Source organism: Epargyreus clarus, unplaced genomic scaffold, assembly GCF_041222505.1.
Source record: "Epargyreus clarus isolate Ecla_fem2 unplaced genomic scaffold, WU_Ecla_fem_2.2 ptg000015l, whole genome shotgun sequence".
Taxonomy (NCBI): Eukaryota; Metazoa; Arthropoda; class Insecta; order Lepidoptera; family Hesperiidae; genus Epargyreus; species Epargyreus clarus.
Genome location: NW_027332223.1, coordinates 13,500,377 through 13,636,741, shown reverse-complemented (window position 1 = coordinate 13,636,741; position 136,365 = coordinate 13,500,377). Strand labels below are relative to the sequence as shown.

The 136,365-nt window shown below is 34.9% G+C and overlaps 4 protein-coding genes, 1 long non-coding RNA gene and 1 other non-coding gene across 6 annotated transcripts; 4 read left to right on the top strand and 2 right to left on the bottom strand.

The window, feature by feature from the left end:
• Window positions 1–14,503: 14,503 nt before the first annotated feature.
• On the bottom strand, window positions 14,504–14,575 carry TRNAG-UCC (transfer RNA glycine (anticodon UCC)). The gene has a single exon. It is a non-coding gene; the product is annotated as a tRNA-Gly (tRNA).
• Window positions 14,576–17,052: 2,477 nt separating this feature from the next.
• On the top strand, window positions 17,053–18,869 carry LOC140747884 (serine protease 52-like). The gene is made up of 3 exons (XM_073080501.1): window positions 17,053–17,476; window positions 17,926–18,068; window positions 18,706–18,869. The coding sequence occupies exons 1-3, from the start codon at window positions 17,090–17,092 to the stop codon at window positions 18,866–18,868; spliced, it is 693 nt and encodes a 230-aa protein (XP_072936602.1). The 5' UTR covers window positions 17,053–17,089; the 3' UTR covers window position 18,869.
• Window positions 18,870–21,460: 2,591 nt separating this feature from the next.
• On the top strand, window positions 21,461–26,162 carry LOC140747882 (trypsin-like). The gene is made up of 3 exons (XM_073080500.1): window positions 21,461–21,943; window positions 24,677–24,825; window positions 25,985–26,162. Exons 1-3 carry the CDS (start codon window positions 21,461–21,463, stop codon window positions 26,160–26,162), a joined length of 810 nt encoding a protein of 269 aa, XP_072936601.1.
• A 1,053-nt stretch (window positions 26,163–27,215) lies between these two features.
• Window positions 27,216–31,707, top strand: LOC140747881 (uncharacterized). The gene is made up of 4 exons (XM_073080499.1): window positions 27,216–28,854; window positions 30,058–30,252; window positions 31,243–31,369; window positions 31,641–31,707. The coding sequence occupies exons 1-4, from the start codon at window positions 27,216–27,218 to the stop codon at window positions 31,705–31,707; spliced, it is 2,028 nt and encodes a 675-aa protein (XP_072936600.1).
• A 40,633-nt stretch (window positions 31,708–72,340) lies between these two features.
• Window positions 72,341–75,633, top strand: LOC140748297 (uncharacterized). Its single transcript, XM_073081097.1, has one exon. The coding sequence runs from the start codon at window positions 72,643–72,645 to the stop codon at window positions 75,538–75,540; it is 2,898 nt and encodes a 965-aa protein (XP_072937198.1). The 5' UTR covers window positions 72,341–72,642; the 3' UTR covers window positions 75,541–75,633.
• Window positions 75,634–85,102: 9,469 nt separating this feature from the next.
• LOC140748340 (uncharacterized) lies at window positions 85,103–116,393 on the bottom strand. The gene is made up of 3 exons (XR_012102941.1): window positions 116,251–116,393; window positions 95,039–95,087; window positions 85,103–85,175 (listed from the first exon to the last, which is right to left on the bottom strand). It is a non-coding gene; the product is annotated as an uncharacterized LOC140748340 (long non-coding RNA).
• Window positions 116,394–136,365: the final 19,972 nt, after the last annotated feature.

The window sequence follows — 136,365 nt, the reverse complement described above, 5'->3', positions numbered from 1 at the left end:
AAATATTTTTACGATTTTGCACCTACGATTGCTCAACCCCAAATTTCTCTGGAACACATTAAGTGCTGTTTAATTATATAATTAAGTTGATGTTAAAGTTTAAAACCATTTATTAATTGAAAAAATATTTAAAAAGAATTTGAGCTTTAAAGCTCTCTCGCTTTAAAGCTCAAATTATGATTCTTATGTTAAAGATCCATATATATTATATATGGATCTTTAACATAAGATTCTGTAGTTGATAGTAAGACTTAAATTTAAATTCTTATTATTATCAACTATTTATGTAAAATAATATTGCCACATAATTTTCTGCAGGAACCCCGTCTTTTGTGAATTGCGGAAATAACAATCAGTATAAAACTGATTTTTATACGTAATTTTTTTCATCTTACGGCATCATAAAATGCTGATCTACCTAAGCTTTGATAATCAATAAAATTGATTTATTGTATCCCAATATTCATATTACATTATCTAATATTGATTTTATTATAAAAAACCTCAACACGTTATTAAATTACATAATTTTATTTTTGTTTTTTTTTTTTTTTATGAAACCTGTATGAAATGTTGTTAGTTAGACAGTGCAGTAGTCTAGTGCAACACTATACTATAAATTATATATCGCATATTATTCTATTTATTTGCAATATGCAATATATAGTAGTAAAAACGCTATATGTAAAAGTTATCTAAAAGCTCGCGACACATCGCGGCACCGACCGCAAACGTCACACAGAAAGAAATTGATCGCGATTTCGGCAATCGCTCTCGGTCGCCTTTAATTATGCGGGAATGTATGAAACGCTACCGAATTAATTGAATGTTTACCGTACATCGTGTAAAATAATTTATTAATTGGTCGCGGCGACAAGTCGCCAATTAGTCACACGTCGGTCACATTCTTAATGGCTCGGAGAGATAAACGTTCGGTACTTTCAAAAAGTGTGTGAGGCCCGGGGAGATTGGGAGATTGGAGTTATCTCTACCCTCAGTTGACACCATGGGAACCTGGACTTGGCTGTCGAAGTTACTGATTTGTAACTTAATTAATTAATACTCTCGTTTGTAAGATAATTTTTACTTTGCATGTTAGTGCTTGATATGATAAGGGGTAGGATTTATTTTTGACAAATTGAAGTACTAAATCAGTTGTCCTCGTGGTATGTGGTGACCCTTAATAAAATTGAAATTTTACGATCGATAACGGATGTATTGTACTTCACACCACCATGTGTACTACTTGTAGCTATAGGCCCTTTTAACCAGAGCACAGCAGCGCTTGAAGCTACTATTAGAAAACAAAAGTTGGTGTGTCCATGGTACCTCCGCAAGCTAACCATAAAAAGTTCTACCTTCTTCAATTAAATAGATACTTGATTTATATAAATATAATAATCCCTTGTCGTAGATCAGAAAAATAGATATTTGAAAGGACATAGGGTTCTACCATTATAAAATATGTAAGTTACTTTTATATCTTTCTCGCTAACGGCTACGCTTATAATATAAAAAATATATTATAATGAAATGACAAATATATACTATAGTCTGATTCATAATTAGGTGTCTAAAATGTAAACAAAGAAATGACATTGTCAAAATACGAATACAGGTATTGCAAACCCTAACAAATTAATAAGAAACGAAAACTTTCACAAACTTAACAAAAAACAAAAACTTAATAACTGCACACAATTTAAAAAAACGCGCTATGTACCCAGAAACATTCGAGTTGGACCACGATCACGAAAATGAATAATATCAACTACGAAACTTAAAAATGGCGGCACAAAAAATGTTTCGGATCCCGATTGTGTTACCATTATCACAATTTAATTTTCTACCATAAATCTTTTTATTTATTATTATTACTGTATGAAATGATATTGAGTTAATATAAATATTGGAAAATGTGAATTAATTTTAATTTATTTAGATTATTATTTTATTCTCGTTGTATTAATTAAATATTGTCAAAAATAAGAAACTACTATTTGAAACATATTTTCTTGATAGGTCAACACCTTTGTTTACATTTAGGACACCTAATTATGAATCGGACTATACAATGTTTCTATATTAATGCATGTTTTGGTTCACGCTCTTTATCTTTGCGCAATTTGTAAACCTGTTAACCTCTAGTACACACACACACATTACACACAAACACATTCACTATAATGTTGTGTAGGTGTGGGTGTTTACAACTGAGTTCATTTAAAATTGAGACATTACATTACAGACAATACATTAGTCGACGTCAGTTGGTCTTTTGCTTACGTGTTGACGGTAACTTATATGAAATGCCACAAAAGTTCCACACAAAGTCCTTTTACGTTCCTCGCATTGCTGGCTTACTTGTAATGTCTGAAGTTTACGTATGAGTAACTACATTTTTAAGGATTTAAATTTGACCAAATTCGAACGCCTGTTAAACTACAAGTCAGCAAATAAAACACTCGAAACGGTACTGCAATAAAACCAGGATTTACAAAAATATTGTTAAAAATTAATTTTAATTGGAATCTATATTATTACAGGTGACATATTTGCATACCCTTTGGGTTTGGATAGGAGAACAGAACTCATGTATTTCACATTTATTCCACCATATCCTGCAATAATTGATTTGAATTGAATTCCATGAACACCTTAACAAAATTTACAACATTACAAAAAGCTACACACTGAGAGGCGCCTTTACGTCTGGCGACGCCATGATGTTAATGTCACACGACAGGTTGATAGCGCAAGTAAAGCTCAACTTAAAAGCTAGTTAACCTTACCGACATAGCTTTATAAATCTTTTAGGGCGTATATTTAATTGATATCGACTTCCCCAATACGGTTTCGGGTATGCTCGGGTACGTTTTTATTAAATTCGGGCGTTATAGCATACTCGGGTATGCTTTAATTGTACTCGGGTATCGTCCACGAGAGCAATGAAAAACACAAGTTAAACAAAACGATAAACTATTTATTATGCAAACCTATTATAAAATAACTACACATTGAGAGGCGCCTTTATGTCTGGCGACGCCATGATGTTAATGTCACACGACAGGTTGATAGCGCAAGTAAAGCTCAGCTTGAAAGCTAGTTAACCTCTACACCGACATAGCTGTTTAAAGCTTTACAAAGTATTTAGCGCGGTTATTTTTTATTTGTACCGATTTTTCAAATATATATTTATAGGATTGTGTAGAGCATTTTGGGTATGCTCGGGTACGCTTTAATTAAACTCGGGTTGTATAATAGAGCTATGAAAAAATCTAAAAAAATAATGTATTTTAAAAAAAATGTTTAATATGATTAAATGTTTATTATTATTATTGTTGATTATTATTAATTTCCATAACTACTTAGTTTAACTTTTAAAATAATAATAGCATACAATACGTAGGTATATGATATCCGTAAAAAACAATGATAAATACTCGTAATAATATCATTGATAAATAATAATAGTCTCAGGCATAGTCATACCAATAGGTTTACACATATTAAGAGACGCCCTTCTGTCTACTAATGCCGGCTACAATGTCGATGTAAAAGTCGTATGATAGTTTGATAACGTTTGCTTACCTTAAAAGCTAGTTAACCTTTACACACGTAAACGGTACAAACTGTTGTAGACCACTAATACATGAACATAAGCTTACAAAGTCAAACTTTTATGGGTGTACTTGCCATAAATATTACTTATATTTAAGTATTTAGAACTACCTTAGTTAGTACAATTTGGATGCAATTAATGCAATACGTTGAATACACTAGGGTTATCAGACCTCTTATATAGCCCTATAGCAAACTTGAGCATTGTAACTAGCCCTAGCCGTATATGTAACATGTGAAATAATCGGACTATGAAACACACTCGGATTTGAAGCACTCGGGTGCATTTATTAAACTCGGGCATAGTTATCAAGGTAAAGTACGCGATAACTAAAAATCATACATATCATCATATCATAATTATCATCACAATATAATATCATCATATCATATAATTATTCGTTCAAGACTCACTCTCCTGTAATCCGCTTAAAATTAATATTTTAAATAGCATATCTTCGAAAAGGGGGAGTGAAAGTGGGAATTAAGAAACGGAGTTCAAGGTATCAAGCTGTGAAATTCCTGCACACACTCTCCAAAGGGCATTCTGTTACAGACGAGATGTGAGCTTCAGAATTTATCTTATCAACACTTCATCGCCTGCAAGTCTGAGCCGTCTATTCGTTTCTCCGTAAAACCCTTAACTTAGTACTCTAGGGTTCCTAGGCTTTTACTAACTTCTAAGTTAAATAGGATGCTCGTTTATTTGATGTCACTTTGCTATCAAGACTATAGAGATAGTCTATACAAATAAATAAGAAAGTGTCTGTTTGTAATGTCAAAAGTACAGTATATGAATCGTAAACCAAAAAACAAATCATTTTTGTTCTGTCTCTATGTTTGTTTCCGCTAATCTCCGGATTGGTTGGACCGATTTTGGCGGGAATTTCACTGGCAGGAAGCTGTTATTATAAGGAGCAACTCGCTACGCTACGCTACTCTTATTTAAAAAAAATAATTCGGATTTCGCAAATAAAGTAGAACCCATGAATCTCTCGCAATACTTTTACTTTACTTATCATCATCATCATCATCATCATCAACAACCCATTACTGTCCCACTGCTGGGCACGGGTCTCCTCTCATAATGAGAAGGATTAGGCCATAGTCCACCGCGCTGGCCAAGTGCGTATTGGTAGACTTCACATACCTTTGAGATTTTTTTTTATAAATCTCTCTGGTATGCAGGTTTCCTCACGATGTTTTCCTTCACCGTTTAGCAAGTGATAATTAATTTCTAATACGCACATAACTTTGAAAAATCAGAGGTGCGTGCCTGGGATTTGAACCTCGGACCCCTCGATCGAGAGGCCGAGTTTCTTAACCACTAGGCTATCACTGCTTTACTTTACTTACTTTACTCGCTTTACTTTAAACGCAGGTGAAATCGCGGGGCATAACTCGTAGTAAATAAAGATGCAAATAGGTAATAAACTAAAAGCGTCTCTTAATACCTATTAACATGTAGATAAATCCTTTATAGAGACGCCCGTACCTAGTTCAGTTGGAATTAGCTTGCCTGACGTTCCTCGATTTAGATTTTCATTCAACATGACAGCAAGTTTATTGGGACTTAATTCGACATCGTATATTTGTTTTAATGTATTGAGTGTCTGTGGCATTTCTATATAGTAAGGGTTAGGTCTCAATAGATTCAGTATTGCACGAGAAATATAGTAATCAGAATAAGTAGTTAATAAAAATGTTGGTTTATGGTTTACTTAAAATTAGAAATCTGTATCATGCAGTACTACAGACTTCTGATATTAAAATATTGTACATTAAGCGTACTTCTATTATGCTTGTGTGTAACCATAATAAAATGTAAACCTGAAAAACATATAAATTATATCATTATAATAATTTTGTGTGATTTTGCTTATTATTGTTAGGTATTATTGATTATGTAAACAAAAAATGTAATTATAGGTAAATAGTAAAAACCTGTACATGTTTTTTTTTAATATATAAGTGGCAAACAAACATGCAGTCCATGGTAGTGCGATTGTGGCCCATGAACTTCTGTCATTAACTCCAAATAAGATAAAATCCTATCTGAAGTCGGCCACAGATGCGTTCCCCTAAGTTTAAGCTCTTTACACTTGTCTTACATAAAAAAATGTGTCATTGGCATACTAATTTAATTCCCACTTAGTTAAGCCTCTCAGTTAGCACAATATTATGTCCGTCGGTAAAGCAGTTAAATCGGCATGTGTGATAAAACTCTTACTCGTGTCAACTGTACGCCGATTAGAAATAATTGCCCGTTAACACGTGTAAGCATTTGAATGTTTTGCCAATTTAAATGTCATTAATAGCACAGTAAAAACTATGTTTAAACTGACAGTACTAAAGACTAATAACTATGAAAGTAATACACCTGGATCCTTAGTATGAGTTTTTACGTTTTTACAAAAATGACTGTTTTTGTATTTGTTTACGTATTTGCCCATACATTTCCATTCGGCGCACCTAGCGGACTGTATCAGAACTGATTTTGTAAAAACGTAAAAATATAATTTGACATTTTTGTAAAAACGTACAAACCCATACTAAGAGTACAAATGTTTGTGCTAATAACACACACACAATCTAAGCATTTGTAGCATAATAAGCAAACACCAAAAAAGTAGGAAACCAATAGTCGCGTAGAATAATAATTGCTTTCCTATTTTTAAAATATATTAATAACAAATAAATACATCTATTTATTATTCATATTTATTTCTGGACAATAATTGTCCAATTTTAAACAGCTTTGTTGAAAATTGGTCAACATTGTCAAAAATCTAGTCAGAGCCACTGTCTACGGGATACAAATACAAGACACTTAATGCGATACAAAATGTTATGTACACTACATAATATACACTCAATAGACCTACCATATATTGGATAGACAGATCTTGAAGGTTGTCCCTTTGTGGTTCGACTCCGGCGGCACCACCGCCACACCTATTTCTGCCAATGAACAGTAGGGTTAAGCGCTGCTGTGTTCTGGGTACCGGCGCATTTGTGGCCGCCCTCAGGTAGGCGTATCTAATCCTGTCTGAGGTTGATTACACATGTTCATGGGCAGCACTTATCATCAGGTGGACTGCATGCGCGTCTGCTGCTCCCATATTATATAAAAAATGAGCGTTTAGGTGTATAAGATGTTTTTGGAACATTAATATGTTCATCTACTTTTGGAGCTGACTGTACAAGACACTTAATGTGCCACAAAATGTTATGTACACTAATATACGCTGACTATACTTTTAAAACAACAGTACCTACTCTGTATAGGATATATACAGATCCCGAGGAGCATCGCTGGGTGCGAGGCACAAATCATCGTGAGTACGCCTTGCGGCCGAGAACGGGTTACTGTGTAAAACTATTACTATTTATTTAGCCATTATCGTTCTATCTTATCCAGGTCTAGTTTTAGTCAAGAAAACTACAGCTCGCTTTGTTTCTCATTACTATAAATTTTAAATCCTTTATCTTAACTTGAAATATCGAAATTTGGTGCAGTAATTTCGCTTTAGAAAAAATCTTTAAATTTTTTATAACGACTTTTCATTACCTTGTCATTAATGTCACACTGTTGGACTCAGCTCTTCTCACAGAATAAGAAAACTTCAGGTCATGGTCAAACTGATAAACTTTACATTTTAAAAAGCTTTTTAGAGAACTTTCAGGCACACGTAACTTTCTGATTATCGTATGGCAATATGTAACTTCGAAAAACGTACTTGGGATGCGAACAAAAGACCCTAACGTGAAAGGGCTCATACCACTAGGCTAGGGAAGGCGATCTAACATCGATTAATCGAAGAATCGATCTTTTGGGCAACAAAAATAATTATTTTAATCGATCTTCAGTAATTAATCGATTTTAGTGATTCGATCTTCTAGGAAATCTAAAGTCGATCATTTCGAAGTTCGTTGAATGTGTAGACATTTTTGCTGACGGAAACGTATTTATCAGTGCTTGTTTGGTCCTGATGACCTTTTTTGCTTTAATCGCCCTTTTTCAGTTGAAAAGATTGATCGACTTTTGGAGAATCGATTCTTTGGGCCTCTACTTTTTGTGAATTATTACACTTCGATTCGAATTGAATCGAATCGAATCTTTTTTGGAAAGAATCGCCATCCCTACACTAGGCTATCACTTGTATAGATTATGTCTATTTGTACAGATTATGTACATTCTAGGTTCCATGTCAGACAGGCACAATATGAAAATGGTCGCCATTATCTACTGACCTCCTTCGTAAGCTACAAGTTCCAAATTATACGCTACACGCCACAATCACCATAGTTGGGGAATTGTTCTCACTGAGCTTACTTGTATTGCATTGTTCTTACTTGTAACCAGAGTTACCATTAAACAAAGGATCGGCTATAAGGCTTTATATCACAACGTACTACTTTAGAAAGGTGCCTTTCTACATCGAAGAAAGGATGTTCTTAAGTTTGTTGAAGTGTTATTGTCAAAAAATAAAAACGACTTCAGTATTACTACATAGTGAAAGAAAATAACAATGTTATGAGTTGGTTAGATACGTATGTGCTTCGGAAATCGGCGCAAACTATTAATTTCTCGACATATTGTTACACAGTACTTAGATCGCTGGATCACGACAATATCTGTGTTTATCATACGCGCAGACTTCAGAATTATTTACCTAACCAAGTTGTATTTAAGAATATTGTTGGCAACACCAACAAAAATGTAAATGTAGATGTAATGTGGCAACACTGCGCTCTCTTCCGCTCGCCACCATAACGAAGCCTGTACGTGTCCTAGTGAATAATAAAAGAATCTGCCTCCAAAATCAACAAAGCTTTTAATACAGTCCATATCAAACCCCCAACAAATATAAGCGTACTTATTTTAACGGACTTCCTAATTCACTTTGTATTGATGCTGAAATCGATTCAGTTTTAACCACATTTCATAATTACTAGTATTTATATATCTTTTTTATATTTATAATTTTAAAACTATTTCTGTTAATCTACGTGATAATTTATATTATTAGGGTTTTCTTATTTTCCTTTTTCAACATTATTCATACATTTAAGTATCATAGAACAAGACGTCGATTTCTGAACACGCACTAAAATGTACTCGTGTTAACTGAACAGACATCGTAACTCAAAGTATTACTACGCGAAGATCAATAAACTGATTGCTCTAACTGCTACGTTTCTGTATTAATAGCTTGGACTTGTCTTGCTTCGGCAGATCAAATTCAATAGTTCCGGGTTCATTTTTACGGTTATGTTTATTTTTATGATTGTAGTAGCAAAAAAGCATGGATTCCATGTAATGTTAAGTAATTGCTGTCGCCTATCTGTAGTTAACTCCATACCCTTACCATGATTTTTTACGTTTTGCCGAATATGACTGTTTTGGTATTTGTTTACGTATTTCCCCATACAATTTCCAATCAGCGCCCCTAGCGGATTGTATCTGAACTATAGTGTCAGTAACGTAACATTAAATGTCTAAATTGACAAATGGCGCTTTATGTTTTGTCTCTCTTTTTTGCGAACATGAGACAAAAACACTTGAGCACTTACTTATTGTTACGTTTACTCAGTCTACCTAAGCAAACGGAACAGAATAATGGATTGAGTAAACATAACGTAAAATTGTGGGATGTTTTGAAAACTCATGGTAAGGGTACAGAACAGGAAGTTTTACGAAGCCAGAGTTCTATGTGTAAGCCTGAAGCCGATCACAGATCAATTGCCACTCCTGATCACTAAGATGTTCGCTTCATATGTAAATCAGCCGATCATTCATAATGGTCATAATGATGATAATTGATATTGTAATAATGGCGATATTGAGTGCAAACCACGTGGCGACTCGTCGTCTGATCTACATAGTTAAGCAACATCGGGTGCCGTCGGCTTTTGGATGAATGGTGGATGAAAATTAACTATAATTTTCATCCACGATTCTTAGGACATGTTAAACCTTCGATCTCAGGTGTAACCATTTAATAGCGATCACTAAAGCTTGTTCCAAGCCATTGGCGGATTGTAGACATCTGATGTAGGGTTTTCAGTTACGCTGAATTATTTATTATTGCCCACGCCCAGCAGTGAAGAAAAAAGGGTACTAGCTAATTAAATTTTGACAATTATGCAAATTTTGAAATGGGCGGTTTTAACCACTCCATATCGATAAAAAAGTTGTTATCACAGTTAAGCGAATTCATACGAAGACACCAATTACATTACACCGATAACACTGATGTTGAAATATCACTCTCGTATACCAATGTAACTTCGGTATGTGAGATTACAGTTGTATGGAACTGATGTAATCAGAACACATTACGCAAATTAATGACGGACTAATTGCTATAGATACAATACTTGAATATACTCTGAAGGTGGTAGAACCGTTTGTGATTCGACCCGACGGCACCACCACCACGCCTATTTCTACCTTACAACAGCAGTGTTAGGCACTACTGTGTTCTGGTTTGAAGGGTGTGGTAAGGGAGACATAGTTTTCCGAGGCGTTCCAGCTTAGTCCTCAGCGGTAGCGGCGCACCCGTGGCCGACCTCAGGTAGGAATATCTAATCCTATCTGGTATTGATTACAGATGTCCGTGGGCAGCAGAAGCCACTTACCATCAGGTCGACTGTAAATACTATTCTCTAAGTACCTTATTGGGAACTTTATTCTAACATCGTGATCCAGGTATTTAATAGACTGTAAGTAAATATCTATTTACAATTATGACGTAATTTAAATTAAAAAACCTACCACTACCATTTGTTTACACTATTCGAAAGCGTGACTCACTCAGTCCTCTATAATTCGCTGTCAACCCATTCGTTCCATCCACGATTATTTCTCGATGGTTTCCGTTTCGTGATGATCACCCGACGGTTCGTGCATAAAGTGCTATGATATTGTCGACTGGCGTTTAATGTTTTAATTGTGTATGTAGATTTCTCTAGGGTACAGAGGGGTAGGGTAAGCTAGAATTAGGGTATTAAACAACACGACCATGTGGTTATTTTAAAGTCATAATCAAAATATCATTCCATTATAAAATAGACACAAAATGAAGATATTATTTTGTTACCGAGCTTACTTTGAATCAATGGAGTATTTTTTGGTATATTCCGAGTAAGATTTTCAAAGTTCATACGTGGTGAAAGTAAAGTGTATCAAAGGCAGAGTCTAAATGTAATAAGTAAATGTAACAATGTATTAAGCGAATTCAGATTTACAGAATAATGAACAACCTTTAACAAGTTTTACCTACCACCTAGAGCCTCTAGCATTCACTCCTCCCTATTTCAATATAACATAATCTAATACAATCAGTCAGTATTACCTTCACAATCGAATCCTGCATAAGAGATCCAACCACCCCTGTGAAATAAGTGTCTAGTGCCAAAATCCCATATAACTCTTCTAGCCCCTACAGTGCAATTTACAGACCTAGACATAAGTATGTATTATTTATATAAGGTATATATATAAAATTGTCGAATCTTTGTTCGCCCACCGTACACGAGTGCCGGAACCGGAACGCAACAGTTATTCCGCTCTTCTATATAACGGTTCAGTTTGCAGTACTTTTTCTTCGTGCTCGGCTAACATCGCTGGAAACACTACCATTTGCTCGAAACTTTATTGAACTCGAAAAAAACTCACGAACAAATTTATAAAGTTTAATTTGGGTTGCAAATTACCAGTATTGTTTCAAAACTCGATTGCAAAGATGATAATTAAGAAATAAAATTGTTTTTTTTTTCACAGAGAATATGGATTATATTGTTTTAGATTATTTAGATGCTTCAATAAAAAGAAGTTTTTAAGCTTTATAAGAAGTTATAAAACTATTTCTTAAAAAATACGAGAAATATATTGTGATATTACACCATGTACTTTGAATAAATAATAATTACACAACATCCAGTTTTCGCATAGATATAATGATATAATACTTTCAGTACAGCCCATAACCAGATCCTCACTATATTGATGTGGGTTAACCACTTTACGAAATTTGTAACAGGAGTACCTACCTTTAATCCAGATCAAGGTCTTAAGAATAATGATTTGTTTATGAAAACACTTCTCTAATGTTTTGGATAAATAGCTATTGATTATGAAAACACAGCTCATAAATATCGCAATTAAATTGCAATCGACTTTGTGTACAATAGTAGTGGACTTGTGCATTCACTATATCTAGTTGTCGGTAGCGAGAGAATAGACTTTATTTTAGGTACGTAGATACAAACAAAATCTGGGATTTTATATATTGCTCGTCATAGCCTGGTGGTTAGATGATAGTCTAGTTAGAGGTTCGAGTCCCTGGCATTCAATCACCTACCTAATTAATCAGATAAATAAAGAAAGAATGACAGTTATACGCGTATTTAAAAATTATTGTACCTATAAAAGAAAACATCGTGAGAAAACATACATGTTCGTTTTTTTTAAAGCTCTCGGGGGATGGTGAAGTCTAATGTTACGTTACTGACACTATAGTTCTGATACAATCCGCTAGGGGCGCTGATTGGAAATGGTATGCGTAAACAAATACCAAAAGAGTCATATTTGTCAAAACGTAAAAACTTATGGTAAGGGTAGGTACTGTATAGAATCCGTACGAGTATAGTATGTAATCACCTCATTTTCTTATGTTGATAGACTCTCTATCGTATTATTAAGCAAAAATGGTTAGGTATAATGGTCATTATGGTCATATTGTTTTGTTTACCTCGAAAACAACAGCGCTTAACATTGCTGTTTTAAAGCAGGAATTTGTGTGGCAATGCGGCTGGATTCGTACCACGGTGGTACCACCTTTAAATCTACATAAATAAATCATATTCATTTTAACAAGTAGACATTGAAATTTTAAACAGACATCTTTATAGCAAAATAAAATATAATATATTTAATCCGATTAGAAATTAATTTAGTCAGTGTACAAAAAATTACTAACAACGTAATGGAAGATAATAAATCAGTGTTACGGAACATTTGCATAAAATTTTAACATCTTTATGTCATACAGATAATATTAGCTTCAATGGCTTGCTAATTTAAACGTTACACTGTCGTGTTTATGACAGTTACTTAAGCCTATGTTCGTATGGAATATGTACTTAGTACTTAAACCTGCCATGTACTTTTCCGTAGTCTCTACTCTCTACAATTTTATATAAATATAAGTATATTGATAACAGCTTTCCTAATTATACAAAAAAGCTTGTAAAAAATTATAATTATGTTGAAAATTTCAAAATGGAAACTATATAAAATAGTGTTATGTTATTAATGCTCTTTTTTCAATTTTTCGGCTTTTAATCTCTGAACAAATGTGTTATATTACTTCTAGCTCGGGAGAGTATCTTATATATGAAATTCTTGTGTCACAATGTTAGTTACCGTACTCCTCCGAAACGGCTTTACCGATTTTCACCAAATTTTCTATTCATATTCAGTAGGTCTGAGAATCGGCTACTATCTATTTTTCATACCCCTAAGTGATAAGGGTTGTTCACCCTTAACATTTTTTTATTTATATGGTAACACAACGTTTGCCGGGTCAGCTAGTTTACTATATATTTCCTAATATCAATAATTAGTATTAGACTGAATCGTATCTAAACATATTTTAGCAACATATAGAGGCAAATAATTACCCAATTATATATATTTTTATTGTGTGAATCGAAATATACTTTCGAATGAGGCGACTATCTTATAACTCAGGAGTATCAACTGTGATTGGCTTCAGGTTGATTTCCAATTTGATTTAGTAGGAGTTAGTTTTTTTTTTTTAATATAAGAGTAGCAGACGAGCATGCAGTCCACCTGATGGTAAGTGGCTACTGCCGCCCATGGACATCTGTAATAAACCCCAGATAGGATTAGATATTCCTACCTGAGGTCGGCCACAGATGCGCCGCTACCCCTGAGGACTAAGCTGGAATGCCTCGGAAAAGTCTTTCTCCCTTACCACACCCTTCAAACCGGAACACAGCAGCACCTAACACTGCAGTTATTAGGTAGAAATAGGTGTGGCGGTGGTGCCGCCGAAGTCGAACCACAAAGGGTTCTACCACCTTCGCCACCACGTTCTAGTTACTGATGTCCATGGGCGGCAGTAACCACTTACCATACTTACCATTGCTTATTTTCTACATCAACCTTTAAAAAATAAAAACGAGAGGTCGCTTAAAAAACCTACATAAAATCGTTTGCACTTTGTAATATGCATTTAAAGTAAAATGAAGATATTACAGTAATGTTGACTAAGGCAACGTAAATTATTGGCTCGGGGTGATTCGCGCGAGCAGTAAATCGTTGCTATCATTAAATTTAGATGCTCCTAGCCTAGACCGTTAGATCATAATCGGTAGATCATTTTCAGTGTAGCGAATTTTATACAAAGAAGTCTATAGGAGTTTTTATTCCAGTTTCATATAACGAAACAACTATTGATTGTACTAAACATTCAATACTTGTTTTTATTTGCATTTTACTTAAGTTTTAATGAAAACATGTATTTATAAAAAAACTAGCTGACCCGGCAAACGTTGTGTTGCCATATAAATAAAAAAATGTTAAGAGTGAACAACCCTTATCACTTAGGGGTATAAAAAATAGTAGAAGTAGTAGATAATAGCCGATTCTCAGGCCTACTGAATATGCATATAAATTTTGGTGAAAACCAGTAAAGCCGTTTCAGAGGAGTACGGTAACTAACATTGTGACACGAGAATAAATACAGGATTGTAATAAAAAATATTTTGTTTAATCCTAAGTATCAACTGATAGAAATGTACTTATAGATAATGTATTTTTAAGTAAAATAAAAAAAATAAAAAAGAGTGCGTTGGCCGGGAATCGAACCCGGATCAACTGCTTGGAAGGCAACTATGCTGACCATTACACCACCAACGCTTCGATGATTTCTTTGAAATTATGACTTAAAACTAAATGTTTGAGAAAGAAATATCACAAAATGTTTATTTAGCTGTTTTCATGCCCTAACAGAATTATAATATCTCATTACGTGTGTAAAATAAAAATAATCAATTCGTTCTACTTATTTCTGTAATTATTTTTCTTTCAATGTCTAAAAATGCCTTATAAGCAATGTGATAATTTATATTGATATAAAAAATTGTTTTGAATAAATTCCTTTGTTTTAAATATTTACAAAAATTGACTGAAACCTATTTAGGCATAAAAATAAAGGTATATTTTATATTATAAAGTATAAGTTATTTAAAGAAATGACTAAATATCGAAATTATTGAAGAGAGAATTGTAAAAATATGATGGGAAACCCCTGCCCACACAAAACCGGTATATTAAAATTAAGACCATTTTGGGTGTAAATACCGATGGATTCTCTAAAAATAAACCTACATTGATATCGGTATTATTTTAGTCAGTCTTTAGATTAACGATGATTTTGGATTATTCTGATTTGAGCCTTCTTTATTTAAGCCATAAAGATGTAACTTTTTATTTAGAAGACTTTAATACTACTATAAGAATAAGTCAGAATGTGGTAGAACCCTTTGTGTTCGACTCCGGCGGCACCACCGCCACACCTATTTCTGTCTCATAACAGCAGTGTTAAGCGCTGTTGTGTTCTGGTTTGAAGGGTGTGGTAAGGGAGACATACTTTCCTAGCTAGTTCTAGTTTCCTGCCATTCCTTCAAGACACAATATAAACGGGAATTATCATCAGATGGGCTATATGCACGGTTTCTTCTTGAATTCTTCTGTTCAATTTTCAAACCCTTATACTCTTTAAAAATGATTTTGAATAACATTTTATATATTCTTAAAGGGAAATTGAAGAGTGAGTTGATAATTTTGTTTTACTTGTTACATGTTTTTTTTTTATTTTCAACATCAGTAAATTCATCTATCTATGGAAACCATCATTAATTGAATTAGAGAAGTAAAGAGAAAATCCTACACGTTTTATAAGGCTCATAAATATTTATTTACTCATTGGTTATAGCTAAGTCATGACTTTGTCTTAGTAAGACGCCTCATAGAATCAGTATTGATGAGAACTCGATAGCGCTAATAGGCAAGACTTTAATATACGTTCATTCAGCGTTATCCATTCTATTCGTTCATTCACCAAGAACGATTCCGGCAGGGAACGATAATTAACGACTATATTCACTGAACTCAGTTTGTAGTGACGCTCAAAGCTTGAATGATGCATGCTTGTATACTTGTATGCTTGTATACTTCTACGGCTAAATCAAATTAAAAATCAATAAAAAGTATGCCATATATTTGCGTGATTATTTTTTATGATAAGAATAAAATAAAGTATCCTATCTTAAAAGCTTAACACATAGATTAGTAAAGATTACTCACTCCTAACAAGAAAATGTACCCAGTTTTGAGAATTGAAATAGTTGCGTAAAAAAGTTTTGCCACGTCTCCGTGCTAAAATGTCCCTATAATATTTGAAATAATTATTTATTTATTACGTAAATTACGCAGTATTAGTTATTTATTCGTAACTGTTCTCTAAAATGTTTTTATTTGTCAAGAATTCAAAAAAGAACATACTAAAATAAGCCGTTTGTGGCTTCATTCAATTTCAAGGCGGCGATGTATCTTTACTAATGATGGCTTAGCATGAAAATCTTAAGAAACAAGCGAATACAATAAGCAAAAAAATTAGATCATAAAATAAACAGATAATCATTAATAAATTATTTTTTCATGTATTAAACATGCAGGTCACAATAGCATAATTCAGACTTACCATTTCTCCAAATTACTGACAAAACTGAAATCCTATTTTTTTGTACATATTTTATTTAGTTGTAATGTATTATTATTGCAGCATGGTATTTAGTGTCTATTATTTCTATTTTTCCTATTTTTTCTAAATATTTTTTATTTTTTATTATTATCTATGTTTTTTTTTTATTTGCAACGATTTTACATAGAAATGTATTGAAATTTGAAATATCTGTTTAATCTGTAAAAAATAGATGTTTTTTATGGATATCTTAATTTTATTTATCTTATAAAAATCTAAATGGGTATACCATTTTGTTATATTAAATTATTGTTAACAATTTAAAATTATTACTATTAATTATTTTTGCTGTTTTATAGATTCTTGATCTATCTGTAGTAAACAAGAACTACTACCACAGGATCACGTCCAAGTAACGTAGACGCCATATTTTGGAATAATGAAATTCAAACTGAACCAGTTTCCACTGTTTCATGTTCCGAGAAAATACGAGCGTAAATTAATAGGACCATTAAATTTCAACGAACCGTGATCATGGTTGCGGATAAGAAATATTTCTCTTACCGACGATTTTATTAAGCTAGCCACAACGGACCACTGTTCATAAGATGTTTAGAAAGGCTATATTTATTATAAGTGTTGCTTCTAACTTAGCTAGTACTAAATGTATGGAATCCTTCGTAGTCGGAGGTGCGCCGGCTAAAATACAATATTTTGGACATTCTGCTTTTTTGTCCGTTGGTAATTTTGTATGTGGCTCGTCGCTTCTAAACCAAAACGTTTTACTCTCTGCTGCCCATTGCTTTGAAGAGATAGATGGCCGCACTCAAATCTGGGTGACAGCTGGGAATTCTAACAAATACAGAGGAGCGGTGAGGTATGGGACCAAAGTAGCTCTCCATGGGAGTTACGATGAAGATACCGTATCGAATGACATCGCTTTGTTGTACGTGAAGAAGCCATTTGTGATGGGTCAGTATATTAAGAGGGTTATCCTGATGAAGTCTCCTCCAAAATCAAGAGTGGCTAATGTCGCTGGATGGGGGTTGACTGATGTAAGTTGTACTTAAACTAGTTTTGTAAAATGAAGTTGGACTTTCAATATTTACTTGGATAGTATCCCAAAGTTATTGGTAACTTATATTGGTAACCTATATTGTTATAGGCCAATGTTTACTTTTTATAATATAGCAGTTGCAAACGAGCATGCAGTCTACTTGATAGTAAGTAAGCATTGCCTAATGGACATCTGACAGTAATCAAGCCCAATGAGATTAAAAAGTATTAAATTGGTAAATACGTCTATAACTGTAGCAGTAGTGCCTCCTAAAATACATTATTTTTTATGTTTTTTTTTTTACATTTCTATATTATAACATACACCAGTAAAAATTGCAATTGTGTGAATGTTAACAAAATATTATTGACGTTTCTCATATCTGCAAACAGCTCAATAAGAATTTACATGATCGATTTTATTTACAAGAACGATTCTGGATTTTAGGAGAGGAAGCAACTTAATACAGATTGGTTGCAATACACTGAACAGAAGTTGTGGTCACGGAATGAATGCGTAAGAGTGCTGCACACGATACCCCTTGGTAGCATATGCGGGGGAGCCAAATTCGGTAACAGCTATGCATCAGCGTAAGTAAAACGTCGAACAGGTCATACAGATACCATAAGATATGAATTTTTGCCGCCTCTGGCATAATTTTCATTTTAGTCTGGCAAGATTTGAATCATTTTGAAGTTGGTAGAACTCTCTATAGTTCGACTCCGGCGACACAAAGCCACACCTATTTCTGCTTAATAACAACAGTGTAAAACGCTACTTTGTTTTGTTGTGGTAAGGGAGACATACTTTTCCGAGGCGTTCCAGCTTAGTCCTCAGGGGTAGCCACGCATTTGAAGATTTAAATTTAGCAGAAAGAAAATTTAAAGATTGGTTGTAATATTAGACCACCAAGATATTTCTTTGTGTAAGTCGGCAATGGTGCAAATTTGATACTTACCTTTGAAGGTTTGAAGTAATTCCACTATTTGACTTAAAAGCTTTAATTATTATATAATCGTGAATCATTCATGAAGCAATAATGCGAGAAACATTTTTTATCATAAAAAAGACTATTTTTATATATTCGTAGTAGAAAAAATGTTGATATTATTCAACATTTTTTTTTTACATGCATACAAAATGATAACTCGGAAAAAATGTTAGAAACATATTAGACATAGACAAAGATAGGAGACATTCTTCAAAATTATTTTTCATTTGTTTCAGAGGTGATTCGGGTAGTGCGTTGATCACCGATGGCTATGTTCAAATCGGGATAGTCTCCTTCAAGAAGCCCGAAATCAGCCGAGGTCTTGTCGTCTACACTGACGTTCCGTTTTACTATGACTGGATCAAAAAGACTTCCCAAAAGCTCGTCTGCTCTTATTAAGACTTTGAGTGCAATCATGAGTACGTCAACCACACCACACGACGACACCTCCATGGGTCAATGCTTTGTATAAAAATGCGTACTTTTTATCGCACAGTTGTAAAAAATTATTTATTTATTTATTTATTTATTCACAACTTACATCTAACATTACAGGAAAAAAATCCTAATGCGTTAGTGTAGCTTAAAAATAACAATAATTGACGTCCAAATTACATAAAATATACAATATACATAATATATACAAGTAAACTAATTAATAATTTTCAACTACATGGAAGGCTACCCTCGTGAACTCTCCAAGTGTGCAACAGAACAAGTCGATATGGTCTGCTATAGTGTTAAGTGTGCGCAATGCTCGTGTTAAGGGTGCGTCGCGCATCAGGTTGGTGCGTGCGTGTGGCAACGCCAGAAGACGCGGACGTCGCCGGCGCTCCACACTTCTATCCGGCACACACAACTTCAGTTCTTTCAATATAACTGGGTTGTCAAGTTCACCCCGCAGTACTTGGAATATGTACTTTGTGAGCGAGATTTCTCTCCTCACTTCCAGTTTATTGAATCCTACCATGCCGAGAACGAACAACGTAGGATACAATAAAGGATAGCCGGGATAAACACCGTGTAACTTTAAGAAGAGAAACCGGGCAAATTTATTTTGGATACGTTCCAACATTGTTTTGTACTTAGCCTCACTCGGAGACCATATAACCGAGTTACACTCCAAATGACTCTTCACCAGAGCTTCATATAAGACACGCAAGGCACTAATATTCGTAAAACTATTTGCCTGCCTTAATATGAAGCCCAGATTTCGGTATGATTTTTTGCATACTTCGGCTATATGATCTCGAAAGTTAAGGTCTGCCGTAAAATGTACACCAAGATCTTTGATCTTCTTTACGCGCTGGAGCTGCTCGCCGCCCATGTGGTATGAATATTGGAGTGGGGTACGAGCTCGGCTGAACGATAGCACGAAACATTTGTCTACATTAAAATACAACTTGTTTACGTGGCTCCACTCAACTACTCGATTAATGTCGCGCTGTAGCCCAGCTTGGTCCGTCAGGTTATTCACTTCACGAACCAGTTTCAAGTCGTCAGCAAATAGAAGACATGTAGACTCATGGACCACCTCCGGCAGGTCGTTTATCATTATGATAAACTGGAGGGGCCCTAAGTTACTGCCCTGGCTGACGCCTGATCTCGTCGGATACTGATTCGACCGGCATCCTCCACAGTCGACGTATTGACGTCTGTCTCGTAGGTAGCTGGCGAAGAAATTTAGCGTTTGCTGAGTACAGCCCACGCCAGCCAGTTTTGCAAGCAAGACGTCATTGTCTACCGTGTCGAACGCCTTTCTGAAGTCGAAGTAAGCGACATCTACTTGTTTTCCGACATCCACCGCTGGCACCACTCGCGACATTAAATTGAGTAGGTTTCCCGTTGTTCCGCGTCCCGGGCGGAAGCCATGTTGCGCGTCAGACAATTGTGCCTTCATCTGAGCATATAATGCGTGATGGATAGCAGACTCAAATATCTTGGCTGGTGTACATAAAAGGGCCACGGGCCTATAATCACTAGGCTTCGGACCTCCTGAACCCTTCGGCACCGGTACCACTCGGGTAAGTTTCCACCGGTCAGGATAAGTGGCCGTCGCCAAGCATACGTTGAAAACATGCGTTAAAGGCTCCTGAAGTACGAAACGACAGTCTTTAAATGTGTAGCTACTTTTATTCACATAAATTACATTTTCAAATGAACAGTGTAGAAGATAGTGACTTGCGGACATTTTGACGCTGTGTCACTTCTTTTTCACACAAACTATTTATTAGATGATTTCGACTATGAAAAACAACTTGATGGAATATTAAATCAAAATAAAAATCAAAGACATTCAAATATGAAGTGGAATATTTAGTATTTTTATATTAAGTAAATACAATTTTCTTAAAGTTGGCGGGTTCATTAACAATTATATATTTTGTTATCACAAGGAATTTTATTTTCAAATAGCTGCCCTATGCAAATATAAAGATATACTATAGTAAATACTACAGAAGAATAGTAAGTAGAACTAAGAATGGATGACAAAAATGATCCAATTCAGGACCGGATTTAGGTGAGGGCAAGACCGTAGTCCCGGGGTTTCCAAGAGTAATCAGCAGTTGCAACACACAAGATGTTATGTGTGTTGCAACTGTTGATTTCGATACAAAAGGTAGTTGTACCATTCATTTTGTACCACCAAAATGTTAAACATGCCCCATGTAAGCCCAGCTTAACAGACAGTACCCGGTAACGATAATTGTTTTTTTTTAAGTTTGTATTAAAACAGGCCCATAAAATGCTTGTTAGAAATATTTAAAGCCACTTAATTTTATCACTCGCTTTACAAGAGTGTGTGGCTTAATTTCATGCTTTTAATTTACGGACATTTAAAATTAATTTGCGATATCTCAAACTTCTCATTATATTCACCAGATTTATTTGTGAAATTTACGCAAAACGGGCATAAAAAGGTCATAAAATGGCGATTTTATGGTTCTAATCCAATAATAATTAAACCACACATTTGCTCGTAAGCAAAATATGGTGGCGGGATCCATAATTTTCTTGGCATATTTAATTAGTTCAGCTGTAAAGGGAGATAACTCACTGCACGGCAATATATCTAGACGGATTGTTAGGGGTTTTCACGTGAATATAAACTCATTTCCACATGCTGTCTTCTTATATTTTAGTTCAGTGAAACCCTCGACATGTGGTTCGTCGCTAATAACCACCAAAGCTGTAGTAACCTCGGCACATTGTATGAGAGAGATGAAACTTAACCAAGGTGGAATCTATGCGTATTTGGGGTCCTCTGTGCCGATTTACGCGAAAGTTGTTCGTAATATAACGTGTTTTAAAATACATCCGAACTACAATCCAGCAAAGGGCAAGTATGACTTGGCGGTGGCGAAGTTTAACCGGGAAGTGCCTATAGGCAAAGGCATACACAAGATACCGATATCATTGAACAGCCTGGTAGACAACGATGCTCTGTTCTCAGCGGGGTGGGGGAAACAATGGGTGAGTTTTATTTATTAAATGAAGTAGCAACCGTTTTTCATTCGCTGAAGGATGAGGTTCCATCAACATCAGCTTGACCCGTGGCGATCCTCCATGGTTCGGTTTGCACGGTCATTTTTACCGCGTACGTGCAAAATGTGGAATGAACTTCCTCCTGAGGTATTCCCTTAGGACTATGACATGGGGCTCTTCAAGAGGTGTGTAAAAAGAACTCTACTACAAAGCCGGCGATGCATTGGCGACGCCTCTGGTGTTGCAAATGTCCATAGGCGACGGTGACTGCTTTCCATCAGGTAGCCTGTTTGCCTTATCGTTAGGTTAAATATATAAAAAAAGCAAAGGATCTTAAGACCACCTGGTAATTGGTCCATCCCATCCATTAATATATGTATCCAACGCCATACGAAACAGAGGTTCTACCTGAAGCCGATTACAAATGCGTTATTACTTGTAGCTTCTATATATTTCAACCAAATGAAGGAGAATATAGTGATTATAGTAGTCACAGTATAGAGCAGACAGGGCTATATATTAAATTTGTGACCACAAAAGAAGTGTCAACAGAGATACAACGCAACATTAACCCTAAAAAAGCTCCTGGATTTGACTTAATTACAGGCGAGGTTATGAAGAACCTTCCTAGAAAAGCTGTAGTCAAGTTAACTTCCCTAATAAATGCTTCATTCAGAATTCAATATGTTCCAGACTTATGGAAGGTAGCTGAAGTAATAATGATACCAAAACCGGGTAAACCGCCACATGAAGCTGCATCATACAGGCCTATCTCCCTATTACCTATAATGTCTAAGGTCTTTGAGAAGCTCTTGTTAAAGCGACTCAAACCCATATTAGAACATAAAAACTTAATACCAGATCACCAGTTTGGTTTCAGAGAAAAACACTCCACGATAGATCAAATTCATAGGATTTCTAATACAATAGAAAAATCACTAGAAGAGAAGAAAGTCTGCTCTGCAGTATTCTTAGATGTAGCGCAAGCCTTCGATAAAGTTTGGCATGAAGGCTTGATATTGAAGCTAAGAGCAATGCTACCAAAGCAATTCTCAGAAATATTAGTATCTTATATTTCAAACAGAGCTTTCCGAGTGAGACAAGGAGAAGCATACTCAGATCTCAAGAAAATAAATGCTGGCGTACCACAAGGCAGTGTATTGGGGCCGGTCCTGTACCTCTTATACACCTGTGACATTCCAGAAACAGAAAATAACATCTTCGCAACTTTTGCTGATGATACGGCAATCATAGCTGTAGGGAATGATCACGCTGAAGCAGCGGAGAAATGCCAAGCAGCTATCAACAAAGTAATCAATTGGACGAAGAAGTGGCGAATGAAACTCAATGAAAGCAAATCAGTGCACATTGATTTTACAAATAGGCACCCTAATTATCAACCTATATATATTAACAATACACCCATACCATACGCAAACACAGCCAAATATCTTGGCATGACCCTTGATGCGAAGCTGCGCTGGAGAGCTCACGTCAAGAAAAAACGTGACGAGTTGGAGCTCAAATACAGAGCTATGCATTGGCTGCTTGGGAAACATTCCTCGCTGTCTATATACAATAAAATATTGTTATATAAACAAGTCCTAATGCCTGTATGGACATATGGTATTCAACTCTGGGGTTGTACCAAAAAGAGAAATTTAGATATCATACAAACGTTCCAAAATAAAGTACTTAGGGGTATTGCAAATGCACCTTGGTATGTAAGAAACGAAGATCTACATCGGGACCTTCAAGTAGACCTTGTTAAAAAAGTGATTAGCACTTATGCTGAAGGCCATCAAAAAAGACTTCACCATCACGTCAATATCGAGGCGATCCAGCTCCTCGATACGACGGACCTAGTGAGAAGACTCAAAAGGATTAAACCATTTGAGTTAGTGACATGACACAGTGTAGTGTTAGTGAAATAGTGATAAGTGAACATTATAGAACACAAGAACAATGTGTCTACTCCTTTATGTGATAAGACAAAGAAGTGCAGTGTCAGAGGACGCCGCCTTCATTATATGATTATTTAGCAGTTTAAGTTAGCGTAAAATTACTCATTAGTCTTATAGTAGGCTAGATTGTAATTAATATAAAGTACCCTATTACTCATACGGTACTTTATACATGCAAAAAAAAAAAAAAAAAAAAACTTGTAGCTTCTGAGCTTTAAGATGGTCGCATCGTTTACAAGTCAGCCAGCAACCACACCTTTTCACAGAAACACATGCTTCACTCAAGAAATGGGTGTGGCGGTGATACTCATCTGCTCAGTCGAATCACACAGGTTCAACCAACTTTTAGAATTTATAAAGTTGTTACTAAACATCAACTTCTTTACGCGTATTTTTCTACTAAGGATTGCTCCTCTTCAACATCAAATGCTTCACCGTGAAGTAATACTGCTACTTAACTTAAAGTTCAGAGATTATTTAAGGAGTTGCTAATACCTCATTTATGTCTAAGTTAGTAAACCTCTTGAAAATATCTCTATAAGGTTTGTTTAATAGTTTGGCAAAGGGAGATCTCCCGCCGGGCTAGGTGATCATTCCCGAGCAGCGGCCGTGCTCTGACAGTCTCAGTTCAGAGCTTGTATATATGCAAGATGTTTAGAAAACTTCGATAGCGTGATTCAGCAGCGCCATCTCTTGACGAGTAGTGGAAAGTCGCCACAATAGTTTAAACATACATCTAGAATATGTTTTGTTTCAGCCGCTTGTCCTTCCAGACTACAGTGATATGCGACATTTGGAAGTTACGAAACAACGAGTACTTTCAATGAACGAATGCCTAGAATATACGGGTATCAGGATCTCCCCAGCTTATATCTGCACCTTACCTCTCACTGGATACCATTATCAGTACGTTTTGCTATATCCTACACATTATTATACTACACTAGCTGACCCGGCAAACGTTATGTTGCCATATAAATAAAAAAATGTTAAGGTGAACAACCCTTATCACTTAGGGATATGAAAAATAGATAGTAGCCGAATCAGACCTACTGAATATGCATATAAAATTATGTGAAAATCGGTAAAGCTGTTTCGGAGGAGTACTGTAACTGACGTGACACGAGAATTTTATACATAAGATTATATGTATGTCAGCAAAGACAATGATAGTAGTTGAAAGTTCGGAATCTCAATCTGGAAGACTGAGGTTCAAATCCCAGGCTAATCCGTTCTTTTTTCAAAGATTTATGGATTATGCTTCTTACAAATGATCACTAGCTTGAACGGTAAATGAAAACATCCTGAGGGAATCTATTTATTTACCTACCGAAAGTTTTAAGGCGCGCGAAATCTACAATTCCACGCTTGTTTCACTACTGAATTGAAATTAAAAAAATGTTAAGTGTGAACAACCCTTATCACTTAGGGATATGAAACATATATAGTAGCCGATTCAGACCTACTGAATATGCAATGCATATAAAATTATGTGAAAATCGGTAAGGCCGTTTCGGAGTACGGTAACTGACATTGTGACACGAGAATTTTATACATAAGATTATATATATGTATGTCAGCAAAGACAATGATAGTAGTTGAAAGTTCGGAATCTCAATCTGGAAGACTGAGGTTCAAATCCCAGGCTAATCCGTTCTTTTTTTATTTATGGATTATGCTTCTTACAAATTCTCACTAGCTTGAACGGTAAATGAAAACATCCTGAGGGAACCTATTTATTTACCTACCGAAAGTTTTAAGGCGCGCGAAATCAACAATTCCACGCTTGTTTCACTACTGAATTGAAATTACACCCCATCAAACAAGCTACTACATATCCTCTGTATTATGACATTGAATTTGACATAACTAAATATTGACAATAAATAAATAAACAACCACATCCAATAACTAAACTGCTGTTTTAAGGCAGACACTACTTATTTCGTAAACAATTAAGTAGTTCATTAAGTATCCAGATTGGCTCCAATTTATGTTTTAACTATAAATATATACAAACAGGTGTTAACAAAGAAAAATATGTGTATATTTCCATCGATTCCAGAGGTGATATGGGCAACGGCCTAGTGACCACCAAGCCGTCGCGGGCGCTGGTGGGCGTGGTGTCGTTCATGGTGCGCGGCGCCACGCTGTACGCCAGCTTGCTCAACGAGAGACCCTGGCTGCGGGAGACGGTCAAGGTGCTGTATAAGAAGGAACCGGTTGATAAGGACTGCTGTTGACAACATTTGATGATGCTGATGATGATGGTGATGCTGATGGCGATGATGATGATGACTTTGTTGGTTTTTTAATTTCATTTATAGAGACCTAGTCAACGTGTAAAAATCTTTATGAATAAACTTATCTTTTTCGCAGAGTTTGTGTCTAGATTATGAATGAAAGTATATGTTATTCTTTGTGTTATTAATCCGTAACTTATTAAAAGTTTCTTAAAACACGTCTACTTATAATACGCGTTCGTTACTTCCTTTTCGCCTCCCTTTTGTGAATAAATTGCCTAAAAGAGATAACATGATGATATTTGTATTTTATGTATTTGTAAGAGTTAGTGATTATGTTATTAAATATTTATTAAAATATTGTAAAGAATATTACCGATATTATGAATTTAATCAGTGTTAAAATGAAAATTAAATACAAGAAAACGATATTGACAAGAATGTAAGAAAATGATAAAATTATTATTTGTAGGGTATTTCGAGTTCAGTTGGTTGGGAGCCGCATTTTTGTGAGCATTCGATTGTCAGTTGTAATAGTGTTCAGATTGGAAATATACCGTACCAAATTACTGTGAGTTTAATTATAAAGTGTTGGAATAGTTTAAGTGTTCAGTGTTGGTGTATCTATGGAAATAAACTATATGTGAACCTAGAACTGGGAGTTTTCTTACACTTCAGAAGTGGTAAGTACCTTGCCTTTTAATATGTGTATTCAAGAACGAAAATAAATATATGATTAAGTGTACGCAGTAATATTTACTTTAAGCTTTAACATCAAAATTGTTTCCACGAAGTATGTCATAGTGAACTTAGACTTATTTTTAGTTATTATTTACTTTCTTACGAACTTTAGACGATTTATTTTTCTTAAGTAACGACACAGTTTTTTTATATAAAATAATTAATATACAGTATTTTTATTACCCTATTATAAAAAAAAAAAAAGAAATACTCGGGTTTCTGTTAATATTATAAGTACCTTAGCCTAGGATTATTAAAATTTTATTTCGATAGTGGATACATAGTTGGACCTGCTTTTGAGTTCCAGATAAAATGCCAAATGAAAGAGAGACGCAACCACATCGGTTGGAGACACCGGATGGCAGCCGTCGCAGCCGCAGCCGGAGTCGCCGCGACAGCGTACCCGGGCAGCGCAGGAGCCGCGTAGCCGAATACAGCGTCCCGCGCGAGTCCGAGAGGCTACGCGACTTGGAGCGACAAGTACATCAAGAACGCGGGCGACTACGTGACCTGCAACATGACTTGGAGAGGGAACGCGATCGGATGCGACGAACCGTGAGTAACCAGCGAGAACGTATACATCAAAGCAGCCGTCATTCTACACGCGATACAGCAACCGGACGTGAGAGACTCTCTCGGAGACGAGAGCGTAGCCCACATGAACGTGCTGGTCGTGCGAGAAGTAGGAGTATTATTGACGAACCTGAAAATCCATCAAAGAAACCCAAGAGTCCGACGTTTACTTCCAATGATGTAATCAACCTTTTGAATTCATTTAAAAATGTGCCATTACAACCGTCCACGCTATACGCTCAATCTTCGAGTAACCACAAAAACATTCTATCTGATTTTGACCCATCATCCAAAACCCAACGCATGGATATATGGTTAAAAAAGGTTAATGAGTGTGCTGCCGTGTACGGTTGGGATGACAAGACTACTATCCACTTTGCATTACAAAAGCTTCAGGGTTTGGCCAAAGTCTGGTATGAAAGTTTACCCTCAATTCTTTTTAATTGGAACGAATGGCAAGAAAAGTTGATAAGTGCATTCCCATGTGAAATTAACTATGGCCAAGCCCTGGAAGACATGTTGAAAAGGAAAAGCCGATTTAATGAACCTATTGAAGTTTATTATTATGACAAGCTGGCTTTGTTAAACCAATGTAATATAGAAGGAAAGCGTGCTGTTGATTGTATTATCCACGGTCTAACAGATAAAACCATAAAGTCTAGTGCGGTCTCGCTTCGTTGTTCTGAACCAGAACAATTATTACAGTTTTTAATGAGCAATAAAGAAACATTTCAAGTTATGGATCGGACAAATTATAAAACAAGATTAGGGATCGATACAAATACCTTCGGTAATAATAAAATGGGTAACAAAGTTAGTACGGCTCAAAATAATTCTTTATTTTGTTTTAACTGTAAAGAAAAGGGGCATCCTTTTTTGAAATGTCCCAAACCTATCGTTAGATGTAACAAATGCAATAGGGTAGGGCACAAAACTGATGATTGCTTTAGTGTCAATAGAGACGGTATAAATGACACTATTCAAAAAACAATGCTTATATCCAACTTGAACCCGAGTTCTAAGTTTTACAAAGACATTTACGTAAATAACGTTGCATCAAAAGGATTTGTGGATTTCGGCAGCGATGTATCATTAATAGGGCAATCATTTGCAGCTTGTTTAGGGTTATCACTTAGTGATAAATCCAGTATTCTAAAAGGATTCGGTAATCAAGTGGTACAGACTCTTGGTACAGTTCAAGTGATTTTAATTATTGATGGTGTACGAGCTGACGTAGAGTGTCAAGTTGTTGATGATAAATATTTGGAAGTTCCAATATTGATAGGCCAGACGTTTACTGAGCAACAGCATGTTACCGTTTGCAAGACTTCAAGTAAACTCAGTTTCTTTGATATAAATAATGAGGTGCCCTTTTCAAGTACCGATATACATAATGACATATCAATTAAGATTATAGCTATTTCCGATGTTAGGTATTATGGGCCGGCGACCATAAGAGCTATTGTAGAACCGCAAATTAACAGTGAAATTTTGATAGATAGCAAAATTATTGGCAAACCGTCGCAACAGATTATGGTATTGGGGGGCATATACCCCGTTAAAAATTCATTTGTTAATATTCTTATTTCTCCAGTTACAACATATTGTGACATAAAGGCAGGAATGGTAGTCAGTCGCGGGTCGGAAATTAATATCGTAAATCACATCACAACATCCCCGAAAGAAGCTTTAGTGTCATGTAGTATAGATAGCGATAAAGTTCATATAGGCCGTACAATTGACGAGTGTAACCGCCAGAAACTCTTAACATTGCTAAATAAATACCAACATTGTTTTGCGTCGTCGTTGAAGGAATTAGGGTGTGCTAATACTACTGAAATGACTATTGAGGTAAATAGTAATAAGCCCATTGTTTATCGGCCTTACAGATTGTCATATAAAGAACGGGAACATGTACGGGATTTAGTTACTGAAATGTTGGATGCGGGAATAGTGAGAGAGTCCGTTTCCGAATATGCAAGTCCAATTATTTTAGTACGTAAAAAAGACGGTAAATTGAGAATGTGTGTGGATTATCGAATGCTAAATTCAGTGACAGTTAAAGAACGCTACCCTATGCCGAATATCGACGATGAAATAGCACGTTTGTCGGGTCAGGCTTATTTTGTCACCCTTGATTTAACATCGGGTTACTACCAAGTTCCTATTTCTGAGCGATCTCGACCCTTAACATCTTTTGTCACACCGGACGGCCAATACGAATTTAACCGTATGCCCTTCGGACTGGCAAATGCGCCAGCGGTATTCCAAAGAATGATGCATAGGGTTTTGGGTCCAGCGAGGTATGACGGAGCTACGTCATATATAGATGACATTTTAATATATGGTAAAAATATTGATGAATGTCTGGACAGGTTAGAAAAAGTTTTAAAATTAATAGAAGACGCCAATCTTACCCTTAATCTTACTAAATGCGAATTTCTCAAAGATAAGATTAGCTATTTAGGTTATGAAATAAGTTTAGATGGAATTCGCCCGGGCGATAAGAAAATTCAGTGTGTAGTAGACTTCCCTTGTCCGACTGATCAGCATACAGTACGACAATTTCTCGGGCTTGTAGGATATTTCCGCAAGTTCATTAAAAATTTTGCATCGCTAGCACATCCTCTAACAAAATTGCTAACTAAAGATGCTCCCTGGACTTGGACGTATGAACAGGAAGAGGCATTTAAGACTCTTAAAGATAAATTAATAAATAGACCTATTCTTGCTATTTTCGATCCAACGGCTGAAACTGAACTCCATACGGATGCCAGTAAGCTGGGAATTGGAGGTGTATTATTACAAAAGTCTGGAAACAGTGATTCATTTAGGCCAATTGCTTTTTATAGTCGAAAAACTTCCCCTGAAGAGAAAAACTTTCACGCGTTTGAACTTGAAACACTTGCGGTAATATGTTCATTAAAGAAATTTAGGGTGTATTTATTAGGACAAAAATTTAAAGTAGTCACTGATTGTAGTGCATTGCGTGCTACTTTTTCAAAACGCGATATTCTTCCCCGAGTTGCCCGATGGTGGCTTTTGATGCAAGAGTTTAATTGTATAGTCGAGTATCGCCCTGGGGTTAAAATGACACATGTTGACGCTCTTTCTCGCAATCCTGTGATAGATGACGAAACTACAAAGGTTCTGGACCTGTATCCGTCAGTTATGAGTATTAATAACGAAGATTGGCTACATACCTTGCAGATAGGTGATTCAGAATTGTGTAGGATTAAAGATGTTCTTACTTCCAAAATTGATGTAGAAGGGCTAAAATATATTAAAGACAATTTTCTGTTAAAAGATAACAAACTATACCGATACTTAAATGGGGATACAAACAATATTCGGTGGGTCGTGCCGAAGGGTGCAAGGTGGCAGATTTGTCGTCTAAATCATGACGACATGGGACATTTTGGAGTAGAAAAAACATTAAATCGTATTAAACAATCTTACTGGTTTTCAAAAATGTCTAAATTTGTAAAAAAGTACGTTAATGCGTGCATAGAATGTGCTTACGTGAAGAAAAATAGTTCTTGTAAAGAGGGATATTTACATCCGATTGAAAAGGTAGAAGTCCCGTTCCACACGCTACATATCGACCACCTTGGACCGTTCGTCAAATCTAAGTGGGGCAATACTCATCTCTTAGTTATTGTCGATGGGTTTACCAAATTTGTATTTGTTAGGCCCGTTCGTAATACAAAGTCCCAGAGTGCTATAAGAGTTTTGGAAGATATTTTTTATACCTTTCGCATTCCAGACCGCATGATCAGCGATAGAGGAACATGTTTCACGTCACATGCTTTCAGAAAGTTTTGCCTTGATAAAGGCGTGAAGCATGTTCTGAACGCGGTAGCAAGTCCCCGGTCAAACGGGCAGGTTGAAAGGTACAACCGTACTATTCTTAATTCACTAACAGCCCAAAATTTAAATAACGACGACAAGGCTTGGGATCATGCGGTTGGGAAAGTACAGTGGGGATTGAACAATACCTGTCAAAAGTCTATAGGTGGGAAGACACCCGCCGAAGTCATGTTTGGCACACGTATAAATTCGGAAGCAAATCCTAAGCTTAATGAAATTCGTCAGGAAACTCGCGACACCACTGACTTGACACGTATCAGACAACAGGCTAAAGATGCAATTGACGTTCATCAGGCAAAACAAAAGCAAAGTTATGATAAGGGCAAACGCCGCGCTCGTGTCTATACTGAAGGCCAGTTAGTGAAAATAACAAAAGTAGCTTTTGCTAATGAGGGAAAAAGTAAGAAACTTCTTCCGGCATATATAGGCCCATATCGTGTAGTCTCAGTATTAGGGAATGATAGATATCGAGTAGCAGCTATACCCGGTCTAACGGCAACAAAGAACAAACGGAAAACTACTGTAGCTGCGGATCGAATGTTACCGTGGGTCAATATCGCTTCTTTAGAAATCCATGAGTCCGATACCACCGATAATGACGAATGTGATATTGAAAATATAAGTGACGATAATGATGTAATAAGTATTTAATAATTTTCAACATACATTAAATGCCATAATTTTTAGATGTTAAATATTATATCCATGTTATTTACAATTATAATTACTAAATATATTAAATTTTAAGTAATAAAATAAACAATAAACTATAAACTAAAAAAAAAAGGAAATAAATAACTATAATGATTAACATGATTTATATAATTTTATTGTTATAGCTTTATTTTTTATATTGTTAAATCTAAAATATATACTAATAAAAGATAACGTATATTTTATATTAAAATTACAACTTAGTTAATGATTGTATTACATGAAGTTATAATAAGATAATGAAATTGAAATAAAAGGGAAGATATGGAAAAAGTAAAAATAAAGAAAAGAGTATAAGTTTATTATATTGAAAAGTTTGGAAAGGGGAATAGTTTCACTTTTTATTTGCATTGTATGGAGCATAGACTTACTGTAAGAATGGATGGGTTTACAGTATGTCGTATCGTTGTCTTCGTCATGAGAATGGATGGGTTCATGACGCAGCCACCGAGATGTTCCATGCTACTGATATATTATAGGGATGCTTACTATCTGCAAGAATGGATGGGTTTGCAGATGTAACTCCCTTGGAAAGAGTGATATTGTAAGAATGGATGGGTTTACAATATCATAATAAATTCATGATATGACGTTTATTAGTTCTGCGAGAATTGATGGGTTCGCAGAGTGATTTAAATTTAATTGCTAAAAGATACTTTTTTTTCCCTGGTGTGCATGAGGACATGCACATTGTCAGGATGGGCGAATGTAAGAGTTAGTGATTATGTTATTAAATATTTATTAAAATATTGTAAAGAATATTACCGATATTATGAATTTAATCAGTGTTAAAATGAAAATTAAATACAAGAAAACGATATTGACAAGAATGTAAGAAAATGATAAAATTATTATTTGTAGGGTATTTCGAGTTCAGTTGGTTGGGAGCCGCATTTTTGTGAGCATTCGATTGTCAGTTGTAATAGTGTTCAGATTGGAAATATACCGTACCAAATTACTGTGAGTTTAATTATAAAGTGTTGGAATAGTTTAAGTGTTCAGTGTTGGTGTATCTATGGAAATAAACTATATGTGAACCTAGAACTGGGAGTTTTCTTACATATTGTACAATAAATAGCTAACATTTTTTATTTAAGTAAATATGCTAACCATCACTGTTCGTTTGATATCGACTTAAATTCGCAAAATCCCGAATGGTATATAAGGTAAAAGACTAAGGTAGGTAAGGTAAGGTTTAAGCTTACACTCAGAATAAATGTACTCCAACGTCAAAATCAGTCTACCTTGATTCCGAATGGCTGCCACAGTGAGTACTTAATTGGAAACCGACGTGACATTGCTCATTCATTGTTCGCCCGATCGGCAGTCTCTCGAGGGAGCTGGCCGGCCTGGGGACCAACAGATTTGGGGTAGAAAGGAAGTAGGACTCGGTCGTATTTGGAGATGGCGTCTGACGCGCTCAAACGCCCGCTGACTTTCAATTCGATGGAATGGTGGATGGTCTGGTGGAATGCTGTTATGTATCGCCTTCCGTTCAGTATTGATTTTATTCGCATCCGTCAGTGCCTGAATGCAGTGAATTTTTAGTATTTATAGAGGTGTTATTTTCGAATTTTTATTGGTTGAAGTGTTGTCTTAATAAGCGAGTGATTAGCCTATGTCTAGATTTTTTTATTGACTAGTGCATCCGTACATTTTTAATTTGACTAAGGTTTTATCAAAATTAATAAACATTTCTTAATTATATAACTGTAACACTGCTATATTCCGTTTTTTAATAATTATTTCCTTACATATCATACTTTTAAAGTATTATTAAAATATCGGAATCTTACGTATTGCAAATAAACATCTGTAGAATTACTTGTTGTGGTATTTACCCAATACGCATTACGAAAATGTACTCGTATATCTTATTGATTTATTTTCAAGCAACTTTTGTCTTGACACCAAGTACATTCAACAAATCAACATATACAACTAAACTATCCGTGTTATATTTCTTACTCCCTTAGATAATTAGTAAGTAATCTTCTAAAACAAATTAAACCGCAAGCTATTTACTTGAAACTGTACTACAGAATTAAGTTATCTACTTCAAAACACAGCCAATAGAAAATGACTTTCTTCGTATCAGAAAATAGAAACAGTTAAGATAGATGTAATTGTGGTATCACTCATAAATAATGATAGACACCTGGCCATACCAGTTAGATAGTCCATTTATATAATAACAAAGATTACGTAGAAATCAGAATCGGCTTGCGTTATCTTTCGCTTACTTATTAACCTGCAATCTAGGGATGGCGATCTGAAATCGATTAATCGAAGAATCGATTGTTTGGACCTAAAAATCGATTATTTTAATCGATTTCCGATTTTAAGTAATAAATTGATTCCGATTGAACCGATTCTAGAAAATCTAAATCCGATTGTATTAGAAATGTGATACATATTTTGCTGGCGAATACGTATTTCAGTGATTGTTTGGTCCACCTATTGTTATTCGCTAGCTTCGCCCCTGAGTGGATCGAAAATCAATTTTTGGAGAATCGATTCTTCGGTTTAAAGAATCTTTATTGTCTTAAGAAATTATTAGATTCTTTAGACCTCAATTAGTGAATCTATTCACACTTCGATTCACATCGATTGAAGAATCGATATTTTTCGGAAAGATTCGCCATCCCTACAGCAATCTGTATCGGAAACCGGCATTAGTACGAGAAAACAACGATCGGTCTTTGACATTAGCTGACGGTACAGGTAGCGTGGTAGACAAACTGCTTTATAGACTGTATACGTAGTTTGGTTGGTTATTTGTTGAATTGGCAGACATGTTAGTTAGTGACGGAACAAAGCCATAGCCAGACAAAGTATTAAACGACTGTTATAAATTAATTATATTTCTATAGGGTCTTCCAACAGGGTCTTCCGAACTTTGAAAGTTGATAACGGCCATCTTGTTGAAGCTATATGTGTCTAATTAATTTTAATTTATTCAGTTTGTTTTGCCAAATTACCATGGACGAATATATCAATCTGAATCATATACTGGACGAGTATATATAACACGTGGATATAATATTTTTTTTTATCAAAAAGGGTGTTCTGTTCGGGCAACATACCGCGTGCTACTCGCATACGATCGCTGTAGTCGTCCTACCGAGAGGATTATTCGCAATCTGGTGGATAAATTAGAGTCCACTGGTTCAGTAAACGATCGACTAACAAGCATACGTCGACGAAACGGAAGATCTGCTGAAAACATCGCCGCTGTCCATGAGAGCAGCATGAGTGCAGCGAAATCTGAGGCAGTCGATTTCCCGTCGCCCTCAAGAACTCGTTCTTTCGCAGACCATAGAAGCCGTGGCGAACATTTGAACTATGATATATTCCATATCTAATGGCATCAATAGGAAACGAATAAAAAAATTACATGATATATCAACACAATTTGTTTCAACACAATTTAATTTTAAATATAGAATACGCTTTATGAAAGACACTATAGTACCTTCATTGTAAGTGTTTATCCCGAAGTACACATTGACGTTAGATAGTTTCATACATACCTATTCAAAAATATAATCAACCTAATATAGTCCTCATAAAGGGGAATAAGAGCAACAGAGGGCCAATACACGAGCGACAGTTTATGTCGACGACCGAAAATCGCTGGCTATCACTGATATAGCTAATATGCTATTAATTTCTTAACAACCTTTGAGAACGAACGTTATAAACTATATGTAAAACTCTCAAATATAAGCGTTTTGTCAAACCTTTTCTCTTTAGAAATGAAAACTCATGAAGGAGTTTTCAAACGCTTTCGCGCACGAATGTAAAATAGCTGTTTAATTTCAAAACTCACGAGACCGCAGCGTTTTGCGATTACGTAGCTGCGAGCGGAGGTTCTAGTAAACGAGGGTAAGGGATATAAGCCCGCTGCTGCGGCGAAAACCGCAGACAACCGCACGCCGTAACGACATATTTTTTTATATGTTGTAACTTGTATAGCATGTGAAATAAATGGTTTCTTTCTTTCTTTTATATAAACTATGAAAACGGCACCTATCTTTTCCTCTCATTTTGATATCCTACGCGTGTTGCGTTTCCGCGTCCGCACGCGTTGCTACCTAAAAACTTTAGTCAGAACGTATGTTAAAAACAAGAACCTTACGGCAGCAAATACAGTCGATCGATAACCAAGCAAGTTATCAAGTTGAACCTTGTTAACACGTGTCGCCCGCATCGATAACGCTCGCCGATCGATCCAAGCGACATGTGAAGTCAACTCGGGTGACAAATTTGTGTAGTATGGTTTTTGTTACCGACATTACACTGGAAGATTTTAATGAATTCATTCAAAGCAATATTTTTGAGCCACTAATCGGATCTATATGTCTACGCACCTAACATTACGGCTCTACATTTCGAAGTGGAATTTTTATTTCTTTAAGTCATTGTTATTTTATTAATCCTCATTAAAAACAATGCCTCTTTTAAGAAATGTACATACGAAATTCGTAACCTTTCTTTGTTTCCCGGTTACTTTAAAAAGTTTGCAAAGGACGATTTTCACAAAAACCAACGATATTTTATCACTGTATTACTGTATCTATAAAATGATCTGATTTTAAGCCTATAAAATAAAATATTAACTAACTACTGTACTTATGTCGTATTTCTATAGCTGGTTTGTAAACCACGTTTAATTAGAAATAGGTGTGGCAATAGTGGTGGAATCACAGAAAATTCTACACATACTTTTATAATTTCACTCTAACATATCTATATCAACAGTAGAACTACAAGATATCTGTCCTATCCAGTATTTTTTATCTCATACCATAATATTAACAAGTTTGAAATAAATAAAAAATAAAAAGTAAAGTCAAAAAAACATTTCGATATGGTTGTCGACCATGATGGCCATTCCATGTCTTGTTAGTAGCCTTATTGGTAGCCGTGATAATAAGCTCCTTACGGCCTACCTGACGTAAATCTACTTGTCACCAGGTGTCACAGATCTTGGTGATTCGGTCCGATCATGACCCTATACAATAAATATAATTGAAGAGCTTGTCTGGGTTCTAAATTATTGCTTTAATCTGTAACGCTTGTAACAGACTTTTCTTGTTTCTGTGGAAGATTGTAACTAACAACCAGAAGAAGTTATTGGCTATTGCTTACCGTACAGATATGGCCAGATACAAATTATTTTTGCGATAATTTTCCTTTCATTTATTAGAGCATAAAATTCCTTAGTAGAGGAAAATAAGATAAGGAAATTGAAGTGGGTGAGGATTCCATAATTTTCCAAAGTCTTCCTATTCACCTTGACCAGAATGATGAAAATTTTTACATATGGGAAAACGAATTTGACTCGACCGGGGAAGTACATCGCACAAATATTTCTAGCGCGAGGAACTTCTTACGTATCGGTGGAAGGGTGTGTGCCGACTTACTGTACCCCTACCATGAGTTTTTACGTTTTGACAAATATGACTGTTTTGGTATTTGTTTACGTATTTGTCCATGTAAATTCCAATCAGCGCCTCTAGAGGATTGTATCAGAACTATAGTGTCAGTAAAGTAACATTAAATGTCTAAATTGACAAAATGGCGCATTATGTTTTGTATCTCTTTTTTGCGAACATGTGAGGCAGACAGAAAGATATGAGCACTTCTTATTGTTACGTTTACTCAAGTCTACTGAAGCAATCGGACCAGAATATTGGATTGAGTAATCGTCACGTAAAATTGTGAGATGTTTTGAAAACTCATGGTAAGAGTACTGGTGTATAAGGCAACCATGTTAATCCTCAACAGTGGAAACGCACCTGTGATTGATTTCAAGTGGAATCTCTGTTCTATATAAAGTTGCAGACTACCAACAAAGGTAGTTAATACAAAGCTGGCTACAGATGTCTACAGGTGACAATGACCACTAACCATCAAGAAAAACAAGCGTTTACTTAAAAACTTATAAATAAATCTAATAGGTCCATTCGTAACAAAGGAACAGTTAGTTCCTGGCATGCTAAAGTTCCCCAAAGTGAGAGGTAAATCTCCTCTAAACTTGCAATAATACGCTGTAACCACACAGTTTGTTCACAGGGCAACATAGATACGTCCTAAGATTGTCTCGTCTCGGTGTCACCGATAATGCACTTAATAAGGGTTTAACAAATAGCTTTTACGTCGCCCGTCCTTATCAGTTTTCTCCCATATCGAATAAGGCCGAGGTTAATTGAATGTTTTGTGCGGAGGAAAAAGCGGGGCTTGCGTCGACTCTCTAAGTTCTTCATTATCGCTTGTTTATATAATTTAATTCAAATAAAGATATACGTATAGATAAATTTTTGTCTAATAACAGTGTTAAGCAGTGCTGAGTTCTGGTTTGAAGGGTAAGGTAAGGTGTGGTAAGACATACTTTTCGGAGGCATTCCAGCTTAGTCCTCAGGAGTAGTGGCGCATCTGTGGCCGACTCCAGGTAAGAAACTAAACTTATCTGGGGTTGATTACGGATGTCAATGGGCGGCAAACACCACTCACAATCAGATGGACTGAATGCTCGTCTGCTACTTCTATATTATAAAAACAATATGGCTTACAACATATTATCCATTACAGTATTACAATCGTGATTGGTAACGACCGAAATTAAGAAAAGTGTTTTTGTGTCTCCAGAAAAAAACGGAGCGTCTTTGGGGATTGCCGATAGAAGTGAAAACTAAGAAATTTGTGACTCTGTATCATCGAGATTATTATTTTCATACCAAGAATAATTTTAATCCTTCTTTTATATGGTGAAGGATTAAAATAACTTTAATCCTTCACCATATAAAAGTCATTAAAATGAATTAATATACTCCTAATATGTGATTTTTGTTTACCCAAAAAGTGCTGAACATGTCTAAAAAAGTTGTCACTTCAATATTGGATAGATTTATTATTAATAATTATTTGATTACTAATAACGGTGTTAAAAATTCTATATCGCAATTTAAACTCCACTCCGCAGTCAATCGCGGTATAACAGGGTAGTCCCATTAAAAAATGCGAATTGGTATTTTGAACTGAATTTTTATTTATATAATTTGGTCCCCACCGCACATGGACATTCTATAATAATCAACACGAAATACTCGTACAACATTTGTACCTAAGCAGTGCTGGGGACAAAATTAGGAAATCTTCCATTTTAAGATGATTATTTCACACGACTGTCCTGTATACTAAAAGGACGGATTCCTAAAATATGCGGACTGTAATTTTAAATCTAATAAAAGACATTTTAGCTAGGTACACTAGACCTGAAGCTGTATGCTAAAAATATGGAGACAAACATTGTTCATATAGAACTGAAATATATATAACGCCAAAATAATAGATATCGATTTATTCTTACTACTCGATTGAATATACTTTGATTATTTATAAATTTATTCTATTGAAAAGCTTAGACTTTTTGTTGCACTAAAATCTGAAAGACAAATCGGTGTTCATATTGGCTGAGTACAAAAAGTAGCTAGAGTACCTACAAAAAGGTGGATAGTAGCGAGGAGCTACTTTACAAGTCATTATAGCGTTTTGCATCGATTTCTCCGCCACAAAAACTAATCGATGTTAAAATGAATGGCCGAAAACAAGAGGTTTTTCGTGATGCACGGTAAAAAGTACCAATTGAATACTTTTTGTGTCTATTCCTTTATCTGTTAAATAACGAGCATTCTAGTGATTCATCATAACTGTAACTTCTAACAATGCTGTCGTGTATTCTTTATAATCGTGTCTATAGAAAATTATTTGAACCAGACTGCCATATTCACCTGGATTGGATTCTCAGCACAATAATAATGAAAAGGTGGTTGAAGATGGGATGGAGAATTAAAGGTGGTAGATCCCTTTGTGGTTCGAGTACGCAGTCCACCTGGTAAATAGCTGTTGCCGTCTACAGACATCAGTAATCAATCCATGATAAGATTAGAGTCCTGTAATGTTTAAACTATTCAGTTAAATTTGTAATCGTAAGAAAGCTAGTATTTTTTCATATTTACGCATGTAATGAAATTGTTAAAAAAATACGGATCTATAAACATTAAGGAATATTTTAATTATTCGTTTTCAGTCATATAATATTTATTCTATTATTTATTTTATAGCTTCATTACAAAAATAATTTACTTATTCCACTTCCCTAACTTATATTACAAGTATTTTTCTTAGTGTAACGTATAGATTTCTTTGTGAAATGGTATACTTATAAGACATGCAAATTGAAAGAAATTATCTTATCGCATTGAGTGTACCAATTAGGTACAAAATATTTATAGCTTAGCTTTATAGATAATTTGCTTTTAATATTTTTTATTTATTAATTTCTCTTTTAGTGGAAGAAAACGCAATGGGAACATTAATTTCACCGTTTTTACTCAACTTCGCGACAAAAAAGCATAAAGCATTTTAAGATCCCGAACTTTCTTTTAACAAAAACGGTACGAATTCCTTAGAGTATTCAGACACGATTTTCTACGCTACTATGATTAATTTTATATCGAGCTCGCTTATAAATACAAAAATAGGTCCCGCTTTTTCTATATCCAGCAAAAACTTAGAAATAACTTGTCGATGTGGTGTAAAAAACGGCACGCTTCGTATAACCGGCTTTCTACTAATGGTGGTGGTGAGCGGTGCAAGTGGGTTACCTACGGCATGTAATTGAGGAGATCTCTAACCGCAGATTGCTCGGGGTAATAAAGATGGCGGCTCACAAATACTTTTAGGTAGATTTCTTGAGTATTTATTCGACGATGTCTAGGTTTTAGATGTACGATTTGACATGAAAATCTATTGTTAAGCGTTAGTAAAAATATATTCGTCTAAATATGCAGTGCTAAGTATTACTGTGTTCTGTATCCTTAGTAAGAGTTTTTACGTTTTGACGAAAATGACTGTTTTTGTTTACGTATTTCCCGTATATTTCCAATCAGTTCCGATACAGTCCGCTAGGGGCACTGATTGGAAATGTAAGAGCATATATGTAAACAAGTACGAAAGCAGTCAAGTTGATCGACTTAGGAATGTCTGAATTTTGCTCTTATTCTTAAATATCGTGATATGCAACACCACAAGCATAGATTACTAAAGATACTTCGCCGCCTTGAAATTGAATGAAGCCACAAACGGCTTATTATAGTAAGTTCTTTTTTTTAATTCTTGACAAATAAAAACATTTTTAGAGAAAATTTACGAATAAATAACTAATACTGCGTTATTTATATAATACATAAATAATTATGTATTTCAAATATTTTAGGGACATTTTAGCACGGAGACGTGGCAAAACTTTTTTACGCAACTATTTCAATTCTCAAAACTGGGTACATTTTCTTGTTAGGAGTGAGTAATCTTTACTAATCTATGACCACAAGTGAAAATACATAGACTTGCCGGGTATAATTACCATTTCAATTCGCGGTACTAAGATGCACTAATCAACATGCACGATATTAAACTTATGGGAAGTCTCTATGTCTACTCGTTTAGTACAACCACAGATGTCCATAAATTTTAATGAACACTTACCATCATAAAACGTACCTATGCTTGTTTGCTATGTAATTAAATTTAAAAAAAGTTTTTTTAGAAGACCTACTAGCGTCTTCTAGCCTAGTCAGTAAAAGAAATTTCTAATCGTACATACGAGTCAACATACATACTAAGAGTATATCTTAGTACATACTAAGAGTCTTAAACATGTACTTTAGTTTCTCGAGGATGCCTTTATTCTATTTAATTCTCCTTTATCAATCCCTTTCACTTCTTTCTTCTTTTAATAGAGACCAGCATTATATTTAATCCTTGTTTGTCAAAACTATTCTTTCTTCATTCTTCTTTAACTTTAAAAAGATATCGTCGAATCGCCCAACACCAGTGATGCCACTAAGAGACCACGGGTATGTTATAAAAAACCCGTGAATTCTTCCAGTGCCATTGCCTGTGCATGGTGCGACTTCTTCTTTCTTCTTTATGATTCTTCTCTCTTCGTTTTCCTTCTGTTTCAATTATGAGCTTGCTGACTATGTCTTGCTAAGTTTCGAAGAGTTGTAACATCATGTAGAGCAGCGAAGTATTCTCCATGGGGAATCCATGATTTAAGAACACAGTTCTACAGTAGAAAATAAATAATAGTTTAAAAAAACTAAAAAAATACACTTTTTATAGAAAATCCAACTAAAAAATAGAAAATATTTTTTTTAAATTTGAATTAAGAATAGTGTAAATAAGATAAAAATATTTTTTATTGTAAAAAAAAGCGTGGGGTGCATGGTGTCAATAGTTATAAATATTTTATTGATAGATATTGAGTAGAAGGATTATCATTTTGATAATATCTTAAAAAACTGCTTTACATCTAGCCATTTCAAAAGGACGTCGTCCAATCATCGATTTAATATTACAGCATGATGATGTTAATATCAAAAATAATTCTAGAATTTCTTCTCTTTGTGTTGCTGCTGCCTGCAGAGATTTTAAAACTGTTAGTAGTTTAATTAATTTTACAGCTCGAGTTAATAATATAAGTTGTGACTATGACGATGAGCTGAAATCATATATGCCTTTACATTTGGCAGTAAGAAATGGGAACAATGAAATAGTGGAAATCTTGTTAAAGGAAGGTGCAGATGTTGAAGTGCTGAATGAATAAGGATGATGAGACACCGCTTCATGATGCTATTAACAACGGACACGTCGAAGTTGAGGTCAGGTCAGGTCAGGTCAGGTCGGGTCAGGTCAGGTCAGGTCAAGTCACGTCAGGTCAGGTCAGGTCAGGTCAGGTCAGGTCACGTCACGTCACGTCACGTCAGGTCAGGTCAGGTCAGGTCAGGTCAGGTCAGGTCAGGTCAGGTCAGGTCAGGTTAGGTTAGGTTAGGTGATCGGCGCGCCTGGTAGATTTCTTTATTGGTCTTAACGCAGACCTTCCGGGTCTCAGGAAAACAAAAATCGCTGATCCTGATTATCCTAGTAAGGATAACGGGTCAGAATGTTTAAAATATTGAATTGTCATCGGTCCTTAATAAGTATGCCAAATTTCAAGTTAATCCGACGTTTTGAAGGGGGTTAAAATCATGTTCAAAGATTCCGTTACATACTAACATACTAACATACCAACATACCAACATACATACGTCTGAAGCTAATAAATAAAAAGCGTATTAATAAAAAGTGTGTGTCATGTGTTGATAGATTATTCACCAATACTGTTTATTAATGTATAGGTATTTATGATGTTTTAGTTGCTTAAAATAGAAATCTTCAGTGAAATTTAAACTTAAATTATATTTTTACAGAACCCTTGCTTCGGAAAATATTAGTGTGAGAAAAAGCCTTACAAAAACCTCTATAGGGGCTCGAAATGCATTTTCATTTAGCTAACAAAATGTAGAAGATTCCAAAATTGATTTAGTCCTACCAAAATCAAAAGGTTATTCACCCCAAGCAATTGAAGATACATTTTATCAATTCGTTACCGTAAAAAATACAAATTCAAAGCGAATTTGCCTTTAATCTTAAAATACTAAAATACTTAATCTTATCCAAAATGCTTCTCAAAGATAACGACTTGTATCCGGGAAGGATTTCGAAATCCATCAACGTCACTCCAATTTATAAAGCAATTTGGATGATACGATCTTCATTAATTAGTACTCCCCGATTTCAGTTGAAGCCGACTGCGTAATTATATTTATTTTGGCATCCTTACGCGAATATTTAATGTAACTGAAGTTAACTTTGTAATTTATAGTAGTTTTCCAGCTACATAACAAATCAAGGCATGTGAATAGATATTTTACGTATTTAAAGTTCTAGAAAATTAAATTTTTCACTTTAGATATAAATATAGTTAAAACTCTTTCAGACAACACATTTTTATCATCATGTAATTACTAATTGTAACTTTTTCATACAGTGTTAAGCACCTGCTTAATATTTCCTTTAACTACTCATAATTCAATTTATTATAATTCCCACAAATATGTATCTAATAATACCGCTAACTTACTCATAAAAGAGTTTCCTTCATACTAACTCATAAAATATATTGTTATATGTTTTAATTTTATAGCGTGACTCGGCCTTAATTGAAATGTAATTTGTAATTAGCTTTCCCGCGGAAACTGTAGTTAATCTCACGTGAATCTTATGTTTCATACCATCGCAGTGAAATCTGAATTAAAATAAAATAGGAATTTTTAATAGTGAATTCCTCGATTGAAATAATCGATAAGAAATAGCCTAAGAAAAGTAAAAAATAGCAATAATGTTATTAAGAAATGGTCGTTTTATCTTTGATCATTATCTTTCCACCATAGATAGATAAGGGTTGTTTTTCACCAGTGATGTGCGAGGTAGCGAAACAATTAGATGTGTGTCAAAACTACTACTAGGATTGCTGAAGTCATGAAAATCAAGAAGTCGGCTCGTTTTTGGATGATGGATTAGTAGTAGTGACTTGGGTAGCACTTCTCTGGTGGAACGGCTTTGTAATATCAGCGTTTGTTATATTATTTTACACTCCCAATCGCAATAAGCGAACAAAGTTGATTAACAAGCTATTGTATACAGCCAAGGAACTCCAACTAAACGACTTCGAATTTTCACTCAAAAAGATCCAAACTAAAAGAGCTACGGAAGTTGCCATTTGGTTTAATAATGACCAAATATCAAATAGGTAAGCAGTTTTATTTTGCTTAAAATGCGAAACAACGATTGCGTTTCCTAGCGAAATATTGTTTGCTCCTAGATAATAACTATAGAAAAGTAGCACAATGGAAAAATTCTAAGTTTATGCTTCGGATATTTCTTCATAAATTTATTAGACCCGACGATCGCTCCTCATCACGGCAATGTATGCAGCATACATGTGCATATGCACTCTGCATAGCATGGTATGTGCATATGCTCATACATGTGCGGTAGTCACCTGCGACCATCAAGATCGGTATCAGGCTCGCGCGGTCGTACGCAATTAAAATTAATGAATGGTGCAACGGTGAAATTGCACATGTGCAAGTATAACGTGTAAGTTTGAACAAAGTTAGTTGAATAAATTGACTAACATGAGGACGACACTGAAAATTAAGTTCATTATCATGGATGGTACGGGGTTATTTTAGCAGTTCTTCCGTTGGTGTGTTTTGGTGTTAAAAGTGCAATGTATGACTTAATTCAATCAGATTGCTTGAATTAAGTATATGAATGGCAACACTTTGGATAACGTCATAGGTCATTATATGTATATCAAAATTACGGGAGAAATATTAATTAGTGCTTATAAAAATTTTCAGTACATGATAATGAGTCAAAGGTAATGAATCTTATTAAAGAAATCCGAAATTATTCTCAAAACTAGAAGCTCCAATGTAGTGTTAACTAATCATCTTTCGTTTAAATTTGAACTACTACGTACAATCAGATTTTGTCACATTTATTTTGATGCCTCTAAAGCACAGCACAATCTCGTTACAACCTTAACTCATTTTAAATAAAAGATTAAACTTAACAAACAAACAGCTAGACAGTGCTCTAGTATCGTTGGATCGATCTCAAATTAAATAAAGTAGTAAAATCTCCAGCATCCAACTATCGTCCCATCCATCTCACTACCCTGTAATTGGGCCCCGTTCAATTCTACATTTATTTATTATAACACTTCGATTTCCGCTGACAAGAAGAGCTATGTAAATGATGATGCAATTTAAAATAGTTATAAATCCTGACATGAAAATCAATACACTTTGAGATTTTGCTCAAAAAGTCAGAATTAAATGTGATACAAAATTACAGAATTATATTGATGACAAAAGACCGCCCGAAATATGGCCTATACAACTTCCACAATTGAGACGAATCCAACAGTATCCTTACCATGAGTTTTTACGTTTTGACAAATATGACTGTTTTGGTATTTGTTTACGTATTTGCCCATACAAATTCCAATCAGCGCCCCTAGCGGATTGTATCAGAACTATAGTGTCAGTAACGTAACATCAAATGTCTAAATTAACAAAATGGCGCTTTATGTTTTGTCTCTCTACTTTGCGAACATGAGGCAGACAAAAGGACTTCAGCACTTACTTATTGTTATGTTTACTCAGTCTACTGAAACAAACGGCACAGAACAATGGATTGAGTAAACGTAACGTAAAATTATGGGATGTTTTGAAAACTCATGGTAAGGGTCATATCTTAAAATCCGTCAACCGTTTCGCCTGTCGGGCGTGCTAAAGAACGAGACATACATACACATGCTAGAAAAACATTACCCTCCACAGTCGGTTAAAACATATAAATAGGACCGTTTCATTTAACAAATATCACTGCAATAGCGAGAAAAAAATATTTTGTTGATAAAAATTGAGTTAAATATGTCGTAATTAAATAAAGAAGCCTAAAATGATTGCATTGTACTATTAGTTTTCTTGTTGCTGATTATAAAGCATTCGGTTAAGAAGATTCTAGAAATAAAAGCGGTAAGTACCTAAATGTAACAGCGCGATACCTAATCAAAACTACGGGACAACGTGTAACCGGATCCGCTCATTATTTTGAAATTCCCTTCAATAAATACTAATTATCAATTAAAATAAGTATCGCTGCAAGTGATTTAGTGCTGATTCCCATGGAAACCGACTCGCAATTTCCATTAGATTAGCTCCAGAGCGGAGTCTATAGATTTCGCAAGCGTAAGTCATGCTAAACGTGATCATATGTCCCGTTTTGAACAGGACTGTCCCGTTTTATACCACTCGATCTGGGTGTTCAGATGTAAAATTTCAAGATGTAATTTCTCGGTTTCATAAATAATTCATATTTAATGTATAAAATAACATTATTTTTTGATAACAACGGAAATTAACGCATTACTAAAATGTGCACAAAGAAATCAATAGTGAATAAAGTTTACACTTTGATATTCTTCCGTAATTTTGAAGGCGAGAATTCTACGTCAACCTAACGATGTCCTGTTTTAAATGTAATAATAAATGGTCACATTATTCATGCTGAGATTTAATGCTCCGGTTACGAGCGGAGATCCACGAAGTGAACAGCGAGTCTCTAACATAAACCATCGCGTTTACGTTACAAAACCATGCAACGACCACGAGTTTGAGATGCAAAACGCAAACCTTACACAAAAATTGTCTAAGACTTAACTAGACTAGTGGGAAAAGAAATTGTAAGTCAATTGAACGGCAATAGCTAAGTGCGAATTTGCATTGTCCGGGGCGAGTTGTCTCTGATCGTTATAAATAGAGGCTCCGCGGTCATAAATAAATGTTTCAGATAGCTTATCGTTAAGCGAACGGTGATAAATCTCGGAAGTATCTGATAAGGTTTATTTATTTACCCATACAAGCCATCATTCATAATTTAACACACGCTGTAATTGACCGGCTAGTGGTGTTTTGTTAGCATTAAGAGCTTAAAAGCCGTTTAGACAAAGGATATAGATTCGTCGGAGATGCCATTGAAAGGGGAATAGGTAATAAATTGAACCGCGAGGAGGCTTTAAGAGTTGAAGGCGTGATATAGGATTTCAGTGAGATAGCGTGTATCTCATAACGAATTTAACTGATCGCGACAGCTGTTGTCAGTGTAAAATATTCGCAGCGTTGTTACCCCGTTTCTTGATACGTCTTCTAAATTATGTGCAGAGTTGAGAGATAAACTGGCGAAATTGTGCGCGTGCGCAGCGGGTGGGTGCATACGACCCGACCCGTTAGCTCTGTTCCAAATTAGATTTATCGCGCATTCAACTACGCAGTTCCTAATTCAAATGCTGGATTTCTAATGTAATGTCAGATTTAAAATTGATTTGCTTGCTTCCATAATTGTGCATAATTATATGTGTATTTATTATGGGTTTAGCAAGATTGCGGTACAAGTGTTTGAGCTTTCAAGTTGAAATATTTTACTAAAAATGAAACTTTTATAATTATGATTATTTTCTAAATGATCTCTACCTTTATGCCTGGAGTTGCTTGGAGTTGGTGCTTCTTTTACAAGACGACAACTTACTGCGTATTCTACTCTACATCCGCATACAATTCGGAAGACAAGAGCTAGAAGGGTTTCTAACAATTATGACCGCTATATTAATTGCTTGTAACTTTTGTAAATCTATAAATGTACTCGTATTAGTCTCGAGAATTAATTCGATAAAAAAATCATAACAAGAAAATAGCTCGTCCATTAGAAGGTAAGTTTGTCTTCTAAACAATAACTGTTTTACGTTATCTTCTACCGATACCAAAAACGACAATACTAGTATATCAGAAACTTAAGGAACCCTAAACAAAGATATGACTTGATCTTTGTTATAATTCCCTTTATAAGGAAATTCTCGATCTTGTATACGATTACAATCTAATCTGATGAAAAGTGATGCGACACTAGATAGTCTGGCTTCCTTCCCTTGCTTTGCATTTTCAGATCATCTATGCGTGATGTTTTATGCATGACTTTCTTTAACTGTATTTTGAAAATATGGCGAAATAGTTTGATAAATATAATATTTATGGACGTAAGGACGTAAAACACTCTTCAAACATTTTTCTATTAAATATAGACTATTTAGTTATGTCGGAACCCCAATCTTCCTTGCATAGGATGTAAGAAAATTTTGGAGACTAGGCGACCTTTGTTCGCCGACATCCACTAAGCCGCAGCTTTTGGACAAAACTATATATTACTTTCTAGCATTATTTTATATGTTTTACTATTATTTTTTTTTTAATAATATAAGAGTAGCAGACGAGCATGCAGTCCACCTGATGGTAAATGGCTACTGCCGCCCATGGACATCTGTAATCAACCCCAGATAGGATAAGATATTCCTACCTGAGGTCGGCCACAGATGCGCCGCTACCCCTGAGGACTAAGCTGGAACGCCTCGGAAAAGTCTGTCTCCCTTACCACACCCTTCAAACCGGAACACAGCAGCGCTTAACACTGCTGTTATTAGGTAGAAATAGATGTGGCGGTGGTGCCGCCGGAGTCGAACCACAAAGGGTTCTACCACCTTTAAAACCTTTATATTGAAGAGGTTTATCTAGAAGCGCCTCTTATTTCCATTACTTATTGGGGATATAAAAACTAAAGTGAATCACTCAACTGCAATATTGTTTTTCCTCGGGCATCTTATAAACCCCTCGCTGCGATCAGATCTCAATAATACTACCAGGAGCATTTAAATAGGAATTTTAAAACATTCTTGAGCTAGATTATGTTTTCAATTCAGGTTTATCGTAAATATAAGTAGTGGTTTAGGAGTAAAAACATGAAAGCTAGTCGTGAAGCCACTATCAGACGCAACAAAACATGCAAATTTACGCTCCGTCGCCACAAATTGCTTTGATATCTAAATTTCCATCTATTCTTATCTTACGCGGATATCGCCAGATTTGAAGTACAAAGTTGCCAACACCCTATACTTAGTCACATAATTGTCGGTATCTCGACTTCCGTTAGCGTTCCGTTTGCAACACCTTCGTGACTCGACTCAACACCGGAGGCTTAGCTTTCATGTAAGCCTGGTAGTTGATGGTCTGTCCGTTTAGCCGCGGGGGCGCTACTGGTCAGTAATGACGTAAGTTTTAATGATAGGCTTAATCTGTAAGTCTGATACAAGCCTCATAAATGTTATAATCGAACTAATTTCTTATAATTACAGTTTGAGATATTTTTTACGGGAATACTAATAGATTATGTCTTCTAAAAATATTAATGACATTATAAGCACAAAAAAAAATTAACATCGTGTTTATTTTTAAATCAATTTATTTTTATACAAATATGTATTACTTTAAAGATTATTTTATAAATATATCAAATGGAGTTTGAAATCGCAGATAACCCAACCTAACCTCACACATATCGAAGCAGTGGAAAGTTGTTGACGTTAAAAAGATAAAAGTTGACAAAATTGACAGACAGTTGGACGGAAAAAAAGTTAAAAGAGTGAAAACAACCGTCTAAATTTCATATCTTATAAATACTAATATTTATAAGCTTGCGCACCGCCGTTGCATCAAGAATCATAATTATGTCGAACAACATACTAGACCAGGCGATCATGAAAGATGGATAGTGCTCAACTTGGTTCTACAAAAGTGGTCGCTGTACAGTAGTTTGTTTCGCGTCCGCATCGCAGCGGGGGCGCTACTGGTCTACGGTTAATGGCGCAACTGTCATTGAGAAATGTAACTATTAGTGTCCGATAAGAGGGAATGATTTATGGTGGGAATTTTGACGACAACGCGGGATATGTCGTTTATTTAGTCATGGCTTTAATACATACTAATTTGGTCGGATGTTTGACGCAAATAACCGAAGTGAACTAGTTTTTCGCAATAGATCTGGTAAATTGGTAAGCTATACGTACTTTTAAGATCATTATGGAGAGTTCTGAGTAACGTTGATTTTCTCACGATGTTTTTCGTCGCGATTAAGGGAAATCAAAAACTTTAGGTACGAACTCCTGGCGTTTCAGAGCGAAAGTACCTATAAGTTATTGTTTATCTTAAACGCTCAAAACTATGCGATTACTTAAAATAGGATAATTATCATCAACCTAGGAAGAACTAAAACATATTTCAAAATTTCCTAACGAAGGGAGTTACATATCTAAATAGATACAATATAAGAAAATTCACTTATAATGTAGTCCTTAAAAAAAAAACCTCAATGCTCATGGTATAATGCAATGGGTATAATTGTAAGGAACTGCTATGCCTTTTATTCTTCCAAACCTTCTATTTTAAGTTATACTTTACCTGTCAGTCAGTTAGTTTTATTGCGGATATAGGAATAGTTAAACGAGGCGTCTATAACTCATTTCCACGATGAAATACACCAGCCACATCCCGACAAAGCTACAAAACACGAATGGAAAATTGAAAATTCAAATTCAAAACATGACTCGGTTGTTTTATGATCCGGAACAGACACTACATAAAGTTGTCATATGACGGGTATTCTAATATGAATTTACACGCAGAACCGCCGCGGGCTCCCGGACTACGCGACGCTGTATGAAGTTATTCGTATTTGTAAACTGTTGTACCTCGTAAATTTTCGTAATTGGCCGTCGAAATCATACTTTATTGAGGCGATTATAATATTATTTTTAAATTTTCTGCTAAAAAATGCTTTTTGTACATTTGCTTCGCAAGAAATATTTTGATTTAGGCGCTTAGTCTAAGTGCTATTTATTTAATTGTCAACGAATTTGAAGCACTCTACAATATTTTGAGTTTTAGAAGTAGTAAACTAGCAGCAGGTGGCTGGAAAATGGCATCTACCATGGAGGATTGAAATATCTACGGTTGGCCAGTACTGCCCCTTGTCATTCTAAGAAGTTCCCATAGTAAAGGGTTACTATATCATTAACGTCAGCTACAAACTCGAACGATCCACGTCCGGGTTGGTACACGAATGGGGATTCTAAACATCGAATTAATATTAATGAATAGATTTTGATACGGTATTGAATTTATTTATCTAATTTATTCTATCACAGAGCGTTGCTTTCTCAACATTCCGCGAATCGTATGGAAAGATTAGACTGTTTTAGCCACGAGCGTGACTCTATAGGCAATTGTGTCGGTATGCCGTGGCACAACTTGGCCTTACATTAATGCATTAAAATCAGGTATTTTAGGTGTTACTTGTAAGTTGTATCGCTAAGAATTTTCTTTCAGAAGATTCGTAACTATTACTAATATATTACTTAATTATAGTTAATGGTTAAGTGTTGTATTGGTAAACATTTTACGATTACCTAAGTACATTATAAAACCACAAAATGAAAAGCTTAAATTAAAAGTTTGAAGCCAGTGAGTAGATCCACATGTTTGAATTTATAAAAAGTTAATTAATTGATGTCTACTCATTTTTAATTCAAAGCCTCATTAATACATTGATTTCTATGAACATAATCAATCAAAATGTCTTAGATTCGGCTAACAATATATATGGAAAATCAAGTTTGGAGGTATTCGGAATAAAATTAACATAACACCATCGATAATTATATTATTTTGGTTGGTTCTAATGGTTTTTAGTGAGTTATAAATAATTTGTAACGGTAGTAAAACAAGTATGATTGAACAGGATGGTACCACCGTCACAGTTATTATATTTCTAGCGTGAAGAGTGTTAATGTCCCACATATGAGGCGTCCATCTTAGACCTCAAGACTGGCAACGGATCTGTGATCAGCTTCTAAGAACTTTTGTAGTTTATAGACTTGATCACATATGTCCATGCGCGAGCACATATCTGCCATCAAGCGAACTGCTTGCTTGTTTGTTTGTTACTTCTACTTAAGTATAAATAAGCCAGTGATAGTAGTGGCTAAGAACCTCGGCCTCTCGATCAAGGGGTCCGAGGTGCAAATTCCAGGCACGCACCTCTGATTTTTCAAAGTTATGTGCGTATTAGAAATTAATTATCACTTGCTAAACGGTGAAGGAAAACATCGTGAGGAAAACTGCATACCTAAGAGATTTAAATTAAAAAAAAAATCTCGAAGGTATGTGAAGTCTACCAATACGCACTTGGCCAGCGCGGTGGACTGTGGCCTGATCCTTCTCACTCTGAGAGGAGACCCGTGCCCAGCAGTGAGACAGTAACGGGTTGTTTATAATAAATAAAATTAGTAAATTGTCAAATTCATACTTCGGCAAAGACCCGTGCCCAATATGTAAAGTTATTTTAATGTCAAAACTTTCAATATTAATTAACGAAATCTTTAAACATTGACGCGAAAAAACATTTCATAAGTTGTAAATAGTATACATTTAATTCTTAATTTAAATTAATGAAAAAGCCAATATAATCGCACATTTAGTACCGTGAATACACATCAATAAATTCAGGAATAAAAGTAATTTAATACTCGCATAAATATGTTTGCAATTACGAGTAATATAATGTTCGCACACACGTTTTGTAACACGTTAAGTTAAGAGAGATTTATTAAAATTATCGATCATCGTGAAACTGGAGACATAAACTTGATTTCAAATAAGTTGTAACTTGAAAATAACGTTAAAGCGGTAGAAACATTAAGTATTGAAAGTTTTTTTTTATAATATAGGAGCAGATTTTTATAATAGACGAGCATGCAGTCCATCTGATGGTAAATGGCCACTACCGTCCATGGACATCCGTAATCAACCGCAGATAGGATTAGATATTGCTACCTGAGGTCGGCCACAGTTGCGCCGCTAACCCCTGAAGACTAAACTGGAACGCCTCGGAAAAGTCTGTCTCCCTTACCACACCCTTCTAACCAGAACACAGCAGCGCTTAACACTGCTGTTATGATGCAGAAATAGGTGTGGCGGTGGTGCCGCCGGAGCCGGTAAGTATGAATTAAAGAACAAAATGTGTTTCTGTAAGTTTTACAACGCTCGTAGAATTTCTTGTTTCTTTCACTTGGAATCAAAATGTAGAAATAGGAAGGAAAGTGTTATCATCGTTATTCTTAACCTTATGGAAGGGTGTTTTATTATAAATACAGTTTGACTATTATTTATCACCTATTACATAACTTTTAAAAGTTGCAAAAAAGTCACAAAATTAAGTCAAACTCTTTTATCAGGTAGGTATTACCATGCTTTCTGATTAGGTACGCATTTTTATGTGATTTTCTAGTATTATAAAATACAATTCAAATATCATAGATATTACAAAGTATTACGCTTCCAACATCAATTATATATTTCCACAATTATGGCTAATAATAGCTATATAGCTACCATAAGGCAGAAATAGGCGTGGCCTCATCTTTACCCACTCTAACCATAACCTTTAATACATGATGGTACAATTTGACTACTACAATTTATTAGCTAAGTTCCTTCATAGACTACGTACAGTCAGCTTCAAAAGTACATGAACAGATTAAGGTTTCAAAATTACATATACACCCAAGCGTTCATAAATAGCTGAAAATCCCTTGCATCATAATTAGATGAATCATAAAGAGTCAAATTAAATGAACACTAATGCGTCAAAAGTACTTGACCACCTTATAGCTAACGTCACTAATATAATATGTCATTGTTGAGCTACTTTTTACACTATGATCATCTACTTTTGATATTTTACTACGTTCATCTAATTATGGTGCTACTTGTGTTCAGCTACAGAACGCTTGGGTGTATAAGTATTTTTGGAACCTTAATGTTCATCTACTTTTGGAGCTGACTGTACAAGCTTCGCTATGAAACAGGTTTGAATATTCATAGCGTTCGAGAGGCAACGCCCTCTGTTGAGCGATGACATAATGAATCTGTATACCAGTATATTTATTGGTTCCATTGCTATTATATATCGATGTATCGGGTTTCATCGATATTTGCTCGATTACTGCGGTTTGTAAGTGCAATTACATTAACACGATGTTATTGACTTTAATGAGTTATGAGTTATTCTTTTAGTCGCATTCATAGGAATTGTGTGACTGCGGTTTATACTTTATATTATAGTTAGTAGTAAGTTATTTTAAAATACTAAACAAGTAAATAATTTTTTAAAAGCTAAGAATCATTAGCATAGAAAAATTGCAAGGGAAAAATCAAATGGCGCACGCATTAGCATTTTCCTATCCTATTAAGTAATAACAAAAGTATCCCCGCGGTTGAAATTACGGGTTTGTGTTTGTTTGAATCATAAATCCATGCATATGGGTAGTTAAAATTATTGTTGTAAAGTCTTTACTTTTTTAATATTATTCCGCCAAAATCAGATCCACGATGTGCAAAATTCGTCAAATTGTACAATTTATATCCTAATAATTCAAAACCGTCCCATATGGTTTTATATCTTAATCATAAAACGGTAACATAGAAAATGACAGCGACTTTCTAATAAATTTCGATACTTCAATTTGATTTGTTACTATCGAAAAGTATTCTAAATATTCCTAACTCTTTGTGCGTAAGACAAGTTGACGAGACCTTTTTGCGTCACTGCGTCTAAGTGGAATCGCGGGCACAAGTATGTTGAAATGTTAGTGACATTATAATAAAATTCGATACCTCAATTTCATTAATTACTATCGATAAGCATTCTAAGTCTTCCTAACTCTATGTGCGTAAGACAAGTTGACGAGACCTTTTTGCGTCACCGCGTCTAAGTGGAATCGCGGGCTACAAGTATGTTGCTATTACAAGAAGTCTTCTATCAATTATCGCAAATTGCTTAGTGTTTATTTCCCTTGATTATATTGTTGATTTATTAGGACCACTTCTTACTGTTATCAGGCATTAAGTGTAAAACATCAGGTGTGGACATTACGTTGTAATGTGCTCCTTGAAGTGCTTGTGCCTATTTAGAGAACAAAAAATAATGTAAACATATTATCAATTATTATTAATTTGAAAGGTGGTAGAACCCTTTGTGGTTAGACTCCGGCGGCACCACCGCCACACCTATTTCTACCTAATAACAGCAGTGTAAGGCGCTGCTGTGTTCCGGTTTGAAGGGTGTGGTAAGGGAGACAGACTTTTCCGAGGCGTTCCAGCTTAGTCCTCAGGGGTAGCGGCGCATCTGTGGCCGACCTCAGGCCGAATATCTAATCCTATCTGGGGTTGATTACAGATGTCCATGGGCGGCAGTAGCCACTTACCATCCGGTGGACTGCATGCTCGTCTGCTACTCTTATATTATAAAAAAAAAAAAATATGTCATAAGCCATCACATAAATAAAATTGACATGCCAGTGCTGTAATGCATGATACAGTTATGTAGAGACCAGTTATAATTTTTATACTACTTATACGTATATAGGATCTTATATCTTAAAAAATAAGTTAATCTTGAAACAAGAGCCATTTTAAATGGTACTTTCTCTTTAAAGACAGGGTATTTTCGTGAACTGGACAACAAACATCTTAATGGCTCACTGTGCGAACATTTCTTCCCACTGCTGGGATGGGCCTGGGGAGTACTGCTCTGTCTTCGTACAAGTTAGTTACCAATTCATATTAGAAGTATATAGGTAATGCTTCTAGAACATTTTGGGAACTTCAATAAAATGGGAGCAAAGCCGTACACTAAAACGTATATAGAATATAGCGCAGGTAAATTAAATTTCTCATATAAAAAGAAGTTGACCCAAAACCAAATCATGTGGGCAAACTTAACACGATAACGGGCGTATCGAATATTTAAATAGATATAATTAATCATTCTGATTACAATATTCCTCTTGAATAACTTAAGATCAGTGATTTACATCAATCATTAACCCATTGAAAGCAATAAATAAAATACAGCTTATAAATGCAAATCGTAATATCATCACCTCGTTCAACATAATAACATAACAATTACTAATCAAACTACGCTCGGTCATCTTTAACATATTTTTTCTTAATAAACTCAGTGAGTCAATTTGATACTACGAAAAAAATACCCCCAATTTATGTTTAGGGCTTAGGATTTGGTATATCAATTATAGTTGTACGATGTACCACCGCCACTCCTATTTTAGCAGCGTGCAGTATTTCCGTTTCAGCGATGCTGTGTAAATAAACGCTAATATATATTATGATTTTTTATTTTCTGATTGATTTGTTTTTTTTCAGTTGTATGGTAGCTTTTCAAACTAAACGTGGTGTCATTAAAAAATAAATATTTTTAATAACGCTTATGGTCATAAAAATAGGTTTAAGAAGTTAAAAAAATGTGTTTAGCTTTTAATTACAGTTATTTATTTTGAAACGCATACTGAGGATAAATCGAAGTAGTTATACGTTAATTTACATTACACTCCCCATGTCTTAAACCACACTTCTATACCATAATGTTATTTACATATGTTTCATGCGTTTTATATTTAAATCGTTTAAAACAGTTAACCCTGAGGCTGTATTCCCCGCAGTTACATCTAACGACATAGTTATACATCTTCATTAATGTCTCCCTCACACCCATTCGCTGTAAACTACAACAAATTAAATTAAATTAGTCTCAATATCTATGCCATTTCCAACATGCAATCTTACAACTAAGTTCTATCTATCAACATCAATACCGTGTAGCCGTAGGAGTAACCGGTTGGCTTAACAACGGGCTAACAGAAGCACTAACTATCAGAGATAGGTATCGGCTGATTTGATATCTTAAACGGTTTGTATATTATGTACCTACAGCACCGACTTCGAGGCTAAACACATTTGTAGTTAACCTCAAACTTAGTAACTTAGTAAGAGTCTTATCAAAAGCTCAAAGTGTTGCTAATGTTTACTCATCAGGACAAAAATGGAATTATTAGATGTTATTAGTTAGTTATTTTTAGAAGTTCCTAAATATCTCTTACATAACTTCGAAACTCGATTCAGTATATAAAACACAAACAGGCATACAGGGAAAAAATTACAGTAATTATAGTTTCAACGGAACAATTTGATCCCACTAGGCATTTTTTTTCAACGGAGCTTAGAAGATATAATATTATAAGAGATGCTATTTGATCTGTAAACTTCATTTACAGCGATAGAATGAAACTTTTGCCGATATAGGGCAGGACACATTTATGAAAAGTGGTAGAGACAGCATAGCTAGAACGGCCTCCCCGTTCTAGCTTGTATACTACTAGGTACCACTGCCATCTCTAATTTCTGCGTTTTAGTGGAACTGAGAGGATACCAGCTGACTTATGAGGCCATCTTAGACCTAAAAAGTGATCGCCTTCTGGTAGCCCTTGCCCTGAGTAGGTACTTATTATCAGGCGAACTGCGAAGTCGTTCGCTACCTACTCCAATATAAAAAAAACGGTAAACACAACATTTACTGTTTCTCCTGTAATAAAAATAAGACATTGTAAATAAGGCCTAAAGGTATCCCCAACCGTTACTCACGAAGTAATGATTTATTGAGATCAGTTACCGCCCAAACCGAGTGCGGCGTGACATTTCCGAAACAAGTTCTGAAATGATAAAGGTGCGTGCACATTTTAAACGCAATTAAAGTGAAATAGCGGGTAATATGTAACGCTCCAAATAAGACAGATGACAGTTTCGCGTTAAAAGACACGTTTATGCCCCGAGGCGTTTAGTGTGGACGCACTTTTGTAAGTACGGCGCCAGACATGGCGTATTGGTGTAACAGCATCGCTGTATTTGTACAAGTAGGTATTTGGTCAATTTTACCTCCACACATATAATTTCCAAAGGCTGGTGTGGTAAATAAACATATGGATATAATTTTTTTTGTGCGATGGTTTTTCGGCCATTTAAAAATGTTGACATTTTGAATCCTTTTGTTTGATTAAAAAGTAATTAGTTCGCGAAACCTATATTTGGTGTATCGTATTTGCTAATATTTGGTACAAAAGAGGTACTCATGCACATTGTATACATGGCATGTATGTATACAGAAATGCAAATCAGTCATCGTAAAACCAATAGATAAGAATATATTTTCGACACATTATATTAGAGAATGCACACACGATGGATCTGGTCCTACCATACGATTTCGGGGTATAAATTTGTCATTATTTTTACTTAAGACATAAAGCACTTAAAGTGATTAATGCCCTTTCTTCGATGTAGGTTATTTGGAGCACGAGAATTTTTAAATTAAAATTTTTAAAACCGCTGTTAATAAAAACACCAAGACATTTAAAACAAATTCATTTGCTGTCAGTTTTCATATTAAGCGCTCAGTAAAACTGCTGGACATATTTTCTTGTTTACTCAAATTATCGTATTGTAAATAAAGATTTTTTTGCGTATCTCTGCTTCCTTTTTATATTATTCGTACCATCTTAAAATTTATTGAAGACATCTTATTTTTAATTAATTAAAATGTAATGTAAACATAATTTCTTCTATATTTATTTCATTTTCGTTATCATACGTTATTCGTGGTTTTATTATTATCCTAAAATTAAAAGAAAAAGTTGACATCTAAAAGATACCAAATAGAAATAATTAATGAATTACAATATGATTAAAGCTACATTTAAAAATAAATGAACAAAAACACTCAAACTCATAGATCTCACATTTCATCTTTGCACTTTTATATCAAAGATATCCAATAAATGTCATAATCAATCAAAGTTCAGATCTGAAGCTACTGTAACATACGTTACAACATGCATTACGTTACATAACTGAGCACAAAAAGAGAGCCTTGGGCGAAATCTAGCGAACAAAAAGCACATGCCGCATCGGCCGTCGATTCGATTCACGTTCCGAGCGACCGGTTATGCGAATCTAGCGAGGATGACTCACGAGCACATGGATGGTTGTGAATGTATGAATTTTGGATGCGGTATTCTAGGTAGGTATTATATTGTCCCTGTAGTTCCGGGACTAGAATAGGGCTACGGTATCCCCTGCATGTCCCTGTAGTTCCGGGACTAGAATAGGGCTACGGTAACCCCTGCCTGTAGTAAGAGGCGACTAAAAGGGGGCTTCCGGGGTTGCCGGTGGCAAGAGTGGGAGCTCGAACCGTCCGGAGAGCAACCCCGGGAAGAAGAAAAAAAAAGGTAAGTATTATATAGTATGGTAGGTAGATATCATATCTTTTCGTGGCTGTCGCAGAGTGTATAAGGGATTGGCAAGAATCTATAACATAAGCAAGAGATGCAAAACGCGCAGTCAAACCAAATAATTTCCAGATAGTTATCGTGTAGTCCACAGTACCTACTGCGTGCAATGCCGAAATTTGTTAACGCACTCCGTGCTTATTGCTACATCTGTTGTATTTTTATGTATTTTAATGGCATTTTTGCATGTATAAGACCAGTCACAAAATTATATATACCCAGACTATACCTATAAATAGTATCTTCGTCCAAAAGACGTAAAGTATGAAAAATAATGTATCATAGCTCCGAAAATAACGTTTTCTTTTTCTTATACGTTAATGGACGAACCATCACATAACATCCGAAGCTTACAGCGCAATAGCAGTGTATAGTACCGTAGGCTGGTCGTTGAAGAGTTTCCTTTCTACGTCCTTATCTAAATATTTCAGACATAACCTTATACCTAAACTCCTACGCACTATATCACGAATCACGACAGTTCACATTTCATAAGGTGTTTGGTCTGACGCCAACGCACAACAAATCATTGGATTAACGTGCTTTAGTTATAAATTATAGGGGCAAACAAAATAAATCATTACTTCAAACAGATTACAAGAAACTGTAATATCCTTAGCGAGATCGATCCGTATTAAAATCACATTGAATTAATTCGACAAGATACCAAACACTGGACCTTATTGGGCATTCATCAATTTCGCAATTGCCTATTTATCTAAGAATTATATTCACGAACCATATTTGATACAGTATTTGTATGCTCGGCCGATTGCGATTTACATAGAATCAATAATCTATATATTTTGACACTGAACACAAAACGTATCCATATTTTGTATTTTTGGATGTGTTAATTTCAAACAGTTAAAGAATTAAAATTGTTCCATATATAAGAACAATATCTATTTGTGTTTTAACTTCCATGTGTTTCTTTACCATATATTAAATTTTATATTTACAAAAAAATATATAATTTCAATTGAGTGACATTATTTAGTGTGGTTGACTTGCGTGGTAGAGCAGTTAATATAACGTTAGAAAACACAGAAGTTCATGTTCGATTCTGGGATAACACACATCTGAATGACGAATTTTGATTTATTTTCTGAAAGTGGAAGTTAATGTATGCATTGCATGTAACAGATAAATAATCTTAGAAAGAAGTGGACATCAATTTATAACATAAAAGCCTCATTATGTGTTACACAACCTTCCCATTTTTTTCTTATCTTTTTACGAATTATTAGTCAGACATTTAAAAAAGCTTAGGCATAAACCTATCAGACTTTATAACACAATACTACCTAATACTAATCCACTTATCCACAAGAGTAATTTAATCATAGGATTTATAAAGACATTTAATCCATCTTTTTACACAGACATCTAATCCAGCTGCATTTTTCACCGAATTCCCTACATGTTGCTTCTATTTAACAAAAAAACATTTTTTGCTAGAACTTTGTACAGTCGCGGCGCCAAAGACACTATATAAAGACCTTAAGAACCATATTCGACCATCGATAAACAACCAATAAGGCTCTCGTATCTCGTAATTAGTTGACACGTGTACTGTAATAGATCGTGAGTTAATTAATTAGGTATCAATTAGGTACTATCTTACCTAGTAGCATTATGATGCAAGAATGTATTCCTTATAGAGATTCTTGCTTTCTTGTTTATAGATATTATGTTATGTCTGTCCTATAACAGCAATAACAAGCTATTTTCTGGTAAACGGTGTGGGAAGAGGATACTAGGAATTTTAGCTTAGTCGTCAGGTCTTTAGTATTATGACCGATCTCAGGATAGGGGATTGATTACAGATATAAGATAGGATTGATAACATATTGAAAGTTAAAAGAAATATAGTTGAGCGAGGGTCCATCCTAACCTCTATTTTTAGCGTGAGTTTCACTTTGAAGGGTGTGGATGCTAACTTATTGACATATGAGAGGACCATATTTGTCCTCAAGGGTGGCAAGGCATCTGTGATTACTATCAGGTAGAAGAAGTTGGTTACAGGTATCCATTGACGACAGTTGACAGTTACTATCAGGTGGACTGCCCGCTCAATTGCTCCTCAAAAATATGTTTGTAAGCGTATACAGGCAATGGCTACATATCATCAGATTAACTGACACATTTGCTACATAAAGTTAAATTGTAGTATTATTTATAAAATATATTTAATCAAATAATCAATCAAATCAAATAAATTAAAGTAACATTAATCATTCCCAAACCTGATGTAAGTGTAATTTGATAAAGCTGACCAAAACCACACTTGGAAACAGATTCGTTAAAAATTTGCATTCTTTAAAAATAATTAAGGTTTCAAAATTAGCGAAAGCGCAGTCGAGATCCAGATTAGCTCAAAATGCCGAAATACTTTAATTTCAGTGAGTCAAGTATTATTTATGTGTACAACTGTACATGGTATATCCGGTGCAATTAACCGTTTATGTTTGTCTGAAATTGTCTGGCATTCGAAGAAACAAAGTTATTTATTTTACTTAAGACTTAAGACAGATTAGGGCTGTCACCTGTAAAAAAAAAGGAAAATAAAAAGTGTGGGACAATACAAACACTCACACTTTGTGTATGTTATGTTTTCCCTATGTATATATTTTATAGTATGTCGAGGGGAAAAAGGTCATTAACCAAATAAATATTTAATGAAATCTCAATCTAATTAACATATTTTTCGACAAAGAAGGTATTCAGAAAAATGTATAATGTGTACTATACTTCTAGTATAGTATAGTAGTGTATAGTATTTTGTAGAATATTTTTTTAAAAAGCATGTATTTTTTAATAAGATGGCAACCCTAACGCAAACGGAAATTCTGTCCACCTGGTGTTAAGTGGCCATTTATTATGTATTGTATCATTATCCGGCAGAAGTATTTAAAGGTGGTAGAACTCTACGTAGCCCGACTGAACCGCCACATTGTCTGTCTTATAAAATTAATTAACGCTGCAATGTGCACGGAAAAGTCCATCTTAAAAAGCTTAAAAGAACCTCGGACAGTTGAGTGACGCGTTTCAACCCTTCGCTAATACCTATTGCTTTTTGGTGCAATACAGCTCTATGAAATTCAGTCGAAAAAAACATCTACAATACTAATATTAATCCAGTCCCATCGTTAACCATCCCAATACACACTACTACAATAACTTACATACTTATTTTCCCCTACATAGAAAAAAGTCCACCATACTCTCTGACGAAAATTAATGAAACCAGTGCATTACCTACTCTCGGCATCCGTGAAACATACAAACATACGAAATGTCTGTAGGGGCCGTCAAGAAATTACTCACTAGCCGTCGCGACAGGTTATTCAAGTTCGTTTCTCTCCCGGACGCGAAACGAGTATATTTAGGGGTCCGCATCTCGTATCGCATAAACGGAAACCATTCTATTAGCATAATTTCATATTATGAAATCTTGGGGGAAACGCTTCTATGTAGCTAATAATTTTGAAGAAATTATAAATTTACAGATTTGAAAAATAATGTGAGTATTATTTTAACGTTAAAAATATGATTACCCGTTTCGTTATTTTAGTATAGAATTTATGCATTTATCTTTTAATCAAAACCTAGAATCATCTATTCGGCAATTTAAAAAAATATTATAGAGAATAAAATGTAGAATTTTCTCACTTATCTGTACAAATATGTAAATACAAATGTTAACTTTAAGTACCAAGTTTAGTAGAACAAATAAAAAAAAACAACTACATACATATATGAAAATATTTCTTTTTCTTTCTTTACTTAGTACTTTTTTTAATTTGTCGCCGGAACCACTAAATTTATACCATAAAATGTCTTTACTCTTTTGTTATTTCTCAATTCAAACCGAAACTTTAGGTACAATTGTATGAAGCCACTCATACGCCTTATCTACATCACATTTTCCCACGGATTTGAGTGCCAATTATGCTTATATAATTTATATTTATATGCCACTGCCCACTTTAATAACTCTTCTACCTGTGTTGGTATTACAGTCAACGAATTTAATATAAAATAATTAATAATTTTAAATTAAACTGTGTTTTGCATCAGCAGTCATCTCATATATCAGAGACCTCAATAAATTACATTAATAGTCAATAAACACAGGTATTAAGATAAAACATGTTTCTTTATTTTATTTCAAATAACATGCACCTCCATTTAGAACATCTGGTTATACAATGGGTATATAAATAAATTTAAAAGTGGCAATACCTCTCGTGGAACGATTACCACACTTATATTTGTCTAACAACAGTGTCAAATTCTGCTCTATTATACGAGTAGTTTGAAGAATATAGTAGTACTCTATACACACAACTATCGGTATTGCATCTGTATTATCACTGAGGACAGTGAGGCCTAATGTTCGAACTACTTGTAGAAGACAAGAAAACCCTTATTTGGTAGGATCACAAGCCTATTGGAAGATTTTTCAAAATATCCATTCAATTTCAAATATCAATTTAATCCATTTAATTTAACTTTTTTATTGGATTCAAATTAAATCCTCTACCTACAGCAAACCACCTTAACACACGCACTAAAACCCTTAATGATAACTAATCGACCAATTTAAACCGATCCTGTCCTACAGAACCCGCTAAAAAGGAAATGATAAGAATTATCACGGTCGCTAAAGAGTTGAAGTAAATCATCATCAACACTCGCTTCGGTAGTTGGTTTCATGCAATTAAACTGATAACTATCTGTGAGATCCATCAATATACGATGATGGAGCACAACGGATTATATTATAGAAGCAGTAATAGATATCCCTGGCCACTAATTACAGGGAAACTGGGATGGAAGCATAAATAGTTGGGTGCGGATAGAATGAGAAGTAAATGCAGTTTCTGTTAATATTCCGTTTGATTCAATATAAATAAGGCTCTGTGCACATTTTAATAGTTTATGGCTATTTAAGAACATGTAATTTAATAGTTAATATAAAATTGTAGTTGCGGTAAAATACATCAAGTTGGTATATTTTACTGCACCCCCTTTTCAGACTCCTCTGCTAGGAACGGATCTCTCTTCACAATTGATGGCAATATTTACTTACTCAGAAAATATTAAAGTTGATAATAACATACGCCCCTATAGTCGATACCTGTAAAGAGAAAATGAGAATTACTTATTGATACACTTACTAAATTTGTACTTTGAAAAGATTATTATTAAAATGTATATGTAACATTGAAAATAATACCTTTTACATAGTTTTCCCATTTAACCAAATGCTTACTACATATTTCTTTAATTTGATAGAGTATTTAACATACATTATAGTAGTTACAATAAAAATAAACAATACAAACATAAAAGTACAGATGCTTGCGTGATAAAGAAATCCTGTTATAATTATAAATTATGCTCGACTTGGTAATGTGCACTTCGTTTAATTTTAAAGGGCCTGTAACTGACCCTAAGTAGACCAGGAGCCCTATGTACTAATTGCTGAAGTATCGAAATCGTGTAATTATCGAAATCTACATTTATATTATATTTTATATCTATAACCGCCAATTTCGAACATTTTAACGACGATATCTTTACAAAATAATCAAACAGGACTTCTTTCGCTTACAAATTTCAAAGATTATTATTTTGAAGACCTACTAATACTGTATAAAATATTAATAGTACAATAAAGATTTTTTACATTTTATTCAATCATCCCTCGTATCAGACCTAAAGCGAAATACAGCAGCACAGATGCCAATAACACATGGACAATAATTACAGCTAAGTTTTAACAAATATTAATTTATCCACTTAAACAAAAAAACGCAGTTCAATATTTATACTTAAATTTGAACAAGTATTACACTTTATCCACTTAAGATTATCAACGTTTATATTTATTTTAAACTTTGTAAGTTGTCGTGCAGTCACTTCAATGTTAGACCTTTTGACGTCGGCCCCGCCCACACGCATATTATAATGCTCGCCTACGCGGACTTTTGGACACATCTTTACGAAATTACAGGACATGACCTTAATTATTAATAAATACAAGCATATTTAAAGAACCCGTTGTGGTTCGACTTCGGAGGTACCATCGCTACACTTATTTTTGTCTAATAGCAGCAGTGTTAAGCGAAGCGAAGCGAAGAATGTATTCCGGATTGAAATGTGTGGTAAGAGAGCCATATTTATCCGAGGCATTCTAACTTAGTCCTCAAAAATTGCAATGCATCTCTACCTGATCTTTGGCAGGACTATTCTTATATGAGATCGATTACAAATTTACACAAGAAATACATGCTCCTTTGATACATTTACATTATAAAAAGAAACATTCACAAATTTACGTCCTTTGTCATTGTAAGATGTAGTATTGAAAAAAATTGAAATAGAGAGGTAAATATGTTGTTATTAGAATACTTCTCAAAATGTATTACTTCTTCTTACTCTTTTTCAAGATGTTATAAACGGAAATTAAAAACCCCTATTCACAATGTTCTTGAATAAACATAAATATTAATGCACAATGAGTTTGCAGAGATAAAGTACAGAATATATTTTGATGAATTATTTATTCATATAAGAAACAAGAGATCATAATAATATGACGGATGGTGAGAACTAAATTAAACAGACGTACGTGACTCGAGAAAAACAAAACCTGATTAAAGTCGTTAAAACAGTTGTCGGACAATCTCATAAATGCATCTCGGTATGACTATAACGCAGTGGTTCTCAAAGTGGGCGATAATGACCCCTTGTGAGCGCTTGAAAGAGTTAAGAGTTAAGAGCGCAAAAAATCGACGGCGTTGGAGGGACTAAGGGAGCGGTTGATTTGTGTATTGTCTAAATAAAGCAAAAATCGGAAGACTATTGCAGAGAAATATTATTTATGTAGAAATTCCTTTTTTGCCGATGTTTGGAGTACGCTATAAAAGAAATGTCTTTAAATGTCGACGATACGAAAAAAGATTGAGAACCGCTATAAAGTCTACAAACCGCCTAACTTCACGCATTACACGCCACGTCTAATGTAATGGACTGGAAACATTTGAATTTTGGAGAACTCAACCCGTACAGGCTTCTAACATCTTTTAAATCCGACTCAATCTCATTAGAAATAAAGGTGAGGGTCTGATAGGCCCTGAGGCGTGAGAATGACCGCCAAACACTTACGGATTCTCTACAGCGCATCAAAATGATCTATTCTCGGCTGGATACAAACTTATAGTGACGATTGCGCTTAATATTCGTATTCCGGTTTGGCAGGCTGTGTGAAAGCTAGGGAATACCGTGCTCAAATTTAATCAGGTGTGATGTTGGTCTAACATTGACCAAATATTGACTTTGCCAAGCAATCAAAGTTTTATCGGATATTAAGTCCATATTTAAATGTAATTTCATATGTTTTTTTTTTTAATTCGCGTGTCATTGGACTATCGGATAATTATAATGTTAGTCAGATTTTTTTTTAATAATTTCCAAAAGAATTAACCTTCAAATTCCAATTCGGTCTCCGACGCACTAAAGAGTCCGTTATAATATACCTCGTATTTGTCTTAAGACTTATAATTTCAAAAATTTTATTAATTATATTCGGTTACAACTGCTACTTTTCGCTAGAATTATTCTGCAAAATGTTTGTAAGTTTTTATATAAATGTATGACAAAAATGATACATTACTTTTATGTTATACTTTTTGAATCCCTCAGAAACAGACATACCTACATACAGACATAGTATTAGTTCCTCTTTACAAAACCCTAAAAGCAACAAATAAACAAACACAACTAAGCACTTACACGTAAGCACAGAGCGATAACGAACGTACAACAGCCACGTTATCAACCACCAATTAGTGATAAGAAAATAATGAACGCGACTTCCTCGGCAAAGGAAAGCCCGCATCCGTCCGGAAGCAGGCGGACCAGTGTGGCAGGTATCGATACCGGTAAGATACCGGTATGCGATACCGGTAACCGATACTGGTAGTTTCCGAACGGTATCGCCAATTTCAAACGTCCACCTGGTAACGTTCTTGGAATATATATATGACGTTTCTGTCGGTATGATTTTTTTACTAGCTCTATGAATGGTTTTTCTTTTTAGTCATCTATGATTTAATATTAAGGTTTCATGTCTTATTTTTCATTTTGTTCGAGCTAACGTACAACATATGTCTCCTGACACTATCCTATTATTGTATTTAAGTTCAGAGTAAAGTCAGAGAAGAGCTTAAACATTGTGCTAAACGTTTGGTCTGAGAGGAAGATCGAGCCTTTTTTATTCATTTTTTTTATAATATAAGAGTAGCAGACGAACATGCAGTTCACCTGATGGTACAGTGGCTACTGTCGCCCATGGACATCTGTAATCAACCCCAGATAAGATTGGATATTCCCACCTAAGGTCGGCCACAGATGCGCCGCTACCCCTGAGGACTAAGCTGGAACGCCTCGGAAAAGTCTGTCTCCCTTACCACACTAAGGGTGACACATTTAAAGCAAGTGACAATCAGTTATTACCGTCTTAAAATCATAGTAGCAGTAATACTTATTAGGTTATGCAAAAAGTAACATTTACGATTTAAGATTAAATCAATTAATCTATGAAATTAAATTTGATATAAAAATAATTGATAGCCACAAACATTGAGGATGACGAACAAGGCAAACGGTAATGCGCTTGTTAACTTGCTGTTCCTAACATTTCCACAGAGGTCAGGTCAATCAAATAAAAATACGTGGGTTCAAAACAATTACGGCCCACGCAGTGCGTATTGATATTTCAATAAGAACCGTGTGAAAAACCTTTAGCAATCTTCAATTTGATAAGGAAACGTGATTAAAGTTAAAGTTAAGCAACTCTTGATGAGTTGTCGCATGATGATGAGAATGGATTGAACAGATTCTTAGTGAGTATAGTCCGCGCCAAACTGCTACCCCGCTCTGAAGTTGTTGCGAGCAGGTGTCATACAATTTACTATGGCGACGCCATTCATTTCTATATTCAGAGCGGACTAGCAGCTTTACGCGGACTATAACGATACTTGCAAAGTCTACACTATATGAAATGTTACCATTACATACGTTACACAAACAAACATAATGTCAAACGTTGAGCATGCTTGTAATGTTACAACTTTAAATATCGCTACAAATACGCTCAGTCAAAGATTACATGGTGTACCGCTCGTACCACGTGATACCAGAATTAATTCTGTATAACTAGGCAACCTGCACCCTTAGTATGAGTTTTACGTTTTTACAAAAATGATTGTTTTTGTATTTGTTTACGTATTTGCCCATACATTTCCAATCAGCGCCCCTAGCGAACTCTTTAAGAAATTATTGGAAATATATGGGAAATACATAAACAAATACAAAAACAGACATCTTTGTAAAAACGTAAACTTTTATACTAAGGGTACTGAACCATCTACAACTATGTTGTTTTAGTGTAATGGCACAGAAAAGTAACCGTTACAGTCGAAAATTTCAAGACCAAAAGTCTTTTGACAAGGTTTAACAAATGATGCTCGAATCAACAGCCAACAGATCTAAACCTCCGAGGCACGAGAGCGTACTTAAAGATTATCCACCTACTTATAAAAGTATAGTCATCCAACCAACCATTCATTTTAACCGAAGGAGAGGAAACAGTTGCAAACACACTTTATAAGAAACCGTAATTTGAAAGAAACATTTAGCCCTTTATAGCACTGTTACTCGCGTTAATAAGACGTCAACTCCTTTGAACGTCATTCCTTTACGTAATTATTTTGACACAAAGTACTATAAGATGACGCTTGAGGAAATCTTTGTTCAAAGATTTCAAAAGATATCTTTAGATACGTAACTTAAATACCAAGAATTTCTATCATACTAGCTAGAAATATCTGGTAAATGTTCCTATATACTTTTTTTTTTGCGTGGAGGTAGCAAGCGATTACATGTCGTCCACAATTTAAGTGACGTCCATGGACATCCGTAATGAACCCCAGATAACATTACTAGCTGAGGTTAGCTACAGATGCCTCTGAGGACTAGGTTGGAACGCTTCAGGTAAGTATGTCGGAACACAACTGCGCTTGACACTGCTGTTATTGGGCAAAAATGGTTTAATGGTAGTGCCCCCGGGGAGGAAACGCAAAGGATTCTATGATCTTCTTCAAATACTGATGGTATATGGTGGTACCTTAAATAATACATATAACTTTAAATAAATCTTTGAAAATCTTTGAATACATATAACTTTAGGTTATATTTTCGATTCAAAATGTTTCTCCTAAATTATTTAAGTAAGACCTACTTTCTCAAGTTTTATTCTAAGTCTAGTCAAACTCATGACTCTGAGAAATTTGCGCAACAGTAAACGTACTCATACTTTATTGTGCATAATGCGCAGATCTCGTATTTTCCCTAACAATGGAAGCGACCGAAATAGAAAAGATTCAGAAATATAGAGTTAGAGATTATACCGAGCCATTGTAATGTAAATACGTATGCACATTATTTGAATATGAATTGAAAAGTACTTCATATGACTAGCTTAGTCCCGCGACTTTGCACTAAATTATTATAACTTTGATAGTTTGATAAATATTTATCGTAAGCAAAACAAATTGTCTGTCTGTCTGTGTCTACATATGATAATGATAAAGGCTCAAGCAATTATGATGATATATTTCCTTAAAAATAAAGACTGTAACATTACATTGATTTATTATCTATCTCTGATCTCGTCAACCCATTACTGTCTCACTGCTGGGCACTGGTCTCCTCTCAAAATGAGAAGAATTAGGCCATAGTCCACCGCGCTGACCAAGTGCGTATTGGTAAATTTCACATACCTTGGAGACCTTTCTCACAAAACAATATCCTTATTCCAGCACTAAATAGTCACTCCTTATACGAAATTCAATTTAAATGTACCAGCACAGTATAGAAAGTGGGTCAGAATAAGCATACGTCGAAAGTACACGCTCAAGACTCTATTCTCACGCAAACTGAGGCAATTTGAATATAATCGGTTTTTACACTATTTCCTTCTAGAATAAGGCACGTTATTCATAATAATGAGCAAAAAGTCTTAGGATTGAAGATGGAGTCATTAGTGTACCGTTCTACTTAAGGTATCCCTTATAGGGTTTGATCTGATTACGGAAACCTTACCAATGTTTGTAGAAATAAAACATAACCTAACCTAACCCAACTTTACCTAATGTAAACTGACCTGACTTAATCTGTTCACTGTATGAATGAAGTATTATGAAAACATTCGCCTATTTCTATAACCTAGACATAACCTTCACATTGTTGACATAAAACATAACCTAACCTAACTCACGTAGAAAAATCCATCATGTAACCACTTTCTCGTGAGGGCGATTTTCTGCGTTTTTTACCGGCTTAAACTACACGATAACACAATGACGATGATAAATGTGTCAAAAAGATAAAAATAGGCTTTCACGTTATTACGCACTTCTCAAAGCATTCGCCATAAGGCGTTTTTCGCAAACAAAGATTTAAGTAGAATTTCACTAAGATTCCCACTTTATACAAATACGATTTCACAAACACTCAGAGACATAAAACAGAAATCTAAATTCATGATCTACACAATACCCAACCAGGAACCAAACCTGGAACTCTGTATCCCAACCGCAATGAAAAACATGTCATAATCCTGTGTCACAACAAGATACCTGGTTCTACCAAAGTAAACCGACACGCACAGTAGCTTCTCGGAAGGGCGTTACCTACTCATTCCCACGTGTCTGGACGTGTGCCTAGCGCATAGTAATGCAGGTCGTGAACCCGACCCTTGCATATGACTCGCCTACTTAGAATCGAATGGTACTTCTGCTTATTTTAGGCCATCTACCGACTATGCGTTGTGGCACTGACGTACCGAAAACGATGTCGAATTATAAGACGTATGAATAGATATTTTTTTTTAGAATTAAAGGCATTTTCTACTGTAGACAAATGAATAGGTACCTATGCGGTCCACGTGGTGGTTATTTATCACTACTGCCAATAAACATTTTTGTGATGAATTTTACACAAGACGAAAATCCAAGTCAAGACTTCGAACGCATTGCTTCTGAGGACTAAATTGAAACATCATGGATTCTAATTAAATAGTAGGTAATCGGAATTAGCAACACTGCCTATAAATTTTATTTTATAGACTTTAGTGTAGGATTTTATTGCGTGATTACTATATACACATTTTCACTTACATAAAATACATGTTTAACATATAAGTAATAAGAATTAGGTACTTGTAAAAGACGTGGGATATTTATGCCGATTCGCGTCTAAAATATGGCCAGTGTATTTAATTTCGTCAATAAAATCATTAGTACTCAATAAAAACAATTATAATTTACTCTCAAAAGAATATTGAAGACAAATTATAACTCAAAAATTATTTTAGAGACCAAAACTTTTTAACAGAAATTATGAATATAAATTATAATTACAAAAATATATTATTGGAAAATTATTGAAAAAATAAAGTGACAGTTTGTTCCGTATTTTATAAAATTAATAAAATGATTATTTAAACATTATTTGCCCATTTAAATGTTAAGACACAATAAAGAAGGCAATAATAATGTATTAATATATAATATAAAGTGCTTTGCGTTAATTTGTGTCTATATTTCACTGCAATACATTGCCTAGAAAACATTGTATGCCATTTTTGAAGTTTGGTTGTCAAGAAATCCTCATTAAATACACTATATTTCAATAAATGCAAGAATTTATGATATTTACTGAAGCTAAAACTGAATAAAGCTATAACGAGAATCCTTAAAAAAACGTGGTGGCGATCATAACAAACTATGTCAACTTTCAGATCAAGTGTTTCAGTTATGTGAAGTGATTTTTTAAGTGTTTATTTTTAGTTTTGTTTTTCGATTATAATTTGTATGTTCTATAGTTTTAAGTCTGTTAATGCCCGTTGTTCCTGTCCCAAGCGCAGGCAACTGTAGCCAGCATAGCGATGTTGTCTATCCAAATTTAGTTCAGTGTAATTTATGTTCCCAGCCAAGATTTTTCAAAGGTACAAAAGGATTGAACATTCATATCGGTAGAATACATAAAGATGTATCTTATCGAAATGATTGTTCAACTTCTCAATTCCAACCATCTCTTCCCAATTCATGCCCTATTTCTGTAAATAAATCATTTTCCGAAACCCTAAGTTTTTTTAAAAATAATGTGGCAATAGTAAAACGAATTCCAAGAGGTGCTCGTATTACTGTTGCCACAAGTCTTTCTAAAGCTATACGTAATGCAATTTCGCAAAACTCTGTCGAAAGCTGGGAGCATCTTTTGACATTTGTATATTTTAAATTACATGCAAAAAAAAATGGAAATAAATCTCTAACGAAAATTATTAAATCAAATTGCACAAACCCTACTTCTTTAGACATTTTTTCAAAACAAAATTTATCTTTCAGAAACATTTACAAGAAAATCGAAAACAAAATTAATGACGGTGACATCAAAGGTGCTTCAAATTTACTTTTTTCCAACGACACCATCGCTCCTGACTCCTCAGATACCCTTTCGGCTCTAAAAGACAAACATCCAACTGCTCCATTAGCACTTCATCTCCCAGATCCTCCCCTTCCTGACGACAACTTCCTGCAAGTGAATATGAAGGAAGTACTATCTGCATTAATGTCCTTCAAGCATGGCTCTGCTGGCGGTCTGGATGGTTTTACTCCGCAGCACTTAAAAGACCTCACGTGTGGTGCAACAGGCGAGGCTGGCAGAGTCTTGCTTGAAGACATTACACAATTAATAAATTTCATGTTACAAGGCAAAGTAAATAACGACATTACCGCCATATTATATGGCGCAAATATTTGTGCCTTAAAAAAAAAAGATGGCGGTATAAGGCCTATTGCTGTGGGCTGTACGTTTCGTCGGCTTGCTTCCAAAGTCTGTTGTAAGCATATAGGAAGTACTATTACTGAAAAATGCTCTCCAATACAACTAGGCTTTGGAAGCAAAGGTGGTTGTGAGGCTGCAGTTCACGCAACACGAACGTTTTTATTAAACAAAGGAGGTGAAGTGCTATTGAAGCTTGATGTCAAAAATGCATTCAATTCGGTTGATAGGGGTCCCCTGCTAAGAGAAATTAAAAACAATGTTCCATTTATTTATAAATATATTTGGCAATGTTATAGTTCACCATCAAAATTAATGTATCGCAATCATTCCATTTCGTCTTCAGTTGGTTGCCAGCAGGGTGACCCCCTTGGGCCGGCCATTTTCAGTTTGGCTATTCATCCAATCATATCACGATTAAATTCTAAATTAAATGTCTGGTATTTGGATGATGGCACTCTAGGTGGTGAAGTGAGTTCTGTTCTAGGTGATTTGGAATATTTAATACATAAATTTAAAGGAATTGGACTGGACATAAATTTTTCAAAATGTGAATTATACATAAATTCTGCAATATCTCAAGAAGAAAAGAAACAGATAATTAATAAGTTTAACTTTTTGGCCCCAAATATTAAAATTCTCGACAAGGACTCTCTTCACTTACTAGGTGCACCTGTTTTTGCAGATTCAATTCCTTCATTCGCCCAAAATCAAATTCAAAATTTTCACAACGTTTCAGACAGATTATTTAAAATTAATTCTCATATGGCATTATTCCTTATTCGTAATTGTCTATTTGCCCCTAAATTTATATATTTTCTTAGATGTAGTCCCTTTTTCAAGTTTTCGAACATTTTAAATGACATTGATACCATCATCCTTAACACATTATCATCAGTATCTAATTGTCAAATTTCGGACCGCGCTTGGACCCAAGCCTCTTTACCTATTAGATACGGGGGTTTGGGAGTACGCAAAATTTCTAGTGTTTCTCTCCCGGCATTTTTGTCTTCAACTCATAGTACACAAGACCTAGTTTCGAAAATTTTATCAAAATCACTAATTACCTACGACGTTGCGTACATGAGTGAAGCCAAATCTGCTTGGGTATTGGCCTGCCCAAATCAAAATTATCCCAAATTATTACACGTCCAAAAATTATGGGACGAGCCCCTCTGTAAATTAACCCATGAATCACTTTTGAATTCGACAGATGGTATTACAGAGCGGGCTCGTCTTTTAGCAGTATCGGAGCGAGAGTCAGGTTTCTGGCTACAGGCTCTTCCATCGAGCAACATAGGGACTCTTTTGGATAATTCCACTTTGTCCCTATGTGTGTGTCTGCGTCTTGGCTTAAAAATAAATGAGCCACATCGTTGTGTCTGTGGAGAAGGCGTCGGTCAGTCTGGTCATCACGGTCTGTCGTGTCAACGCAGTGCCGGCCGTATGTCGCGCCACGCAAGCATCAACGATGTCATCCGTCGGGCCCTTGTCACCATCAACGTACCGGCCACTCTAGAGCCGAAAGGTATAGTGCGTGATGATGGCAAGCGGCCTGATGGATTGACACTCGTGCCCTGGAAACAGGGGAGGTCCTTGGTATGGGATGCCACATGTGTTGATACCATGGCTCCATCTCATATACAGGCGACCTCGATGCGTGCTGGAGCGGCGGCTGAATCTGCTGAGGCTGTGAAGCGGCGCAAATATGCTAACATCTCACAGAGTTACATGTTTGTGCCTTTCGCAGTCGAGACGATGGGACCGTGGGGACCAGAAGCGAAGCATTTCTATAAAGAATTGTCTTCGCGCCTGATTGAGGCCTCCGGTGACCCAAGAGCTGGAGCTTACCTCGGCCAACAAATTAGTTTGTCAATTCAGCGAGGTAATGCTGCTAGTATCTTGGGTACACTTCCACGGGGCAGCGATTTGGCTCATTTATTTTATTTATAAATTTTAGTGTTAATTGTATTCGTTTTATTTTATTTTAAATAGTGTTAAATTGTTTATTGTTTAAATTTATATTGTTATTAAACTTAAATAAAATTGTAAACTATAGCGATTATCTATTACAAAAATAAATTGGTCTTCGAAATGGTAGCTTAACATACCTCTATTCCTCTTAATTTTTTTTCATCAAAAAGCACTTTGACATAATAATCACGTTAAATCTCTTACACGACTTGTACTTATCATAACTTAACCGCGCTTAACTTGTATAAGCATAACAAAATTATACTTAACTAACTTCACATGTATCGTATGTAGGCCATAGATGTAGCTTAATTATCGAAGAGCTCAGCTTCATTAATTATAGCGGGATCGTATCTTAGAGTAATTGATTGCTTCTCTTTGTTAAACTAATGTGTTAGGATTGCCAAACGGTTGTAATAAATTTTCGATTTAATTATGCTTGGGAGATGAGAGTGAAAGTGTAAGGCATATTCACATAATTAACTCCTTTGTCTCGTAAAGGCTAGCGCACACGTGCATGGGGAGAAGTTATTTTTATTACGTAGCTAAAGTGAGAAACGGTTAAGCAATATTGGTTAGAGGTCACTACTGCCTACTATCTACGGCATCGTTACTAGCGACTTTAAGGTCATGTATGTTCAGTACCCTTACCATGACTTTTTACGTTTTGACAAGTATTTATTTATTTATTTATTTATTATCACATAAAATAAAGCAATAAAACATTACAGAAACTCCAATTCGTTTTAAAGTTTTGCAATGTACTCTCCTACCGCGCTGCGAAGTTCAGCAAGGGGAGTGCAGAAAATGTCAACAGCTGGACACCATTCCACCAAGCCATTGAAACAAATACCAAAACAGTCATATTTGTCAAAACGTAAAAACTCATGGTAGGAGTACAGAAATAAGTACGCGTCATATTAAGCTTTAAGTCAAAACACTAACCTATAAACTTTACCAAACCACTACTAAGTAAAAAACATAATTTTACTGTAAACTATAAAGTATAATATTCACAATGATGAAGTTGACAAACCTCTAATTGGAAATTTGGACAGACTTTAATTTTATAACTTCTTATTTTTAGAGAAAACAACTTCCTAAGACAATAGTTGGATTCGAGAATGCGTTTGTGTACTCACATTTTCTTGACGGGTAATGACCACATACGAGTACCATTGAAGGTAATAGAACCCTTTGTTGTTAGACTCCGGTGGCACCACCGTCACACCTATTTCTGCCTAATAACAGCAGTATTAGGCGCTGCTGTGTTCCGTTTTGAAGGGTGTGGTTAAGGGAGACATACTTTTCCGAGGCATTCCAGCTAAGTCCTTAGGGGTAACGGCCGATCTCAGGTAGGAATATCTAATCCTATCTGAAGTTGATTACAGATGTCCATGGGCGGCAGTAGCCACTTACCATCAGGCGGACTGCATGCTCGTCTGCTAGATACTCCTATATTATAAAAAAAAAATCAAGTGCACTGCATGCTTATTTCCTGTCCAGTCCTATAGAAAGTAGGTACATTTGTTTTGAGTTTTAGTATTTAATCTGCACACCCACACACATTTTATTATTAAGATTATGTCATGGTTATTATTATATTAAGTGATAATATTGTTAACACGGCTGTCAAACCTGTTGTACTGAACATTATCATAATAATCTCAAGTATGCAAGCTCAAATAATTGGCCAAGTACGACTCGAACTCGCACATGGAGGGTTCCGCCAACATTTTGATATTTTTTTATTTTTAGTATTTGTTATTATAGCAGCCACTGAAGTAAATACATTGTGAAAATTGGAACTGTCTACCTATTACGGTTAAATTATTTTATTAGCGGTTTTTTGTATGACGACCCCCATTTATTTTCAACATTTTTTTATTTTTAGTATTTGTGATAGCGGCCGTCATTATGCATTCTCTGTCAAAATTCAAGTGTCTACCTATTACGGTTCCAGATATAGAACCCTGTGACGGACGGACAGACGGACAGACAGCGAAGTCTTAGTAATAGGGTTTCGTTTTTACCCTTTGGGTACGGAACCCTAAAAGTCATGCACATTAGTCATACCCATTACAAATTGTTAAAAGTTCATTGAAATCTATTTATTCTTAACTGTGATTTTCGAATAGGTTTTCGATGCAGGAACACGTCATATGTGCGGGAAAAAACGTCTCCTTATGATGTGGGTGGAGGCAAATTCTAGCAAAAAAGGATCAAATTATTCCTACCATGTATGTAATGGTCACTAGTCCCAATTATAGAATAGGTTTGAAGATATGTTGTGGCCTTGGTATTTAAAATTGTCTACCAATAATTTTAATGGTAGTTTTAAGGTAAAACTGTGGTGTTGACCTAGAGTGTTCCCACTTTCTTCTTCCCCTAGGATGTTGTAGAAAACAGTCAAAGGACTAAAACCAGGAGATGGATAAAGTGTTCTTGAAAAATTACTCCTGAACAGCATACTCTAAAACCAACACCTGTCAACGAAGTCCGATTTCTGACAAAAGCTAAAAAAATAAACATAAGTGTTTTTGCATCCTGGTCATAATCGTGACGATATTGAGGTGGCCAAGAACACAACTAATATTAAATCAGAATAAAGCCTTATATCATTTTGAACGTACTTTAAGTTGGTATGCAATCCATCGTATTTTATGGACAGCTGTCACTAAACAAACATCAACACTTGTTGCTTAATACCAACGAGATTAAATACATTGTTTTTCATACGAAAGTTTTATCATGCTAAACATTAACACCATCTCGGATTGATTGACGGTTTTCAGTAGAGACAGATCGACTTACTACCAATTGGTAATAGCACATGGGTGAAATTTTAATAGTATATAGCTTCATTTCTTTGTTCAAGCCACAGATAGGTAATTGGTAACCTTCAAAAACCTTTAATAACATTAACTATGTAGAGTCGTCTTCAATCCTACGCTCGGAAAAGCCAGGAAATTAATTTATTTTATACAATAAATTGAGATGCCGTGCCCGCGGTAGTATTGTTAGATAAACGAGCACGATACCGTGTCACGCATGCAAAACTTATTTCTATCTTCATTTTGACCCACAAGAGATAGGAATAATAACAAATGCCGTCATATTTGAACTTACTCCATTTATTGGGTTTTTTATTGCGTTCGATGTCCTACTTTCAAAAGAATTAAATTACAACGACTAGCAAGAGGCTGTTCCAAAGAATAATGCAATATGAACATGGGTATCTACTATCTACGAGTGGTATAACAATAACTCATTAATTAAAATGTAACTTTCTAAATTAGATTAGAACTTGCTATCAGAACAACAATAGCGATAAACTATACAAATTTAATCTCACACGGAAAAAGTGCAACTTGCGCCCTCTGGACGATTTGAACTAGACTTTAGAAAGATCATCTGTCACATTAAACGAGGCATGAATGCGTCATCGTTTATTCCGCGGAGAAACAAAACGATTGAACAAAGAGCTATCTAATCCGTTTATTCGTTTATACTGAGCTAAGGCACATTCGGGCATCAATCACTCCGTTTGAAACCACTTGGCCGTAATCTACCGACCGTGTGAACGCGGTCAGATGTTGCTCCGACCGATCTATATTTTATAGACGTTGCAACAGTCCTGAGGAACGAACGACGGAATGGCGTTGTAACTCTGTTCCCACCTGAAAGCGACGCCTTTGTGCGAATGTGTACGGTTTTGACTAAGAAGTGTGTAGAATGCTAGTTTGTTATTGTTATTTAAATTTGAAAATTCTGCAAGTTATTTTCTGTGTTCATTTTTCCTAAAGAATGATTGAAAACTGCTCTTTTGAAAATATTTATTATTTTTGCATGTAAAAATACATATGTCAATGTCAAATATAAAATTCAAATAATTTTAAATTTGGGAAGTGGTGGAAGTTTGGTAGAGAAACATATTTGTATAATTGGTTAATGCCGTTTCCAAAGGATAATTAGTGATTTTTATTTTCATAACCTAAATATATTACCAAATTAAGCCTATATTATAAAGATGAATACTAACATCTGAACCAGAAACTCCATCATTCAATTGCTTCTGTCTATTATTTCCGCATCATTATCTGATAAATTAAAATATAACTCCCACTTAGGAAGTTGAAACTTAAGGCGTCGGCGTAATGTTTGTTTTGACAGTGGCATTAGTTTCCAACGTGCTTGGCCATCGTGACCGGCGGGGCCCGGGGTCACCTGCAACGCCGCCGCAGCCGATATACGATTGGGGAAGCGAGAAAATATTGGCAACAAGAAACGAAGACCACGGGAGTCACGTCTGAACGAAACGAGCGATTGAGACACCATTTTGACTCCTAAATGAGTTCGTTCACACTAGTTCACTCAGTCGTTCGTTCACACGAAGTTCACGGCCGCCTTAGAGCCTGCTTAGGATGCTAATGTATGTATGTAGGATGTGGGCAGGTAGATACGTAAACTAATTTGTTATACCTAAACTATGCGTCTATTCTCTCGCCTCGGCGAACATTCGTCTTGCGTAATTAATTTATCGTTGTTGCTATTCGAAATATTGCAAACAAATTAATAAGGTCGATGATATTGTTATTTAAAATTAATAATTAGTTAATACGAAATAGTCGATATTCTAAAATTATAATGGGATTGTCCGTCTCTATCGAAGACTTGTTTGCGAATGATTTAATCATGATAACAGTTAAATGGATAGGGTAGTGGTGATTCACAGTTCTGCTTAATTTGTTTGTCGGCAAAGCTAGATAATTCTAACGCTTGTAGAATACATTTTACTTAACGACATTACTAAGAAGAGTCGCAAGTATAATACAAACAGTTGTAGCCGTAAATCGACACATATGTAATTATAGCTCTACAACACCTGAATAATAACATGAAGTATCAATATTATTTGTTTAAATAAAAACTAATCTCTCGCAAGATCCACATTCAATAGGAAGATACCTAAATACTTAATGGGACACTGATGATCGTTTCATACATATTGATTTTTCTCTATTTGTACTTATACTTTATGTTTCATTTTAATAACTAGAATATGTAACGGAAAAATAATAGGACAATGTAATGTAATTAATTGCTTTAGCCTCCGTCAACGAATTAATTAAATAATTTTCTGTATAAGACTATAAGGAAATCATAAATTAATCGGTAGAATTATTAAGTTTCGAGTACAGTTGAAACCGGTACGAATGCACGCGTTAGATCGAGTGCAAGCTATTTAAACAGTAACAGTGGATGCGCTGTCCCACGGGTCTCACGATTTCTTCACGACGTACCAGGGCGGCAGTGAACCTGAGAGCTCTCTCCCTATTGTTAGCTCTTTCCCACGATCAACACAAAGAGAAAACTCAAATCGATTTTATTAATAAACGCGGAATCTCTTCGCAATTATGCGCTCCTAGTTGATAAAACAGAAATGTTAAGGGTTTTAAAAATTAATATTTTTACTTAAACATCTATTAATTGAACTGAAATAACTTTTGAGAACTAAATCATGAAAGAATTGCAACAAAAACAATATTACTTTGGCTTACTTTTATTGTATAGCAACCAGTAGGTACCTAAATTACTTAAGTAAATATAATTGGTACTTTGTTCGGTGCCACACTTAATTATTATAATTATGATACAAATTAACAAAAAAGTTACGTAATTTACTGGCGACGTGTTTTCTTAAGAGCCGCCAACTATTTTTTTATTTCTTACAAAGTATCGTTCATAATACGACCAAGATCAATGCCTCTAATTAATTTCGTATTATCGCTCCATACATTTTTAAACCAACATTCCAACTAACAATAGGGGCATGGTAGGTATCCATGGCGTAGGAAGTAATCGATATATTCTATTAATAAACACAGCAGTCCGTCTGTATATTATTTCCTCGTTTGCCAAGATCGAATCTCGATTAGTATATTGGCTTAGTAATCGATACATTTTCGTCTTCGCTATGACAATTAAATATTGTTTAAACAATGAAGTACTGTAAGATGATGGCGTGATATAATCTTCATTTACTTTGACGGTTTGGTTTGGACCGTTAAAACAGATTCTGTGATTAAACAACGATATTATAACCTTTGTGTAAGGTTCGACTTCATCTTTGAAGTAATAAGATTTCTAATGATATTTGATGTTACTTATAGGTACGTATCATAACAGTCATGCCGGTAATACTTATCACGCTAAGTTTGCAAATATTTGACCATACGAAATAATTTTACACACAACACAATAATTACATTTGCACTACACGTATATGTACGAGAAACGTATAAAAGTAACGCATAAAATTCAAAATCAGTACAAATAAATCGAAAAAATCCACGTGATCCAAATAATGACGTAAATCTCAGATATTATTCTCCGAAAAATTCCCCACGAAATCAAACAATCGGTCTTTACAAAGGATTTAACAGATGAAAGTGCTAACTGTTGAGCAAAGATTTAAACAAATGTAGTGTAAAAATAACAAGCGCAGTCAACTCCACTTAGAGGTAATACGTGAGCATTTCATTTTGGGGTTACCCGCTTTGTACGTGTATTATACAAATCCGACGAGAAATATGGTTGTCAAGTGCTTATTATGTACAGTTGGACGGACTCTACGAAAAAGTATTTTGCCCACTTCTTACACAGAATGGATTTTAGGCATTTTTTTATCATTTGATTCAATGTTTGTGCAAGCATTGCCTAAAGTTATTGCCTAAAGCTTGTGATCGATCGAGAATAAAATGTAAAAATAAATTGCTACTTCTTTCTTTAACCTCAAAATTTCATATACATTATTTTCATAAAATCCCGAGTTGTAGGTTTTGTATTTTGGTCAAAGTTACAAATGTTATACCTATCAGGGGCGTAAATAAGATAAATTTAATAATCTATTTATTTTAGATCCCTCCTTAGCAAAAATTCAGTGACCTTTCTTTTTTATGAATTAAGAAAATGAAAATTAAGACATTTTTATTTGACATGACAATTTATTTTTATTATTAATTTTAATTTTAATACTATTAAGATTTAATAATTATTACACTTTGAAGTGGCAACCCTAAGTCAGTCAACACAGAAGTGCTCCACAGTAAACACGGTATTGTGGCCGATTCGTTGGTACTATTCAAATATTTACTGAAACCTGCCGCTATCACGCGTACATCGCTATTGTCTTAAGATTTATAGCAATTCCCTTTGAGTTCCTCTATGGTACGGTTTGGGTTCCATATTTAATTTATGGTCACTTCTAGGGAAGGTTTTTATAATTAATCTAATATTAGTTATTTTATTCGTAGCGAGTGTTATGTTATTCGAGCATTGTATGTATGTGTCAATCTTTGGCCCTCCAATCTAAACGTATTGACGGATTTCAACAAATGAGGTGTTGTTGGTTTCGTCCAAATTTTGGGATTAATATAGGCTATGAAATGAAATGAAATGAAATGAAATGAAATGAAATGAAATGAAATGAAATATATTTATTTTGTATAGGCCAACGGCGGCACTTACAAATTGTCAGTTACAATATTTTCTTAAACTACTACCGGATCGGAACGCGACCTCTACTGAGAAGATCCGGTAAGAAACTCAGTGGGTTTGTCTTTTTTAATTTTAAAAATATTTTTTCTCTTTTTAATTTTTTTTAAATGCCATTATTTTTAACATATAATTAATAAAGCATTAGCTTCAGTATCTTGCTTTACATTTATCTAAAAAAAGAAGTTTGCTATACCTAAGCAGTCGGCTACTATGGCCTATATCCCTCTCACTCTGAGAGGCGATCTATGATCTTAAGTGGGACAAAAAGGGGTTGACGATAACGACATTTTTTTACAATGAACATAATAACATAGGTATTTTAACATTTTACATATCAAAGAAATTTTAAAATTGTAGTAATAATTTCAACAAGCCTACAATGAAAGTCAAACGGCGTCAAACTAATGAATTACCAATTTTCTGTACATATTTCATATTATAAATCGATAGATGTAACACTTCAATCGATATCGACACTTGAAGACAGTAATTTGTGTACATAAATTCAAAGAGTCAATGTATCTTCGCCGTCTATAATTCGAAGGCTTCAATGCAATCGCACATACAGTTAGTTCTGCGTAGCAACATTGTCGGTTCTGATGAAAACTATTCGCCTTATCGAATCTACGGTTGCGTTGCGCCAAGGCCGTGAATAAGGAAGTTAACACACTAGCGACAGTGAAAATAGACGAGGGAAGATTTGTGTCAGCAATCGACCTTGATGTGACAAGCCCTGAAGAAGGGGGATAAAGCAGGGTACTCACACTTGCCGCAGAGACCTGCCGTGGCGATGATCCTTAATTATCTCCTTAATTGTGATGCATATAGGCAAGCAGGAGCAATTTCCAAAATCGGACCCAGCGGCAGGGTGGCAAGGGCGCGAGACCCGTCTTGGTCTATAGATTGCCCCTGCCGTCTTATCCTAAGCAGGTCAACATACTCTGGAACACTGCATGACAGGCAAGTGTGTAGAGATGATGCCGATATCACCACAACCGCCATGCACCCTAGATTGTCCCTGCGACAGGTGTGAGTAGGCCATTTAGCAGTCGACGGCGGTCGTTAACGAATGACTACGAGAGTTGAACACCATCGACGATTGTCAGCTGTCTCAACAATTAGTCTTTGGTCGGTCGTCGACTGTAGCATCGTTAACGTCCGTCAAGTTTTATCGACTGTCGTCAGCCACCGTCGTTTGCATGGACAGTCGCTCGTGTAATAGCTTCCTAACTAAACAAGAATCATATCAGTCATTTCACGTAGACGACGCGGCCTGTTTAGTAAAACGCGTTATAACAGTGTCACCTAGTGCAGGGCGAAATGAATAAACTAAGTGTTACCCGATTGTATTCGTCATGTAAAGTTGTAAAGGCCAATGCCATCCCATCAATCATCATACAAATATTAAGTACAAAACTTACAAAAGCCAAACATTCTCCAGGATAAATAATGGGTGAAAGTTCTGGATGAGAGACTTTTAATAACATGGAAATGATTTGATGATTGTGATACTGTAGAGTCTAAGGAGTCCTCAGTACTTTTATTGATACGCTGTACTTAGGTACTATTTAAATGAACCTAAGTTTAATACTATGTAACATAAATTTTCAACTATGGTAAAGTGATAAAGCAACCTTTCCTAGATTTAAAATGCCTCAAAACCTGGTTAATCATAGATTCTTTAAAGATGTTAAAATTAAGTAATTCTGACTTTCGAATTGAATTTGACTGAATTTAGAAATGTCCTTTAAGACATCGGAAAAGTCTATCATTGGTAAAACATGACCATTACGCCATATTAATGAAGATTATTGTTATGAGAATGCTCTATTTATGAATAGTGTTTTTGAAAACAAGGAGCATTTATTCCTGTAGAGAAAACAGTCATAATTTGTTTACTTACACAATAGAATGAGTACGATACTGTCGTGTGACGTAATCATTACATTCATACAACAATATTTACACTAACATACCTTACGTCGTATTATCCCATCGCATTCTCGACTCGCGTTATTTCCCAGAATAAATTCCGATCGGGGAAATTCGTTCATCTGAAACAATTAAATATTCTCATTATTCACAACGCATTCCTAGTAAAAAACGTGTTTTACCAACACGAACGTGTATTTTATATAAACATTTTAAACGTGGAAAAAACATCGCGATCCGATAGACAAATAAGTACTGAAATTTCCATTTTTATGCGCGCAAATGACACATTAGATTTTATCTCTGTTACGCGAAAGTAAAACAGGATGTGTGTTCCTGTGCGAGCGGGATGGAGAATGACCTGTCTAGTGCGTCTTCACAAAAAGGGCGAGCAGTTGGCGGGCGCACCGGGCTCACACCTGCGGCCGGCACATGTCGGCCAGCCACCCCTTATGCACACGTGCTATCCTGGTACTCATTGTCACTTTTTACGTCAAAACTCTTTTTGTTGTCGATGAAAAATATTTTTAAGTAAATGACTTTGTGTTGGAGCGTAATTCCTCGTGTCTGGAGGTATCTGTTAACCAACGAAGTTTCGGACCCTTTCGAAAGTTCTATGCTATTATCGTTGTAAAATTTGACATTTTGGTTCGATGAAATAATTTTGAAATTATCTTTTCCGGCGATATTTAAGTGGGATTTCGGAATTGTTCGCTTTTTATTAAGCTCATCGGAAACGGACATCCGTAAATATACTGGAGTAGACTATCCGAAAATTTTAACGAAACTACTAATTTCTACTACTACTTACTAACAATTTGTATATCTACATACTATAAAGATATTGAAATATACAGTAGCAACAAAAATTTAACCTATTTGCCTTAAAAAAAATTTTTTTATTTAAAAATAACCTTAATAGTTTACCGTCAAGATAAAATCGACAGCATGTCAATACGTACGAACAATTAATAATAGAGCGCTAACAAGTCAATACATATGCAATACGTGCCGGTCCCCGTGTATTTGGATTCATGAGTTCACTAATGGTCAAATTATTCAATACCTACATGAGTTGCATCGAAAAGAACATATTTGAAACTTTCACAGCGTATAAGCATGTTTACGTTTCGTATTATGATTTTTTGAATACAATCTTTACGGGAACATACGTGATAATACGAATTGACAAAAATGTATATTTCTACCGTCTTCTCAAACAAATGGCTGCAAAATTTAATTTCGTTTATTTTGTTACAAATGTCTTATTTTACCAAAAAATGCATAAAGTAGAGTTAGCATAATAATTTAGGTTATCAGAACCCGCTTAATACCACAACTGATGGTCACTTTATTTAGATCCAAATTAATGTTGAAAATAAGCTCAAGATCTTGACCAGAACTACAAAATATAACGGTTTCATATTCATTTATAAAACAGGCTAATACCTTCTCAATTGAGAAGAGTCTTACGCAAAAATATTTGAGCTCACAGCTCTTTCTTTCCTTGTAGTTACCGAAGTGAACTCGTTAAACGTGTAAAAAAAATAACTAATATGAACATGCCCTAAGGGCAATGCTAATGTATTTTTCTATTCTAATATATTAGTACATTAATAGTTTGCTCGCGGCAGCGCATGCATGCCTCCCTAATGCTAATCGAAATTACACACATAACACGACAAATTTTATTAAGAATTATTTATTAGAATTATTAATTACAAACATTATGGTTTTTAGGTACTAAGAAAATACTATGGTACATTGTCACAAAACCTCTTCTTGTTACCAAAAGTATCGCTTGTGTAATATCCTACTCCTAATATCGTAAAATACTAATATATTAACAAAGAATCAATAAATAACTTATCTATTATTTAAAATATCCCTTTCGAAACGTCACAGATATTACCGCTTAGTAAAGCCCATAATATCGAATATTCAATATATTACAATCTTAATATAGTTTAAGTACACATAATAATTTATCTACTACTTAGGCACTACACTTTACATATTGTCACTAATCGTGATAGTACGTACAGTCTCCCCAAGTATGTAGAGTAGAGTAGAGTCACCAATGTAGAGTCACCACTTGACATTACCCTAATATCTTATTACTAATATCGCTAAATCCTAATATTATTATACGAGTACTACATAAATTAACTTCTACCATTTAACAAAATATCGTGACGATACGAGTATGTCAAGTATTCTGAAGCATGTTACAAAAATTATCGCTTTTCAAAATTGTAAATAGGGCGAGCGATGTCGCTACACGAGCGATATCGCTACACGAGAGATATAGGAAACGAGTTACGTGAAAACCGTTTATACGAGCAAATATCGTTAGAGCAACATAAGACACACAACCCGAACGGCAACTTTAGCAATTTTCAGCAGTTTAGATGTTTTTGATCCATTGAGCCAAAAACTTACAGTCTCCAACGTTTCTCAAACTGAAACACAGTTCCAAAAGACATTATCTATCACAGTCAAACTACAAAACGTTCTAACTTAATATACAAACCTATGTCCTTTACTTTTAAAAGGATAAAGTGAAGTGCTAATTTAAATTACACACATTAGAGGTCGAATAGAGAAAGGTATTAGAGGCCTAATATATTAGAAAACATTGGTAAAAACCTCTCGCTCTATTTTTAGTAAGGTTGAGTAAAAAGTCTCGACTATGGTCTGACAGGTTACGGACATATTAAAGGTCGTATAGAGAAAGGCATTAGTAATAAGTCCATATAGAGTTTGATAAACCTTCAATTAAAAGATTAGAGTGTATGTTCATTTAATTTTATTTAAGTGGTTTTCCGCTATGTGGTTTGCTATGTAGCTAGAATTTGCCTCGTTGATAAAATTCATTGTCACAAGTAGCATACAAATTTTCTCTGCCACAAATTTTAAATTTCGAATTTGCTTTTGCTTTTGCTTTTGATTTTGCCATAAACGAAATTGTTAGTTAGTTGTTTGTAGACTATAGAAATATGTAGACGTCTAGTAAGCAAGTAATTTGTGTGCAGTGGTTTGCGGAAAAAACGGGGAAAAGTCGCAAAAACCCGCTTACTAACTGGATGGGAACGCACCTGTTTGGTCGTATTTGCCCGCCATTTTACGAGTATGGAACTTAGGCTTAGTGTACAATGACGTAATTATTTATTTAATTGATTTATTTTGTGGTGAAATAATTGTAAAGAATATTTGTAATCCACTTCAAGATTTTTTTGCAGTTGAAGAGGAAAACAGGTTTTCAGTCACAGTAAGTGATCACTATCGCCTATGAATGTCTATAATTAACCAAATAAGTTTAGAGTTGTAACCGAGATTAGAAATAGACGTAGTAGTCCCACACTCAAACCACCAGGAGTTCTCCTACCTTTAAAATCTAGAATATTAGTTCTTTCTACGAATCTTACCGCCTTTAATCTATGCCGCACGTATTTTTGGTCGTCAGTGGATCCTTAACATTGGGTAGATGGAACAATCTATATAATTTTAGTATACTATTAACAACTATACATTTTATTATGTAACGGGTACTCACGATATGCGTTTTTTATTGCCGATATTTCGACCCAGTTGCATGGATCGTGGTCACGGCGAAACTGAGGTGGAGGGGAGAAACCGTTGACAAGTACTAGTGGTAGATTAATCTATCTACCCTACGTCTAGTTCGTTTTTCTTTTCTAGGTTTCATATCACGACACACAACACTGACAATATCCTTACGCACCGTACTTTGCACTATTTGTGACTAGCACAAACTAACCACTGGATTCCACGTTTGGGCTAACTTAAAACCATCTTCTCTATTGAAGTTCCTAGGATGTTTCTTGATCTCTATTGCTTCTCTTACTAAACGAGGAAAGTAATGACGCTCAGTGGAGATCACCTGAGGTTTGTGTAATTTTAGTCTAAAATCAACTATACATAGATTATATACTCCTTATTCTTAAGTGTATAAAACACACGTAAATCATAAATTACCGCAATATAAACCCAGCTTAACATTACGTTTTAATATACGAGGACGATTATTCCGCGTAATGGCAGTGACAATTTGAATTGGGGTACCTTAATGCGTACTCAGGAGTATTTCTGAGAAAAACTTATTTATATATGAAGTAATGAAATCATTTTTAAAAGCATGTTTGTAGAAATATGATTAAGAGCTTACCGAATAACTCAGACACAAGAATTGTGTAGCTTTTTGTATTATAATATATATGTTGTGGTATGCAATAAAGAATGTATTTTTGTATTGTAGTCACCCAAATATTATGTTGCAATGCGAGTCAACATAATAGGATAACAAAATGTATAACAAATATATCTTCTTAATTCCACAAAAATGTGTAAGTAAACAGGTCAATTAACATGCAAAAGAGTAAACTTTTAAAGTCACTACATAAAGAATAAGAATCGAAATATAAACAACGACGAGCCGACAACATCATATTTACAACGCGTTTACCGTTTAAAATAACAGGGATTATAATAAAACCTTAAAAACAGCCCGCTTAACGTCCTCAAGTCGGTTGAATTAGCGAAATTATACAAATGGAGATTATTATCGGAACTTTTTGGCAAAATCCACACCTTTTTACCTTCACATTTCATTATCGTCAGGGTGGTCGATCCGGATAAAACCAAAGGACAAATATATACGGAATTATACAAAACAGATTAAGGAAATGCACGATTCAAAAAGTGGGGAATTTATGCTAATGTACAGTGTACTGGTCGGAACAATGACTCAAGATTCATAGTAACTTATGGTAATGTATCATAGAAATAGGAGTATTGCTCCATTATAATTTGTTGGAACTTCATCGTTTTATATAGTGAAAGTAGCAGTGGATTGACATCCATTATTAACCCACTGTTGTTCTGGTGGGGTTGGTCTCGAAATCAGACAGGTCCTAAGTAATAAAATAATACGTGAAGATCTCTCAAACATGTGCATTTAATCATAATTATCGATTTTTAACATGCGTATAATTTGACTGCTAGTGAGAGAATTCGACCTCTCGATCGAGGGGTCCGAGGTTCAAATCCCAAGCACCACACCTCTGATTTTTCAAAGTTATGTGCCTATTAGAAATTAATTATCACTTGCTATACGGTGAAGGAAAACATCGTAAGGAAACCTGCCAACCTGAAAGATTTTATAAACAAAACTCTAAGGTGTGTGAAGTCTACCAATACGCACTTGGCCAGCGCGGTGGACTATGGCCTAATCCTTCTCATTCTGAGAGGAGACCCGTGCCCAGCAGTAGCACAATAATGTGTTGATAATGATGATGAGAGAAACCAAAATATATTAAGGTATCACAAGTAAGTAAGGTATATTAAGGCTTTTCTCCTGATTTTATAGATTTCTTTGCATTCATTTATTTCTATGCACTTATGCATTTATTTCTATGCAGACTGTAGACCTAACTTAACGATAGGTGGCAACTGCCGCACTGGACATATGATTAGAGTTATATTGTAAGAAGCCTATCTTAAGTTGACCACAGATACATTGCTACCTTAAAACCTCTCTGAGATCGGCCCCAAATATATACCCCTGAAGGCTAGATAGCTTTTTAAAGTTCAATCAAACTTCACCGGGTAAGGTATGCAATTTTCTAGATTAGATACCATTAAAGAATTTAAATACAATCTTGAATTGCAAACAATTATTACGAAACTAATAAATATACAAATAATTCACGTCAGAAAATGGAAAATGAAAATGGAAAAAAAATGGAAAGAAATGTCACTTACCCTTATCACAGTTTACATATGAAAAAGACACTCCAAAAGTATAATTTTGATGTTAAATTAAAACAGTTGCCAACCAAACCGAGCATTAAGAGTGGTATCGGGTAACGGCCGTGTTCAGTTGCCGACACTAATTTACTTTTAAACTCTTCTTATATTACTTGGGTTTATTAAATAAGACCCACTTCGCCTCGCATCTGGTAAGTAGCGTTGCTTTTTATCTTTTATCACTTGAAAACTTGACAAATATCATACTAAATTGGATAAATTTTAAACGGAGGACTGAACAGAATTAAACCTATAAATATATTTTTAATTTCAGAATGTAGATTGAAGATGTTTCCGTTATGTTTCAAACATATATCCACAAAGTGCAATCATTACCACATTACTGCTTCTATAGACTTCACACACACACACACACACACACACACACACACACACACACACACACACACACACACACACACACACACACACACACACACACACATACAGAAACATAAGACGGCCTTAGGTATGTAAGCCAAATTGAATATACCTGCCATACTGCATTACGTTTTCTTCACTTAGCTATTTCATTTGCAATCGCAAGATTATTATTTATCACAAATTATATCACAAACTTAACAAGACCTTTCTGTCATCAAGATTAAAATGTCACGCCGTTAAAACAAAATCTCAATTTTGTAATATTCAAATGATATTTCTATGATAGACTGTAAAAACTGACATCAATATAGCGGGATGTGGTCAGTACTCAGTAGTGGTCATCTAAATAATAGCCTAGTTGCTAGCCAGTAATGCTAGCTAGGTAATCGGATAGATTGCTACTGTCGTGTCTCTAAACACTATTGACCAAGTAATCGCAGGCATTTGTTACTACTCATTATATCGTATCGTATAAACGTTCTGTACATTTCTAGATGCTTGAAATTTTAAGTATACGTAGCAATAATTTAGTCGGGCATATTTGTAATAATGCAGATGTAGCAAAGGAACATTCAATTCATCAGAAGGTGGTAGAACCCTTGGTGGTTCGACTCCGGCGGCATCACCGCCACACCGATTTCTGCCTTATAACAGCAGTGTTAAGCGCTGCTGCGTTCTGGTTTGAAGGGTGTGGTAAGGTATACATACTTTTCCGAGGCGTCCCAGCTTAGTCCTCAGGGGTAACAGCGCATCTGTGGCCGATCTCCGGTACGAATATCTAATCCTATCTGGAGTCGATTACAGATGTCCATGGACGGCAGTAGCAGGTGGACTGTATGCTCGTCTGCTACTCCATATTATAAAAAAAGCCAGTAATGAACAAAAAACAGTAATGAACTTAAGGTAAGATTAGAGCCACACCTGAAGTCAGCGACAGATGTGTTGCCTAAGGACATAACCCCTGATGAAATATAATTCCTATATTGATAGGAATTGCCAATGCACCTTGGTTTTAGCAGGTAAAGCTCTTTTTACACCTTATTTGTTGAAGAGCCACGTGGCATAGCATATTTTCTTATGATAAAAAACAGGAAATGATTTAGATATAAATCATTTCCTGTATTTTATAACCATATTTTGGTTATAGTTTGGTAGTCAAGTAGGCCTTCCGTAGTTTTTACGATCACTGCCATAACGGGCTATCTCTACCATAGAATATTAAAAACATTACTATTTGTAAAAATTAACATGAGGTATAAACAAAATATATACGCAATGTTTAAACACGCACGAATTTTATTTGTAAAAATTAACATGAGTTATAAACAAAATATATACGCAATGTTTAAACACGCACGAATTTTATTTGTAAAAATTAACATGAGTTATAAACAAAATATATACGCAATGTTTAAACACGCACGAATTTGAACTTTGATCAAGCCTTATACGTAGAATTATAAAACTAATTAGGTACGTACACATGACTAATACCTATATTATACTTTCACGCAAATATCGTCAATGGACTGTTACATTGAAGGCGAAATTCGAAAAGCATTTACATTTAATTTAAAAAAGATTCGTGCGCATTAAAATCAACGAGTTCACAATTTATTTAGAACTAAATAACGCTGAAACATTGTAACAAAAACTGTAACCGCACATATCTTGCTGACTCGTAACTGCTTGTCTGTATTTGCTGATACGTACGTAACAATGTGTGACTCACAATATTTTTTACATCAAGTAGCCAACAACCGTGCAATTCAAATCCACCTATTTTTAATTTGTTACACTTGTTGCATCTGACAATAGAATGACTTACTCTATTCTGAACCTTAACATCATTAAATAACACACAAGGGACGTGAGATAAACTTAACCAACTGCAATTACAACTTGTAACAGGAAAAGGCTCTCATGACAAGTGATTCCATCTAGTAACTAAATGACTAACACAGGAAAATAAGTCAGACGATTAAAAAACTTAACCATCTCAACAAATACACATGAAAGAACTATATTGTTAACATGAAAATAGTGTTAATAGTTTTCCAAAAAATCCAGTTGATTTTGAGTCAATTTAAACAAAGGACATGACAGAAAATGTTTCTAGTTATTTCTATTTCGATTACTTACGTAAACTGAAATAGGTAACACGAGAGACCTTGGACTTCGCTGGTTTCACAATGAGCACTTTTCCACAAAACTTTCCGTGATGACGGCACGATCTGATAATACATTGCCGCGCGAGTTGACTGAACAGAAAGGCACGGTGGACTAAACTGAGCGATGTAATAAGCACGGGTTGGAGCCACGAGGTTGGAAATTACCTCCTAATGTCATGGTAGGGGCATTCATCGTTCCGTGACGACGGTTCGGAAACGTCACGCTATTTACCGTGTTCAACGATTCTTGTTTTCAGGTGTTTGGCCAATCGTGACAGGCAAGCAACACCGGACTACGAACTCGATGGAAATTGGTAGATAATGTAAGATCAGAATCTAAATAGTACCCTCCTATCATATAATAGGTAACTGATCTCTATGGATAATGAGAGAATTTGAAATAAAGTACATTTAACGCTCTTCAAAATATCAAAAACGTTATGGAGTGACTTTGGATAGGGTTAACCGTATATTTATATTCATTTCACGGAGTAGGTACCTACTTATCACGACCACTTTGCAATAAAATATTAATATAATTGATTGTACAGGCAAGTTTATATAATCAATCAATATACACAGTAGCATGGCTCAAGTCTATTTCATAATTTATGTAATTAATTTATGTTACTTGCTCAAAATCAAGGATATTCAACACTTTGAATGACAGTCTAAAACTAGTCGACATCATGTTTCACTTTTAAATCTCTTAGTCACAAATTATCGTTTTCAATACATAATAAACATCATCATCAACCCATTATTGGCCCACGGCTGGGCACGGGTCTCCTCTCAGAATGAGAAGGATTAGGCCATAGTTCACCGCGCTGGCCAAGTGCATATTGGTAGACTTCACATACCTTTGAGATTTTCTTTTTTATAAATATCTCAGGTATGCAGGTTTCCTCACGATGTTTTCCGTCACCGCTTAAGCAAGTGATAATTAATTTCTAATACGCACGTAATTTTGAAAAATCAGAGGTGGGCCTGGAATTGCCTGGGATTGGAACCTGAGTTTCTTAACCACTAGGCTATCAATGCCTTTGAATACATAATTATACTTAACTCAATCTGGTTTTATGTCGACGCGCCTGAACTTACAGAAGCATTTTGGAAAATACTCGTAACGTATTTTATAGATAGCAGCCTTGCAACCTTTAGCATCTTCGAATGTCGATTGTACTTTTTGGAAAATAAATACCGCGATCACACGTTTTAGTGTCGGTAGCAGTTGCTTTTAGGCGCTCGATGCTGCAAATCAACGTATGCAATACAGTATTAATACAGTCACAGGTGTTCGATATTGAACACAGCAAGTCGCCAAATCCAAAGTCGACAAAAAGTTGTGATGTAGTATCGATGAAATCGCCAAAACGCATTACCGATTGTACAAGTAGTTTATCAGCTTCGGCCGTTAGTCATTTTGCTTAAAATGATGTTACGAGTAACGTTACGGTTTTAACCGTTTCGTTAACGATAGCACCCGATTAGTCGTGGCCGAAACGATTCAACACCGTGATTCCATCCGTAGGTACATTTGTCTTTTTTATTTGAAGTTTTTATAACAAAAGATACCCAAGCATAAAACTTTAATAACTTACAGGAATGTGAAATCCGTAACGTTTTTGCAACGAACTTGTGATCCGTCATCTGTAACAAAGAGAAGCAACTTGTTAGAAATGGAATAACGTTTGAAACGGTGCATAAAATTGTTTTTTTTTTGTTATTTATTGCTACACTAGCTTTTGCCCGCGGCTTCGTCCGCGTTTAGAAGAAAATAATATAACATACTAACATACATAATACTGAAAATTCGTACCTTCAACTTTGCTAAAGACCATCACTTGATCAAACGTAACACCTACGTTAAAACTTTCAATAAACTCTACAATTATTGCTAAATATTAAATTCGTCTTATTATTATTAAATTTATTTTTCAAATGAATGAAGTAGTATTCATTGCGTTTCATTGAAATTAATTCCGAATTCAAAATATATCGTTCCATTATTGTCGTTGCTGAGAGCGCTTTCAGCAAATCGCGTACTATTGTGTCTATGAACCTATTGTCTTTGGAATACGTTCGATTTACCGTAACTTTGCCGAACAGACTAAGTATAGTAGTAGTGACTACAAACGAAAGGAGTATCAGTACCACCCATTTCTAACTAGTAGTTCTTAAGTTTTGGTAGGTTAAGGTGTGGATGCGTTGAAACATAATATATGGCGACTATCTTAGTCTTCAGGCATGCAATGCATCTTCAGGTAGAATCTCTGTCCTCTATGGAATGTTACGAATGTTACGGCAGCGAGTTACCATCAGATGGACTGCATGCGCTTTGCTACTTTAATCGTATATAAAAAAATAATAAATAACTCCGTAGGTATATAATACTACAACGTAGGTCCATATAACTACTCCCAGCGAGGCAACTTCTCTACCTTATACATCAAGTTAACCAAAAAAAATATTAGTTGTAATTTAAAAGTAACCTACTTATTAATTAATAACATTGTGATATTTTTTTATCATGGAAATGAAACCAAAATGTACAGTTGTATGACGCTACTGCTGGCAACTCATTCTAAGCCATTGTTAAGCAGAACTTGATACCGACAGTTTAGCCCTACAGCCCTTTAGCTATTATATGTAGATATGAGAGGCGATGTTGTTCTATTGTCTTTAGATTAGATTCTAATGATACTTTCTAATACAAATACAATACATTCGGATAATCTGAATATCGACATCCTTTTCGTAGACCAAATAAGCCTTTTAAATAATAATAAATTTAATTTTGAAACCCTTTTAAATCACTTGATTAAAAAAATATCACGTCATACGAATTAAAAGAAAAAAATCATTACATTTCGCATCTTTGTCACTGGCCACGTGAAAATGTGCGATGTCGTAAAGAAAAAAATCTTAGTGTTGTGCAACGTTGTAAAATATCAATTTATTTTATGTGTACTCTATGGTTTAGTTCTATGCACGGCGATAATACCCATTACAACATTGTCCCAAGGCGTTATGAGAACTACGATCCTACAGATTCACACATTATTGAACAAAAAGTTTCGTAAGACCAATTTTTTAATCCTTTCTATTTATTAATCATCTTTGGAAGTTGGCTCTTATTGATTGCACTGATTATTATTATTTAATTTAAATAAATCTTCCTTTATTTGTACTTAACACTTTAGGTCTCACTACACACCATAATTGTATTATCTTTTTGGAACCCCTGGTGTTCCACTATTAAAGATATAATACTTAGTACATGTGATTCATAGCATAGCAGTAGTGTTGCTATATCGTTCATACAAATAGGAGTTCTAGCACCTACAAAATGGCAACAATTTTAGTTCGTAGCAAGTCAACGAAGAAGGAAATCTCAATAGCCGCCGTTTAATGTTGAAATAATTGACCATCAATTGTTTTTGTTCCGACGTAATATGCCCCGAGCAATTTTTCCCACGAAGCGCTCGTACGTATGTCTATTTTTTCAACGTTATTTGACTAATGACTTGTCAACTTTGTCGATTATCGAGTGTTAAATAAGATCGACAGGTTGGTAGTCATGATCTAATCTCCAATTAATTGAATTAGTCTATGAACACATCGTTTTAATGTGACATATTAATTACATGCTTAATTTAAGTGTCCGTATTTTTATGGATGAAATATTTTTTTTTGTTGTATTTATTTAAAACAAAAAATAATTATAATAAAAAATAAATGGTTTTTTTATATTTTTATAAACTACTTTCATTTATTTTTATATAATCATTTAATTTGTACTTTGGCACTATAGATTATGTTACCATTACAAAAACAGAAAAACACACAAGAAATGGCGGCAACGGAACGTCAGGGCAGCGCTGCACCGAATGAAATTCGCGCCATATTTTTATTTTTTAAAAGTGCATTTTCTCGTGTGACCTTTCGTAAAGCTTCCGAACGCGTTTGTTTTTTCTCAAAAAAGAATGGCGAGGATAGAAATCTTTCTCACGGTGAACACAGGTGTCATGGGAACAGAACTGTTCTGGTGTGTTCTCTTATTTAACAAGTTATTTTACAACCTACACAAAATACAATGAACTTAAGTTAGGTACTTACTTAATATATATTTATTATTAACCCTAAATTATTATTATTATTATTATATTATTAAATTATTTTATAAGTACATAGATTTTCCTAAAAATGTTGCGGTTATTTTTAATTTGTTATTACCCCTGTGTTTTTTTAATTGTAAATTCTTAAAGCTCTGTGTTCTGTTGAAATAAACAAAGTTCTCTTGCAAGATCATTATAGACAAAACCACAGGACAAAACTAATTAAATCTACCAACTTTTATACATATCTCGGCCTAGAAATTCAACTGTAGTTCCTCAAGCGCTTCTTTTATTAATGATCACTATCAACGACCTATTTCTGTTTTGGTTTTAAAAGTACTAATAATTTTACTATTTGTAAACATGATAGAGAGGTATCTGCGGACAACTTCATTTTTTTTTAATTATAGTTCTGTCTGGACTTTTAATACGTTATGGCTCAAAAATGTAGTAAGTGTTTTTAAGTTACAACTTGTACTTAACCTATTTTACGTAAATGCTATTACGTCATAAGTATACTACGTACCTATATTTGTGTGTTACTAATGTATTATAAAACAGAAAACGTACATGTTGAACTAAATTTGCTAGCTACTTCGAGAGCTACTTTCCAGCTTAACGACTTGAGCATTACTGCTAAACGGTACAAAAAGCATTTTCTGCCAAGCCGCTGACATTGCGGTAAAGATTTTTTGTACAATATTTACTAAAACCGCAGCTAATGTACAGGAGCTGGTGGGGTAATTAGGGGGAGGGGGTCGTTCACCACTCTTCAAGTCACATTTACTAGTCCACTACAGACATAAATTAGATAAAATACTCAAATCAAAACCTATTCCATAATTAGAACATAGGAATATAGGTGTAATGTTTTTGTTAAGTAGGTACATCTTTATTATCTCGTTCCTATATTTTGCAGTATATAACAACTTGAGATTTTATGTTTCATTTATTTATTACGTTGGATATTTCACTGTTAAAAATAATCACTTTTGTATTACATAGAAATTGATAAAAAAGGTTCAATATTTTCAAAATCAATACATTAAATTACATTTTTAAACACCGAAACGGTTTTTACGTTCCTACTTTTTGCAGCCAAACTAACCTAAGCTGTAGCTCCACTGCGATCGTACTCTAATTTGAATTTCTCAAGTATTATCTATCATTCATTTCACACTTCATATATCAGAAACAATTAGATATCTATTGTATCACAATACAGGTAACGTCGGGCAATACAAAGCTGATTGGCAATCATCCGACGCCGCTCCCGCGCACAAAGGCTCAATAAAGGGTAACACGATCGACCACCTGGGGGGCGCCCGCTCCCGCGGGAACTCCCTGGACTGGCGACCTCCGACCATCAGGAGGCCGATCGTCCGCTCGGTATGACGACGCAATAAGTACCGAATCACCCCCTCAACAGGGGGATGATAGACATTTTTAATATTTGTTCATTATTTTATTATGTTTTAAATAACATTATATTATTATGAATAAATATCATGAATCCGGGGGGTATTCACCACCTGAGAATCTGCCCGGGCAAAGAGGGTATCCTCGAGACCCGAAATTCCATGCCCACCGCCCTTATGTTAGCATTGCCTTAGCATATGAGAGACCCGGAGGGTATGACGTCCCACTACTGACTGAGGCTCAATAAAAACTTAGTTTCAATCCGCTTGTAATTCTGTTTGATTATGATTATATGGTGCTTATTAAGGCAATTATGAGCTAAGACGGACGGATAGAATCTATTGTGAGGGTCAATTAGCATAGAGGTGGCGTCATGGCGTAGGTCTGACGTGGGAAAGTGTTTACGAATATAGAGTACGCATTCTCCTGCTAAATATTACGAATTTAAATAAATATTTTATTTTTATTTCAGACAACAATGTACTTCTAAGTTACATCTAAAACGTTATACAAGTGAGAATCACTTATATGGGGTATTGCAACGTAATCGTAGTAGAAACGCAACCATGGCCGACTTGAGATAGGACACTAATTCTGTTCAGCAATTGATTACATATCGACAGTTGTCAGAGGCAAGTTAACATCAGTGCAACTGAATTCTCGTCTACTACCTAGACTCTCCAACCTAAAAAATGACATTCGACGGTACCCGATAATGTAACATGGCAATGATATCTCTATTTCGACTGCGTTGTACCTAAATCGTTTCTTAGCCTAGAGCCGGAACGCCGGCACGACCGTGTGACGCCCAAAAAGCGGATTTCGTGCGTCCTTAATGACAGAAAATGTCCGCGACCGCGGGCACTCGCGTGTAATGAATATTTAATTGCGTGGAAATATTTTGAGAACGCCACAAAAGTGGCTCGTCTAGCTTTGTTAGCCAATAATTACGGTCGTGATTGCAGCTGTAAGGGAGTTGCTTCATGCTTAGCGTGTGACATGTGACATAGAGTAAAGAGATTAATATGAGAATAAATGGTGCTTACAATTTGTATTTTATATACATTTATGTTTCCGTTAAAGTCTGGAGATGCGAATAGTGAAATTTGCGTTTACGGATATAACTTTAAATCAATCTATCAATGCCTATTACCTACCGAAGATCGCCATTATCTATTACTGCTTTTAGAAATTGTCATATTGCGATCTTTGTTAGGAAAAAAATATATATTAATTATGAATGACGGACATAAGTCATCCACTATCGATTTTGTGAGCTAAGGAACATGGTTTAAACGCTGTTACGTCTATCGTTTAGTCGCTCCCAGTGAGACAGCTACCGTAACGTGGGGACAATAAATTTCTCAGTAATATCTGAGACGAGGATAATTGGCTATTCAACTTCGCTGGGGTCTTCTTTGCGCACAATCAAGACAAATAATACAGATATCATTTGTTGCATTCAGTTAACTTAAAATTATACTCAGAATATTACTGAAACATGTTCTATTTTAGGCGGTAATTATAAATTATTCAGATTTTGTTTTAGAAACATGATTTTTCATAAAGATAATTTTAAAATTTCTGTACAATAAACAATATACTAAATGTATTTTAGAAAAATAATAAACATCGTAGCAAATAACCTCTAGTGTTAATTACAACAAAAAAAACTTATGGTCCCATTCCTGGATTTTTACGATAAAACATAACGATATATTGGTCATAGATAAAAATATGTACAAAATTATATATTGTCTATGCCGTTCGTATTTTTTGTCTGTACATAAACGTGGGAAGCAGATGCGCCTACCGGTCTGTCATTTCGCTAACGGTACACCGATGGATTGTATGACGGTGCATGATTCCATTATAATTGAACCTTCCCATAGATATACATAGCTATAATTTCCTTTCGTGGAATTGTGGCGGTGAATAATTCCCATTGAATCGGTTTCTATTAAATTGTTCCAGTGGTTTTGGCACGATGCTATTATTATTAAACAAGATAAGTTAACTCTATGAAGCCAATGATTTATTTTATTTATTTTAAATAATATTGTCACTAACATACTGTACACTTTTTCATACATTACATAAAATATTGAATAATATATAAATGTTAAGTGGCAGTACAATTATGAGTGACGACATCTTGGTAAACATCGTAAATAAAAAATATTATAATTAATTACAATTGCATTGCATTCGATAATATTAAATTTATGAATCATTAATTAAAAAAAATACATAATTAAATTGATGAATTTAAAATATCTTTAATACTAAATGTGAGTAAATTTTACTTCATAGAAATAATTTTCTACTTTTTTTAAAACTAGTCCTGAGTGACTGACTTGTTGAGGCTATGGCAATAAAGGAGATTTTTTGATATTTTGTCTCTAATGGGCCATAAGGAATGGACATTTACTTTACATTAACATTAAACTATATAGTTAGAAATAATAAAACACCTGTTGCAACCCGAGACATGACAAAATTTTATCTGAGGTCCGCCACAGATGCATTGCCCGTGTGGACAAAATATAGGTACATAGAGGATTCAATATATATATATATATATATGTTTTTCGCTGATATATTATAGAAGGTGGTAGAACCCTTTGGGGTTTGACTCCGGCGACACCACCGCCACACGTATTTCTACCTACTAACAGCAGTGTTAGGCGCTGCTGTGTTCCGTTTTGAAGGGTGTGGTAAAGGGAGACAGACTTTTCCAAGGCGTTTCAGCTTAGTCCTCAGGGGTAGCGGCGCACCTGTGGCCGACCTCAGGTAGGAATATCTAATCCTATCTGGGGTTGATTACAGATGTCCATGGGCGGCAGTAGCCACTTACAATCAGGTGGACTGCATGCTCGTCTGCTACTCCCATTTAAAAAAAAAATAAGAAAACTTGCAAGACTCCAACTGAAATGCCGCCCATTTAAATACAACATTGTAACAAGTAGGTACCTAATATTAAATGTATTAAAAAGGGTTATGGAAATTAACGCTATCATTTACATACTATTATAGACTTAGGAAATGGTTATTTAGTTCATTTGACATTTAGTGCATCCTCAAGACTGGATATTTAATTTTACAAGTCATCTGTAGGTTCTAAACCTAAAATGTAACTAATTATCCAGGTTACGACTCAAGTTTCCAGAATTAAGTTGCAAAGACTAGCATATCTCGTAAACATGTGGGCTTTTACTACTATAGACAATCTACTAAATCTTTTTTATACTTATTTTATCTGTACATTTTTACGATGTTGAGTGAAAATAGAAATATGACGTATACAGCACTTGACGATGGAAAGCATCGCTGGTTTTCATACGAGGCGACCCTCCCAGGTAATCATCAGTGTCCACGACATCTATAATCGGATTTGTAATAACCCCTTTTCTTTATGAAGTTGTAACAAATATCCATAGGTGGATGTGACCACTTAGGCTCGTCTGCAATTTCAAACTTAAAAAAATCTAAGATATTAAGACATTCACATTATACTATATATATTTTTTTTATTTTATTTTATTTATTAACAAAATTTATATGCTACGATACTTTATGACTTCGATGAAATAAAAACGAAAAGTGGCAACCCTAAATGTAGCTTGCGGCAACCTATATAGGAAACAGAACTTATTCCAAATATCGAAGTTAACACAAAGGGCAAACGATTATAAAGCAAGTACTGTTGAGTAATCGTGTATGAACTTTCAGTTCAATATTAACAACCTATTGTACTTACAGGTTATTGGTGTAATCTTGGGTATTTCTCGGTAAAGTATGTTCATATTATATTGTTTAATTATGATTAAAGAAATAACTTTGGATATGTAGCCAAACATATTCGCATTGATAGACATATCAGGCACAGGCTCTACAAAGTAACAAGCCAGAACTATAATATTATGTCACTACACTGCTCCAAAGTGAATGTGGAAAATACCAACTTTATGAAAAATATGTGGCTTTAAAAGAAAATTTAAACTGTAATTTTTTGACTATGATGCAGAAAAAACTAATTAAAAAATATTACATCTAAGTATTACGTGTGTAAACATTTGCGCTATAATAACTTAGATCTTAAAATAATAAAATCATTGCTCAACTATTTATACTCTTATAAAAACAAAAACTGTATGCGCTCTATGACTATGCTCTATGATCTATGGTATCTACAGGTGCATCGTCCAACAGTCACAGATTATAAAAGTTTTACCGCGTATCGAGTAAAATGAAACCTGTTTGAAGCGAAGTAAGGTATTGTATAACAGCGTGAGAGCAGTTTCCGTCCGGTCACAGTCAAGGCTGACCGCAGCGGGGCGAATTAATTTATCGAACAGAACTCGATTCAGAATATTATATTATCTGTTTTGTGATCTATCAAATTACATTGGTATTAAGTAATGAGTATGAACAAATAAGTCTTACTTTCATTGACATGTTTTGCATCTAAGAGCATTTAGTTTAGCATAAAATTATGTTTTTTTATGTTTAAATATGTAACTAAGGTTTTTAAATTCTGTAATCATTTATCATCATATCGACTACTTCTTGATCACTAAACTTTCGGGCGATTTAGAGACCCATACCACGTCCTCCAAGGTATGGAATGAGAAAGAAGCTTACTATCTGATTTTAAGAAGTAACCTCGTAATTTCATTGTCGTCTCTATTCAAATTCACATAGAACACAGGTTCAATCTGGAATAAATCGATCACAGACATGTCACTACTACTGATGACTGGATTCGAAAATAGAAACCTAGTTCACAATTCCCTTCAGAAAGGTAGCTAAAATACAGGAATATACAATTGGCCAAGGAAGAGGCATATGTATGTAAAAAAAAAGTTTATTTTAATTTATTATTTTTCTCTATGAACTATTTTACTATTGTCTATTTATTTGTGGCGTTTAATTCAATGTCACATAAATTTAAATAGAAAAATGTTTTAGTGTAATAAAAAAAGTTAAATGTCTTTTCTCTATTTTACAGGTTTGTTTATTAATTTATTTATATCACTTTAATTTTATTATTGTACATAGAATATAGATTAATAGAAAAAAACTCTATTTTACAGAACAACAACATTCGTTTTTTTCCACAAGAAAGATCACTATTATATTTATTTATGTGTGGATAGGGCAAGCTTTGTCACCAAGATTTTGTATCCGATTTTCAAAACGGAATATAAGACCGCTTTGCACCTGAAACATAGTTTTGTGACCTATGAGAAACGGTAAACGAATGCACTTAAATTATACTTGCAATTAATTTTATGTGCACTCGTATATTTGATTCGCGGTATCTTTGATTCTGGATTAGAACATTTAATCGATCAGAACTTATATTACAGTTCAGTTGTAAATTTATCAAGGCCCTCATAAATTACAACTATTAATAAATTAATACAGTAAGTAATATAGTTAAACTAATTTAGGTTTCATGTTAACCTTTATTGGTTTGATGTTAATAATTTATATGGAATATTTATGCAAATAGACTTTAATAGTAATTGACAGAAACACTTGTGTAAATAAAGTTCAATGACCATTCTAACCTTTTGCTTGGAGTTGTGGACGAAGGGATACTTGTATATCGGGAAATATTTGAATGGCTACACAATTGGTTACTGGAGAATTATTATTTTAATAAAAATCCGACTGTTAAAAAAATATTAAGCCATTTGTGCAGCAGGGCGTGCCAAAAATACATACATTCATATTTTTTTTTTATAAATAGGAGTAACAGACGAGCATGCAGTCCACCTGATGGTAAGTGGCTAGTGCCGCACATGGACATCTGTAATCAACCTCAGATAGGATTAGATATTTCTACCTGAAGTCGGACACAGATGCGCCGCTACCCCTGAAGGCTTAGCTGAAACGCCTCGGAAAAATCTGTCTCCCGTACCAATCCCTTCAAAACGGAACATAGGAGTGCCTAATACTGTTCTTATTAGGTAGAAATAGGTGTAGCGGTGGTGCCGCCGGAGTCGAACCACAAAGGGTTCTACCACATATGCTCCAAAAACATTAACCTCAACAGTCAATATGAAATTAATATTTAGTATACAATTATCTCAATTGCAACATAATTTAAAAACTTGTAGGTAATGCAATATTTATTAGCCTTTCATATTTTTCGGAGGACAAGAAGCGATTATTGACGAGGTTTAAAGATTTCCCAGAATACCACTACCACCATTTCTCAAGTTCATAATACTCGAAGAAAACGCAAGTAATACAGCGGTATGAGTTAAAATTTGATCATAATCTGTTTAATTTATAGAACAGTCAACACCGGACTACGTTTTTTGAAAAACGAAGCGTGCTACTACATACAAAATAAAACGTACATAAAACACATTAGCCTGCACTTCTGTAGAACGAGCCGGTCGATAAAAGCGTAATAAGGACCATCTCGCCACTAAATCACTATCTGCGACGATCGAGCCCTTAAACCCTTAATAGCTATCATCGGTTAATGTCTAATGTATGGAATGGTGTAACCACGAGTGCGATTTGCTTCGGACATACACATGTTAATGACAAACGTAGATTAAGTAATAAATAGGCTGCTAATGCTAAAGGTAGCAGCCTTTAATGTGTAGTAGAAAGTGTGCCTTAGGATCCTATTTCAGTTTAAAATGTCTTATGAAATGTAACGTCTAGTTTAAATTTGAGTTACTTATCGTGGTTTCATAGAGCTTGTTTGCCCAAAGCACAAGCGGCTGTGAAAATCACTAATGAAATGTGAAAAATCAATACCCGCAGTATATACAATTAAAAAACCTATCATTTTTATATTTTGTCATCGTTTTTCTTACTAACTCAGTCCGACAGTCAGGGCATATAAATATGACATTTGAAGTTTACTAAAATTCATTCATTGAGTTATTCCCTTAACCAAATGAAAACTTATCCCGTACGAATATTCAATATAGTAATTCTATCAAAGATGATACTCCGCGCACTCAATATAGATGCTACGTGAATATACGTATATTTACGCCTTTCCATTGCTTTCAATGGCCTCGGTTAATAGCTTATGAACTTAATGGACGTCTAGTTTCACTCGCCTCAAATGAGGATGAATGGGAGGTCGAACTGACATATTCTATATACTACACATCTATACAAATAAAATTGAGTTTTCTGTTTGTAATGTAATAAGAGATTTTTTTACAAAATGCATATGGAAGTGTATACGGAGGCTGTAACAAAAAATAATTGTTAAAATTTTTGTCTGTTTGTTCCGGGTAATCGAAGACCATTGGTTTCGACTTTCGGGGGAAATTTTCTAACAGTTAGCTGGTGTTATAAGGAGTAACTTAGTCTTACTTTTATTTATACGAAATCTGGTACTGCAGAAAAAATTTCAGCCCACGTTTTTCTCCAAGTACATATTTACAATTTGAAACGCGGGTGAAGCCGCGAGGCACAGGGCGTACATAGTAGTAGTGTATGGACACAATATGTTTAATGGTGTAAAATACATTCGCCAATGTTACGATTAAATTATAGTAACACCGACTGTATTAAAAGGTGCGGCAGTTTTATTTGTAGAATATTACACTACAGACTGCCTTCAATCTTTTATCACACACTTTTATATTTTGATACTTTTAAAAGAACCATTAATAATTTTAGTGATAGATAATAAAAGTTATAAATTTTAATTCATACAGAAACCGGAGGCAGAAACAGTTATTTGTTACAAGCCTGCATGAAAATTAATAAGAAATAATGATAATTTTATAAAACGTCAACAAAAATCAAGCAAATAACATTTAATTTTAGAAACAGCAGCCTAGAGACACATGAACATGTAAAACGAGCTCTATCTGATAAGATAGCTAAAAGATAACCCGAATCGTCTTTCAATTACCAGAAATATGTATCGGAACTTTATATTTATATCTTTTTCTAGAAAATTAATTTACAAATGGATGGATGTTAATTTAAAAAATAAGTAATATTTTTGATAATTCTTTAGAGAATTCCATTCTATCTGTTAACAAATATAGTTTAATATTGGTTCGCATCGATTTGTATTTATTTATTAAAAGATATAAAAGGTATGTTTCAAAGGTATACCTCATTAACCAGAAAAGGTATTTGATAATACATCTGTAACAACACGAAGGGAAATACCGTCTATATAATAAAAATATATACAGTTTATAGTTTTATACCTATGTACTTAGGTATATCACAGTGACAATGCAAAATTAATATTGAGTGACGATAATTTAGCAAGATTTGTATAAGTAGGTACTAATAACATTTATTTATTGATTAATCTTAGTTATAAAGAGTTCATGTGTGTAACTGTATAAGAGGTTAAGAAACCATGCACCTGGATGCATGTATGGAAAGAGACTAAAATAAATAAAATGCATGGTCAATTAAGTTTTGACAATGTAAGCGACGTGGAACAATTTCGGACGCAAAAAAGCAGCATTGTTACCTGCGAAAGTGCCCAAACAATCCGGCAAGGAAATGATAACCCGTCGCTCAAACAATCATCACCAGACAAAAGGGCCGAAACAGTTAGACCTCGTATTGCTACATCGACGAACGGCCGTGTCATTATGGAGCAACCAGTCAAATTAGACCTCAACCGCCTCTCTTAATAGTTTATAACGAGGAATAAAGCGGCAACGGAGATGTCTTTTCAGGGATCTTCGTGCGATGGTCGCGGACGCTAAATCTCAAGCATTTGTGGTGGCCGAGTAGTTTCTCCCAATTACACCGTCTCTAGCCGGCGATTGGCCGCGCCACGAGGAATCCGGCCTGTCGTGACTGTGATAAAAAAAACTGACGCAAATTGCCGATACGCCTCGTGCACACAATTTCATGCTCGACTTTAGAGAACAGTCTAGATTCGTCATATTTCAACGGCGATTCGAATACACGAAACTGGATGAACATTAGAAATTAGAAAATGGTCGGAACCGAAAAATCAGCAACGATCAGATTAATTAATAGCGTTTTAGAGTTGATGCTAATGGTTATTTAATGCGTCGAAAGAGTCGACTCATCTCGTGTGTTGGCCGGTTTTATTCAATTGTATTGTTCTAATTGGCGTTTTTGTCGGCATTTATCACTGGCGTGGACCGTCGAAGGCATTACGGCACTGACAGTGAACGTGGCGGTACATTTGTCTCGTTGAAAGGTTATGAGGCCGGAGCGATCTCTGCAGCCATTCGGTGCGCGCTCCGCCTCCTCTCCGGCTGTTCCCACCTTCAATAGCTATCTGGCAGGCCATCTGCTCAAGAAATTATTGTATTTTGTTCCCGCTTCATACAACGCTTATAGATTTTTATTCGTGCTCACGTGAACTTTAAGTACGTTCATTAATGTTTCACGATTTTTTAATGTGTTCGTCGTGGAATTATTTTTATATTAAACGTATTTATTGACATACCTAGTTTTGAAGAAAGCTAGTAGACATGCCATATTTTACTAAAAAGATAAAATCGATAGGGGGATTGTAGTTTTGTTTCCGTAAGGTTACATTATCCAAAAACTTCACTGGATAAAATCAAAGAATTCAAACGTTAGTTAAAATAGCATAATCTAGGTTCCAATGTGAGTTACGGTTCTTCGTATGCACTTTAATCATTTCAGCGTAAATATTTCAGATTCAGACTTACATATTTAAGACAAGATACTGCTCGCGACTCCGCCCACCACCCCTCTCTTATATTTCACCAGTGTCCCTCCCGCCCCAATTTTTTGCAAAGTTTTTTTAGTAGTTGAATAAGCTATTTAGAGGTTTTGGTAACAAATTAAGAACAAATGATTTTCATCCAATTCATTTTTTTCACTCAAAAATATTTTTACAAATTCTGGATTTTAAAGTAACTTCTTACCACTTTCTATTAATAGACACGCAATATCAGCAACCTAAACATACACCGAACAATCAGTTCGATAGATAAAATTATAGTAACGCGCAAATAAACATAGAAGCTCAGAAAGGCTTACGATCTTTCATGCCGCATTCTCATGCTTGCTTGGTTATTTACACAAAACTCTCGATACAATAGTATGGGTACTTTTGGGTAGAGTGCCGGCTGCCGGCAAGTGGGCAACAAAGCCGCCGGATCGACAAGTCATCGCATTGCATAGTTCGATTTGTCGCGGACTGTGATCGATTTTTTAGCCCGCATATTAGGTTTGATAGGGCTGGTATGTTAGTATAAAACAAATGTTTGGGTAATTAAAACTATAGTGTTATAGATTAAACAATTGTACCTAAAAGTTTGTTACTGTTATATTAATAGGGCATCGGTAGAGTCTATTTGATTTGATAAAGTATTTTGTATTATTATATTTTTATTTATGATTATGTTAGTTTTATTAACTACTTGTACGAATATCAACGAATTTATCAAAAACGAGATGATTAAGTTCACTTAATTAAAATTTTCAATAATTAATTAACACCAATATTTAAATAAATATTTTTTAATAGACTAACACTGTACCGTAAACGACGTTCATCAATCATTTCATCACCTACATATTAAAATAAATCCGTGTTCACATACGCGTTTCTCAAACTCGCGCGTATCTGGCGACATAAATCGCGTCGCAGCCAAATTGGGCAGCCCTGTGTAGTGAGTGAAGTGACCAGTCCCCTGATGTCGATGCTTATCTCCGGGCGATTCGTTCCGGCCGGGGACGCGGCGCGTGACGCCCGTCGATTAGAAATCTCGTCTCGGATGCCGCAATCCGACGTGCCGGCGATTGGCGGTCTCTATTAGGCCCCGAACGGACGGGACGTAAGTTGTCAATGAAAACGCACGTGCAATAAAAAGACTTTCGACATTTAAATTAATAAAGATTAAATTAATAACTAACAAAGATAATGTAAGATAGTCCCGAACATAATTGTTAATGATATAAAAATGCAAGTATCAATTGCCGTTTGTCGTTTAAGTTAAGGCTGAGTCTATTAATACACGTACTGTACGAACAATTTATAATTATTAATACGGTTACCGTACGAATAATTTATAATTATTAATACGGGTACTGGACAAACAATTTATTATTATCCGATTCGAACCGGTAGATTTTGAGAAATCTCAATAAAACTACAAAAAAAAAATTTTTGAAATGTTTTTTTTTTAATAACTTTTAAACGGCTCTACCGATCGATTTTAGAAACTAAGCTCTTAACATCAAAAAATGACGTCGCCATCAGCCCGTTCGAAATCAATTTAAAAAAAAAAACCAATTGAATAAATGTACGAATAAGTATATTAAAAAAAAAATTGAATTTGTCACATTGTTTAAAGAAAAAAAATGAATAAATGTACGAATAAATATATTTAAAAAAAAAATTAATAAATGTACGAATAAATATAATTTATTAGTCCAGTACCTGTACAAATAGTCACATTGTTAAGTTAATAAATATTAAATTAAAAATAAAGATGATATAAGATGTACGGTATAGCTTAGTTATAAAGAATATTGTTACGTGATGTAGATTTTTATATTGCTTCTACAGTATAAGTAGTAGTAAGTATTCTAATAATATTAGGGTTCCAAAATGGTAGTAGTTTAAAAAAGTGCGCTGTAAAGACCAACCTAATTGTAAAATTTAATGTTTCTGCAATTTTGGACAATGTTAAAATGTTTAAATAAACTTAATAATCCGGCAATATTTTTCAAACATAGTTTTGTAGCGTCAATAAAACATTCGCAATATCACAATCGCATTGCCTGTATTGGCCCTTATTTGATCGTTGAATCAACTGTTCTATTTTTAAACGATTCCTTTTCTTTATTCGTGCTTTTTGCAGATGTAATCTAGCTGCCAGTTGTACAATTAGTCTTTAAAACTTGTGACGACACGATAGACAAAGTATATAGACGTTTATTAATCTAAAGTGGCTGAGTAAAATTACTTTTTATTACTAACTGTAACAACGTGCAACTCAGGAAGTTGTAGGATAAGTGCCTGTAGCAGTGGTTTCATTTTTATGGTTATTGGACCACACAGGTACAACTTGCTTGGGTTCCATAAATATGTCATTCACTTTAGTGACATTTCGATGCAAAAATGTTTGTCATAAATTTATCGTCGTAGGTCGTAAATTTTATCTGCATAGTAAAATGTTTAGTCATAGGCATACAAGTATATGTAATATGTACCTATATTAAATAACCCTTCCAGGCGTAGGTATCTATTTTTAAACGAAATAACATTTTTTTCGCAAAAGTATAAAAAAATTACAAATGCATTTTTATAATTATTTCATGCTTTAGTTTCTACTTTGCTTCAAAGATTTCATACTTCTTCAAAAGTCGTCCATGCGTGACAATTATCATGTCATCATCGGGTGAAAGTATAATTGACTCTGCATTATTGACAACTTTAAGCAAACTAAATTGACTAAAATCTAATTGGACCACTAAAGTAAGCTTTTTATTTATTAATTAATTCGTCATATATTTTGAAAATGGAACATCAGAAAATATTGACGATTAATTGGAATATTTAGATATAAACTATGAATATGATAAAATATGACAAGTACATTCTATTTAGGCAGTATTAGCACTATACATAAAAACAATTATTATAAGATGCAAAAATATTTATAAACAGATTAAAAAAAAAAATCTTTAAACAATGCTTGATGTGTATATTCTACCTATCTTTGTGACATTATCTATTTATATTCCTTATTTAAGTAAATTAATTAGCTTTTTTAGGTCTTCTACCGGACATAGGGCTCTCCTAATTGGCGCCACTCCAACCGGTCCTATGCCCTGTAAATCTAACGGTTTCCGACTGTCTTCTTCAGTTCAACGGTCCATCTAGTTGTGTTTGACCTTTTGCAGACATGGTCGTCACAAGAGATCCCTTATTCCCTTATTATCGAGTTTCCGAAATGTGGCTGGCTAAATGTTGCTACTTTTGAAATTCTATACTACTACTGTACATATATCTACTACTATAGTATACTTTTTCCCTAAGCTTAAGAACATTTAACCGTTATTACATTATGACGACACCTAACTTTATGGTGAGATCCTAAAGTTGTAATTTCCCTACGATCATTAAACCGTTGCTAGATAGAATTAAGACGATATAGACTTAGAGAGTATTATCAACCCTATATTTTTATCTAATTTTATTACTAAAAAGTTACCACGTACCTATCCATCAAAATACCCTATCTATATACATACTCGTATATACTAAAGTATAATTATTTCACATAATTAAATTTCCATTCAATAAACTGAACATATATAATTGGGCCATAGAGACGTTAAGATCAGTGCAGCTGCAGGTAGATGCAGGTGTTCTTACAGCGCTTTCTATCACTGCAACACGCTTGTTAACCATTTCATATAATTAAACACTGACGTTAGAATGTGCGGCGAACACGCAAATTTCTAGTGAGGCGAGTGGGAGGACATGGTTCGTACGTGTTCCTCTGACGGAAGACTCTTAAGTGAATAAGAATGTATGTTCTGAACTTGTATGTTAGTGTTACGTATGTTGAAAGGAAAAGGAATTGTAGCTAATATATTCTAGCGTGAAGCTCTGCGTTCGGACAAGTGTGGATGTAGACGAACTTACATACGGTGACATCTAAGTCCTCAGGCGTGGCGATACTTGGCTTTGACCAACCCATATGGAATTGGTCACAAGTGACCATAACCACGATGACCACTCAGCATAAGATGCACAGCAAGCTTGAATGCTAATACAATCTTAGAAAACTAAATTTCAGATAATGTAAACCATTGTTCCTGTTACATGATACATATTGAGTTATCCCTGCCGCTCGTGAGTTACCAAATAACACAGAAATCTTGAGAGTTGAAAGTTATTTTAATCGAGTTATTACTTTTATATCTAACTCTTGCCTTATTCGAATTAAAATTGCAAATTGTCTACCCTGAAGATGTGGTTTCATAGATATAGATTCAAATCATCACACCCACTACTGTCATAGACGCCTTGATACTTTCGAAAACTTCCTTTTGAAGAAGTGCCTTTGCAACAACACCTCTTTCTAGAACTGTGAACCGTGAAATTAATACTGCTGTTATAAGGCAGAAATAAGTAAACATTCAATACCAAATCTATATCTTAACTTATACGTTTATCTCAGTATTTAAGGACAGATTAAAGGTAGAAGAGAATGAAGGCAGCAACTTGAAGTCTAAAGAACTGAGCATAATAGCTTGATATATGTCTCAATTTATGTATTTGATTATAAAATGGAGCTCTAAGAATTACTTAACGTTAAAGTTGTTCAGGTCCGAAGCTGAAATACGAAGAAAACAATCCCGTCTACACATTTGAATAAAGGGGTCAAGTTTAGTATAAGGAAAATGAGCACGTGGACGACGGAGGAAACATAAATGTTCTTTAAAGTTTCTTCGCATTTATGTAGAGACTTGTGCAAATACAAATAGTTTTTATATTATTTCAAAATTATTAAATTATTTTTATATTATTTCAAATTTTAATTAATAAAATTGCCTGACAAAAAGTAGTCTTGATTTACACAAGAGGAGGTTTTAAAACAATCTCTTTAACTACAATTTCTACCATCTGGTATCTCTCGTATTAGAAATATTTTCTATGGTAGAGAAAGAAAAATGTTTTTTCTTCGTGTTACTAAGCTACTAATTATGCGAGAATAAATGTTTAAAATTAACATATATTATATTATTTATTTTACATGTGGAATATATGGAGAGCTATAAAATACCGCACGCCGGCATTGACCTTGGCTCTAGTGGTTGTAGAGTTCAGAGGTCTGGCGAGGACGTTCATCTTTGTCAATGTCGTATGCTGATTTAAACGTGGCTACTCGAACACACATTTTGTAATATAGTATTACATATACTCTACCGATACTCTCCAGGTAGAGCGCTTTATCCAAATTGAGGACGAATATACAGTTTTAGGTGTTTTATAACTAAACCTATTATTTGTGATATGCATAGAAATAATCTTATGTTAATCCATTTAAAAATTCAAACCTCGTTTTTTCTGATTATATCATTCAATTCGTTACGTTTCAAATACAGTTTTCAATCAAAATAAAGTTATAGTCACGGACTTAACAGTTCACTGAGGAAAAACTTAAAATTTAATAGTTCTACCACAATAATAACTTTTTCAAAGTTAATACCGAATTTCGCGTTGTCACGGATGGCGGGCGGCGAGGCGTGAGCGACAGACCGAGACACGAAAAAACCTATTCACTCTATAATATCACCGCCTTCCTAAACTGAAAGGTTTTATCTGCAAACAGTCTACACAAAAATAAACTCTTGTGTAACGCGATACGGGTTTTGTCTGTTACTCGCGTTGGGAATAAAACGATCTCCGCTAGAGTCTCTAAGTGTAATGAGATGAGTTAATAAATTCCCGGGAGCTATTAGGCATATGGCGAGGAATTTTCTTTTTTACCATAATCGGTACCTGGACCACACGGGAATATTTTTTACACTGTCCTATTCCGAGTTGATTAGCGCGAGCCGTCAACGCCAACATTTGAAGGCGATAATGAAGAACACGGACATAATCGGTAAATCAGAAGACCGTAATGGCCAAGTATAGTAATCGCGATGTTTTACGCAAACCCGTATTCCCTCTTAAAGGTGTTGCGATAGTAATAGATAGCGAATTTTCCGGAGATGTAAATAGCGACATCGTTTTTCATCGGCTACTTTAAATAAATTATCTAATTGCCAATAGCGTCGTAAAAGATAAGTTTTACATCATTTTCTGGATTTTGTTTATATTTTCTACATTTAAAGTACTTTATATTAATTCTATCTATATTAATTTATTCCATTTTTAATTTATGAAAATCACAGTGAAAAATAATATTACTACGTTTCTATTTTAAAAGTTGGTTTAACTATGACGAACATACTGATTAAAATTTACTATAAATACTAAGTGTTTAGGTAAATCGCACTTGCTTTCATTGGACACAATTAAAACAGAATAACGCCTTTTAAATACTAGGCAAATTAGCATACAAACGAATTTATATGACTTATCGACAAATATACCCATTCACACCTTTCGACCAGTCTGATTTATTGGATTGTAAAACCTTGAGTTACCACGAGTTACATTCAAAATCCATAATCGACATCGTGTCTAATGGGAATTATCACTATACTAAGACACGAAACATTATTTTACCCACCCATCTCGTACATCACCCATTAAGTTTGATAAGCAGTTTGTAATTTACGAATTTTTCACACAGCAGTAAACCTTATCTGTAACCATCAAATTAGTAAGGAGGACATAGAAATGTCTGTCTGTTAATGTAAGCTTTTAGCAGACGGATGTTCACACGTTACTGTATATAGATTAGGTCTGATTGAATGTGTAATAGTTACTCCAACGGCTTCGAGCGGTCAAATTCTAATATACATACATTTTATATCGGCTCATAAGATTACCTCAAGTGATTACACGTAATAAAGCTACACCAGCTAAGTATCTGGTAACAAAAGTAAAAAAACACCTACATAAAATCTTGGAAACTACGTAATTACTTCAAGTGGGTAGGTACTCGTAGCTAGGCATTAGACACTTGTTGCTTTTGCAGCGAACAATATTTCATGGACTCGAATGCGACTGTTTTTTGCCAACGGTACATTTTTTGTTGGTTTAGTTCATAATGATACTTGTCGTCGAGACAACTAAAGAGATACTTACAAAGCGTATTATAGAAACGCGCTACGGCCATTGTAAAGGTTGTATTGTCTCGTTACCGAACGCAAAACTACAAAAAAGCGAATGAAATTCATTCGAAGAATTATTATCAGAGCGCAACACATGAAATACAAAAGAACAATGACCCAGATCCGCCAAAGATAACTATCGAAGTGACGCATGTGTGGAATCGATAACAGTAGTTGTACACGCACGCACTCGCGGACCTTATCGAGCCAATATTTACCGAAGTGGCAGCAACACGCGAAACGCCGGCGACGGCCGTGTGAACGCCGCCTCACTAATTGTGTTAGAACCCTTAGCCGTCTCCGAGGGCGACTTCATTCAACCGACTGTCACATTATGATGTATAAAACATATCATACCTACTATTCACGATCAGCAGCTGCACCGAAACGGAACGGCAGATGCGTGCTAACCGACGCTAGCCTAATAGTGAGAAACTATAAAAACGCGCCGGCTCGATCGAGTGAATTTTTCATCGTGAGCGTGGAAAACTTACCGGCTACAGGGTTGCAGGGAAAGCAGCGCTGGCGCACTCACAAACAGCACACGTGCACGAACGCCGCGGCCGCGCACCTGTCGCGGACTGTTCGCCATTTCCATATTTAATTGTATTTATTGTGAGCGAGGCGCGCGCGCAGCCCGGCGCGTTGAGGTGGACTGACTGCCGCCGCGCTCGATACCTGCGCCCACCTGTCCCCTCCCCTCTACCATCAGGAACCGGATGGTACTCCAAAACAAAACGGTCAACAAAGGACGTGCCACGAATGTTCGCGCCGCCACCGATCGGATCCACATGGTAGGGTCGCCGGGGGCTAGCCGGCCGGGGACGCTTTCCGATCGCTCGGCGACACCTGACTCACGCGCCGAAAAGCGAACGCTCAACGATGATTTACGACCGCCCGATAACGCAAAGAAGGTTGACTACTCGATTGTTTTCATAGCTGAACGAGCAACCGGTGCACGGCCGAATCATTTCGATGACGCTAGGTACAAAGTCGATGTGGATGAAGCAAGCGTTACAGTTAAACAAGGCGCTTGTTGACACAAAAGACGCTCCGTCACCTGCTGAATGTGCTCAACTGGAAAGGATGATTGCCCAACTAATTGTCGACGAAGTACTTGTAAACAAACAATCGCGCACGCCGAGTGGACATCCGAACCGTTTCCAAACTCGTTAGGCCAACACTGATTTGGTTTCGTGTTGTTATTTTGATCGCATATATTTGTCAATCGAGTCCCGCGTTTATCACAGTTTGATATTGTGATAAGCTTATCCGATAGCGTTATATGAATATAATTATGTATGCGTTAATCTGTAACTTATTGTCCCTTCGTACCGCCCTATGCACTTGGAGTAATAATGAAGAGGTCGATAACTTTTGCTAAAAATAACAGTTAAGATTTACTGAATTAAATGTAATTATAAACAATAGGGATTTATCTTTTTATATGTCTTAATTATTTTTCTAATGAAATGTAGAGCTAATGAAATAAAATGTTATATTAGACACAATTCAGCGGAAGCCACTTGTCAGTACATTTGCTAGATATTCATCTTCAAGTGCTGCGTCTGTTAACTCTACATTGCAACTTCGTCTCTACATTTAAACCCTTCACTCATTTCAGACGATCATCCATAACAAAAATTCGACGTTCGACGAAACGACGACGTACATAAGAGGTTTAAACTGTTTTAGAATATAAAACAGATTAATATTATTAAGCATATCAAACCTTATAATGAAAATCCTTATCAAACCTTATAATGTTAGTTCCTCACTAGATGGCGTTGCTTTGGCATCTTGGTTAACATGGCCCAGTCATTAAGAGAATTTGTTTAACATTCGTTTTGTTTGTTTAACGTGGTATTAGATAGTTGCCTCATTTAAGTACCTAAGTCAGCTTGCATCCATGCTTTCCTGAAACGTTAGAGCTGCACGCTACAAATGAGTTTGGGGATGGTAAATCCCCAGTCGAACCATACCATCTTTCAAAAAAGAATATATTTAGTATTTATTGAAGGTGGTAAAATCCTTGGTTGTTCGATTCCGGCGACACCACGTTAAGCGCTGCTATGTTCTGGTTTGAATGGTGTGGTAAGGGAGACATTCTTTATCGAGTCTTTCCAGCTCTACATACTACATGCTTGTCTGCTAATACTATATTTAAAAATAGTATATTCCTCCTATATTTAATTTTTTTTTTTTGTTTTAATTCAAAATTCATGCTATTATGTTACCTGAAAGTTACGATAGAGAAAAACAAAAAAATATAATTTATACAAGGATAAATCATCATCTTTAAAATTCATCATTTTAACCCTTATTCATGTAATAAAAATATATTAATATAATTGTCTACTATATAAGTATGTAAAAATATACATATTTTCTTATATGTAAAAATATTATTTTCTTAATGCGCGTATTTGAAAATTGAAATATGTTTCGTTATAGTGTTTTATTAATTAACCTCCTAACTCTACCGGGAGGTTGAACTCGAGACACAGGATGTGTATTCATATCCGGAGGGAACCTCGTAAAAACTGCTTGCAGCCTCCGCTACGTAATACCTTCGATTGTAGAGTCACCATAAAACAAATAAAAATAGGATATTCTTACGGACATTTTTCATTTTGAATATCAAATTGATATAGGTAGGCAAAAGGTCTGTTACTTGAAATAATAAACTTTTATGTATAGAAAAGTGACGTGAACGGACGTTTAATAGAGTTCTAATAAATATTTTATAGATTTTCACAGACACACAAAGTCACGCTACAACATAATATCTAAACTCGTGCTAAATTCATTTAGATTTTGCTTGGCTGATGGTACATCCATTTTTTTGTCACGCGATGTCATGTCAATGTGCGCATCACACATGAATGCAGGAACCAACTAACTAAAGTCTCTTCGCGTCCCACATGTACGAGCATGTAGCTTACGTTAAAATATAGTGTAGGACCGACCTGAAAATAACAGTATTCATGGTAATGCCATCTGGATCCTGTAATATAATACACTCGGCCGTTCATTTCAACAACTAAACGGATCTGAATTAAACATGGCGTATTCCTTGTTTGATTTTAGAATTTATTCGGTAAACGAATACCGAATCCATTTTAAATACCATTCCACGCGCCTTTTAAGTAGTTTGAGAATATTTAACCTGTTATTTATGTAATTGTGTTACTGTAAATAAAACAGCATAATTAGTTTACCACAGATCGAATTTTAATGCTTGTTTAACACATTTAACAATTTGTCTTAGTGGAACATAAAAAAATCAAAATGTATTACAACGTTTTACAATTACGTTTATATTAATATAAATTAAGTTAATATAAAAATTACAAGCCGATGTGTATTTTTATTTAAGTGAAAATGTTACATTAATAATATTAATTGGTATTCCTACATAGAAGGTAATATTGACAAAAGTATCAGATACAATAATGTCTAAGTCGGCTCAGTTACATATTATGAACGATAGGATGTCCATATTGTCCATAGGCGGCAGTGACCACTTCTCATCAGGTGGACTGCATACTTTTTCAACCCTGTAAATAAGCAATCCTATCAATGGAGTAATGATTGTACTGGACCAATACGAATTGTACATTGAAGATAATTATGATCTTCTAATTTACTCCTTAGGGAGATAATGCACGAACAACAGTTCCAGTCGCCGCCTATCGTCAGCAACCGTCGACGCCGATCGTCGACGTGAAAGGAGGCAACATATGAGCGGCACACATGTTGCCTCCTTTAGATTTCGTAGCGTATAACTTAAGATTCTATTCCATTTAGATTAGATTAAAATCTTTATTTTTTTGAGAACTCATTCCTATTTGTAGTTCTTAAAACACTTTAGGTTATCAATAAATAGGAGTTCCACTGATAAAATGTTTCCGGGTAACAGCCAACCTATAAATATATAGTAAGTTAAGTAAGTAAGCCCGTATCGAAGTATTTCTCGTAGTGATTACGAACGTAGCAACATTACGATTTGAAGGTGGTAGGACCCTTTGTGGTTCGTCTACGGCGGCACCACCCCCACACCTATTTCTGTCTCATAAAAATAAGCGCTGCCGTGTTCTGGTTTGAAGGTTAGGTTTCAGGTAGGACTATCAAATTCTACCTGGGATTGATTACAAGTGTTCATGAACGACAGTAGCCACTTACCATCAGGTACATGCTCGTTTGCTACTCTACATTATAAAAAATCATCAATTCATTAAAAAACAGGCAACATTATGTGTATTTCCTATCAAATCTATATCTTGACACCTTCTCCACATGTGCCTATCACCCTTATCTTGAATAAATAAGAAGCGTACGCTGAAATGAATCATAGGCGCCAATGGATGTGTCATAAAGTAAATAAGGGAAATATTGGCAAAGTCACATAACTGACAACATTTTCCGATATTCTACCAGTGCGGTTAATGTTGAAATGGCGTTTACCCTATTTGGTATTGATCTTAATTATAAATTATTGTCGCTGTTAATTATAAGTTGTAAGTATGCTATTATTACTTATAATAGTATGCTATATTATTATTATAGTATAAGATTATTATAAAAGAAATTAAATAAAATTTTAGTTCAGTTTTTTTTTCAGTTTAATAATTTAATAATTATTAAACTATTTAATAATTGATAATAAAAAAGTTTGCGTACGAGAATGCAGTGAACCTGAGAGTAGAGGGCCATTGACATCCATTGTTACCTATAATTAACTACAAATAAAAGCCTTACGGCTCGATTACATTTGGTAAGGAATCTGAGGACTGTCAACGCCTCATGTTAGAGTGTAAACTTTTTTTTCTTATAATATAGGAGTAGCAGACGAGCATGCAGTCCACATGATGGTAAGTGGCTACTGCCGCCCGTGGACATCTGTAATTAACCCCAGATAGGATTAGATATTCCTACCTGAGGTCGGCCACAGATGCGCCGCTAACCCTGAGGACTAAGCTGGAACGCCTCGGAAAAGTATGTCTCCCTTACCACACCCTTCAAACCGGAACACAGCAGCGCCTAACACTGCTGTTATTAGGTAGAAATAGGCGTTGCGGTGGTGCCGCCGGAGTCGAACCACAAAGGGTTCTACCACCTTTTACCGGATTTGAGTACTTAACTTTTTATGTGTCCGTAACACACACAAGAGGTCGTTTAGGAATATAAATGAAAAAACATATAAAAGCAGTTATATAAACCATACAACTACAAAGCACAGACAGCTTCGTAAATAAAGTTTTATCATTCGTTACATACTGTTAAATTTGCCTCAAGAACAAACACGGTAACTATTTTAATTGAAATAAAAACGCAGATAATCACAGTGTGCCTATAAATATCCCGTTCAAAGAAACGAATTAGCTGATATAGCAACATTAGAGATTTACTTAGTCACCGCTCGGCACTTCAGGCGTCGCCACCGTGGGAACGTTTGACAATAAGTACCCTTACCAGGAGTTGTTACGTTTCGACAAATATGACTGTTTTGGTATTTGTTTACGTATTTGCCCATACAAATTCCAATCAGCGCCCCTAGGGGATTGTGTCAGAACTAGGAAATCGTATGGGCCAATACGTAAACAAATACCAAAACAGTTATATTTGTCGAAACGTAAAAACTCCTGTACCCTTACCAGGAGATTTTAAGGGTACTGGTAAGGGTAAAGATTTATGCAGTGACAAATGTATGTTGCAGGGAATATGAACTGGCGTAACGTACGATTTTCATAAGATCTTATTAAGATTATTTAATCTGTGATGTGCAACAGATACAATAATACTACCATAGACAAAGCAGAACAACGTTTACTATATACATACGAGTAGTAGTTCGGCGGAAACAAAGCTACTATTGGTTACAATTAATATAGACGATGGTGGCAGAAGTTTTTGTAATTTATTGTCACCAACCCATTACTGTCCCACTGCTGGACACGGGTCTCTTCTCAGAATGAGAAGGATAAGGCCATAGTCCACCGCGCTGGCCAAGTGCGAATTGGTAGACTTTACATACCTTTAAAAACTTTTTCTTTTTTTTTAATATTTCTCAGGTGTGCAGGTTTTCTCACGATGTTTTCCTTCTCCGTTTAAACAAGTGATAACTAATTTCTAATATGCACATAACTTTGCAAAATCAAACGTGCGTGCCTCGGATTTGAACCTTGGACCTCTCGATCAACTGACCGAGTTTCTGAACCACAAGGCTATAACTGCTCTTGTGGTTCCGCCACACCTATTTCCGTCTAGTAACAGCAGTGTTAAGCATTGCTGTGTTCTGGTTTGAAAGCTGTGGTAAGAGGGCATACTTTTCCGAGGCGTTCCAAAAAAATAACATTAATATGTTCTTATAATCTCAATTTCCTACAACATGCATATCTAAAACCGACAGCCACTGACTTGCAATATAATATTCGTAATCTGATGGAGTACCGTTAAGTGCAGTTTTTCTCGAATACCGGTGCGCAGTGACGGATTTCAGATTCCGTTCAGCGTCACACTTTAAGATAACAGTTGTGGATCGATCCGATTTTATTCATTTGCACGAACATGTTATATCTTTATCTTTTATGGCAAATAGTGCGGTTCATCAATGGCCTTGCCAAGCGATGAGTCGCATATATTACTTATTTCGTTTTATTAAAAAAGGCAATTCAAAATGGCGCCTATTATACATATTTCTTAGTTATTTTACATTGTATTCTCTGTACATTATATAACATTACATTACAGAATTATGAGAGGTACAAATATACTGCGATGATGCTGCTACCTTCGTTGTTTCACTGACGGTGGTGTCTCCGGGCGAATCACGCAAGTTACTACCCCCACAATAGTCAGTGCACAACAATTTTTAGTGTTTACGTATTTGTATTACAACTACGCATATTTTGAGTATAATAGAACCAAGACGCAAAAAAACTCTGTCAGAAAATAGCACCTTTACAATTTTCCAAACATAGAAAATACTAAAATCTTCAACAAAATCTTTAGACTTATTTCCGAAAACAAAAGAGCAACGATCTGCTAGCCAGGAATTTTATTGAATTTAAATATGAAAGCACCTGCATAGGGGTTGGGGATGAAACGCTGGTACCCGACAAAGGTCTCCGACCGTCCTTTGCACGCATGGCCTCGCATCTGCCACTTCGTTATAAGTTATAGGGTCACCAAGTATTACTTGAAATTTATGGACTTTCGAGACGTATTATTTAGAACGTAATATTTTTTGTTTTAGCCGTACCATTCAAATTGTGCTTATGACTCTGAAATATTTCCAAAATACAATACATTTTTAAATACAGTCTCTTTTAACTAAATCTACGCACTAAAATTATTATTTCTTATTTCTTACACAAAGGTTTCAAATGAAACCGAAGTAATTATAGACGTTCTGACAATTTTGTAAAAATTATAAACGCAAAATCTAAATATTTATTTATAATGTAAATTTGTATACAGTGGTTTGAAGAGTGTAAAAGTAGAGTAAAAGACTCTTACACGAAATAATTTCACTTAGTGCTTAGGGTTACCAATAAACCTATGCCACCGACCGCAGGATTCGTAAGACACATATGCTCAAGAACTTCAATGACCTCTTACCATCAGCTGCACCTTCACATGCACTACTTCATATCCCTAAAAAGTGTTCACTTAAAACAACAAACGTTCTGTACACTTACCATGAGTTTTTACGTTTTGACAAATATGACTGTTTTGGTATTTGTTTACGTATTGGCCCATACGATTTCCTAGTTCTGACACAATCCGCTAGGGGCGCTGATTGGAATTTGTATGGGCAAATACGTAAACAAATACCAAAACAATCATATTTGTCGAAACGTAAAAACTCCTGGTAAGGGTACTGAATATATTTCAAGTAATTATGGCTACCCTTACGTAGGTTGGTTAACATGGAACTTACATCTGTTAAGAATTAACGATACCAGCAATAACGGACACGTACCTTGTTTCGCTGACAGAGCTAAAGGGCACCCTTGTCACATTGTTGTTGACCTTTGCTATTATGCAACGATACGCTACGCTAAATCCTGTAATATAACAAGTACAAATTCACTGAAACAAGAAACGTACAATGATAATTACAAACAAACATTTGCATAGCGAATACATACATACATTTACTTCTTTACTTTAATTGTACTTTATACTCAATGGTTGCAGAATATTCTTCGTATGTATGTACGTTTTGTTGTACAAATATAGTTTCGTCGTTAGCCTTTTTATTCCACGGCTGGGCACGGGTCTCCTCTTGTATAAGAAAGATTTAAACTTGAATCGATTTTTAAAACATAAGGTAGCCTCTTTATATCTGAGTAAAGAAAATCAAACATGCAAAGAAGGTAGCAAATTGGGCCCCATTTATATGTCCAGATATTGAAAAGGTCACGGGATCGAAGCACGGTTCGTGGCTTCATGTTTTTCAATACAATATTTTGACCAACCGAGAGCTCTACGGTACCTTTATTTCTGCGCAACTAATAGAGTACAGCAGGGGGTCATAAAAGTATTACGTAAGCTCAGGGTGAGTACAATTTACTTACTTTCACTGACAAGGGGGAGGGAAGGTTAAAATTACTAAAATTCCGCTTGAATGACACCTAGTGCTCTAGTTAATTAAAGGGCTTCTTAAGGTAATACATTTCAATTCAATCGTTAAGAGCGGTGACACCTAATTACGCGATCTTTAGGTAGAGCTCCTCTCCTATTTAGGAATTGATTTACATATGTCAATGGGTTGTACTGGTCATTTACATCATGGTCTCAGATCGTATGCATACTCGTTTGCTAATTTAGGAGTATTACATAAAGCAAGATGTTTCATAGAATGTTCTACAACTAATAAAATATCTTTAAAAGTTTTAATTTACGTTCAGTCGTAAAGATCACAAAGGAATAAAAATTAATCTGGTCACCAAAATTTAACTAAAGAGCTTAAATCCTTTTCTGAACTTAATCTTGTTAAGTTAAAGATATCTTAAATTGATAAGTTAAGACTTCTCAAAGTGTGAGCGTTATAAAAAACGAAAAAACAGCGGGCCGTCGGTTGAATGATTCAATTTCTTTAAGAAGCCATCTTGCTTGCACGGTGTCCGGCGCGTGCGCATGACAGCTGCGGCCACAGATGCTCCGCGCCATTCATAAATGACAATGAGACGGAAATATTTTTCGATTTTGATCCACGTCTACAATCACAGAGAATATTTATCTATGCCCATGTTATCTACAGCTGACTCCCAACTTTGTTGATTTGTAGAAGAGCTGATAATTTTTAAGATGATCAGTTTTGTATTCGTTCCCTATTCGTGAATAGAAGAGACCTGGAATACTCGATCAGTCTGCTCTATTGCGGATTGATAAATATTGCTAATATATCGGTCCCTAAAAGCGCCACACCTTTCCTTCCGAGGATGTCTCGGTAAGGTAATAATAAGGAAATGGGCAGTCGTTTTACGTAATTACTAGGACCACCAGCGCAAAATTAAGCCACCACCCATTTACTACAGTAAAACGCGAAGACTACACGATAATCGCTATTTTTAAGGGTGATGATGAAAATATTATTGATACCTAACTAGTTAGGTATCAATAATATAATTACGTATTAATTAACTTCCGAAACACTTCTTACTAAAAGTACAAATAATGTATTCAAACGTCTAGATGTATCGTTTTCGTGAAATTGAACTCGATTAATACATAAATATTTTATTGTTTTATATTATAGTTTTGACGCTGAATATTAAGTAGTTTACAGCTTGCGCTGGGCCCGGCGCGTGCGCAGACAGCTGTGCGCGCAGATGCGCATTCATACGGGATAGTTGAGTGGGATCTATTTAGCGTTTTATTGGCTTAGCAGACCCGGACTGGCCTGATTGGTAACATAATTTGTGAATCTACCAGTTACAAAATTACGGTTTATTAATAAGAATAGCAACATTTGTTATCTTAAAAAGTATTTACAATCTCTATCAGCTTACCTTAAAACGCATTGATTAAAGTAAAATGTTAATTAAAAACTTAGCTTTTTAGGTCGATAACAGGGTTGTTTCTTAAAAATCTGATATGAGGGGTTAGGAAAGAAACCTTGTACCTTCTCATAATATACCTAAGAGTGGCAGAAAAGCTTGCAGTCCATCTGACGGTAGATGGCTACTGCCGCTCATGGAAATTTGTAACCAGCCCCAGATAACATTAGATTCCTACCTGAGGTCGGTCATAGATGGTGACCTCAATATCATCACTCAGATCATAATCTTATATACATAATTCTCGTGTCACAATGTTAGTTACCGTATTCCTCCGAAACGACTTTACCGATTTTCACCAAATTTTATATGCATATTCAGTAGGTCTGAGAATCGGTTACTACCTATTTTTCATACCCCTAAGTGATAAGGGCACCCTTAACATTTATTTATTTATATGGCAACACAACGTTTGCCGGGTCAGCTAGTATTTCATAAGTTGTATGTTACACTGAAGAATATTTGAGATATTCCTTAAAAACCCGATTTCAAGTCTCAGTCCGGTCCTGGCCTTAAGTACCTATTTTATAGGTGGCGTAAATATCCGGCATTGTATGCGAAGTGGTGTTGGGACACTCCAATTTATAGTTTGTAGTAACTTGTAATGATTCCATTAAAGTTTAATTGACGATTTGCTCGAATTGCACACGTCTTTTTTAAGAGCTGTTCTGACATATGACATGTATAAAATTATTGTTGTATAAGCCCTTTAAAATATGGTCAGGGTTAAATCGATGCATATCTGCTTAATTAATATAAATTAATAATAATTAATAATGAGTGATAACCTAGTGATTGAGATTCTTGAAGATTGAGTTATTATTCAAGGGGGTCTAAGGTTCGAACCAAATGTTATTTTAGAATTATATGGTTATTTTAATTTTTTTATCACTTATAAAAGCGAAAAAATGTGAGGAATCCTATACGCTTCAGAGTTCTTTAAAAAGAGTTATGTGTGAAGTCTACTAATGCTAATGCTAATCATTGGCCAAGTGCAAGTGCTATGACTATGAGCTAAACCCTTTTCGCTCTGAGAGGAGACCCGTGCCCAGCGGTGGGACGGTAATAAGTTGAACGATGAGACTATAAAGTAAAAAGGCCTTCCGAAGCGTTCCAGCTTAGTCCTCAGGGGTAGCAGCGCATCTGTGGCCGACCTCAGGTAGGAATATCTAATCCTATCTGGGGTTGATTACAGATGCCCATGGGCGGCAGTAGTCACTTACCATCAGGTGGACTGCATGCTCGTCTGCTACTCTTACATTATAAAAAAAGAAAAGGTATTTAATCTACCTACCTACCTAATTAAAATTTTAATATAACTCAAGAAATAAATTTAGGTATATAATTAGTGTAATACAAAAACTGACTAAGCAAATTAAGTAGGTACACTCTAAAGTAACACATCAGCATATTAACATTCAAAGCAGCACCAAAACGTGCTTGCTTAATTAAGTTTGTTGGATTTTTATTTTAAAACAACGTAATGTAGAAAGAAGATGATATGCTGTGATTAAAGAGTCACACTGAAGGCGAATAAAGATATCGCCATGAATGACCGTAGAACCAATGTAGTTCGATTGGAGAGGTATAGTCCGCGCCAAAGTACTAGTCCGCTCTGTATATAGGAATAAGTCGCGTCGCCATATCAAATTGTATGACTACACCTGCTTGCAACAACTTCAGAGCGGACTAGCAGTTTGGCGCGGATCATAGCACCCTACATCAATTTCAAGCGCGACGCAGTTCTGTGTTTCGGTAGAAGGGTGCGGGTTTGATCTGAATCCATACGGTGCAAACATGTTATTTGCCTAGAGTGGCACTTGTCAGTGATAGATGTCAGGTAAAACCATATAGAGTCTCTTTAATGAATGGGCGTGCAAGATGTGGAATGAACTTCTTCGTGGAGTATTCCCGGAGCGCCATGACATGGGGCTCTTCAAAAAAGGTGCACAAAGAGCTCTTCTTCAAAGCTGGCGATGCATTGGCAACTCATCTGGTGTTTCAATTGTCCATATGCAGCCTTGACTACTTTCCATCAGATAACACGTCTGCATTATCGTTAGGCTCAAATCTACACTAATATTATAAAGAGGAAAACTTTGTTTGTTTGGTTGTAATGAATAGGCTCAAAAACTATTGGACCGATTTTAAAAATTCTTTCACCATTCGAAAGCTACATTATCCACGAGTAACATAGGCTATATTTTATATGAAATATATTTTATAAATAGATTTTGAGGCGGCACAAAGTTTTCCGGGTCAGCTAGTATTATATAAAGTGATTTGTTTACGTATTGGCCCATACTATTTCCGATCAGCGCCCCTAGCGGATTGTGTCGGAACTTGGAAATAGTATGGACAAATACCAAAACAGTCATATTTGTCGACACGTAAAAACTCATGGTAAGGGTACAGTTGGTTAATATCACGTGGACCGCTATTATAATCTTATAAAAAATAATGTATGAAAACATGTATACCTACAATCATGACTTTGAACTATCACAAGTCTCGAAGCGCGAGCGATAACTCCCATGGATTCTTTCATAAAATGCGTTTTACTTCTAAAGGTGAGACAACTCCATGCCGTGCCACTTAAATTTTGCTAAATAAACATATCTCCTAAATGCAGTTGTATTCTGCATATATTTGTATGCTAAATTATTTGAGTACAATAGAATACTTTAAATTCTCGTAACTTATATTTAGAAGTAATTAATTAATTTTTAACACATATAAAAACACATACGTACATATAATGTAGGTGTAATTATCATTGTAAGTGTTATTTACATTTCAGTTAAATTTACAAAAAAATACCTTTCAATTTTATGTAGAATAAGTTATTTTTCTAAAACTTTTTCCTTGTATTAATTCATTTGTTTGTGACTAATGCGGCTACCAAATTAAATCAAAATTCAGAATAAATTTGGAACACTCACAAGCGGGATATTTAACAAATTCTCAGAAGAAACTGCAAATATGTACATTATGTATTAAATACATAATTAAAAAGGAGGTTTTTATTCTTATGATCCCAAAAAATGTTTTAACCACATGTTCTGTTTGCAAATTTACAAAATATCATAATGTAAGAACCCATTCATACTTCTTAATTGTTATTTTGCATTATGTACGATCCGATTATGTACTTTAAATAAAAAATTGGTACCCTTCAAAGAGCGACATTTATTGAATTATGTAGGTTTGGTGCGTAAAGTACGCAAGTATCGCCACGCGCAAAAGCAAGTCACAAATGAAAAGATTAATACATCAATTGGATGTAACATCAAGTGGCGTGGCGTGTGGTCGTCATAACACATTTGTGGTGATTTCTCGAGCGGGGTGAACGACCTAGGTTTCACGGGCGCTGAACAAGTTTAATTACACAAATAATGTAGCGGGTGCGCTATGCCCGCCGTAGCCTCAAGTAGGGTGACCATCGGCGTAACAAAAATTAGGATTTCACTTTTTTATAATATTAGAAGAATTTATAATATTGGAGTAGCAGACGAGCATGCAGTCCACCTGATGGTAAGCGTTTACTGCCGCCCATGGACATCTGTAATCAACCCCAGATAGGATTAGATATTCCTACCTGAGGTCGGGCACAGATGTGCCGCTACCTCTGACGACTAAGCTGGAACGCCTCGTAAAAGTATGTCTCCCTTACCACACCCTTCAAACCAGAACACAGCAGCGCTTAATACTGCTGTTATTAGGTAGAATTTCTGAATTGTACACACGGCCTGTTGAATAAACAACAACCACACAACAATTTTCCTAGTTTGTTTTTAACGAAAAATCTGGTCATTTAGGTACTTACATAAATCATATATGCGAGTATTTTACGTTTAGAAAATGGTACGAACCATTAATTTGCTAGAAACCTCAAATACTACAGAAATAAGTAATTATGGTATACCTACTTAAACCACGAATCATTTTTTACGTAGAGTTCACGTAGAGCTGTTTGTTAATGAATCCACTAATTAATGTTGTTCTTATTTATTAATTAACGTAAAGAATGAAAGAAATCAAGGCGTCATTGTGTGAAGTAATTATGGGTTTGTAGTTTTATTCAGTACAATATAATAACTACAGCAATTATTTCTATTTTTAGAAAAATCTACTTCGCTATCTTATCTTTTAATGTTATTAGAAACAAAAGATTATCAGCTTTATATTAAGTGGTTACTGCTGCCCATGGTCATCTGCAATCGACCTCGAATAGAATTTTTATCTGTGTCAGATCACAGATTTGTTGCTCCCTCTAACGCAACCTTCCAAACTCTTTCGGCCCTGTTTATAAGTATTAATACAAGCGAAATTACATTTTTTTATAATATAAGTAGCAGAAGAAGGGAGTAGCAGTAGAACACGCAGTTCAACTGATGATAAGTACTACAACTACTGCTGCCTTAACAGCGCTGTAATCAACCCCAGATTAGATAAGATTCCAAACTGAGGTCAGCTACAAATGTGCCGCTAACGCTGAGAACTAAGCTGGAATGCGTCCGAAAAATATGTCTCCCTTACCCACACCCTTCAAACTAAAACACGACGACAACAACTTTGTTGCTATAAGGCAAAAATCGATAATAATATGACGGTAGTGCCAACGAAGTCAAACCATGAAAGAGATTTACCACCAATTAATTAAATAAGCTATTAAAATAGAGGTATTTAAATAAAAAAAGGTTTTCCTTTTACACCTGTTATTACACCCGTTCAAACTAAAACATAGCAACACTACACTACTGATACTAAGATGAGGCAGAAATAGAAGGTACCGCCAGAGATTTCAACTACTTTAATGAACATAAAGAATTGAGTTTGAACATTTGTTCATTGTCTCTTTTTATCTAATATTCACACAACACCAAATACTGATGTACTAGTACATACCTAAAAGAATGTATAGAATGATGTTCTCTAAGAAATTCCTAGCAAGTAAAACGACAAGCAAGTACATAGTGATATGTACACAATAGTATAGCCGTGGATTCTCAGTTAAATAGCAGAGCAGCAATTTCGTCGGCAAGTGGAGCGCACGGCAGATTTACGTGACGCCTGCACTGGCTAATGGCCTAAGGGTGTTTTCATACTCTACGACTTTTTGTTGCGATTTTCATTCTAGTTTATTGTAGTGACATAAAATGGTACAATGATTTTTGTTACAAATATGAAAACATTTTTTTAGGACTAAAGCCCGTTATATGATACTAATTTATAATTTACAAAGTAAATCAGTAGTTTTTTTTTTTTTATTTATGACTTTTCGACATACACGTTTTCATCGACTTTAATAAATTATTTCAGCAAAAAATAAACTATATTACCCTCTTTAAAACATTGCTTGAAAGAAGAAAAATATAAACTATTGCAAGCTCTGCATGAAAATTATTTTTAGGAGGTCATTAAGACTGTACAACAGCCTGACAGTAAATTTTTTGTAGACATTTAAAACATTTTTCTTCAATGTTAATCTAAACATTATGTTACGCAACTTTGTAATCGATGAAAAGCAATTGTTAAATAATACAAATCTTAAAAATTCGTGCATGACTTTTAATGATACAGTCCGAAAACAGCCTAACACGAATGCTAGTCCGCTGGTTACACGAAAGATGCTTAAGCAATAGTTGCTTGTTTTCTTAAATAATAAGCCTTGAGTTAACACATTGCAATTTAGAATTAACCCTTTGTTTATTCTAGTTTTAAGCTGTAAAGACTTTACAGCTTATAAACGCAAGAAAGGTGATTAAACAATCGAGAGCTCGGTATATGGGAGATGATATTCGAAATTTATGCGTAAAAGTACTCGTAAAATAAAGTTTAGTGCAATTTTATACTGTATAACTAAGCAAGTACCTACAGTTAAACAAGCAGCGATAGTCTGGTGCTTGATTGGCCTTTCAATGGAGGTGTCCGAGGTTCAAATCCCAGACTCTCTGATTTTTCAAAGAGCATATTAGTTAATTTAATTACCACTTGCATTAACTGTAAAAGAAAACATCTTGAGGAAACTAGCAGACCTGAGAGATCTGTAAAAAAAGTTCTAAAAGTGTATGAAGTCCACCAATACGCACTAGGCTACGACGGTGGACTATGCCCTAATTCTTCTCGTTCTGAGAATGCCCATGCCCAACTGTGGGACAGTAATGGGTTGACAACAAGTAAACAAATAACCAACGTATTAACCAATAAATGTAGTGGCATTTATGGGTTAATAATAAACTGGTTACATTAATTAGCTACAAAGGCTTTTTCCAAATACTTAAAAATACACCTTTCATTGAACTTACCATACCATTAACACTTTAATGCCGCTATTAACACTTATTAATGTCATATTGTCGCCTAAAACGGTATTGTTTTTGAAAAGACCCCGTAATGTTTATTGAGTTGTCTGTGACATGTTTTATGTTAATGAAAACAAATATTTTCAAAATAGTACATATTTGTGGTCGGCTATGGCAATTCTACCGCCGCTTGTATTTTTGCCTCATAAAAGCAATGAATTAACGGTAGGGTGACGCATATTTCTTATATTTACCCTTTTAACTTATTCTTTAAGGGTAGCAACGTATGTTTTTTTATTACTTTGTTCCCAGGCGAGGCAGGTAGCATTAAGCATTTTTAGGTAAACATATTTAGGCGGATTTAATATCTTGCTTTTAGGCGGATTGTCAAACTGTCGACGCCTTATTATAACCCTCTCAGATGTCAAAAATCCTTCTTTAGTGGGCACTTACGTTATGAAAAGAAATTAATGACAAATTTCACTTTTTTCTTCAGTACTCTAGGCTCTGTGATGACGAATCAGTGACTCAGTCAGTCAGAACAAGTATTTTTATATGTAAGTTGTAGATAAAATAAATGTTAGTAATATTCAAACATTAATTATCACGAAGCCAAACTTGCAACGTCATACATATCTATGATTCGATCTGAGGAAGCCTGTCAATTTTAAAGTTATATATATAGGATAAAGCAGTGATAGCCTAGTGGTTAAGGAACACTGCCTCTCGATCGAGGGGTCCGAGGTTCAAATCCCAGGCACGCACCTCTGATTTTCAGATTTATGTGCGTATTTGAAATTAATTATCACTTGCTTAAACGGTGAAGGAAAACATCGTGAGGAAACCTGCATAGTCTACCAATACGCACTTGGTCAGCGCGGTGGACTATGGCCTAATCCTTCTCATTCTGGGCACGGGCCCAGCAGTGGGACAGGAATGGGTTGATGATGATGATGATGATATATAGGATGTCTCATGTCTGTATGCATCGAGACGGCATTGACCACTCAATATCAAGAATATATCGATGATACTGCTTTATTATAAAACTCACAAGCAATCAAGTTTTTTGAGAATTAACCGAAAGACGACACAAACTTATTCTAGTTTTTGTACCGAAACGTATTTTAAGAAAAACAAGATTGTCCATGCTTTCAGAAGCTTTATTTAAAAGTGTGAAGAAACACTTTAGGTATTTGTTATCGTCCTCCGATTAATAACGGTTTGTAACGGAAAACTCATTTGTTAGGAGTAACAAAAACTTATTTATTTTTTGTGTCTCTATACTATCATTTATTGAGTCTTTTTGCATAAATTCAAGTGTTCAAAGTTAGGTTTTTGTACCAAATAGGTGAAACATTCTAATATTAAAGTGCAACTGAACAACAGTGTCTTGAATTTTATGTATGTATAAATATGCATATGTAATAGGTGTAATCGTGCAAACTGTCCATCTGTTGTTATCAACGCCTCAGATTATGGTCAACTGGGACTTGGGAATTATATCTTGCATATATTACAGATTCATCGCTAACCCTGAACATTCGAACATCTCACCAAGATTTCAACGACCATAAGGGAGCGCTTATAACTCCGTGATTTTGCCATATTGCAACCCATAGGGCAAGTACCTAAGTAACATCGACTAAACTAAAATTAAATGCCTGATTGTTAATAACAAACTTTCATGAGTTGGTTGACTCTTCTTACGCAATAACTATAAATAAAACTTTTATCGTAAATAATGTCATAACAGTAACTATTTTCATAACTTCGTGAGACGATCATCTTATTTCTCAGGAGGAGCAACGCACTTTAGGTAGAACACCTATTCTGTATGGATACTTTAGCACTTACTACCAAGTTGACTGAATAACCGCTTACTACTCCAATTACATAAAAAAAAAATATTCTGTGCATTGTTCCGCGCGAAGTCAAACCATTTAGCATCTCCGCGACCAAATTACCAAAATTGGCGGTTGAGAATAATGACAAAAACGCCGAGTACAATCCTGATTCGTTTATAATAACTGTGTCACCATGACGCACAGTATCATGATCGAGCTGAGTCAACGGCATTGTCGATTTGTGCAAATACTGCATAAGCATAGTGGTGATTGAACTCTTCGTGTGATGCAATCTGCATAACATTATTTGGAATAATGCGGACTAATGTTTTCTTGGACGCTATTGTTAATTGATTTGAAATCACAGTTATTTAAAGAGTACTAATTTCTTTGAAAACTGCGTTATTATGAGAGCTATACAATGTGAAATGATGTATTTATCTACCGTAGTACAGCACCGTAGATGCGGACCGTGCCTGTCAAAATATTATATACAAAAATAAAGTTTTGTTCGACATTTAATATTTGAAGGAGTAAACAGGTAATTACTATTCTACTGACGGGTAATAGACTCCTCTTGGAAACCCTCAGAATCGTAACAAGGACTATGAAAACTTTAATAAATACCGTTATTAAATAATATAATTTAATCAATTATTTTCTAATCTGCACATAACTTAAAAATCAAAGGCCGTTGGAATTTATAAAAATCAAAGGCCTGGGATAAAACCCCCGATCTCCTACAGTGTAAACAGCTGGATTTCAAACGAACCTTTCTGCTTTCACCCCGAAAAGAATACAGAGTCAAAAAAACTTATTATAGTATACTTTTTAGATTTAAGAGAATAATTATTATTAAAAAAAAAGTGTGTGGGTGTCAGCTACGACGCACGATTGGAGTTTACTCCTTACGAACGATAATTATGATATATATCGAATAGAAAATACCAATTAACCGCATCCATGTTTTTTGGATTCTTCTTCATTATCATCTAAATCAATTTCTTGCATATTTTCAAATATTTTTTCAACTTTAATCACTTGATGATTTGTTTAATAGTACATAAAAATACACGTATCAATGCATAGAAGTACAAGAAAACTTTAAAATCAAAACATTAAAACTTGATGGCTTGATGGTTAGGTTGCTGTTTATGTACGTTGTATATAGATGTATGTATGTGGGGTATGGCATGGGTATAATAGCGCCATCTAGTGGCAAGTTTTATAAATTGTAAGTTTGCAAGTTTATCAATCTATGTATTTTGGTTCCAAATATTATAATGGTAACTTAATATAATTGTTTATATTAAAGTAAATTTTAATATAATAGAATTATTTATATTTAAAACAATGTTAAACGTTTTATAACTTAAAACTTAATAATTATAATTTCTTTGCCATCTATAAAATATCCTTGTTGCAATTTACGGATGCAATTTATATGAGACTCAATAAACATGTTATTATATGTAATTTGGATTGTTTCTGAATGTTTTATAATTCTAGAATTCATTTAAAACGTATTGCTAATTTTATATAAATTATTTTGAACATAATTCATTAGCAATAATTCTGTAATAAATATTAAATAATACTGTTTTGATTTTGCCCGTTTATCGTTGATAGATGGTGCTGATCAATAATGCATCCATTTTTATAAGTTAAATTAATATATCAGTAACTTACAAAAGCCTCTTTATGTTAAAAACTTATTTTGCTAATATTATATCTTATTCAATTGCTTACTGATTTTATATGTTACTCTTATTTAAAAACGTTCTTAAAAGATTGTTAATCATATAATGGCGCCAATGTTCATATTTTCACAGTGTTTATAAATGATCAAACCTATAACTTAATTTATGCAAAAATGTAAACAAATTAGTTAATGACGTTTTAATGTTTTATATATTGCTAATTATTTTTATTGTAATAATTACTTTCATATGGGATTTGAACTTACTGTATTTTAAATTAATAAAAGCACTCTTGATTCATATTTTGGTTAAAAACGCTACTTCCTTTTTGAGAGGATATGATGATTGTAATAAAAAGGAGGGATTGTAATGGATCATTAATATATTCGTATTTGGCTTATTTTAAATTATCTATGTTTTATTTGTGGTTAAAAATACTTTTAATATGTAGTCTGTGAACCTATTTTACCGATACAACGCATTCCTTCACGTCACTAGTACAAAAAAATAAAATTATGACATTTCTATTCAGTGACTTCACTGGTGTTGCGCGTAAAGTGTGTGTTCAATATTCAAATTTGTGTTCAATATTCAAATAATTTGTATATGATAATTCCGTTATATTAAACTAGATGGCGCTGCTAAAACAGCCGTTGAATCACGCTGTTGAGAACCTTTCGTAGATAC

Bases quoted from the DNA above. Each gene is read 5' to 3' on its own strand.
- LOC140747884 (XM_073080501.1), top strand. From the start codon at position 17,090: ATGGAATCCTTCGTAGTCGGAGGTGCGCCGGCTAAAATACAATATTTT. The intron at 17,477-17,925 runs GTAAGTTGTACT...TCTGGATTTTAG, and splicing joins CTGGATGGGGGTTGACTGAT to GAGAGGAAGCAACTTAATAC. The intron at 18,069-18,705 runs GTAAGTAAAACG...CATTTGTTTCAG, and splicing joins GGTAACAGCTATGCATCAGC to AGGTGATTCGGGTAGTGCGT.
- LOC140747882 (XM_073080500.1), top strand. From the start codon at position 21,461: ATGGTGGCGGGATCCATAATTTTCTTGGCATATTTAATTAGTTCAGCT. The intron at 21,944-24,676 runs GTGAGTTTTATT...GTTTTGTTTCAG, and splicing joins CGGGGTGGGGGAAACAATGG to CCGCTTGTCCTTCCAGACTA. The intron at 24,826-25,984 runs GTACGTTTTGCT...CATCGATTCCAG, and splicing joins CTCACTGGATACCATTATCA to AGGTGATATGGGCAACGGCC.
- LOC140747881 (XM_073080499.1), top strand. From the start codon at position 27,216: ATGCCAAATGAAAGAGAGACGCAACCACATCGGTTGGAGACACCGGAT. The intron at 30,253-31,242 runs GTAAGCTGGGAA...TTCGCATTCCAG, and splicing joins TGAACTCCATACGGATGCCA to ACCGCATGATCAGCGATAGA. The intron at 31,370-31,640 runs GTACAACCGTAC...GACGTTCATCAG, and splicing joins TCAAACGGGCAGGTTGAAAG to GCAAAACAAAAGCAAAGTTA.
- LOC140748297 (XM_073081097.1), top strand. From the start codon at position 72,643: ATGCCCGTTGTTCCTGTCCCAAGCGCAGGCAACTGTAGCCAGCATAGC.